This window comes from Cydia strobilella, chromosome 7 (assembly GCF_947568885.1).
Source record: "Cydia strobilella chromosome 7, ilCydStro3.1, whole genome shotgun sequence".
Classification (NCBI taxonomy): domain Eukaryota; kingdom Metazoa; phylum Arthropoda; class Insecta; order Lepidoptera; family Tortricidae; genus Cydia; species Cydia strobilella.
This window is the reverse complement of record NC_086047.1, coordinates 18273800-18391780: the sequence shown is the minus strand read 5'-3', so window position 1 is coordinate 18391780 and position 117981 is coordinate 18273800. Positions and strand designations below refer to the sequence as shown.

Sequence of the window (117981 nt, the reverse complement as noted above, 5' to 3'; positions counted from 1 at the left end):
GAAACCCATGGGATGTAAGCTAGGGTGGCCAACCAAAGAATGTTGTGCCGATGTGGCGACTGGTAGGTATTTCTTTTCATTATACATATTACTCAGAAACCCGTGGGATATAAGCTGATAGGGTGGCCAACCAAAGAATGTTGTGCCGATGTGGCGACTGGTAGGTATTTCTTTTCATTATACATATTACTCAGAAACCTGTGGGATATAAGCTGATAGGGTGGCCAACCAATGAATGTTGTGTCAATGTGGCGCTGGCGACTGGTAGGTATTTCTTTTCATTATACATATTACTCAGAAACCCGTGGGATATAAGCTGATAGGGTGGCCAACCAATGAATGTTGTGTCAATGTGGCGCTGGCGACTGGTAGGTATTTCTTTTCATTATACATATTACTCAGAAACCCGTGGGATATAAGCTGATAGGGTGGCCAACCAATGAATGTTGTGTCAATGTGGCGCTGGCGACTGGTAGGTATTTCTTTTGACAAATGTCATTATTGCTGAACATTTTCGAACAAATTGTCAAATACACTGCCAATAGTTAATAGGTACAGTATGTTTCTTTTTGTTGTCGATTATTGAAAAATAACTTGTTTGATTTTTTTGTTTATCTTTTGTTTTTATTTAAAAAAATATTAACGTTACGCTGCGCCTTACGTATGCAAACAATCGCGAACGCGAAGCGAAGCGAAGCGGCGCGGCGCGGCGCGGCGGGCCCAAGGCGTTCGCGTTCGCAGCGAGATCACCCACGTATTAGGACACTTTTATAGGTATCAAAGGATTGATTCACCCCGCGTCGCGCCGCTTCGCGTTCGCGTGTTATTCGCCTACGCTGCGTTAGAGCTACATTTAGGGTTTGTCCAATGGCTGTATCTACATAGATATGGTACTGGTTTTCGTTGCCAGAAGAAATAAGAGCAAGTAGAATTTTAGAAACAAAACCTTTAATCGCTATATTTTTTGTATACAATTTTTAGCTATGAATAGTGTTCGGTCACAGACTTTAATTGTGGACCCATCTAACTTAGCGTAGGCGAACAACACGCGAACGCGAAACGGCGCGGGGTGAATCAATCCTTTGATACCTACAGAAGTACCCTACGTGGGCGATCTCGTTGCGAACGCGAAAGGCGTTGGCCCGCCGCGCCGCGCCGCGCCGCTTCATTTCGCGTTCGCGAGTGTGGGCTTACGTAAGACGCAGCGTAACGTTCAAGCTAATATAATTTTGGTTACCAATACAAACGGTATGAAATATGCAATGTAAAGTAAACCCTGAATGGCTCAACATTTAAAGTGCGTGTACAACAAATAAAAAAACTTAAATTTAAACCTTTGCTTACCTTCAGAATGTGACCAACCCGAGCCCGAGCAACTATCTATACGGACGACAAAAAGTGTGTCCCAGCGCTCAAGCGTATCGCTAAAGCTCTACAAAAGCACGATACCAGAGGAGGATGCAGGTACTTTCTACACGATTAAGGACGTCCGCGTGGCGCGGGTGCACGGAGCGGGAGCACGCACGCGGGTGCTATTGTAGGTAAAATCCGTCGCAAGTCCGCGCCAGTTAGCGTTGCTCATACTATTTTTCGTTAACGCTCACCCCCTCCGTAGTTACTATTGATAACGCTGTTGTATAAATGGAAGAATGGAACTGAACATTCTGAGAAATTCAATGTAATCTTTATTTCTTTTAGATTGCGAATGCCTTCAATCTAAACCCGAAACCCCGATAAATAATTCCCACTCAACAAGCGACGATATGAACAAAAATACGGTCATAGAGAAAGGTATTACTACTAGTTATACATATAGTTAACCTCCCTAGTTAGTCTCTAGGCGAGATAACGACTTCACAGAGCGGCTGGTCGTACAAGGATGAGTGGAGGGAACTAGATCGCGTGGCATATCACCTATGCGGTGGACTGACCAATAAAATCCGCAGTTGGAAACCGCGTATCTGACTGTGCCAGACAGTCTACCAACAGGGAGAGATGGCGGGAGATCATGCGAAGAGCTGTGTCCGCGTCTACTACCGATGCGGACGCCTCAACGTGACCACGACCGCTCTGTCAAGAGCGATACGACAGAGAAGAAGTTAACCTCCTAAAGCTCACAATCCTATCTATATGACCTATATAGTTCGATGAAATTTATACCATTTTCAATAGAAACAAAATCAACTGAGTTTCTTGCTTACTAGGATTCATATTTGAGACATATTCATAACATATTTACCCGATACAAACCCATATAACAGAACGACATAAACCCATTCTAGTCACTTTAGTAATGAAGAAAAAAGTGCAACTATATTTTCTTTGTTACAGAATGCCTTTGTCAAATATCTGAACAAGAAGCAAGGAGTGCCTCAGCCACTACTGAATCAGAAAGTGATTCTCATAGCTCGAATCATTCTTGCAAGCTCAATATAACGGTTTTGAAGAACGATACAAGTACGAATTCATTATTTTAATTTAATTTTGACTACGACTTCTACTGAGGACCAATAGGGAATATTACGCGAAACTTTGCGTAGGGGGTGCTACCTACCAAAGTCCATCACAATCTGAGGGTCTACCGCGACACAAGAAAATCGAAATTTCGTTATCTAGCCTCACCATTCTTGCGTAATATTCGAGCGATAAAGAGGCAGGTAACTGGATTCCGATTTTCACGTTTTCCGGTGGAATATTTAACAAACCGCCTTGATGCATCAATATCATATTTTATTCTGTGAAAACTTACAGTAATGGGCAAGAACCAATTATGGACACTTTTTTTCCGTAAACTCATTTTTTAGGAAACAGACACTATATTTTTAAAGTACTTAATAACACTGTGTTCGTAACTGATGACCAAAATAACAAGTAAAAAAAACCGGCCAAGTGCGAGTCGGACTCGCGCACGAAGGGTTCCGTACCATTACGGAAAAAAACAGCAAAAAAATCAAGTTTGTTGTATGGGAGCCCCATTTAAATATTTATATTATTCTGTTATTAGTATTTGTTGTTATAGCGGCAACAGAAATACATCATCTGTTAAAATTTCAACTGTCTAGCTATCACGGTTCATGAGATACAGCCTGGTGACAGACGGACAGGCGGACAGACGGACAGCGGAGTCTTAGTAATAGGGTCCCGTTTTTACCCTTTGGGTACGGAACCCTAAACATCATAAATGGTGGGCGGTAAGGCATTACAACTTTGCTGTCCATTACTGGATACTACTGTGCTTAACATGTCCATGACTGGTGCCGTCACCCTAATGCATGCATTTTAAGCCTATTGTATTTTCGTCAGATTTACGTCGCAAACCCTTCCCTCTATCCAAGCAAGGGTTTCTGAGTTGCTGCACCGGCCAGCCCTCGCAAGAGTCTATACGCTCAAAGTCCTTGCCTAAACTCAATTTCAACTCGGAAATTGATCCAGGTGAGCCGTTTTCAAAAGCCAAGAGCTGCATTATTAAGTTTAAAAAAACCGGCCCTGTGCGAGTCGGACTCGCGTTCCAAGGGTTCCGTACATGACATGATTTAAACAATGTATTTTTTATGTGAAACGTGAGTGAAATGTCTTTAAAAAACCCGTAGGGGTCGGATCAAAAACTAAGTTTAGTAATTAAGTCCGACTCACGCTTGACTGCACATTTATAATAGGTTTTCCTGTTATCTATAGATCCAGTGATCTTAATAGGTTTCAGAGAAAAAAATAGGCTGTGACAGACGGACGGACAGACAGACGCACAAGTGATCCTATAAGGGTTCCGTTCTTTCCTTTTGAGGTACGGAACCCTAAAAATCAAATAATATTCTGATTAACACCTTGTTTTTTAACGCCTTCCATTATAAACACTTAATTTTTCTCAGATTTAATAAATTTTCAACCAACGAAGGCGTTGAATTTGTGGCCTGCGTGTTCTGAAGGATCAAGGATCGCAAGATGTCGTGCGAAGCTCAGTACCGTCACAGTCGAAGATGGTACATTTAATTATTTTTATCATTCCTTTGCCACAAGCCCAGTCCAGACGGTACAATTTTTCGCCAATCTGATTAAATCGTCCTATCAAATCGGGCCGTGCGGACTCAAACGCCAATTTGACTCGCCTGACCGATAAAATGGACCGATGCACGAATACTAATTTGTGACGCTAGTATTTTTCGTTTGGGAGCATTTTTTTAATTTAGGGGGCTTAAATATCACCATAAATCTAAAATTGGTGATTAAATTGGAGATTGACGCCAATTTCATTTCTGATCAATCGGCCGATTTGATCATCTCGTCTGGAATCCACCATTCATACTGTGGAAATCGTTGGAGTCGACATGAACTTAAGCCACAGCCATACATTGAAGTTACATGACTGATACTAGTATTCGTTGCCATAAATTGTAATACAAAGAAATTAGAGCGAGTGTAAGTTTCACATACAAAATTTCTACTCACTCTATTTTCTTTTTATAACAATGTTCTGCAAAAAAACTAGTACCTACCAGCCAAAGATTTTTGTTATCTTATGCCGAATTTAATTGCTCGATTTAAAACAGGTTTCATTATCATTAATATTTTTGATTGTTGCCTTAAATCTACTAGCTTATTAATTCGTGATAGTTTTTAGTTTTACAATAATTACATTTTAAAATGACAAATATTTGTGTTGTGCCGCAGCCTGCAGGCATATATTGCACAAATATATCAACCAAAAAAAATGTAGTATCGCTCGCAGACGTACCTCTTATCGTAAAAATTTGGTCCAGTTTTACGTAGATTAATATGTTCATGATTGTACTTAAATTAAACTTAACCCTTGATGTATATTATCAATATTGATAGTGAAACAAGACAAATGCCAACCAAGTTCTCTTGAAAAGCTGTTCTGTCTGGTCTGTGTTCTGTTGTTGTTGTTGTTCTGTGTGGTGTGTGTTCTCTTGAAGTCTGTGTGTGTTGTCTGTGTGCGTCTGTGTATCTGTTGTGTTCTGTGTGTGTGTGTGTGTGTGTGTGTGTGTGTGTGTGTGTGTGTGTGTGTGTGTGTGTGTGTGTGTGTGTGTGTGTGTGTGTGTGTGCGTGAGTGGGTGTGTGTTGTCTGTGTGTGTGTGTGTGTGTGTGTGTTGTGTTGTGAGTGTGTAATCTGTATCTGTCTGTGTGTTGTGTGTTCTGTTATAACGATATAAATTCTTAATTTAAAGTGAACTTAGTCACATACTCTCTTATTAATAAACGTCTATTAAAGTTAAGCCGCTAATAATTCTTTGTCCCTTTCCGACGTATTGGTATGGTGGAAAGGGACAAATGATTATTAGCGGCTTGTCAACTTTAGTAGACGTTTATGAATAAGGGGGTTAATTGTTAAAGTATTGGTATTGACACTTCATGCATCAGGATAAATTTTGTTCTAGATTATGCTAATTTGATAGACCAGTTAGCGACACAGATCTCATCCGAAGTGGAGAAGCTGAAAGCATTTTCTCTCCGATACTCAGAATTGAAACGGCGTTATTCTGGAAATACAGCAAGTAAGTCATTACGATTGTTGAGCTACAGCCCGAATAAAACTATTTTGTCAGTAGCAGTAGTATTAAAATAGTATTTTGTGCAACAGGTATATAATAAGGGTTCTTAAAATTCAAGGGCCGACGTTACAAAACGAAACGAAGTTGAATTTTGTAAAGACAGGCCCAAGAATTTGAAGACCTAATTATGTACCTGTTGCACAAAATGCTATTTTAATTCTACTGCTACTGACAAAATAGTTTTTTCAGACTGTAGCTCAAGTCGAGCTGCACACAATATTTTTTTAAGACAGCAGCAAACACCTAAAATTACAAATAAAATCAAAGTAAATAATTGTTTATCGATCTTTGCCTAGAAGTCAGAATAAAAAAACCGGCCAAGTGCGAGTCGGACTCACACACGAAGGGTTCCGTACCATTAACTATAAAAACGGTCACCCATCCAAGTACTGACCCCGCCCGACGTTGCTTAACTTCGGTCAAAAATCACGTTTGTTGTATGGGAGCCCCACTTAAATATCTATTTTATTCTGTTTTTAGTATTTGTTGTTATAGCGGCAACCGAAATACATCATCTGTGAAAATTTTAGCTGTCTGGCTATCACAGATCACGAGATACAGCCTGGTGACAGACGGACAGACAGACGGACAGCGGAGTAATAGGGTCCCGTTTTTACCCTTTGGGTACGGAACCCTAAAAACGACTGTTGCATAATATTGTATGAATATTCCTAAGAACACTGCTATTAGGATCCTAAGAACACTGCGCCGGCGCCGGCGCCCCGCGCGCCGCACTTCTTATAAAGTTGATTTCGATCTCACTGTTGCACAGGAATCCCTGTTTGCTAGCGTGAAATGATAATGTCAATTTTAAGTTTCCTATTTAAGCCAGTAGATGGCAAACATGACCAAATACGTTATTCTTGTCAAGAAATCTCGGTAAAACAGCAAACAGCAACACTCTAACCAACAAAACTTCCGTGAAACACAGACATATTAAACATTAATAACGCGTCACACGTATTTTAAGTCGAAAAACGCTTGACATGAGTAGCGTCATCAGGAGCTTGCGTTGACGGTGACAGACCGGCGCAGGCACCGTCAACGCAAGCTCCTGATGACGCTTCTCGGTACGGAGTGAAACATGTCAAGCGTTTTTCGACTTAAAATCCGTGAGTAACCCGTCATTAATATGTTTAACACTCTGTCCATTGGTGGAACTTATGCCTTTTGTAATAAAGTTTAAGAACTGTCAGTTAACAGTGTGGGCGATGGTACACACCGTTTTTCATAATATGGGGGCATTCAAATATTACGTAACGCAATTTTCGAAGATTTTTAACCCCCCCTCCCCCCCGTGTAACGCGCTGTAACGTTTTCGTGTACCCCCCCCCCCTCCCCTACCTAAGTTACGTAACACCCAAGTGACCATTTTTACCTAAAAGTCACAATAATGTGTAAAAATGTAATTCTACTATGTAATAAGCTGCATTTTTGATACATAAATAAATCATTTTTCTTTTTCAATGTTTAGCGAAGTAGGTATAATCATAAAATTTAAGAAATGAGCGAACGTGTATGAAGAATGTTATGCGAAAGAGGTATGTCAGTATCGTAGCAAGTGGAAATCCGTGGTCTCTGCCTACCCCTCCGGGAAATAGGCGTGATTTATGTATGTATGTATATTATTTAATAAAAAAAAAACATTGTTACGTAACGGCTTGCTCCAACCCCCTGTCCCCTTGCCCCTCCCGCCCCTGTAACGCATCGTAAGGTTTTACAAACCCCCCCCCCCCTTCCCCCAAATTGTGTTACGTAATATTTGAACGTTCCCATGATTATTTATCGTTATTTTCTAGGTTGGAATCCTAATGATACTACTAACGAATTCTTAATCACCATCACCGAAACTGATGGGAACAATGAGATCGTGGGTCGATTCAGAAAAGAAACTTGTCCAATTGGTAAATAACATAATCACAATTATTTTCCGTTTTGAAGACAGTTACCAAGAAAAATACCATTGAGAAATTGTATTACCATTATGTACGATTCCCACCGAACGGGCGGAGTTGGCGAATTTTTCCGCACATCTGTGGGATTACCTCACAACAGAATCTCCGTTCGACCAGCAACGCGATGACAAGAAAAAAAATACCAATGATGCCTCTCTGTCGCATGTAAATTGGTACGTAAGTGTGACAGGGAGGTAACACGTCGAACGTGGTTCGCGGTAGGCCCTCAGTGTTTGGGTGCTTACGAATATCAAGCAAATCATTAAAGCGTTTGAATTTTTCCTAGATCGCAATGCTAAGGCAGAACATATAACATTCAAAATCACGGCTTTGAAAATGAAAAAATCTGATAAGAGGATACAGGAAATTACCACCGAAACAAAAAGTACGTACATATGTCATGCGTATGTCTTTGATCACTAGATCAAAAGCCTGTGCACACCGGATGCGTGTGCTTAGACGTGCACGTAGGCGTTGTAATATACAGATGCTTAAAAGAGACGGCAGACCGCTTGCGTTACGTGTGCTTGCACAGCTGTAACATTTTTGCGCACGCGCGCAATCACTTTTACGCGCACGCAGCCGGCATGCCCTGGCCTTTGAGCGTGCGTGAACTTAAGGGCTCTATGGAACTTACAAAAATCGCATGCAACTTTTCGATACATTGCCGAGAGTAGATGTAACGAACTCAATCGATCGACCCGACCCGACCCGACCCACCCGATTGTAAATGTGATTTAATATGTGTTCAAAACGCGAAAGTTTTAAATGTTATAATCGCAAGCGATTTTTTAGCCCCTTAATATTTGGCAAATGCAAAGACAGCTTTGATTCTCTAGGTATTATCTCTTGACCAATTGCTTTACTAGGAGTAGGAGCAATCTTTGTTTAACCCTTCATCAGGCTGACAGTTCAAAAATGAGAATCGAATGTCAGTCTTACTAATTGAAAATAGAACACAAGTTTGAAGTGCCGTATGTGGGAAATATATCTCCCTCAGCCTGGTAAAGGGTTAAGCTTAAAAAACCTTTTTTTGTTCTCCGCACGGAAAGCGTCAACTTTCGACATGCTGCGCTAAACGAAGTTGTCGCTTTCAGGCGTCAAACGGAAAAATACTACCAATAATATACACCTGGCGGCCTAGCCAAGGTGACGATCGCTTGCGCTTCGCTATCGAATCGCTTTGTGTCTAGACACTTGCATATTAGTGTGACAGTGACAGTTACTTCTGTACAGCGCCATCTCTTTTACCTATCAAATTTGAACCACGAAATTGTCTTAGATTTTACGCATCTTAATCAATGTATATTTGGCCAGTAAATAAGAAATCCTCAAATATGTTTGTAGACCTCGGCTTCGCCTCGGCCAATTTTTTTATATAATCTGGGACATTTCTTACCTTTAGTACTCTAGACATAGTAAGTATAATATATAATTACTTATAGGTTGCTGCGAGTGCGAGGAAACCCCGAAAGAGAATATTGACGACTGTTCATGTACAAAACGTATGTATTCAAAAACTTTTTTAATTATTGTCGCGAACTAAGAGTTGGGCAGCAGTAAGCTTTTTAGGGTTCCGTACCCAAAGGGTAAAAACAGGAACCCTATTATTAAGACTTTGCTGTCCGTCTGTCTGTCTGTCACCAGGCTATACATGAACCGTGATAGCTAGACAGTTGAAATTTTCACAGATGATGTATTTCTGATGTCGCTATAACAACAAATACTAAAAAGTATACTAACTATTTTTTAAGCAAGAAACTTACCTACCTGGGCGTTTTTAAAATATATATTGAAAACCTGATTCTTTCAAATCTGGACATTCTTGGGCTCATTCTACTCAGAATCGACAGCATTCTTCATCCTGCCATTAAAAAAAAGATGTCCCAAAATGTCCATTCCATTACATCACGTTTTAGTGGGAAAAATTTATTCATTTGTATGTGCCTGACGTAGTGGAATGTATAATTTTCGTACAAATTTTTAGGACATTTTTTTTATCGTCAGCCCAAACGCCGCTTCACGACACGCTTTCCAACATCAGACATCGTTAATGCCTACTACGAACGTCGATAATGGAAATCTCGTTATGTACCTCCCTGTCACTAATATCCAAGTAGGATAGACAGACAGGTGGTTGACTATATTCTAATTGCTTTATGCTGTTAATGTATTTCAATTTGTGCCGCTTTGGCATTAGCTGTAAGGTGCAATTTGTTATTTGAAATAATAAATAAATAAATAATATCATATATCATCAATTTCATTCCCTTGCCCTTATCCCATTCATTTGGGGTCGGCGCAGCATGTCTTTTTTTCCCACACCTGTCTATCGTCCGTCATCTTATCAAGTAATTCGCCTGCATTCGTTTCATATCATGTCTCACACAGTCACCTTTTCCTCGGTTTTCCTTTGCAGTTACTCCCCTCCACATTTATTCGTAATACCTTTCTCGTCACATGACTTTCATGCCTCCGCATCACATGCCCCTACCACGCTATAGGCTTCCTAGGTTGATTGGAAATTTGCCGTATTCCTTGAAAGGGGTTATTCTATGGGTCATTATGTAGGGTTCAAAACTCATTGGTTTTCATGTTATTTGAGTGTTTAGTTTTTTGCTTAAAAAAGCCGCTCCTCGACCTAAAACTGGTGATAGTGAAAAATGATTTTACTTGTTTTTAAATTTTACACAACAGGATTGATAATAAATTTCCTTTCTCAGCGGAAGCGGAAGATCTAATGGTGGAAACGTCCTTGACGAAAATCAAATGCCTAGCAGAAGACACACAGCCCACTCAGGCCACAGAAGCCCCACCAACTACAGTTGCCTCACTGACCACAGAGGCCCCACCAACTACAGTGGCCTCACTAACCACAGAGGCCCCACCAACTACAGTGGCCTCACTAACCACAGAGGCCCCACCAACTAAGGATGAGACAACAGAGCCCGTTGAAGCAGGTACTAAATATCTTTAATTTAATTCGATCGCTATCTATCTATCTAGATATTATAGTAGATCGACCTGGGGTAAGTAAGTGCATTTTATTCGCGGGCAATTATACAAAAATGATATAGAACTTGCCCTAATTGCTAAGAGCAAACAGAAATTTAGCACAGACACAGATTATATAATATTTCTAAGCACAGATTGGACCTGGGGAGCTGACCCTTTCTCCTCCTTTTTTGGGGGGTTTGCACGGTACGATCTCGTGGCTACCGGGCCAAATCAGCTTTTTTTAACCTAAAGAACAATCGTGCCAAGCGGCATCGTCTGAAAAATAGTGCATATTACTTCTCCAATTTCTACATACATTTCTGTACTTACTTACCCCAGTAAGCGGTAAAGAAGGAGACTAATTCTACTGATTTACAGTAACGATTTTACTCATTATTAACTAAGTACTAAAGAATAAAGTTAACGTAAAAAAGATGCGACCGTTTATGTCGCAAAAAACGCATATTTCGACACTCTCAAGGGAATCAATCAATTTCTAGGGTACTTTCCGTTGACCTAGAACTATAATAGCAAGTATATACAAGTACAGTCGCCATTAGATATATCGGAGCAGCCATGGTGTTCACAATATCTGAACACGCACTCTATCGCCTTGACAATAGAGGCGTGTTCAGATATTTTTGAGCGCCTTGGCCGCTCCGATATATCTGATGGCGACTGTACAAACAGCAACACTCATAACTACATCGGTGGACCTTATTACAAACGACATTAGGTCCACCGATGGACAATTGTGACGTTTTCAATCAAAAGGTACCACATTGTCGCTTGTCGATAAGGTTGATTTCTAATTGAAGCTATATGGAAATAGCGCCTTACTGACAAGCGACAATAAGTACCCTTTTGGTTGAAAATGGCACAATTAACAGTGTGGGTGATGGTACAGGAAAACTATATTTTTTGTAAAAAAAATAAGTTTAATTTACACGGAACCCTCGTCGGGCGAGTCCGGCTCGCACTTGTCCGGTTTATTTTTATAGTACCTATTGCCTATTCGTTGTACCGATTACAAATGTAGTGTATAATTGTTTTCCTTCATATTTTCACAGAAACATATGAACGTGTCTTGCTATTTCAGTCAGTCTCGGTACAAAAAGTACTGACGTTGACTGAAGCAGCATGACAAATACGAACGTTTCCGAGAAAATGCGAAGAAAAACTTATGCATCTGTACCTACATAATAATATGTATTTTTTTCAGAAAAACCACGAAAATTGACATGTGCCAAGTACATCAGCAATTTATTCAGCAAAAAAATCAAGTGCAGTAAGTAAAAACTATACATTTCATCAAACAGGACTTAATAATAATAGGTATCCTGGAGAAATACGCCTCTTACTCTGTTACGTTCTACTAGTAAGGCTCGCAACCGGTTTATAAAATACCTGTATTTACCGGTTTATTTCGGTTTTCCTCCGAACTTTCATAAGAACCGGTTTATTCTACGAGCGACGAGACGCCCGGCCGGCCTGGTGGTGTGCCACGTTAACATAGACACCGACATAGGAAGAAACCGATTCTTATTGTTCTAAACCGGTTAATTTGACAAGAGCTTTATAAAAATGTTCGTCTTAAAACCGGTTTAAAAATAAAGGTTTTTCGAGCGAAACCGAAATTAACCTTTTACCAGGCTGACATTTCAAAAATGACAATCGAATATCAGTCTTATTCATCGAAAATAGAACACATGTTTGAAGTGCCGTATGTGGGAAATATATATCCCTTAGCCTGGTAAAGGGTTAAAAGGTTTTGCGCCAAGTACATGATAACGGTTTGGAAATTTAACCGGTTTACGAGCCTTGACTAGTTCGATTGTGCTAATTTTTGTGTTTTTAACCTGATTTTCTGTTAACGCAGTAATTGAAGAAGCGCGTTTCCAAGTATTCTTCAGAGGCATGAATGGCGATTTGGAAGAGCATGACGACATCTGCTGTCAGACGTCAAGAATTGACGAGCCCCGAGCTAACTTGAAGCCGCCTGTTCAAGTGAACCGAGTTTTGGGTAAGTATATAGGTACTGTACATCATTGTACATGTACAACACTTTAAACTCTCGCGTTTTGTACACATACTTGGACAGTTGGACGTAAAGTTTGACGAAAAGGATCCATTTGACATTTCAAATCGCACCGCGCGCGATAGCTCGATAGGTGCACGCGTGTGGCGTTTAAAAGATTATTTTTAGGGTTCCGTACCCAAAGGATAAAAACGGGACCCTATTACCTAATATACGTCTGTTACCAGGCTGTATCTCATGAACCGTGATAGCTATACAGTTGAAATTTTCACAGATAATGTATTTCAGTTGCCGCTATAACAACAAATACTAAAAACAGAATAAAATAAATATTTAAGGGGGCTCCCATACAACAAACGTGATTTTTTGCCGTTTTTTGCGTAATGGTACGGAACCCTTCGTGCGCAAGTCCGACTCGCACGTGGCCGGTTTTTTTTCTTCCGAAATTAATAAACGTAATTGTTTAGGTACTGATTCTGGGAAAAATAGTTAATAAAATTAAAACATCGATTTTCAGCACTAAATCAGTGTTCGAAATTATATAGGGTAATCCATATTTATTTAAATATGTAATTATCAGTAAAATATATACGAAAAATCTTACTACCATTAGAAAGACACTTTTTGCGATATACTTACCTATAATAAAGTATTAAAACATTTAATAAAATCATTACAAAACAAACCCCGAAAAAAAACCGCCTAAATTACATTCATAAAAACCGGACAAGTGCGAGTCGGAATCGCCCACCGAGGGTTCCGTACTTTTTAGTATTTGTTGTTATAGCGGCAACAGAAATACATCATCAGTCTGTGAAAATTCTAACTGTCTAGCTATCACGGATCATGAGATACAGCCTGGTGACAGACAGACGGACAGACGGCCAGAAGGACAGACGGACAGCGGAGTCTTAGTAATAGGGTCCCGTTTTTACCCTTTGGGTACGGAACCCTAATAAAAATCATCAACTTTAGGTTTTTTTCCAAATTTTCCTCAATTTCGGTCTTTTTGGCAGTGAAATGATGTGTACTTAAATTTGATTTCAGTTACTCTACCTGAAGCAAATGCTTACAAACACCTACCCAATGCCATTTCAATATGGCGCACCGCGCTCGGCACCACACCCAAAAGAAAAGAAAGCAAAACCAGCTGCGAGTCCTCTCACACCTGGTGTGTTAGAATGGGACAGAGCGTCAACGGCGACTGTGACTACTGCGAGAGCAGCTGCGACTCCCCCCAAACTTGGTGTGTTAGAGTGGGACAGAGCAGGGTCAACCGCGTCTTCAGCGTGACTAACATTTGCAGTGGGAAAGAGATGGAGAAACTGAGATTGACGTATTTTTTGTTAACGGCGATGGAAGGGAGAGTTAGAAGAGTCAATATTAAGAGGTTGTTTTCTTGAAATTTTGTCACAAATAAGCATAAGGCCTTACGATAAATGGAATATAGAAAATAATCACTTCCTCAAGCGAGACTACCAGAGGGTCTACCGCGAACCATGTTCGACGTGTTGCCTCCCTATCACACTTACGTAAGAATTTTACAAGTGCGACAGAGAGGCAACACGTCGAACGTGGTTCGCGGTAGGCCCTCAGAATGTCGCTTCTTCATATCAATTGAGCGCTACTTTTCCTATCTCTATCTCGATTTATTATAATATGCCAAAGAATAAAGATGCCGGCGGTCAATGCCTTTGTGCGAGCAGTACAGCATTACAATTTATGCGCGTGCGAAAGAGATAGGAAATGTTAGAAATTATTCGTGCTCAGCGTCCTTACTTTACTAAATGAGTTCGAGTCTCACCCAAGTTTCTTTATTTCAAAAACCGTGATTTCGTTACTGCTGCCATAAAATCAAATATTATCAATTTTCTTTCCAAAAGAGGCTTCTTTCTGCTTGTATTCACATATTTAATGTTATTATTACAAATTATAGTAAGTATATGTGACGTTTTCAACCAAAAGGTACCACATTGTCGCTTGTCGATAAGGTTGATTTCTAATTAAAGCTATATGTAAATAGCCAAATAAATAGGAGGGCCAAGAGAATCATAAATGACAGCAATCTGACGAATGCTCGACTCCAAAGTCTGGAGCATCGTCGCAAGGTTGCCAGCCTGTCGATCTTTTATAGGATACATTTCGGAGTGTGCCGAGGAACTGCACAACCTTATTCCTCCGTCCCATTTTTACCATCGGACCACACGACAAACGGCACTCCGGCATCGCTTCATGGTAGGAATTCCAAAAATACGCACGAAGCGTTTTGCTTCCACATTTCTTATGCGAACTGCCAAGGAGTGGAACGCCCTGCCCGAGTCTGTGTTTCCGCATGAGTACAATTTGGAGCTCTTCAAGGCAAGAGTTAATAGGTATCTCATAGGTAAGCGTGCTTCACCATAGACCACATCATCACTTACCATTAGGTGGGCTCGTGGCCAAACGCCTGCCTATTCATCATAATTAAAAAAAAAAAAAAATAGCGCCTTATTGACAACCGACAATAAGTACCCTTTTGATTGAGAATGGCATATATATCTTTCACATAGCTTGGTATAACATTATGCCATTGTTAGTACAGATAAGTGAACGAGCTCAGTAGAGATAGCGTTAACTATAGCTGACCTGGCAGATGACAGCTGTGATCTCAATCAATACAATTTTGCTTCTTTAAGGTTCTTAAGGTTGTATGGGAAATAAAAGCACGAAAACAAACACGTGGCAATACCGAGCAATGCTACCGCTCTGTAATCCGACGTTCGGCTGTGTACACTGCCGGATTATCGAGCCGGCCATCTAAGACGCTATGTGCCGGATTACTGGGCGTACCGGATTGACGAGCGCCTACTGTACTTACTTATAGTGTACCGGTAACGTTTTACTGTCTTGATTATAATAAAATTAATTGATACATTTTATACGTCTGTATGTAAATTATGTCTTATAATTTAGTGAATAAATACATAATAGTTAAGGTAATGTTGTGAAGATAATAAATAATTATTGAATTAGTCGCATTTCCATGGCTTTTTACTCATACATTTATGAATGGAAAATAAAAAACCTGTTAGGTTGCATTGGGATAACTTCGAAAGCGGGGTAATTTTGAAATAGGCAAATGGGCGTTTCTAAAATAAATATTGAAAACCTGATTCTTTCAAATCTGGACATTCTTGGGCTCATTCTACTCAGAATCGACAGCATTCTCCATCCTGCCATTAAAAAAGATGTCCCAAAATGTCCATTCCATTACGTCAAAATTTCACTTGTATGTGCGTGACGGAATGTACAATTTTCATATAAATTCTTGGGACATTTTTTTTATCATCAGGATTGAATATGCTAGTGATTTCTAGTTGAAAGAACCCAAAAACACCAGGATCTGTGAGAATCAGGTTTTCAGTATTTATTTTAGAAAACGCCCAAATATCTACTAAACTAGGGGCACTTTATACTGTAGTTACAGTAAGCAAGATGCCTTGAACCAAAGGAATTCAAAACGCTACCCATAAGGTCCATCATCCGGCATATGAAGATGGTGAGGAAAGCTCTCGAGTAGCAGACGGATCTTTCCTAGGGGGTAACTGCACAAAAGATCCCTATGGGTCGAAGTGTATCCGCAAAGGCCCCCGAAACTATAAGATAAGATATAAGACAAGGACGACCGGTCTGGCCTAGTGGGTAGTGACTCTGCCTGTGAAGCCGATGGTCCTGGGTGTTTTCTATGTATTTATGTATTTGTATATTATATATATCGTTGTCTAAGTACCCACAACACAAGCCTTCTTGAGCTTACTGTGGGACTTAGTCAATCTGTGTAAGAATGTCCTATTAAAAAAAAAAAAAAAAATGTGCTCCTGGTTTTATAGACATTTGCCATTTTAAAATTTATCCCGTTTTCTAAGTTAACCTTATGCATTATAAGATGTAAAGCCTGACCAGGAATATATGTGACGTTTTCAACCAAAAGGTACCACATCGTCGCTTGTTGATAAGGTTGATTTCTAATTGAAGCTATATGGAAATAGCGCCTTACTGAAAAGCGGCAAGAAGTACCCTTTTGGTTGAAATGGCACATGATCACGCGCCATGTTGCGGAATTTCACTGGAACTAATTTTTTCATACTATACTGAACTGTCACCCTATACATGAGAATAACAGCGCCCTCTTGACAATGATCATATATTACTGGTCAGGCTTCATATCTTTAGTGTTAGACCAAGATAAGTTTGCAACGATTTTGATAGCACACGCTGTGCAGAAATTATGACGCACTGCGTGTGCTATCAAAATAGTTGCAAACTTATTTTGGTCTAACTCTACTTGCCTATTTTTTACGTTAAAAATGAAAACACGTTTTTTTTTTGTTATTTGATACACTTTATTAACAGTATTTTTGTATTTACGTGATAAAGCGTAAAAAACAATAATTATATTACCCGCCAGATACAATTTGGCTTTTGAAGTTATAATGTATTTACAATGCAGAATTAAAATTTACATCATAGAATACAACATCTCTAAATATATGTACAAAATAATAAAAATTGCATCTTATAACTATAATAACAAAACATTACTTAGACTAAATGTAAACTATTGTTGTTGAAATAAGTAATTCAACCAACTGTTCAAAACCAATACTGAGCATATGATGGTCGCGCTTTATAGTTGGTCATTAAATTATAATAATGGTTGGTCAAAACAAGTTAAATGCTAGTGATACATGACACGACAGATATAAAAGTGCAACCACCAACGCATACATACATACATACATATAATCACGTCTATATCCGGAGGGGTAGGCAGAACCACGGATTTCCACTTGCTACGATTCTGACATACCTCTTTCGCTTCCTTCTACTTTCATAACATTCCTCATACACCAATGCATTTTTACATTATTCAAAGATTACAAGACTTACCTTTTCACCTCAGCAGCTCGAACAAGCCTACTTTCGTCACTCCCTGGAGTGAGGAAAGTGCGACTTTCCTCACTCCAGGGAGTGAAACAATGTAACTTTTTAATTTAGTGAAGGCCATGAACTTCATACTTTTTTATGGTACGGTACGGTACGGTACGGTACGGTCGTTTCGTATCGTATCGTATCGTATCGTATCGTACATATTATAATACTTTTTTTCTGTTTATTCTGTGTAATTCGAAATACATTTTAACCTTTAATATGTTCTCACTACTGAGGTGAAAAATTAAGTGTGCAACACGAGAGCAAAGTTATTTTACATCTCGTGTTTTTGAGTCCCTCGCTACGCTCAAGATTCTACCTTAGAATCACTCGCTTCGCTCGTGATTCAATTAAAGAATCTTTCGCTTTCTAGGGATTCAAAGTAAACACTCGCAAGAAAAACCAACTTTCCTCTCTTGTTGCACAAATAACTATTACTTAGACCTAGAAATAAATATATTGCGTTGCAACAATCACCCCACATTTATACATATAATTATAATAGTTGTGAACATATTACTCTAATCAAGTTAATCAAGCGGTTATTAAATCTCAGATACTGACTGTATATGTTGTACGCCAATAAGGCGCTATTTACATATAGCTTTAATTTGAAATCAACCTTATCGACAAGCGACAATGTGGTACCTTTTGGTTGAAAACGTCACATATTGAGTGTAAATTTCATTGGATAGCGTGACGAGCGTTCGCGTTTGCGTTATATTTATTTTTGTATGGGATCATACAAAAATAAATTTTAATTAGAAATCAACCTTATCAACAAGCGACAATGTGGTACCTTTTGGTTGAAAACGTCACAAATGTGCAAAAAAAATCATAAAACTTGCAATTTTTTTTAATTTTCTTTGGCATATTGCTAGTCAATATTTCTATAACCTTTTCGCCGCCATTGACTTGATATAAAGTCAACATTTCGTGCTCCTCACGGCACGACTTGATATGTTACACAGGTTGTTTTTTTAGACATGGCGTATGGCATTGATGACACTTATTACTTCATTGACGTGGCAGCGAAAATTTTAATATGTATAGCAGTCAAGGGACTTGGCATTTGTCCCTTAAGGGTCTCCGTCAAGCTCGGTTCTCCATACAAACGTAGTTACGCTCTCATTTTTAAACTACTAGCTAGATTGCTCTGAAACTTTGTACTTACAATAGGATAAGATATATCTATGTCTGTAATTAGTTTATGTAGCTTCTTCTTAAAAAACAGCAAAAATAAGTTTTTAATACAAAACTTGCTTTTGCTCTATTTCGTTTGTTTTACAAGCTGGAGCTATATAAACTAATTACAGACCTAGATATACCTCGTCATTGTATGTGCAAAGTTTCATTACAATCCAACACGTAGTTTTAAAATGAGAACGAAACTCCGTTTGAATCGGAAAGTTCGTGAATCCTCATACGTATAATAACTATAATAAGCATGTGACTCCGCTATAGTTGCAGGCATTCGTATGTTACGGTGTCCGTTTACCATCAGCGTTTAGCCATTGTCTTGGCATAAACTGGTCCACCTCCAAGCAAGATGTTTTCTTTTATTGACTAGTCCAATTCATCTGAAAAAAAAAAAATATATATATTTATTGACAGAAGCAAGTACAGAATAGGTGTTGAAGTCAGGGGGGTGTCACTGCGCAGTTTAGGTACATTTGGCAGGCGCGCCTCCCGGGCAGGCGTATGGCAGTGGGCTGCCGCTCGACTCGCACGATAGTTGTGTCACGTGGCGCTCGCGCAAATGCCTTCGAAACCTAAATCTCGATCTAATCCGTATAAAAGATATTGTTCTGTTTACGGATGTCTGGATAAACGGAAGAACAAACGGAAGCAGAATTAACATTTTTTTAAATTCCGGACTATATTGACCGACATATTTTCAAAGGAATAAGTACTTCTGTGGCATACCTACTTCCGTGGGACACCTAATATATAATGACACGACTCGTATCGTGGGATATCTAATGACACGACTTCTAGTAATTCCAGTGCGGTTCGTCAGCACCTCGCCAGCGTGAACTATCGTCAAGGTCGTAACAAAACAAGATAAACTTGTTAAATTAGAATCGGCATCGTGGACCACAATCAATGGCTACGACCAAAAAGAGGGGCCGAAAAACAAGCAAAACTACCGATTGTATCTTGATTTCATTACTGAATGAATGAAGTGCTTAGGAGTGGAGTGCATTTTAAAAATGGTTGATCTCTAACAGCGCTCTGGTGCTATCGGGGAAGGCCGGTAATATCTAATCGTAGATTGCGCTCTCGACGATTGGTACTGCTTTTGTAGGGATTTTGACAATGCCTTAAATAATACATTAGTTGCCTTCCCCATTATAGCAATTTCATTTTTTTATGATAACAAGAGAACTGTCGGACTTACTGACCCTTTCATGCACTTAAATGAAAGGTAATTAAATTTGCTACAACTTTATTTATTGCAATATATCATAGCATGAGCGGTTGCGCCGATATTTGTCTTAAAATATGGGCAAAATGAAAAATTACGTTAAAAAGAAAAAAAATACCCTTTTTTTAAAGCCTCATATCTTAAGAACTATTAGACATACGGCGCTGTAAATGAGCTTAAATTGTTCAAAATTTAATGTACTTAAACATTAAGAAGCAAGTTTTGACCAAAAACCCATAGTTTTATAATAAAACTGCAAAAACTAAAAAAAAGTTCGAAATTTTTGCGGATTTTTGCAAATTACGCAGGGAGCACAATTTTTTTTTGTGCAGCGCGCTCCAGTCCAACCAGCAGTGCAGAGTGGTGCCGGATCGTCTCCAGCGGGTCGCAGCCTCTCTACAGATCCCATATCCTGCAACACTCACTTCAGACACCTGGGTGTGAAGACGTGCACTAGCGAGTCCCACCCGCAGTCGGCGAGCTGGTGCGGCCGCAGCGCGCTCCAGTCCAGCCCGTACGTGAACTCCGAGTGGTGCCGGATCGTCTCCAGCGGGTCGCAGCCTCTCTACAGATCCCATATCCTGCAACACTCACTTCAGACACCTGGGTGTGAAGACGTGCACTAGCGAGTCCCACCCGCAGTCGGCGAGCTGGTGCGGCCGCAGCGCGCTCCAGTCCAGCCCGTACGTGAACTCCGAGTGGTGCCGGATCGTCTCCAGCGGGTCGCAGCCTCTCTCCAGATCCCATATCCTGCAACACTCACTTCAGACACCTGGGTGTGAAGACGTGCACTAGCGAGTCCCACCCGCAGTCGGCGAGCTGGTGCGGCCGCAGCGCGCTCCAGTCCAGCCCGTACGTGAACTCCGAGTGGTGCCGGATCGTCTCCAGCGGGTCGCAGCCTCTCTACAGATCCCATATCCTGCAACACTCACTTCAGACACCTGGGTGTGAAGACGTGCACTAGCGAGTCCCACCCGCAGTCGGCGAGCTGGTGCGGCCGCAGCGCGCTCCAGTCCAGCCCGTACGTGAACTCCGAGTGGTGCCGGATCGTCTCCAGCGGGTCGCAGCCTCTCTCCAGATCCCATATCCTGCAACACTCACTTCAGACACCTGGGTGTGAAGACGTGCACTAGCGAGTCCCACCCGCAGTCGGCGAGCTGGTGCGGCCGCAGCGCGCTCCAGTCCAGCCCGTACGTGAACTCCGAGTGGTGCCGGATCGTCTCCAGCGGGTCGCAGCCTCTCTACAGATCCCATATCCTGCAACACTCACTTCAGACACCTGGGTGTGAAGACGTGCACTAGCGAGTCCCACCCGCAGTCGGCGAGCTGGTGCGGCCGCAGCGCGCTCCAGTCCAGCCCGTACGTGAACTCCGAGTGGTGCCGGATCGTCTCCAGCGGGTCGCAGCCTCTCTACAGATCCCATATCCTGCAACACTCACTTCAGACACCTGGGTGTGAAGACGTGCACTAGCGAGTCCCACCCGCAGTCGGCGAGCTGGTGCGGCCGCAGCGCGCTCCAGTCCAGCCCGTACGTGAACTCCGAGTGGTGCCGGATCGTCTCCAGCGGGTCGCAGCCTCTCTCCAGATCCCATATCCTGCAACACTCACTTCAGACACCTGGGTGTGAAGACGTGCACTAGCGAGTCCCACCCGCAGTCGGCGAGCTGGTGCGGCCGCAGCGCGCTCCAGTCCAGCCCGTACGTGAACTCCGAGTGGTGCCGGATCGTCTCCAGCGGGTCGCAGCCTCTCTACAGATCCCATATCCTGCAACACTCACTTCAGACACCTGGGTGTGAAGACGTGCACTAGCGAGTCCCACCCGCAGTCGGCGAGCTGGTGCGGCCGCAGCGCGCTCCAGTCCAGCCCGTACGTGAACTCCGAGTGGTGCCGGATCGTCTCCAGCGGGTCGCAGCCTCTCTCCAGATCCCATATCCTGCAACACTCACTTCAGACACCTGGGTGTGAAGACGTGCACTAGCGAGTCCCACCCGCAGTCGGCGAGCTGGTGCGGCCGCAGCGCGCTCCAGTCCAGCCCGTACGTGAACTCCGAGTGGTGCCGGATCGTCTCCAGCGGGTCGCAGCCTCTCTACAGATCCCATATCCTGCAACACTCACTTCAGACACCTGGGTGTGAAGACGTGCACTAGCGAGTCCCACCCGCAGTCGGCGAGCTGGTGCGGCCGCAGCGCGCTCCAGTCCAGCCCGTACGTGAACTCCGAGTGGTGCCGGATCGTCTCCAGCGGGTCGCAGCCTCTCTCCAGATCCCATATCCTGCAACACTCACTTCAGACACCTGGGTGTGAAGACGTGCACTAGCGAGTCCCACCCGCAGTCGGCGAGCTGGTGCGGCCGCAGCGCGCTCCAGTCCAGCCCGTACGTGAACTCCGAGTGGTGCCGGATCGTCTCCAGCGGGTCGCAGCCTCTCTACAGATCCCATATCCTGCAACACTCACTTCAGACACCTGGGTGTGAAGACGTGCACTAGCGAGTCCCACCCGCAGTCGGCGAGCTGGTGCGGCCGCAGCGCGCTCCAGTCCAGCCCGTACGTGAACTCCGAGTGGTGCCGGATCGTCTCCAGCGGGTCGCAGCCTCTCTACAGATCCCATATCCTGCAACACTCACTTCAGACACCTGGGTGTGAAGACGTGCACTAGCGAGTCCCACCCGCAGTCGGCGAGCTGGTGCGGCCGCAGCGCGCTCCAGTCCAGCCCGTACGTGAACTCCGAGTGGTGCCGGATCGTCTCCAGCGGGTCGCAGCCTCTCTACAGATCCCATATCCTGCAACACTCACTTCAGACACCTGGGTGTGAAGACGTGCACTAGCGAGTCCCACCCGCAGTCGGCGAGCTGGTGCGGCCGCAGCGCGCTCCAGTCCAGCCCGTACGTGAACTCCGAGTGGTGCCGGATCGTCTCCAGCGGGTCGCAGCCTCTCTCCAGATCCCATATCCTGCAACACTCACTTCAGACACCTGGGTGTGAAGACGTGCACTAGCGAGTCCCACCCGCAGTCGGCGAGCTGGTGCGGCCGCAGCGCGCTCCAGTCCAGCCCGTACGTGAACTCCGAGTGGTGCCGGATCGTCTCCAGCGGGTCGCAGCCTCTCTACAGATCCCATATCCTGCAACACTCACTTCAGACACCTGGGTGTGAAGACGTGCACTAGCGAGTCCCACCCGCAGTCGGCGAGCTGGTGCGGCCGCAGCGCGCTCCAGTCCAGCCCGTACGTGAACTCCGAGTGGTGCCGGATCGTCTCCAGCGGGTCGCAGCCTCTCTCCAGATCCCATATCCTGCAACACTCACTTCAGACACCTGGGTGTGAAGACGTGCACTAGCGAGTCCCACCCGCAGTCGGCGAGCTGGTGCGGCCGCAGCGCGCTCCAGTCCAGCCCGTACGTGAACTCCGAGTGGTGCCGGATCGTCTCCAGCGGGTCGCAGCCTCTCTACAGATCCCATATCCTGCAACACTCACTTCAGACACCTGGGTGTGAAGACGTGCACTAGCGAGTCCCACCCGCAGTCGGCGAGCTGGTGCGGCCGCAGCGCGCTCCAGTCCAGCCCGTACGTGAACTCCGAGTGGTGCCGGATCGTCTCCAGCGGGTCGCAGCCTCTCTCCAGATCCCATATCCTGCAACACTCACTTCAGACACCTGGGTGTGAAGACGTGCACTAGCGAGTCCCACCCGCAGTCGGCGAGCTGGTGCGGCCGCAGCGCGCTCCAGTCCAGCCCGTACGTGAACTCCGAGTGGTGCCGGATCGTCTCCAGCGGGTCGCAGCCTCTCTACAGATCCCATATCCTGCAACACTCACTTCAGACACCTGGGTGTGAAGACGTGCACTAGCGAGTCCCACCCGCAGTCGGCGAGCTGGTGCGGCCGCAGCGCGCTCCAGTCCAGCCCGTACGTGAACTCCGAGTGGTGCCGGATCGTCTCCAGCGGGTCGCAGCCTCTCTCCAGATCCCATATCCTGCAACACTCACTTCAGACACCTGGGTGTGAAGACGTGCACTAGCGAGTCCCACCCGCAGTCGGCGAGCTGGTGCGGCCGCAGCGCGCTCCAGTCCAGCCCGTACGTGAACTCCGAGTGGTGCCGGATCGTCTCCAGCGGGTCGCAGCCTCTCTACAGATCCCATATCCTGCAACACTCACTTCAGACACCTGGGTGTGAAGACGTGCACTAGCGAGTCCCACCCGCAGTCGGCGAGCTGGTGCGGCCGCAGCGCGCTCCAGTCCAGCCCGTACGTGAACTCCGAGTGGTGCCGGATCGTCTCCAGCGGGTCGCAGCCTCTCTCCAGATCCCATATCCTGCAACACTCACTTCAGACACCTGGGTGTGAAGACGTGCACTAGCGAGTCCCACCCGCAGTCGGCGAGCTGGTGCGGCCGCAGCGCGCTCCAGTCCAGCCCGTACGTGAACTCCGAGTGGTGCCGGATCGTCTCCAGCGGGTCGCAGCCTCTCTACAGATCCCATATCCTGCAACACTCACTTCAGACACCTGGGTGTGAAGACGTGCACTAGCGAGTCCCACCCGCAGTCGGCGAGCTGGTGCGGCCGCAGCGCGCTCCAGTCCAGCCCGTACGTGAACTCCGAGTGGTGCCGGATCGTCTCCAGCGGGTCGCAGCCTCTCTCCAGATCCCATATCCTGCAACACTCACTTCAGACACCTGGGTGTGAAGACGTGCACTAGCGAGTCCCACCCGCAGTCGGCGAGCTGGTGCGGCCGCAGCGCGCTCCAGTCCAGCCCGTACGTGAACTCCGAGTGGTGCCGGATCGTCTCCAGCGGGTCGCAGCCTCTCTCCAGATCCCATATCCTGCAACACTCACTTCAGACACCTGGGTGTGAAGACGTGCACTAGCGAGTCCCACCCGCAGTCGGCGAGCTGGTGCGGCCGCAGCGCGCTCCAGTCCAGCCCGTACGTGAACTCCGAGTGGTGCCGGATCGTCTCCAGCGGGTCGCAGCCTCTCTACAGATCCCATATCCTGCAACACTCACTTCAGACACCTGGGTGTGAAGACGTGCACTAGCGAGTCCCACCCGCAGTCGGCGAGCTGGTGCGGCCGCAGCGCGCTCCAGTCCAGCCCGTACGTGAACTCCGAGTGGTGCCGGATCGTCTCCAGCGGGTCGCAGCCTCTCTCCAGATCCCATATCCTGCAACACTCACTTCAGACACCTGGGTGTGAAGACGTGCACTAGCGAGTCCCACCCGCAGTCGGCGAGCTGGTGCGGCCGCAGCGCGCTCCAGTCCAGCCCGTACGTGAACTCCGAGTGGTGCCGGATCGTCTCCAGCGGGTCGCAGCCTCTCTACAGATCCCATATCCTGCAACACTCACTTCAGACACCTGGGTGTGAAGACGTGCACTAGCGAGTCCCACCCGCAGTCGGCGAGCTGGTGCGGCCGCAGCGCGCTCCAGTCCAGCCCGTACGTGAACTCCGAGTGGTGCCGGATCGTCTCCAGCGGGTCGCAGCCTCTCTCCAGATCCCATATCCTGCAACACTCACTTCAGACACCTGGGTGTGAAGACGTGCACTAGCGAGTCCCACCCGCAGTCGGCGAGCTGGTGCGGCCGCAGCGCGCTCCAGTCCAGCCCGTACGTGAACTCCGAGTGGTGCCGGATCGTCTCCAGCGGGTCGCAGCCTCTCTCCAGATCCCATATCCTGCAACACTCACTTCAGACACCTGGGTGTGAAGACGTGCACTAGCGAGTCCCACCCGCAGTCGGCGAGCTGGTGCGGCCGCAGCGCGCTCCAGTCCAGCCCGTACGTGAACTCCGAGTGGTGCCGGATCGTCTCCAGCGGGTCGCAGCCTCTCTCCAGATCCCATATCCTGCAACACTCACTTCAGACACCTGGGTGTGAAGACGTGCACTAGCGAGTCCCACCCGCAGTCGGCGAGCTGGTGCGGCCGCAGCGCGCTCCAGTCCAGCCCGTACGTGAACTCCGAGTGGTGCCGGATCGTCTCCAGCGGGTCGCAGCCTCTCTTCAGATCCCATATCCTGCAACCATAGAGTAACTTATACTAGAGCGGTACTGTCATAGTAAATTTTGTAACCCCAGTAAATTCACTGCCATCTGTCGACACACTTTAAAACTAAAAATGAAGATTTATAAAAATACGACAGAATGTATTTAAATATAGATAAAATGTTTTTTTTATTTGCATTAATTATTTTTATGATTTTGACCCATGTTCTTTCACTGATAAGCGTTAAAATTGTTAAATAACAAACGAAACCGTCAACGCCATCTATACGACTGTAGGCCAAAACTAGTAGCGCCCTCTGAACGAGAATCAAATTTTCTTGATTTTTGAGGCACGTTTTTTCCTTAGACTGTATCTATCTATTACGGAGTTATATCTATCTTTGCTGCAACAAAGTAACCTTATTTAAGGCCGTTCCATCGGATTGCCGCTGTCACTGTCACATTTCGCATGGAAGAACAGGAAAGATCATGCGCGCCGAGTGTCAATTTTGATCGAATTTTGTCGATTTTTATTTATTTTAAAAACGTTACCTTACAATATCGAAATTCGAAAGCTATGAAATTACTATTTAAGTTAAGATTGTTTTTTCTTCTTTTTTTGTTTATAGTGTCAAATAATTAATAACCGAGTAAAGTTGGATTAAGTGTCCGAGTTAGAGGTTACTTTGGGAATTAATTGTATCGAGCGAAATGTCATAATTCGTGTATCGGAAGCTATGTTGTTTAAGATAATATAGTCAAGAACTACATATATTTTTTCCACGTCTACGAATATCAACGCCTCTTAGAAAAACATGATCATATAGGGAGATTTTTCGCCTGCTGGCTCAGGGAACCACCTTAACAAGAAGTTACGACTAGGTGTCAAATAGTAGGGGACTAGCAGTTACTGTGCAGAAATATTGATCGATATTTCTATTGATTGATATAATATATACAGTACTAGCTTTTGCCCGCGACTTCGTCTGCGCGGACTTGCTAACAGCAGCTAAAGCAATCATAGCGCCTGGAAAAAATTTCATAGCAATTATTCAATTTGAGCATATTTTGCACACAAATTAGCAGACACTTCATTAATTATCTCAATTCCACCCCGCTTTTTACTTTCTTAAGGGATGATTTTCGGGATAAAAACTATCCTATGTCCTTCTCAGGGACTCAACCTATCTCTATGCCAAATTTCATCTAAATCGATTCAGCGGTTTAAGCGTGAAGAGGGAACACACAGACAGACAGACTTTCGCATTTATAATATTAGTATGGATGTCTCTAACCATGGGGCTTTAAATTCAGGGTTCGATTCTACTCGCTAAACTGAGCTACTTTTATTATGGGACCAACCCTAAAATTGCGAAAATTTTTTTGGCTTTTCCATAGAAAACTTCGACATCTGATCAGCCAAAATGTATGAACCCCCCCTCCCCCCACTTCCTCGACCTCCGAATGCACGGAATTGGCGCGCGGACAGTACATATACATACCTCGTGGTGAAGTCGTAGGACACACCCGCTATGACGGACGGCGCGTGTGGGGAAAACTGCACTCTTCTCACTGCACACTCGCATCCTGCAAAATTTACATTTCAAATAATAAACATTGAACGAGGAGTCAAGAGGCTTTTAGAGCATTCCATGAAATTGTCTGTCGTTATCCCGTACAAACACGAACATTCTGAAGGTCAGGAATATGAATTTGTTAACTGTGACAAATAAAATTAAAAAAAAGTTTATTTACAGAACTTGCTTACAACTAAATACGTATAGTTGGTAAACCAAATTGTCAGTAAATAAGAACAAAAAAAACTATACTCACACTTATCTTTTGGGGGGTAGTACTAGTGTACGACAAAGATAGTATGATTGTCTATGTTTGAAATGAGACAGTCCTTTGACAAACTTCGTCTGCTCGTTTGCTATCACATAAAATAAAATAAAACTATATATTTACGTTTTGCTTTGTAAGCTAGGTAGGCCTAGCTTACATTTTCGTGGTTGTTCCCATAGTAAAAGTTGCTAAGTATAATCTCAAAACCTCCCTGATAACGGGAATGGACTTATTTTTTAGCCATCCTAATAATCATAAAATAAGTCGGTTAAATAATAGTACATTATTGTCGAGGCTCGGAAGTAGCTACTTGCTGGCTGAGGATTCGTTTTAAACGGACGACCTTGGGAGTCCGTTTAACTGAATCCGAAGCCAGCAAGTAGCCTTCCAGCCGAGTCATATATAGTGCTTTTCTCAAAAATGGCGCAATAAATGCAAATATAATAGAAATATTTTACAGAAGCAACGTTCTTATGTATATATTTTCACAGAAAAAACTATAAAGATTTGCTTTGCCGCCGTTTTATTTTTTAAATTAAAAATGGAAGTGTATTTTTCTGCTGAAAATACGCCGACCTATTTGAGACACCTAAATAGTCGCGGTACCAACATTATAATAATAAGTACTGATCATCTGTTTGGCTGTTTAATGGACCTATGCCTTCATTTGATATGGCCACTTCAACTTTTAAAAAGTTTGGAACTCGACAAATAATGGAATTTGTATGCAACATTGCAGTCCCAAAATCGAGACTGCAATGTTTTTAACTTTTTAATTTTTTGACTGACCATAAACTACGCACTTCGCGACCTACTTTTTAACCGGCAACGTCGACTTTGCCGTCCATTTTTGAGAAAATAAATAAACATTATAGCTTAGGACATTCTTATACAGACAGGGACGTAGCTAGAGGATATGGCGCCCGGGGCAGTCACCAAATTTGCGCCCCCTGACGACTGACAAAAGTTACCCTGCTGCTGCCTTTTGCCCTTGGATGGCGCCCGGGGCACTTGCCCCCTCTGCCCCCCCCCCCCCCCCCTAGTTACGCCACTGTATACAGATTGACTAAGTCCCACGGTAAGCCCAAGGAGGCTTGTGTTATGTGTACTCGGAGAACGATATACTTAAATACATAGAAAACACCCATGACTTAGGAACAAATATCTGTGCTCATCACACAAATAAATGCCCTTACCGGGATTCGAACCTAGGACCATTGGCTTCACAGGCCGTAGTTAAGGTTTGAAAAGAAAGGTTTGAAAGATAAATTACATGAGTTACCTTTTAAAGTAAACATGGGCGACGTGAGCCTCCTAAGATCCCAGCCCCTGATCAGTCCATCGGATCCCGCGGTAGCGATGGCGTGTGTCTCTATCCTACTCCAATCGCAGGATAACACCTGAAACAACAACATTATTATATTAAACGAATGATTGTACAAGTTGCTAAAGGGTAAGCAACGCCCATGTGACACTTTTGGTGTTGCAGGCGTTCATAGACATCGGCCATGGCTTACCATCAGACGGACCGTATGCTAATTTGTCACTGATATGGTAAAAAGAATACCTTTTATCGTATTAAATAGGAGTATGGCGATATTTATGCCAATATCGTTTTTCGAGATCGCGATTTTTGCCAGCCCCAATTTTTGCCAGTCCCAAAAACGGGTCAGATAAGATAAAGATAAAAACTTTGTGTGATGATGAGAAAAGTGATGACTAAAGTGACTAATTCTCAATTTTTTTTGTGGAAAGGGGCCCACTGACTTTTAGTCCGCCGGACGATATCGGCCTGTCAGTTAGAACAAAAATTTGACAGTTCCGAACACCTGACAGGACGATATCGTCCGGCGGACTGATAGTCAGTGGGCCCCTTAAACATTAAGACATTTTGAACATAAATATATCTTACTGTCTCGTGGTGTAGACTTCTATCGTTTTTCCTCCTAGACTTCATATGGGTATGGTTCAGGATCCCACTAAAATGTGACGTTTTCAAGCAAAAGGTACCACATTGTCGCTTACTATAAGGACATTTGCTTGTATATTTATAAGAATAACCAGTCAGAGCGTCCTTATGGCAAGCGACAATTTGGTACCTTTTGCTTGAAAACGACACAAATATGATGTTTAAGTACTTGCCTCTTCTTCTTCTCCTTCTTTTTTCCTAGGGGCTATGTAAGGCTCCAGAGCCTATGTATCACTGCGACCATCTCTGATCTATTGTGATCGCCACCTACTACAACTCTCGATCCAAACCTGCAACTTCAAACAGCTGCAGGATCTTTTTGGTTTCGAGAGACTTTAACTCCTCCGGTAGTTAAGTACTTGCCTCAGCATCATGCGCCTTAACCACCGCCTTAGGAGAGGGGTCCGTACACGACCACAGCTTCAGATGGCCGTCGCCGGAAACCGACGCGAAAGTGGCCGGCGAATGCGGCGAGAACGTGGCCGTGTACACCAGCGCCGAGTGGCCGGAGAACGTGCTTATGCACGTCTCGGATTCAGGGTCCCACTGGAAAGATAATTTATTAGTTTTAGGTACAACACAGGATGGGTGAAATATGGTTGAAGGTTGGACAATGAAAATAACAGTGTTTCTGTAAAATTACGAAGTCTGTCAAGGACAGCATTGAACTAATTTTTATCCTTTATAACAATTATAACATTTAAAATTATCGCGTTTTGAACACATATTAAATCACATTTAAAATCGGGTCTATCGCGAATTTACTTTGTTACCTTTATTTACCGACGTTTCGACACAGGTTTCACTGGTCGTGGTCGCGGCTAACTGATGTCGGTGTTAGCGATAGACCCGATTTTAAATGTGATCTAATATTTCTTGAACTTTTTCTACGAAACGAAGTCAAAGATAATTTGGTCGTAAGATATTATTGGAACTTGAGCCTTAGCTTGTACAAGTTGTCATGTCAGCAACTTTAGCTGGAGCAAGGGTCACACTAAGTATCTAACGAACCTACTCACAGTTTGACAGTTATATCCCACCTTAGTACTAAGTAGATGCGCCCTTGGCCAGTCTACAGAGCATACTAGTATGGGCCCGGGGTACCCGTAAAGGCGCCGCGCACCCCTTCCTGAATACTAAGTAACCTAATTCACCAGTTTGACAGTATAGTATCCCAGCTAGCACTAAGTAAATGCACCCTTGGCCAGTCCACAAAGCACACTACACTTGTATGGGCCCAGAGTGTAAGGGCACCGCAAAACCCACCCTGAATAATATGTTACTCAATACTCACCAGTTTAACGGTAGTATCCCAGCTAGCACTAAGTAGATGCGCCCTTGGCCAGTCTACAGAGCACACCTCACTTGTATGGGCCCTAAGCACCCGCAAGGGCGCGGCGCACCCCACCCTGAACACTATGACGGCCCCGTCCCCCGCCCCGCACGCCGCAGCGCCGTCTGTCGTACCTGACCATGTCTGGAATAAGTAAATAAATCGATTAAAGTGACAGTTATTTACATATACATCAAATAAGAAAGATTAGAAGTAAGATTGCAAACCGGAGCTACAAAACCCCCAAGAAAGCAGTAAGACGATTGAAAATTGCAGGAAACCATTAAACGAGGGCATACAGAGCATACTACAGGTTGTTGTGATGATCATTGGAGAAGGCTTACATCCAGCAGAAAACATATTTTGGCTAGTGTTGATAATGATACTGAGAAAAACTTGCCCATGTACCTAAGAACCTGTATTAACTGTGATTCTGTGTCAATTATAAATAGCTTAATGTATTTCTGTAAACCGCCAAATTATAATGCCTATTAACAATTAAGAATTTTTATTTTTATTTCCCTCCCGCCTAAAAAAGTTTAAATTTAAATAATATGATACAATACCAATAAACAAGTTCAACTAAAAATTATGGTGAATGTCGTATATATGCAAAAAGTAAAAACATTTTGTTCCATGTCTTCTCTGTATGCCATTTGGATGCCATCCATTTAGGCAGATTTCCCGATTTGGCCCGATTTTGAAGCCCCTCCGGAGAGCATTCGGGTAGTTTTCAAGTCTCCACTAAAATCCGAATTATTTTTGGATCGGCAGACCCAGGGACGTACAATTTTACTTTTGATTATTTTCATGGTGCCCGGGAAAAAGATATCATTTATTTTTACTTTTTGTGCAACGTGTGTACATCACCACGCCACAGCGTCATCTACGACGCATACCTACATCCCACAAACTACAATAAAATTATGCAAGCCAAGACCCACCACTGCGCTTACGTTAGACAGTAAATAATTTAAAGAACACGCCACTAAGTCTTAAGTCAACCTATAAATAAACAGATCCAACTAGATATAAACCTGTTAGTGACGTTGCGCACTTGTGGGGCTTCGGCGCATATTTGAATGTGTAAATGCCAAGTTCGTTTAGTTCAAGGTTGAAGGTGTGGCTCCTATACTTAATTACCATTACACAAACACTGGAATAGTCTACATGTGGCGGCAACAGATGTTGAGAAAGGGTACATCTAGAATGCCTAGATTTTATTTTATTTATTACTGTATTTTATTTTATAATTTATTGTACTAACCTTAATTAATTTTAAGATTTGTTGTACTTACTAACACTATTTGGATCAAATGATTTGGAATAAATAATTGAATTGAATTGAATTACAAATTTTCTGTTCTGTTTTCAAAAGCTTTTATTTAACTTGCATGTAATGTAAGTATGTTTGTACGGGTCATATCTTGCGAGTTAAATTTGACCCACTTTCCGGTTTCCAATAAAGCTGAAGTTTTGCATACATAAGTCGCTAAGCTGATCTGATGATGCATACAAAAGGTGGCCATTGGAAATTGGAACTGTGATAAAACAACGCAACCTAATTGTGTTTGGGGTTTTTAGAATAGTTGTATATAAGTATTAGTTGCCTGTGGAAAGAAAAGTACAGTCAGCGATAAAAGCTTGCACCAAAAATACAATTTTTGCCAAAAACTGATATTAAAATGACTATTAGTGTGGTTAATGGAATATTCGTGATATAAGGAGGACGCCGTTAACCAATCCCTGAATCCATTTATTTTAGTTTATGTAAAAGGGCGAAATCCGGCTTATCAGAATGAAATCCAATTAGTTTTTAGTAGTTTAGTTCGAAAGTTACAATATGCTGATTTAAACTTTTATTATTCACAACGACGGGACTTAATCGCGTAAAATAAGTTTTAAATTTACCTCCGACGTTCTCCGAGACCACGGGGACTACGCCGTCCTCGAAACGTCAGAGGTAAATTTAAAACTTAGTCGTTGTGAATAATAATGAGTTACAGTAGTAGTAATAGTAGTAGAGCCATTTATTTCAATAAATATTACACTAGTTTACAAAACATGCAGTGGTTTTTATAAATAGATTTAGTATTGAGTTACAGTATGGTTTCCTAATCAGATATGGTTTAATTTTTATTTCTTACTCAGGTTAGGATATAGAAAATAGTGTTGATTAACATGTTCGGACCAGCAACATCAATTAAGATGTTGTTAAGCATATATGTATATCCAACAACTATAGCTATTGCTCGGCCACACATGTTCAATGAATATTGTTTACAAGGGTTACCCTCATCTAGCAGAATATTATTTGTCAGTTACTTTGCATGACATGTATCGCAGAAAACTTTTAAGTCAATTCTACTCGCCGACATTAGAAATAAACTCGAAATTTGCATCAACTTTTTTTTCACTTGTGGATAAAATGCAACTTTGTCTTCCGTTTTTGAAAGATAAAGAGGGTCTTTACAAGCTTGTGTAGTGAAAATACAATTGTATCATAGCGCGTATAAAGTTCACAGAGTTCGTTATTCATAAGGCATAATATGATGTTTTCAAAGACTAACCTATCTGTTTATCTACTTTTACTCAAATCATTCCCGCACCGAAAACCCCGATGTATGATTATAATTGGGAGCTTGGTATTGAAAGTGTTAAGAAATAGTAGAGGATAGTAAAAGTAGCATATATCATATTTTAAGGCATTCTCTACCAGTAAAATTCAACAGAAAGATTACCTCGGCTTGGCTGTAAAACATTAGTCAAAATCAAAACAAACAAAGAATAAAAAGTGTCAAGTAAAAAGCAATTCATGCATGAATAATTAAAGATAATTACCACATCAAATAGCCCGTCATTCCATTCCAATTTCTGTACTTCTACTATCGTAGCGCCATCAGGAGCGAGTTCCAAAAAGAAAAGGGTGCCTCCGCCAGCCAGCCCGTAATATTGACTAGTCGCCACCGCAAGTGCGTCCGGCCGCGTCCGGGAGAACCGGACGGCGTACCCGTGCCGACCCGGCGTCAAGAACGTCGGCATACTGATCGTATAGCTAAAACAAAACAATTCCGTAAAACTAAAATACTTGAATACATAATGAAATAAAAAAACTTGAGTATAAACTCACGTAGTTACGTATAACACGCTGACAACTTATCAGTGCATAGTGTAATGAGTCTAATTAGATACTTATAAGCTAATTTCATTGTTTATCAGCATAAACAAACCCTAAAACAGCATTAATAAGAATAATCCGATTAAATCCGAGTCTAACCTAGTTTTCCTGTCAAAACAAAACGTCAGTGTGACGTTTCGTTTCACTACGACATTTTGCTTGGTTTCAAATAGTGGTGTGACATCAAAATCGATATTGCAATGCGTCACACAATTTTAATCCTATTTGGACGCCCACATACATAATCTTATTAGAATACGTTCCGCAAGAAACCTCACATGTTCCTATATAAAAGCAAATATTCCAGCTACTAATCATTTCTGGTCAATCCTCATAGAGACATCACAACTCCATAAGGAGACAGAATCTCATATTATTTAACCCTAGTCCGTTACATCCAAAAAACATAAGAATGGTCGTCGCTGTTAAAGTATTTAAGAAAACTACACCAAATGGCAAAGTTACAGTTTACCTCGGCAAGCGGGACTTCATTGATCATATGGATTACTGCGATCCCATCGATGGAGTGGTGGTTGTTGACAACGATTACCTGAAAGGAAGAAAGATCTACTCTCAGGTACATAAGTGAAGTGTTATTGTGGATACAGTGAAGTGAAGTTCCAAGGATTTATTAACTGGTCTACGCAGTGTTTCTCAAACTCTTTAATGGCGCGAACCCTTTGGCATAAGAAAAAAATCGCGATCCTGTGCCCTCAATGTTTAGCACAGGTTTGTTGGGTCCCCGTGATCCTCCTATAGGAGCTTAATAATACAATGATCATAGAATAAAGAAAAAAATCGGCAAAATGCGAGACGGACTCGCACTTGTACTTGGCCGATTTTTCATTACGCAAAAAACGGCAATAAATCACATTTTATTCTGTTTTTAGTATTTTGTTATAGCGGCAACAGAAATAGATCATCTGTGAAAATTTCAACTGTCTAGCTATCACGGTTCATGCGATACAGCCTGGTGACAGGCTGATAGGCGGACAGACAGACAGCGGAATTAATGGGGTCCCGTTTTTACCCTTAGGGTACGAAACTCTAAAAACATTGCGTCCAACTTGTGTTCGTGATTGAAAGTTGTTCAGCTTCCAGCGTACTAAGTCAGCTTTTCAACCACTCAATCACCGAAACAATCATATGGTTTTTTCCCTAGTGCTTTGCACTAACCTACAAGAAAGGTTTTTGGATTTTAGAACTTTTTTTTCTCCAGCTCGTGACAACGTACCGCTATGGTAGGGAGGAAGATGAAGTGATGGGAGTGAAGTTTTCCAAGGAAATGGTGATCGGTCAGGAGCAGGTTGTGCCCATGATCAACTCGAAGATGGAGCTTACTTCGGTGCAGGAGAAACTTATTAAGAAGCTGGGCCCTAATGCCTATCCGTTCACCTTCAACTTCCCTGACATGTCTCCTAGCTCGGTAAAACTAACATAAATTGAGTGTGCGTTAATAAATATCTACTTGTGTTGCCAGTGATAATAATGTTAATTAATAATTCAGATCACTCTGCAACCTTCTGAAGAAGATCAGGGTAAGCCAATGGGAGTGGATTACTGCGTTCGAACCTATGTAGCCGAGACCGAAGATCAGAAGAGCCACAAGAGGAGCTCAGTGACTCTTGCTATCAAGAAGGTAAGGAAAAGTACTGAAAAAAGCAACGATTTTTAAAATATCGTTATTAATTTTGAGTCCACTACTGGACAAAGACCTCAGACTTACTTATGTAACGTCTGTTTGTCCCTTCTTTCCTGATGGACAAAGAATTCGGTGTCACCTTATCTTAGCCTATGATGATAAGTTAAGGTGACACTGTTTCTACCTATACAATATGTATTTAATTTAAATACTTTTGCGTCTACAGCTGCAGCACGCTCCTTCTAACCACGGCCGCCGTCTTCCAAGCTCTCTCGTTAGCAAGGGCTTCACTTTCAGCAGCGGAAAGATCAATCTGGAAGTGACCCTGGACAAGGAGATCTACTACCATGGCGAAAAGCTAGCGGCCAACATCATCGTGTCAAACAACTCCCGGAAGTCTGTCCGCAACATCCGCTGCATGGTCGTCCAGCATGTTGAGATTACGATGATCAACTCTCAGTTCAGCCGTCATGTTGCTTCGTTGGAGAGCCGCGAAGGTTGCCCTATCACCCCTGGGGCTAGCCTGTCAAAGACTTTCTATCTGGTGCCCTTGGCGCGTACCAACAAGGACATTCGTGGTAAGAGAACATTGAAATTAAACTACGGATTGCCAATAGTTGTGTTTAATAATTGTACGAGTACTTGTATCAGCAAATATCAAAACCTAGATACTAAACTAGTGGCTTTGTGAACTTTAGATCTCGAAAATTGCTATGGCTAATTGGCTATGCTACTTTAAAAATATTTCCAAACACTGACTTGATAACAAAAATCAACCCTGCACAAACAAATTCACGTTCACCGATTTAGAAACGCGTCATGTAAAGAACAGAAGCCGGATATACGAAAGCAGTTTTGTTTGCCCAAGCCAAAACGGAGAAGACGCTTTGCCCACGCCTCGTGCTCCGTGCTCCCTTGGTCAATAAGATTAAATTATGTAAAAAAATTACAGGTGTGGCTTTGGACGGTCACCTGAAGGAAGATGACGTTAACTTGGCGAGCTCGACCCTGGTGGCTGATGGCAAGTGCCCGACTGAGGCCATTGGTATCGTTGTTTCCTACTCCGTGCGTGTGAAGCTGAACTGCGGGACCCTGGGTGGCGAGCTGGTCACTGATGTGCCCTTCAAACTGTTGCATCCCGCTGAAGGTACGAATACTGTTTAGGCTGAGGGTCTCAGTCGACCTATTTAGTTTTTATGCAAATTAATAATAATCACACAATCGAATAAAATTTTGTTTTCGTCATTCAATTGCATTTTAGTTTATTACAAACTTAAATAATTAAAGTTTTAGAGTAATATCAAGGAAAAAGAAAGTGTTCACGATATTGTAGTAATTATAGTGCGACATAAAATAGTAGAAATTAAATAAAATGGAACTAAAAAAATTCCATACTAAATTGTAGCCATGTTTAAGCATTTTACGTCAAAAATGTGAGAGTTACGTAGAAAGTGGCGCCCTCATTTATTTTCTACAATTTCTTGTCTAACTATAGTCTAGTACTTTTTTATACAAAATATGGCAGACCCAAAAGTTGCCGATTATTAGAATAATTTCTGCTTTGCTTTTCTTACTCTATTTTAGCATAATTGTAATACTATGACTCAACTAGAGTTGGACCAAATTAACGGCATGGCATTTGAATTTTGCAATGTCAAATATTTATGAAAATATGACAGTTGATGCAAAGTTAAATTAGACGGACTCTAAGATTCTACATGTATATTCTATAGGCACTGTCGAACGCCAGCGATTCAATGCGATGAAGAAGATGCAGAGCATCGAGAGACACCGCTACGAGAACTCTCTCTACACCAACGAGGAAGAGGACAACATTGTCTTCGAAGACTTCGCTCGTCTCAGAATGAACGAGCCGGAATAAACACACTACAAACTAAGAAAAAAAGAGAAAAACATACTAAAAATACAAAAATATCGTAACGAAGCAAGTGTCGACCATGAAACTACCCTCCTGCGTATCTTACTATTACTTACTATTTTTTTTATTGTTAATCAATTTATTTATCAATATTTCTTTTTTTCCTGTGTCTAAATTATGTACTTAGGTAATCACCTCATTGTTAAATGTAATGTAACTACATTTTGAGATAATATTTTGGCAAATTAGTTAAAAAATACGTATATTCAAAATATAACTTTTTACTATCATTAGGAAAAAAATATTAATTTTTATAACTTTTGGGAAAATTATAATCACTTACCTTTCCTAAAATTATTGTTCCTCGATTTTATTTAAAAATAAACATCACCAGATAGACACTGTATTTCACTTAACTGTATTCTAACATTCAAATTTATTTTGAAGTTTACAGTCGAAGGACCTGTGCTGTACTGACATCAAAATAAAGATGCTCTATAAGTCATGTCGCAATTTGCATATTCTATTGTATTCGATTATAAGGGTACACATTTAGCGAAAGGGCTCTTTCCCCGCCCTATTTGCGTTCCTTCATACGGTGACGGCGTTCGATTATGAAAAGGCGTCCACTGACCCACAGATAAGTAAGCAGTTTAGAACGAGGGGAATTTCTGGCGAGTGCATTTTCTTTGAGTTTTTAGTTTTAGTTTGTGTATTTATATAAAGTAATTTTCTATTCCAAAATATTTAGATCAGTACGGTTTTTACTCACTATTATTTTTAAACAAAAAATAATAATATCACTAAAAATAATAGTTAGTAAAAACCGTACTGATCTAAATATTTTGAAATATGTCTCACGATAGTTTAAGTTCGATAATTTTCAATTGCCATAAGATATTACATAAATATCCTTTACTTTTAACGGTCGTTCTGTTAGCCCAACGTAAGTCTGCTAAGTTGAGTTTTAAAATAACTTCCTGTAATGAATAAAAATAGAAGCAACGAAGAAGCGGGAGACTTCATACTTCGGGGTTCGGGGTGTCACTCCCACTACGATTCCTTAGACTTCGTGCGTAAACCGTGACCGGCGGCGGGAAAACTTTAATTCGAGAATTAAACTAGCTTTCTCAAAGCCCGCTCGCTCCACAGTAAACGCAAGAATAGTGCCTGGAAGCTGATACTTAGTGGGTGCCTAAAGCTTCCACTTTCTTTTCACTAAGATGAGAAAACGGTTCGAAAAGTGTGCGGATTAGCTCCACACCGCACGCTATTCGCGCACTAAGACAAGTTAACAACTTCCGAGTAGTTTATCCTACTCCTCTTGTAATCTATAGTGCTTCCTGTACTCAAGATAAAATATCGACAAGTAAAGCCTGACCAGGAATATATGATCACGCGCCATGTTGCGGAATTTTACTGAAAGTAATTTTTTCATACTGTAGTGTAGTGAACTGTCACTCTATACTTGCACAACAACAGCGCCCTCTTGACAATGATCATATATTACTGGTCAGGCTTTACATTAAGGGATACCTGACTATTAATACCTACGTCGATGACCTTTAATTACACTAATTTATTACCTAGTTACCTACTCTATTAACCGGAACACCGCTAATAACAAAGCTAAACAAGTATATAAGTGTACTTACTTGTACGAATTAAGCAATTATATGAGGTTAAAATCCAAGACGACTTTGGTCATATTACACTGCAGGGGCAAGGTAAAGGCCACGTAAAGGCATTCTTTTGCGTGTTCATCACAAATATTTGTTCCTGAACTAAGTATCAATGTTTTCTATGTACTTATATAGGTATCCTAGTAGGGTTAAGGAGGGAACAGTGGCTCGGTAGAAAAAGGCCGGGTACAGTAGCTTACTCAACCTAATTTCAACACGAGAGAGGCGATATATAGGCGAGTGCACCACTGTTCGAGCTGAGCCACTGTTTCCGCCTTGACCCTATGCACATAACGAGCCTTATTGAGCTGTGGGGCTGTTGATTTGTGTAAGATTGTCCTCTAATACCTATTGTCGGTTCACATCTCTCCTGCCGACATACCTAAAGGAAGCATAATTTTTTGATTGAACCCTAAGGTTATTTTATCTACCTTTTTGCTTTTTTTTTCCAGGAAATAACCTTACTTATAACTTTTTGTGTCACAGCAGAAAGTGTTCGACGGTGCGTAAAAAAAAAGCTAGGATTAAGTCCTACTCCGTGATTAAGTCCTTTTGAGCTCATTAAAAATTGGTTTTAATAGGTACCAGCGTCATAGGTAGGAACACTAACCAAGAGTTAAACTTTGCGTCATCTAAAGTATGCCTAGGCCCCACTTCTATGTATGACCAAGCCGATCGTCTCTTTTATCAAAATCTAGAACGGTGCGTCGATAAACTTCAAATAACAGTTTGCAACAGACATCTAATCTTCGTCCTAATCTTAAACTATCTATTTAAAAAAAAAACAAAATTCTCATGACCCAAAACTGGTCAGACCACTTTGGACAAAGGACGCAAAAGACACTACCATTGTCCTGTCCGTGCGATTGCGAAAAGGGTTCGTCCAAAAACAGGTTTGACCACTTCCTCGTGAGAAAGGACAGTAAGGAATGACCCTTTATTTGCATGAGTGCAAAAAGGGGGACACACTGTTGGTGCGTTCAGAGAATGATGCGCTGTTTTATTATTCTTTTAATAGATTTTCTAGAGTAAATAACTCCCCAATCAGGAATGAATATGGAATACTTATTAATCTCCACCTCCAGCATATATTTGCGAAAAAAATCTAAACGTACTTACTTACATTGTGTCTATGTATGAAGACTTTATTCTGAATTAGCTGATTCCTGAGTATAATAAAAGGACTAAGGAGGCCTGTGCGTAAGAATGGAACGCATTTGGAACAGTGGTGACATTGACAAACGAACGTCAGTGAGTGACTATAATTGGGGCATTTTCTATGAAAAGGGACATTATTGTCGATGGCGCTTACGCCGTACAGCGTCGCGCGGCATTGTATTTATGTCGGAGCATCGTTTATAATGGCGTAAGCGCCATCGACAATAAGGTCCCTTTTTATAGAAAATACCACAATTATGCTTGAAAATTATTGGATGGGCAAGCCGGAGCTCATCTGATTTATATTTTCGAGCTGTGTTTATAACGTGCTCAGTGGCAACATACCTACACATATCTCAATTGACATTTTGCTGGGACGTCATTCTTCCGTAACTAGCTAGTCCAACCTAGTTAATACGTCGGAAAAAAGTAAAATAAAATAAAATAATGAAATTTAATCGCGTTAGACCCGGTAGTCACATTAATTATGTGTTAAACATACCTCGTGGTGGGAATTCAATTCCAAACGACCTATGACTTACAAAGCATAAAGGATGACTCACGTTAGACCGGGCCGTGACCAGGCCGGAGCTTCCGGAGCTTCGTTTTCTATAGAAGCAAAGAAAGCATCACGTGATCACCTGTCATGTCATAGAAATGTAAGCGCCGGAAGCTCCGGCCCGGTCACGGCCCGGTCTAACGTGAGTCATCCTTAAGCTTGCCATTCCTAACATCAGTATACCACGAACCCGGAACACATCCCATTGTATCCAAGCTCTTCAACAAGTGCATAACCCCAAGGGGTTCAGTGGCCAATGGTTCCCATAGAACTTGAACTGGTCAGACAGGTTTCCAGTTGTGACCCTTGCTGCCCTTGCGGCTTGCATAATTTGTATTGCGAAACGTGAGGACGGTCGTCTTGTGAGGATTATTGGTGGGAATTCGCAGACACGGTGTAGACAAGAATGGGGTAACGGACGGTTGATTCAAAAAGAAGTAGTTTTGTTTGTAACATTTTAGGTAGGTACTTATTACAATTTAAAGGTAAAAGATTGGTACTCTTAATTTTATACTTAGTTGGTTTAAAAAAAAAACTACTTTCTAATAGTTTCTCTTATATGGATTCTTAGGATAAAAAAAGCAATCTCTACTGACGGTACACTAGTACCTACAGTATTTTATTTTGCATAGGTAGTTAAGTAGGTATTTACTTAAATCGAAATACGAATACATTAGGTACAGTCTTGTTCATGAATTTATTCGGTAGATACTAAGATGGCAGTTCGGTTGCCCTATCGACTATTTCAGTTATTCAGTACCTATCCTGGGATATAAAATCTAATGTAGAACCTCGATTATCCGAACCCTCAAATATCCGAACGCCGACTTAGTTTATCCAAACCTCCAAACTAAGGTAGGCATTGTTTATGTTTATTCTCGTCCCATAAAACCCATATTTTTTGATTACCTATCCTAACCCCGTATCGGTCCCATTTAGGCTTACTTGTCTTATATTTATGTTTTGATGTTTCCGGAAACTTGATATCTTTTCACGCATTCACACTTCTCTCTCAATAGGCCGATGAAAACATTAACAATACCAGCATCTCTACCTGTTTTTACTTCGTCGCGTGCCGTTTTTGCATCTGTATGGACCCCACGGGTCCTTGGAGCTCCATTGTCATCTCCCCTAAGCCCCTAATGGACCCGTATCTGTTTATTTAAAATTTGCATTTAAATGTTTTTAAATTTTTAACGTAAGAGTACCTAGGCTTATATTGTTTATGAAGATAAATAAATTCTCGTATTTGATTTCTTTCTTGAAATCATCGAAGTGATCGGCATGATCTTTAACTTTCTCATTTCTCGAACTGTATCAGCCTAAAAGCCAAACATTATTATAACAGCCTATGTAGTATTGATAACCATATGTGGCAACACACGAGAAATAGGCGCCTAATAGGCTAATAGGATGGAAGTAGCATGGACGATTTAAATCTAAATAAGTATCTTAGTGTCTTTTATCGTTTTTAATCGTCACCACTATTATCTTCGTCCCAATCCTAATCCAACGGTCTTTAAAAACGTCAATTAGATTCCCAAGATTCTCATGACCCAAAACTGGTCAGACAAGTTTGGACAAAGACCCGGAACACATTGTCCTGTCCGTGCGATTGCGAAAAGGGTTCGTCCAAAAACAGGTTTGACCACTTCCTCGTGAGAAAGGACAGTAAGGAATGACCCTTTATTTGCATGTGCAGAAAGGGGACACAGCGACGGTCCGAAAGAGAATTAATACCTATTTATGATCGGCGTTATTCTGTAACTTAAAGATAAGTACTTGGATCATAAACAAGTTTAGGTTCTGTTTTTTTTTCTGCAATGGTGACAGGCATGCAGGCATGTGACACGAGCGTCCTTAGGCTATAACCGCTTACTTTTACATGGCCTGTAACTGTAAGCTGGTTAGTATACCAAAAATGCTTGGATAAACTGCGTCAGGGGGCGGGTTTTTTACGATAAATGTCACGAACAGGGATTGCTCCAATACCTATTTTAAACTTTCGAAAAAAAAAAAAACGGTTTGGCCTACCGGTAAACTTCAGTTTTATAAAATACTATAAGCGTTGCATTCCAATCGCTGCATCAGCTGAGTGCAATCAATCCAAACTTTCTACAAAATCTTTTGCGTCAATTTTTGAAGAGCGTGTTTTTTTTTCGACATTTGTATGGCATTTTTTTATTCTTCGAAAATCAGATAACAATTTTAGTACGTCTGTTGTTTGTATATTTTTTATTAGTTTTTTTTGTGTAATTTGACATTTATATTTATGTAATTGTTTTTTTGTAATTTTGGGTTAATTTTATAAGTGCCCCTGTGGCCTATTTGCTGAATAAATGTTTGATGTTTGATGTTGATGTTTTGATGTTTGAGATTTCTAATCATCGTTTTAGAAAGGGTTTTATATTAAAAAAATTATAGCACTATTTATTATTTTTTTGGCATTTGTAATACCCTGTCGACAATTCTCTAAAAAATTATCTATAAGTATAAAAATATCAAGTATGTGATAAATTATCATAAGTTTAGGTGTAGGCAACGTATTGTCACCGATAATATGCCTACATCTAAACTTATGATTTTTTTCCGAGCCAAACCGCACGACGCGTAATAGCCGGTAGATTTCGCCGTTTTTAGGGTTTGAAACTGGATTTTATCACAAACAATACATACTTAAGGAACATACGTATATTTTTTTATTAATTTATAATTATAATAACATATATAACACAAACACTTTCATTCTATTATTTCTTACAAATAATTGTATAATTACGTGAGGTAACTATTAGTCAACCCCGTTCGTTATCGCTCCCGGTGCAAAAGTGCCCATAATGCTCACATATATAATGAAAATATACCCATAACAATACTGTTCGTTCAATGTATTTGGAATTATAGCCTTGGGACAGCAAATAAATGCTCATTTGAAAATTGACCCTTTTAATTTTTTCCACACACTTCATATATCTTGTAATAATCTCGCCATCCACCACACCCGTATAACACAAACCCGGAACAGGACACTATCCATTGTATTGGAGCCCTAACAAGTGCATTTCAACCCTAACGCTTAAGGGTGACAGTGGACAACGGTTCCCACGGACGATCCGGTCAAACGGGTTTCTAGGGGTTATTGCAACGGTTCTTCGGGTCAAACGCTGGGGTAAAGAAAGAACGTAAGACAAGACTAACCATAGGTACTTTACGGGTCTCAAGGCTGTGGTGTTGGGACTGTTGTGAGTGATGGGTCTTGACTGGCTCGAAATTGTAATGAGTTGTGAGTAATATTAATAAAAGCAGATAGATATAACTCCGTAATAGATGGATACAGTCCATAAGGAAAAAACGTGCCTCGAAAATCACGAAAATTTGATTCTCGATCAGATGGCGCCACTACCTTTGGCCTACTCTCGTATAGAGGGCGTTGACGGTTTCGTTTGTTATTTAACAATTTTAACGCATATCAGTGAAAGAACGTGGGTCAAAATCATATAAAAATAATTAATGCAAATAAAAAAAAACATTTATTTATATTTAAATACATTTTATCGTATTTTTATGAATCTTAATTTTTAGTTGGAAATTGTTTTAGATTTTTCGGCAGCTGGTAGAATTGTAAAACTATATGTCTAATTTTTTTAATAATTTTTCCTGTAATCTATAAATAAATTCGAAACTTTTGAGCTTGGGTTTCGATTGAACCAAACCCAAAGAATTAGTTCAATACAATGAGGATATAATAAGATAGAGCGGTACTGTCATAGTAAATTTTGTAACCACTGTAAATTCACTGCCATCTATCGACATACTTTAAAACTAAAAATGAAGATTTATAAAAATACGTTAAAATATATTTAAATATGGATAAATGGTTTTTTATTTGCATTAATTATTTTTATATGATTTTGACCCATGTTCTTTCACTGGTATGCGTTAAAATTATAAATAACAAACGAAACAGTCAACACCCTCTATACGAGAGTAGGTCAAAACTAGTGGCGCCATCTGATCGAGAATCAAATTTTCGTGATTTTCGAGGCACATTTTTTCCTTAGACTGTATCCATCTATTACGGAGTTATATCTATCTGGTTCAATAACATCATACATACCCCCTGTTTCCGCATTCATATTTCATACTCTATCTCATCTCAATACACCGATGAAAACATTTACGATACTTATATATATATACGATATTTATATATATATATATATATATACATATACGATTACATCTACTGTACCTGTTTTTTTTCTTGGCGCGTGTCAAATTTGCATCTCCATGGACCCCGTAGGGACCAGGGGTCCATTGGATTCTATTGTCATCTCCCCTTTAACTTTGGACCCATCTTTGTGTCAGTATATATAATTTGTTTAAATTGTCGTTAATTTTTCACAAATTATCTTTTACTATAAATTTATATAATAGGTAAATAAATATTATATATGGAAAATCTTACACAAATGACCTAGTACATAGTAAGCCCAATAAGAGCGTTTTCACATTGTCCGATCCGATCGATGTCGGAAGAAAGTAAAAGGTAAGATATATGGGTTTCTCTGTTTATTTATGCATTTAATAAGTAATTATTACTAAAAAACGATAAATAGTGCAAAAAAGGCGGACTTAATGCCATTTGCACTCTCCTGCAACTGTTTTTGTCATAGGCGTCTTCCGACATCCGATATCGGAAAGGCGCTTCCGATAAATTCAGCCATGTCGGAGCCCCCCGTCAGCTGTCGGACCGATTATATTTGTTTGTGTGCGTATGTGTAGGCATAATGCTTGTTGTAGTGTGAAAGATGGCGCCCGGGCGCGCCTCCGCGGCCTGACTACGCGGATGTAGGATATCGGATCGAACAATGTGAAAACGTTCTAAGGCTTGTGTTGTGGGTAGTTGGGTACTAGACGACGATATAACTATTTAGGGTGGCTAAAAAATAAGTGCATTCCCATTGCCAGGGAGGTTTTAGGATTATACTGAGCAACTTTTACTACGGGACCAACCCCGAAAATTCCGAAATCGCGAAAAAAAATTGGCTGTTTCATACATTTTGGCTGGTCCATTTTCTATGGGAGGGTAATTAGGTATTTGTGCTTCTATTAGAGTAGGTACTCGTATATATTACATTTGTAGTTTCAACTACTATTTTTAGTTGTTTTATTGCCTTGCTCGGTCTAACAACGTGACGGCATCTTAGTGAAAGTACGTACTGGGAGAAAATTAACTAAGCACTTAGGTTATACACCTGAAGCACTTGTGGCCTAGCGCTAAGAGCGTGCGACTTTCAATCCGGAGGTCGCTGTTTCAAACACTAACTCATACAATGAGTTTTTTCGGAACTTAAGTACGAAATATCATTTTATATTTACCAGTTGCTCTTCGGTGAAGGAAAACTGATCCCAATAAGGCCCAGTTTCCTCTCTGGGTTGGAAGGTTTAGATGGCAGTCGCTTTCGTAAAAGCTAGTGTCTACGCCAATTCTTCGGATTAGTTGCCAGGAGCAAGCCAGAATCCCGTGACAAACCCAAACAAAATTAGGTTGCGTTGTTTTATTACAGAGTTCATATGCTGATCATCAGATCAGCATAAGATGGTCATACCTTTTGCTGATCTGATGATCAGCTCGATGGTACCCTAAAAGTGCATTTGTTAACCAACTTACATTTGTTGGTATGTAAAGTTTCAGCTCAATTGAATAGTGCAAGTGGGTATAATTTAATTAGCTTGCAAGGTTTGACCAGAACATAGATACATACAAACATTGCAAGTTCAATAAAAGCTTGTAAAAAAACTCGTTTATTAGTTTAAACATACACAGGGGGGAATCGAACCAGGGGCCTATTTCTCAGACGGTATTATTAGACTAATATTACCTATTAGTCCACGAATTGTCAAATCGTATGGGTTGCCATGACAACACACTAATAATATTAGACTAATACCGTTCGAGAAATGGGCCCCAGGGGCCTATTCGAGAAATGGGGCACGGCAAATATTTAAACTAAAATTGTATTCACTGGTTGAAGGTTATCCAAGTATTTAAGTAGCTAACCAATTAATATGCCAAAACTTCTGGTTCTTACGTACGTACATTAAGTACGAAGTTTTTGGAAGTATACAACGTTAGTGACCCGTTTTAATATACATATTGGATTGGATATGTCTGAGTCTCAAAGAAGTTTTGTTGTTTTAAGAATTCCTTGAAAAGGTTAGGGTTTAAACGCTCCATTGCACACTTTGAGAACAGCAGGTATAAACGGACCATAAAATTTTGTGGGAATCAGAACTCGTTGCCCAACAGATCCTCCTTTCACTTCTTATGTATCTGAACCGATACATAATGCGGCTATTGGCTGCATTGTCTTCGTTTACATAATATACTGTAATTAAATACATGATGATCTTATTCGCAACTTTGTTAACATACCGACCTCTACCTATATATTTAGTTCAACTATATATAACGTCTTGTATCTTAATCTTAAATCAGTAACGGTTACCTAGTACTGATCCGGCCACAGATAACTATTCTGTATGTCCCTCATACGTCCTTTGTTGTGACTTGTGATGACAATTAGAGACAGACAAATGAAAATTTGTCACCCTCCAAAACCTGTCACAGAATATTGAGATGACGCGTGGGAAACGGTTGATATTGACCTTCGTAAAATCTTTAGGATACGGTGGTCGTTAACTGTCAAAAGTTTGTAATATCTAGACTGGCAAAGAAATGGGTGGTAATGTTTTCCAAGTTTGTATTGTACTGTACTGTAGGTACCATCGTCCAGACAACTGTCCATGGGTGGACGGGGTGGACCTTATGTCGTTTGTAATAAGGTCCACCGATGGAAAGTTAAGAGTGTTGCTGTTTGTACAAACGCTGTCAAATGCGATTTATTAGTTCTGTTGACATTTTACGACTAACAAAAAGACGAAGCTATCCTCGTCATTCATTAATTAGTCGTTATCATTAATAACAATGGAGTCAAATATTAGAAACATTATCTTTTGCCAAAATAGCATATTATTATCAACTCCGGAATGCCTGATGCGGGTCTTTGCTGTTTGCTAACTAACTGTAAATTCTCAAAAGCTAAATTATCAGCGATGTATCAATACAACATTAAATTAAACACTAATACTAAAGAGCTCATTCAAATTCGAGTAAGCCGTATGCGAATTTTTGTAAGGCTTAAAATTAGCAAAAATATTGGCTGTAATGTAATCGAGCGAAGTAGTTTTAAGGAACTAAAGCGAACTGCCAAGTGCATTGCCACTACTTGTGTTTTCATCTGGACACAGTGCGTAGGCAATTCATAAATCTTCGTTCTACGCTTTAAAAACCAGCGTAAAGATATACCATATTTAAAATACAAGCCTTGAACCTTCCTCAAACTCAGAACATAAAAATATTACCTTGATTTCATGTGAGATACTAAAACGATATGTCAATTAAAGGTCCCTGTGTCTTGTCCACTCCACTTGACATTTGGGGACCGCGAGGAATCGCAGCCATCTTGGAAAATGTGTGTCGTCCTGGAGAAATTAGCATTTTACTCTGAATCTACGTACTCTATGATATGAAAATATGGTGTAAGGCAACATTAAAGCTCATTAAACTCTACACAAAAAGTCCCACATACCTTTGCGGAAAAAATTAATCTTCTAGTAGAAAATACTTGCTCAATCCAGATTGAGCGCTTATACTTTTCCAGGGGACGTTCTTTTGATATGAAACTTGGATGAATAGGAATTCCACGTTTGTCTATACCTACGGAACCTTTAATTAACATATAATTATATACCAAATTTCATGACTGTCCAAGTGATTTCGAGGTTTGTCCTATTCCGATTGTGCTAATAGCCGACTAACATAATAAATGCATCTAAAGGTGTATGAACATAGTAATAAAATGACGAATAATAATATACCTACAAGAAATCTTTTTGATTCTTTAGGTCCCTATGTAGGTATGTATATTTTGACCATAATACTAGTGGACACTGTTTTAGCTTTTCATATTAATTCATATTGTGTAAGATTGTAAGCTGTTTGTTTCCCAATAAAAATAAAAATAAAATATGTAAGTATATATTTCAATGGACAAATTTACTCTCCATGCCGAAAATGGTCAGTTTCAAGGAACTTGTAGCTAGGGCGCGTTTCGCGAACGGTTTAAGACTTAATAAGTTTAAATTCTTAGTGTGTTGTCTTGTCATGGTAGCCGATTTGACAAGGCGCCCATTTCTCGAATGGTATTACACTAATATTGTTAGTGTGTTGTCATGGTAACCCATACGACTTGACAGTTCGTGGACTAGTAAAATTAGTCTAATACCGTTCGAGAAATAGACCCAGGGGCTTAAGGTTCGTTAACTAATAATATTAGTCTAAATGCCGCTCGAAGCAGGCTTTAAGATTTCGGTGGTCATTTCTTGATATGTTATTGTGTATGGCTTGACAATTCTCTTATAATAATTGTCAAAAAATAAACTAGAGGTCAAATTATAGTAGGAGTGATACGTACATATCGGTATGTGAATAGGTTGGCTGATTACCATGAAATAATCTAGTTAGAAGGCTACTAGAATGTTACACACCGAGGCACTGTGTAGGCATTTAATCCTATTTGAAATCACCCGTGTACGTTAGACTCGTTTTACTAGGCGCACTTCCTTCTTATAAGGATGCTGCTATGCTAACGACCACCATTTTCTAATTCTATTACACGTTTTCTTCACATGGTGGGATGTTTTAGTACAACATAATGAAGCAATAATGTGGTGGGCAACTGTCAAAGGTTTTTATAGTTGGCGCCAGCATAGGTTTTACTTGTGTCTAGTTTATTTGTTCTATGTGATTTGGTTTTAAGGGCGAGCATTCAGACCATGATTCCAAAAAAAGTACAAGAATTTGACACTATTCGTAGGATTGACATGTAAAACCTATGCGGTGCCATTTAAATAGTTCGACCGGCCACCCCATTGATATTACTGATATTATAACTATTTCCATTAGAACTCACAATACTCCCTAGCATCTCCTACTCTTAGTACTTCCGTTCTAACTTTCAACCCTCATTTCCAATACGCCAAAATTCAACCCAAACCGATCAGCTGTTTTTACTCTTCTTTACCAAAATTGGCAATACATTAATAGAAATAAAAATAAATGTGTTTTCTACTTCGAGATGTGGTATAAAATGGTGGTAACATGCAATTTGTCTGTACAGCACATCTTGCTAATAACACGTTTATGAGAATTGTATGTAATTTTTTTGCCAAAATATTTACAAAATACTTAATAGTTAAAGGAACTTGTGACATCTGACATAGATCAGAATAGATAGAAAGTTAATTTCAACAGTCCTTTTATTAACAAAATAAATTACCTATTTGTAACTCTAACACTAAGTAATCTAATTATAATTATTGACAGTTATCGGCTGTAAAACATAGGCTTGTCCTGTGGCTCTGTCCACAACATGCCCAGTGGTGGGCTCTAAGAAGAGTCTTGGGGCTGAAGCGGCTGGTGTCAGCTCAGGATGCTGATGCTGTCTCACTCCTGCACCTTGTTCGTACGGAACAAATTGGTTTTCTGTCCTTTTCATGTAATACTGTGGTTGCTGTTCTTTTTGTTCCTCATTTTTATTCTTCACGTAATACTGTGGTTGTTGTTGATTTTGTTCCTCATTTTTATTCTTCACGTAATACTGTGGTTGTTGTTGATTTTGTTCCTCATTTTTATTCTTCACGTAATACTGTGGTTGTTGTTGATTTTGTTCCTCATTTTTATTCTTCACGTAATACTGTGGTTGTTGTTGATTTTGTTCCTCATTTTTATTCTTCACGTAATACTGTGGTTGTTGTTGATTTTGTTCCTCATTTTTATTCTTCACATAATACTGTGGTTGTTGTTGATTTTGTTCCTCATTTTTATTCTTCACGTAGTACTGTGGTTGTTGTTCATTTCTTTCCTCATTTTTATCTTTTACGTAATACTGTGGCTCCTTTTCTGATTGACTTTGTTCCTCATTATCTTTGACATAATACTGCGGTTCTTGCTTCTGTTCTTCCTTTTGATTAAGAGCAGCCTGTTTTGTTTCGTTATCTTCTTCGTTTTCTGGTCTTCTTTGCCTTCTTTTACGTTTAGGTTGTTGATTTTGTTCAGCTTCTTTTACTGATTCTTCTTGAGGAGCTTGCCGTTGTTTGATTTTTCGCTGATACTTCTTTTTTGGTGATTCTTCGTCACTCTCTTCTTGCCTTACAAAACTTTTTTCAGTTTTGATTCTAGGGTGAGCTCGTTTAGCTCTGGCGCTTTCATCATATTTCGCTGCTTGCTCTGGATCGTATTCTTCTGTATTATACGTGGGTTGTTGTTCACTAGGTTCATCATATGTATCATGTTCATCATGGTCATGATCTAATTCGTGATTATATGAACCATCATTATCTGAACCATCATATTCGTCATTGCCATGGTTAGCGGCGTGACCGGCATGGTTCAAGTCCCAGTAATGCTCTCCGTATCCCCCATGTTTGTCACCCCAACGTACCTGGGTTAAAAAAAAGGTTAGACAACGAAATGGTAATGTATGATAGTGAGGTTTAGTTTTTGGTTAAACATTAATATTACGTATTAGTTAAAAGAAATAAGAAAGTTACAAACGAAAAGAACACTGAAGACGAAATAGCAGTGGTTAAAGTCGCTTTCCCACAATTAGTAGCATGAAGAAATTAGCACTATTCATTGATAATTTATTATATGTAGTAGCGTATTTTTAGGAAGGTTAAACGAAAAATAATAATAATCGAACTTAAACTATCGTGAGACATATTTCAAAATATTTAGATCAGTACGGTTTTTACTCACTGTTATTTTTAGTCACACTCGTGCCTGAGGAAGGATTCCCAAAGAATCCGAAACATGTCGCCAAAAGCGACTAAAAATAACAGTGAGTAAAAACCGTACTGATCTAAATATTTTAAAAATAATAATCCTTTAAAAATATATTGTTGAAAATATTAAGAAAACATTAAATCCACATAAACATTAAATTTATGTTAACTATTTAAAAAGGATAAATACAAATACATTAGATGACAATATCTATTTTCTATAGTTTTCTCACGCTATAAGTAATATTTAACCGTTTGATGGATAAAATGCTTTCTTGTTAAGCAGCAGCAGAGATTTAGGTGCTTAATGTTAGGTCAGATAGTATAGGTAGAGGTACTTATACCTAATCACAGTAGAGGTCAACAACTTTTCTTAAATTTTCGCAATTGTTTAGGAAAACAGTACATCTTATATCAGCCGCTACCCATATTTTCCTAAGTCTCTGTATAGCCTGTTGATTATTGAAGCAAAGCATACTTTAGCAGAAAACAGTCCATCAGAAGGCTTGGCGCGCTCGTGTCTCTCGGTGAAATGTCGCTCGCTGCCTGCCCTATGTCCTTGCTCGTAGTCCTCATGCGTGGGCAGATGCCTATACCTTCATGCAAGCAAGCGATAGTTAGAGACAGAAGAGGTTAGCAAGAACAAGAAGTTAGAGGACAGACGGAGAGCACAGACCAGAATACGGAGAGATAGGTAAACGAGTTCAATGACCGTGGCTCGCGAAACATGTCGTTTGAGCATACAATAAAACAGCGAGCAATTAAAAAGGGCGATGTGTATATTAAAATAATGCTACCAATCTGCCAGTCATGTCTCGTTCATCGTTTTTTATCAAACTCATAAAATTTTAAGTCTATGAAGGGTTAAATCATTGAAGTATTAGTATAATTTAAAGTTACGATTACCATTTCGGTCATCAAAATATCAGTTTCAATTTTAAAGACCTAAATGTAGAGACGGACCATGCTAAGACTTTACTTGCAATGACAGATTTTGGAAGTGCCACAATAAACTTAGTTTCTATGAATTTCATTTACAAGAAATCTGTTTGATTTTTAAGGTACCTATGAAGGTATGTATATTTTGTCCATAATATCTCAATGGACAAATTTAGTCTCCATGCCGAAAATGGTAATTAAATATAAAATATCAGTTTCAATTCTAAAGACTTAAATGTAGAGACGGACCATGCTAAGACTTTACTTGCAAAGACAGATTTTGGAAGTGCCACAATAAACTTAGTTTCTATGAAAATATGACGTTTATAGTGGCATTGCCACACTTGTCACTACAAAGCCTCTAAAATTGGACCATCAGCGTTGAGTCATAGAGAGCTAGTCCGTAATATTGTCACGACTTCCGACGAATTAAGAACCTCCTCCTTTTTTGAAGTTGTTTTTTCTAATACCACCTCGGTGGAAAGCAAGCATATGACCCTCCTGATGGTAAGCGGTCCCAGGAGTCTATAGACGCCTGCAACTCCAAGGATTTTTTATTCGCATTACCGACCCTAAAGCGGGTTAAATATGAGGTCTTTGAACTCGTTCTCCTCACTAAAAAGTGCGTTACTTTGCCCATATCCCTGTGGTTCTTAAAGTCCTTCTTCTCGTATCGCTGCTCCCACGTGTCGGGGTCCTCGCACACGTGCCCGAACTCTATCTTGTACGGACTCAACTGTACTGAGAAAAAATCCCTATAAACATAAGGTTTTGTTCAACATCAATGTGAGTTATTCGTTTTTGTTGCAGTCGTGATATAACTAGGTGTAAAATTACTGACATTTTCTTACAAAAAAGGTCGTTCCAGCATTTGAACTACTGACACGTCAGTAAAAAGCTGCAACCTACTGAAAAGGAAAGGTATCAAGCAGTTGTTTCTGTTTTTGCCACACGGTAGACCTTAAGGGTGTTCGCCCCTCACATATTTAAACTCACGTAATAGCAATTGAGATGACAACCGGGTGTCAACTATTGGCCTTAGGCTAGCTGTAGCATGTCGAGCACTGGGACATTGACCTTAGGCCCAATTATTCATTAGTTGGGGTAAGACTGCCTTTCCAATGAGGGGAAGATAAGAGGAGACGTGCGAGAATCAACCAATGGGTATTTAGCATAGGTTCTCTTCTCCGCTCCGCTGGATTACAACTAATGCCATGGTTGATTCCTGCATTCCTCTCATCTCCGCCTCAGTGGAAAAGCAGTCAAAGTGCGAGTTATACATTTGCGAGTGCGAGGTCATAAACTAGATACGTACTGAAAGAATTTCGCCTGAGCCTCGATTGTTGTAGGGTTCTTAGGTGGGGTCCGAACGGACACGGCTCTGCCCCAGCCTGGTCCTGCGTAGACGGCAAACAGGCACCACAGCCATTTCTGAAAAAAACATTTAAAATTGTCTGAAAATGCATACAAAACTTCGTATTCTGTGTACTCTCTACTCAATCTTGTTTGACCAGTCCGCCCAGATTATCTCTGCTCGAAATTTAAATTTGTTACCCCTCGTCCAGGCACAGATCTTCGCTCTTCCCGTAGCCGTTCATTGTCCCCCAACATCGAACGGGTTTCATGTCCAATTCTTTCACTGTCCAGGATATCAGACCTTGGAACGATCTCCCACTCTCTATCAGACAAGCGCAAACCAAATTCACATTCAAGCGCATGTTGCGCAAGTATTTCCTTGACAAACTTTCTTCGTCGTCAACTTAGTGATTCACACTAGGTATATAAATATGTATAGTATCTATGTATGTATGTTTATTTGTATTAAGTATATGTGTAAGTTTATCAATATAGTTTATATTCATTTAGGTTACAAATTCATTTACTTTAAAAGTCACTGCACCTACTTAATCTTTCTGGTTTAACCCATTGGTTGACTGGTAGAGAATGCCTTGGGCCGCCTTTTGTACCTTCATGTATTGTGCAATAAAGTTTGAATAAATAAATAAAACTTTACTTAAATGTACGACAGCTGTTACGCCGTACATAACAGTTTATGCGTCCTTAGAACTATGCTCACGAACTGATGGCTCCGGGCATGAACGAATAAGAAAGTGAATGTTGTGCGTATACAGCAAACAGGCACCATTACCATTTCTGAAGTATCCAAGTGTATAAAATCGTCCCACAGTAAAAGCTTTGCTTAGTTTTGGGCTAGGTTGATGTGTGTAAAATTGTCCCCCATTAAAAATATTTATGTATGTGTTACTAAGATTTTTAGCCCATGAAAGCCCATGGGGTCCATTTCTCGAACGGTATTAGACTAATATTATTAGTCCAGGAATTCTAAATTCGTATGGGTTACAATAGCAACACACTAATAATATTAGACTAATACCGTTCGAGAAATGGGCCCCTGTCAACATACATGGGTTTCCATGACAACACACTAATAAAATTAGTTTAACACCGTTTGAGAAAGCCCCTTTTCGCAAAATTATTATCACATTATACAGGGCGTCCCAAGACTATGCAAGATGAAGGGAAAGTACCTATCTTAAATATCGTAAATTGGCATCATAAAAAATACGGGTGATTTATTTTCACATTTAAGTCGGTTCGATTACCAGACGAAGCAAGTAATTTTTAGAAAATCTTTGAATGCAGTATTACTAACTTTTAAAAATAACATAAAGTCTTCTTTCAGCAATTTTCTACGATATTTAAGGTACTTTCCCTTCATGTCGCATAGTCCTAGGACGCCCTGTATATTCCTCCAAAATTATTATTTGACTAATTAACCGGACTTCAAATATTTACTAACACATTCATAACCAAATGTAAATACTTAAGCCTTTACTTTAAAAGCACCTAAAAAACTTGCTCCACACTAAAAACAATAGTGTAACTCTAAAATGACTCATTTCTTGCACTAGTCTTCATTAGCTTTAGTCAACGCTTAAAATTCTCACTAGAACAATACTAAAACAAATGAAGATACTTATGCAAATGAATAGTTGACGGAACATTGTCCTTGACATGATAGTTTCACAAATCGTCATTGAGGTGGCGTTTTTTTTAGATTTGATAGATTTCTTAAAACAGAAACCGCCAGATTGTTTTGTTTTAACAACGGGCATTGACTGACTAAATCTAGGTTATTAGAGAATTGTCCGTTATGTTTGTTTGTTTGTTTGTATAAACCGACTTAAAAAGAGGATGTTCTCTATTGGTCGGAGACTTTGTTTTTATGTAGGTATGTTCCCCGCTGAATAGATTTGGAAATTTCTCTTTGGTTGAAAGTAAAGTTTCACTGTACTTTAAAATTGGTCTCATTATAATAAAATTTGGATCTAATGATGGTACAATTCAACTATGTATATAGTTTTATGCATTTGCTGTCGGAAAGCATATGTATCATTTATTCATAACATTCATTACCTTTTAAAATAAATACCTATGATGTGGACTAGGAAGTACCTAAATAAATAAATAAATACTATTAAAATTCTTAATTTCACCAGTCTCGTTGTTACTTTTTTCTGAAATAATCACTAAATATTTTTACTGGTACCAGACACCAATTATTATTTTTATTTATACTTTATCGCACCCATTATTTTTATAAAATTTATAACATATTTGCATATTATCTTACTTTTGCTAGGAACTTTTGGAAATGGATTTTTATAATCATATACAATAAATCATTCGTCACAAACAATTGGATCCTAATATTAAATCACTTTTACAAATCACACTTTCATCACTTTCACAATCACTGAACTCCATTCAATCACAATCACTTCAAATTTACATTTCTATATTTATTTTTAGATGGTTTTTAGGTAAAATCTAAACATTTTCTTCTATAAAAAAACGTTATTTATGTAAATAAATGGTCAGTACCGTAAAAGCTGGACGTTGTGACATCTTGAGTGATTGACAATGGGTGTCAGTGAACGGATCGAGTAAGTTCTTTTATAGAAATCACAACTTGCGGACGTTATCAGATGCTCGGAACCGAATGGTTTGGTCTACATAAGTAAATCGGCGAATTCATTGCTATTGTTGATTGTTGAAATTGGACTTTATGTTGAGAGGTGCAAAGGTGTTGAAATTATCCAAGAGCCATTTCTTCAACTACGACTCATATAAACTTTGGGAAATTTGGTTGCTTTACTTTTTTATGACAGATAGAGAGGTAGAGGTCAAAGGTAAGGAAAAAATATTATGCGACTTATTCTAATAAAAAATAAGAAAGACTACCAAAACAAATTGAAAAACAAATTGTCCTTATATCAAATACAAAAAAAAATGTTTTGGGAACAATCTTGCACAGATTGACGCAGTCCAAATCCGTAACGGAGCTAGGCTTATTATATTTAGGTAACTTAAAAGCCACTTAAACGCTTCTAAATGGGTACCTAATTCTATTTTATATACTTACTAACCGTTGTGGCGTAATAACATACCTACAGAGGAGTTTTTTTAAATAATAACATGGCATCACTATCACTACATAGTACATAGTATAAAACAAAGTCGCTTTCCGCTGTGTGTCCGTCCGTCTGTCCCTATTTATTTATTTATTTATTTAATCTTTATTGCACAAAAGAAAATACAATCGTACAAAAGGCGGACTTAATGCTATGAGGCATTCTCTACCAGTCAACCGTCGGGCAAAGCAGAGAATTTGTAGGCGGTGCAACATAGTGATTACATATATACAAGTATAGTTAAATAATGCATAGGCATAGACATACATACATACAAATACATAAGATATCAGATGAAACTTTCAAAACAGAAACACTAAGAATTCATCGTTCTGCCAGCAAAGTACTTACGTAAGGATTTTTTAAATGCAAATCTATTCGGACACTGTCTAATTTTAACAGGGAGACTATTCCAAAGGCGAGCTGCCTGAATAGAGAAAGAATAGGACATGAAACCTGTTCGGTGAGATGGTATGGACAAAGAAAGACGAAGAGTAGAGCGAAGTTGACGGACACGAGAAACACCATAGTAGTTGAAGAAAGATTTGAGATATTCGGGAGATTGGGGATCATTAATAACAGAAAATTATGTTTCCTTATTATACTATTATGTTTCCTTAGGTCTTTAAAACTACGCAACGGATTTTGATGCGGTTTTTTATAAATAAGTAGATAGAGTTATTCAAGAGGAAGGTTTATATGTATAATTTGTAAAGGTTTTGTGTAAATTAGTTGAACTACCCGTGCGAAGCCGGGGCGGGTCGCTAGTAAATTCATATACTCTATTACCTATATTATCTAGATATTTATTTTTAACAAAATGTTGACTATCTGTGAATAAGTCAAATATGTTAATAATCTCACGTCCGATATCAATATAAATTATAAATAATTTCATAAGCCCATGCATACTTTTGGTTCTTTTATTTATTTGATTTATTTCTCGTAATTACATGTTCTTACTTTCTATTGAGAAGCGCTGGTGACCTAGCGGTAAGAGCGTATGGCTTTCAATCCGGGGGTCGCGGGTTCAAACCCCGGCAAGGCCGGCAACGCACTTGCAAGTCTTGCAACCCCTCTGGTGTTGCGGGTGGGTGTCCATGGGCGACGGTAATCGCTTACCAACGGGCGATTCGTCTGCTCGTTTGCCTCCTATATCATATTAAAAATATTAAAGTATAGTACTTCAATTATTACTTTTAATTAATTGTAATTTGTGTACCTTAATTTTTAAACAAATCTAATTTAAATCCATCCTTTTTTTCCACCCCCAAATTGGTCCACTCTATAAATTTCCACCCCATTTTTTACACCCTTAGGGGATGATTTTGGGGATAAAAATTGACCCCTTGAGGGGTGAGCTCTGAGATAAAAAGTATCCTATGTCCTTCCCAGGGGCTTAAACTATCTGTATACCAAATTTCAACTAAATCAGTTTAGCGGTTAAAGCGTGAAGAGGTAACAGACAAACAGACAGACAGACATTCTTCCCATGAGTTGGTGGGGTTAAGACCTGTTGTCTGAGGGTTGACTGCTGGACTTGCTGGAGCCTGGAGGGTTGAAAATTTGGGCACCTCAAAGATACAAGATTTAAACACTCAAACGGTTTTAGACTAATAATATTTAGTCCACGGTCAACTCGTATGGGTTAACATGGCAACACACTAATAATATTAGACTAATACCGTTCGAGAAATGGGCCCCAGAAAGCCTGTAACTCGGCTTAGCCTTGCCTAATCGAATTTAAAACTATCGTGAGTCATACTAATGCAATATTAAACAAATTTTACGGTTTAACTGGCATATATTTAGTCACTCGCGCGACATATATCGGAGAGCCTTAGATGTCTCTATTTTCAAGCACCAACAGACCTAACACATAGTAACTATTTATTAATCTGTGACACAGTACTTAACCGCTGCTGTAATGTTAGTTTTGCCTAGTAAGTAATTAAGTATATTATACAGCCAGCAACAGAAGTGTTTCAAATTATCGGAGCACAAATTAATCTTTACTGCTACGGGCATAAGGAGTGTGCGTAATGCAAACTGACCACCTCACCCTACTAAGTCTCCTGCTAACTAATGGTCGCGTACTGTGCGGTTTAAGAGGACGATTTCCTCCCGCGGGCGCGGACGCTTCGGCTGTGGAATGAGCTCCCTGCCGAGGTTTTCCCGAGGGGCTACAGTCACAGAATAAGTAATAGTATTATCATCTACAGTATGGGGTTCTTCAAAAAAGGAGTGCACAGGTTTTTAAAGGGTCGGCAACGCGCATGTAATATCTTTGGTGTTGCAGGCGTCCATAGGCTACGGTGACTGCTTACCATCAGGCGGGCCGTATGCTTGTTTGCCATCGACGTGGTATAAAAAAACCTGTATATTTTTGTAAGAGCTACACAAACTGGTAAAAATGATAAATTCACTACCAAAGTAAAGGATGAGGGTAAAAGGGCCCACACACTATCAGTCCGTCGGACGATATCTGCCTGTCAGTTGTTCGGAACTGTCAAATTTTTGTTCTAACTGACAGGCCGATATCGTCCGGCGGACTGATAGTCATTGGGCCCCTTAAGAGCTTGCGGAGCATTAACAATGCGAATTTAAGGTTGTCACTGGCCTGAAATAAAAGGCGACGCTCTTACGCCAATGATGTTTAACTTGGCACAATATGTATGACTTATATGAGTGGTCTAAAATACTTATATGCCCGAAAGTTAAAAAAAATGTTACCTATTAAAATGTGACCATAATGGAACCAAGAGAACCTATTGCACCGAGCCATAAGCAAAATAAGCATACGGGGCATTCAGAAAAGTATCGGGCACATGAAGCTATTTTTTAACACTTCTGATAAAACTAAGAAGCCAATATATGGCATGATAATTTTTGATCACAGCTTTATATTCAAATAGTATACAGGGTGATTCATGAGACGTGAGCAGGACTAATCCTGCACACTCAGTTACTGTTAATTGATCGATCACCGTCGTATTTAGGGCAAACAACCACACTTTTTCCTATTTTTTGCTTTTTGGTGAGGACAAATTTAATTCTCTACAATCATGGTCACCCTAAAACACCTTATTAATAAAATAAATAAATATTTTGAAATATGTCTCACGATAGTTTGTTCGATTTTTTATTTATGTTTTTTTTAAGTAGTCACAATATATAAATTATAAACTCTAATAAATGTCATATATTAAAGAAAAAGTGACGAAGCCCTCCAGTGGTGAATAACGGATTCGAACCGGCGTCTTTAGCTATCGCGGCTAACGCCATGAACCCCTGGCCTAGGCCACCTCGCCACTCCGAATCCGGTTCGAATCCGGCCTTCACCACTAAAGGGCTTCGTCACTTTTTCTTCAATATATATATATATATATATCTATTACAGTTCATCTGAACATTTCGTTATTCAACGATCACACAGCATAGTCATTCATTACCGAAACCTAAAAATTCCAAAATCTTATAATCTGATAAGATAACGATAACACCAATTAAGTATTACGCGAATTTCATAACGTTCTCAATTAAAACGGAACGTAATAGCAAATGGAGCATCGCGGCTCACTCGGGTGCGACTCGAGAGAAAAGAGACACAGACCACCATTTAAAGACTACGGCGAAAAACGCGTCGTCAACAAACAGTAGAATCAGTCAGACAGAGCTCTTTCCCACTGATGTAGTTTTATGTATGCTTGTTTACTGAAAAAATCGCTCCCAACTAGTACAATCTCACAACTGTACTAGTTCGGTCTTTTATTTGTCTTCCGTGTCACTGAGTATATTTTTTCGGTTAGTTTTAGTTCGGTCGGATCACTCGGATCGCTTTGCTGTCATTGTCACTCCTCGGTCGCTCCCATTCTGTTTCGTTCGCGTGTAGTGTACTAAAACGTACTAAGAGCAGAATCATTAGGGAATACTTCGGTCTAGTACAGTGGAGGGAATCGTGTCTTTTTGATTATAGTACATGTACTACACAAGCCTACAGTGACGTCCAGTTTTTTGTGGGTACGATTTTCTGCAGGATCCAGTTTTAATACTATAAGTGCTAATATAATAACGTTCACACGAGCATTCTGTTTCCTTACTGCTCGCATGTACAGAAAACGGGTTCCTGCAGAAAGCCGTACCCGCAAAAAACTGGACGTCAGTGGGAAAGAGCTCTTAGGGTTAGCAACGCGCATGTAACATCTGGCAGTGCGTAATAATCTGGTTTAAATAACACTTGCGCAGTCTGTGCTATTAAAATCGCTGCCAACGTACCTATGTCTAACTCTAAACTTCAAACTGTCCCCACAATGGGGTTGGCAACTGTCAAATGTTTGCATAGCTTGTCCCTTTCTCTAGTTTTGTTCTATGAGATTTGGCTTAAAGGGCTACTAGCATCCAGGGCCGCAGAATAAATAATAGTACTAGGTACAGAAGATTCACTCTCTAACAAAACGCATCTATTACGACAGATATGACCGCTAGGTGGCGCAAGCGCGAACAGGCGTCCATTCCGTAGCGGTGCGCGGCAATTACTATGGCTAGACCTTTAGAACTGGGGGCGGCCGCATGTACTTGTAGAGGCGCGACGAAATCGCGGAGTGAGTCACGCCTGCCAGGGCATAAAATTGTATTAAAAAAACAAGAATTTGACACAATTTTAGGGATTGACAGGGCAAGCTATGCTGGCGCCATCTGCTAAATACTTCGACCGGCCAACCACATTTGAAAGATACACCGTTTCTAGGCAAGTGATCTGTGATATCGGGGGCAGATGCCGTGTAATTATTTGTTACGTAATTATTAGTAATTAAATCTCGGTACGATCACAGATTTACATAATGACAGAACAATGACACTGTCACCCACAGACTTAAACAAGATGGCAACTTATACAGTGTGGAAAGAATGAATGGGCCCTGGAGGAAAAGTACCTCAAAACTTTAAGTTAGCTCAATTTGCTTAAAGGAAACATTCTTTTATTTTTGAAAATATACAAAACTGCATTCTAAGATTTTTCATTTTTTTTATAATTTTTCTTGTCTAAAAATATTCTCGAATTCCTAATCGAATTCGATTTTACATTAACTGTATCGTATAGTAGAATAAAATAGCGAGTGTTTTTTATTTTTTTTATTTTTAGTCGGTTCGATTCCCGGGTGAAACAAGCGAAGTTCAAAAAATCTTTAAATGCAATATTGTTTCTTTTTAAAAACAAAAGAATGTTTCCTTTTGAGCAATATGAGCTGACTTAAGGTTTTAAGGCACTTTCCCTCCAGGGACCATTCATTATTTCCACACTGTATATAACGTATATAGGACCCCTAGTGTAAATTTCATTCGATAGCGTGACGAGGGTTCGCGTTTGCGTCATGTCTATTTGTATGGGAGTTTGAACAGCGCGCCAAGCGGGACGTTTTGGAAACTCTGAATCCCATACAAAATGAGACTTAACGCAAACGCCTATGTCACGTCACGATATCGAATGAAATTTACATCCCCCCCCCCTCCCCCTGAACTGATAGGCTTGATTCCTTGGCGCTGCGACGCCTCCCTGGGGTCTTGGTTTGACATAATGATTAAAAGTCATAATGTAATGATTGTCATATTATCATTAGTCATAATTCTGAAACCGTTAACTTTTCAGGATTTTCCTCAGGTTATCCTATAGATAGGTTAGGTTAGGTTTGTTTTATGGCAATCCTGAAAAGTTACGCGTTTCTGAGAAAAACCAAATTATGACTAACGAAAATGTGGACAAACAATACATTATGAACTGTAATAGATGTCATATATTAAAGAAAAAGTGACGAAGCCCTCCAGTGGTGAAGGCCGGATTCGAACCGGCGTCTTTAGCTATCGCGGCTAACGCCATGAACCCCTAGGCCACCCCGCCACGGCGGTGCCCGTCCGAATTTCTCGACTATATGTCATCTTAGTAAGACTAGGCGTCTTTGATTGTTTTTAATTTATATATAGTAGTGTGACTACTTAAAAAAAAACAAATCAAAATATTTAATAAAATAATTTGATTTGTTCCCAAACTTGTTAATACATTATGACTTAAAACTATATGGGAAACAATAGAGACCCCAACACATATGATCGCAAATACTTGCTGAAAAAATCGCATAGATCTTTTCTTATCGCAAACGAAAGTTTTGCGACCATTAAACGCAAACACGAACCAAGAAGTGAATGAGGTGATTGAAAATTTAATCGGTAGTTTCCCAAGCCTTTTGTTATCTAAGTTCCGAGATAATTATCTAATCTCAACAGGTGGTATAGTTTTCTATTTAACACTAAAAGTGTTGCAATGTCTCGGAAGTCTAGCTCACTTTGTTTATTGAAACAACAGTATAATCGCCATCAGAAATATCGGAGCGGTCAAGGTGATCAATATTATCGGAACATTCACTTTAACGCCTTGTTAATAGAGGCTTTGCTCAGATATCTGTGAACAGCTTGGGCGCTCCGATTGGGTGGTGATTGTACTTAGCCTGACAACAATGGATATGCAATTTTGATTCTTACAGCATTGAGATAGGCTTCAGAATATCTTGACTACAAGGTGTCGCACAGGAATATTGATCACAGTGAATTTGTAGGTCTTCTCTCGTAACAAGTCTTGCACTTGGCTTTTAAAGGCGATGAAACCTACATTTACGCGCATTTGAATATTATATTATATCTAGGTATTATATTCAAAATATTAATAAAGTAATGAACAAAATTAATCACTCCGAAGCCGAACCTTAAAACATATTGATTGTTGTTTACGATTGAAATAAGTACCCTGATTCAATAGAAGCCTCAATTGAGAACACTCGTTATTATAAGTTAAGTTTATCTTACATATACATTACATATATCATAAGCCCTCTACGATACATTAAATAACCGCAAATTAACTATTTTGTTAAAATGTATGAATGTATGCGTGTTGTATGTATGTATGTATGTATGTATGAATAAAATGTTATTGTTGCGTAATAATAACGTCGATATTGATTTAATAATGACATTCAAATTTCGAATATCTCTAAAAAATCTAAGTAATTCTATCCGTAAATTGTAAATGAATAATGTGTAAGGTATGTACTGTTAAATTATAGTATATTATCTGCGAATTAATTCTATAAATACTTTAATTGTACATTATTATATATTGACGATCTTAATATGTATTCATTTTTATATTCGATTGTAATAGAAACATGTAATACTTATTGAGAAATAAATGAATCTAAATCTAAATCTAAAAGAAATGAATTTGATTTGACCTCTTTTGTAGTAGGTATCAAAATAATCATTAAAACACATTGCACTTGTGATATTTTTACCTCGCCTACCTAACCCACACTTGTAGTTTAATGCCTTTCATTATATAGCAGTTACATAAACTACTAATAAATAACGAGCATACTTAATTAGAGCAACGGTAACATACAGGTCCTACATCATTACAGACACATTTATCACTTAATGATAACACCATATTTGAGGACAATAGACGTTGGGCAACGTATTGTGTGTGAGAAAGTATGCCAGTTTGAGGCCTCTTAGATACAAACAGTGTAACATGTTAGGTTAGGATTATGTAAATAAAAGCCTCTTTTGTTGGAGATTATTACCAGCTCGTTAAAGAAGGCACTTAATAAAGTACATTAATACCAAAGGCCCATTGCTCAAACGGTATTAAGTTCACTTAATATTGTAAGGTCAGGCTGATGTCAATTTTTTCGTCGAAGTCTGAATATATCATAGAAATAAGTAAACTTGATAGATAACATTACGATCAGCAGAAGCGCAGGCAAATGGACAAAGTAATGCGCCCCTGAGATAGACAGTTGTGGTCCAAAAAGTTAGTAGGGTCCTACACTACAGGTGTCCAAAGTTACAGTCTAAAAAGTGACAGTCCAAACAAATTGTAGGGCCACACTATAGGCGAGCGCTTTTGTATGTCCATATAAACACTACAGAGTGTTTGTATAAGGATTAGATAGCATGAAGAGCAGTTCTCGAGGAAGTCATCATTCAAGTCATAATATACCTACTCACGTCTCTCAGACATTTAAAAATCATTTTAGAGGAAGTCACTCATAATATTCCCATCCCTTAGATATGAGATTACAGCCAAAAAGAAGAGATATGAAAGAGGTTAGGAGCTTTCAGAGGTTAAAATGAACACCATTGACGTATAAGTAGGTGCTGGCTAGCCAACACAATCGGAAGACCAGTTCGATAAACATTTGGACCGACATTTATAAACATTCCATTCACTACAAACCAGTATACAGTAACATCCGAATACGCATGATTGTTATACATTTATAGCTCAATATATACTAGCATATAAAGTTGAATACAATAACAAAATACTAGCCGAATAGATCACAGAGGCATCAGAGCATGAAATCGTCGATAGAAAGTGTTTAAAATCGTTTTCTTCCCTTATAAGAGATCGATCTATAGTTTGAACGCCATTGTAAGTTGACAGTCGACCGTAAGAGCATTATATAAAGAAATGAGCAGAACAGTTCTTGTAAGTATTTTACCTGGAAATTGGGGCATAAGTAGTATTGAATGGTAGATTTTTATGCACATATAAAGTAAAAGCTTTAACGATTCACAAGATTTTAATAAGGCATTCATAATTTATTTATAACACGCGGGTCACAACTCACAAACAAGCGTGGCGAGCTTGCTTGGAAAGTGGTTAGCATCGCTTATAGTTGCGTGTATGACTAACGTATTCTGATATTAATAACAGGGTATGAATTAGATCTGGATTAGTTATGGATCTGTCAGTGTCAAAAGTGACATTTCTTAAATGTAGGCTACAGAAGCCCTACCGGGAAATACAAAAATCGAAATTTCTTTACCTGCCCCTCTATCGCCCGAATATGCAAGAGCTATACATATGCAGAGGCATATTAGTTTGGTGTTTACGCTTGTCAAATGGTATGCAAATGTGCGCCTAATACTAAAGTTGTTATAGCTTTTAGTTCACCGGACCACGCACTTCGCATTTTCGGAAAAACTTCTAATTTTATGCAGGAAAATCCTGGGCCGTGATGATACAATCGTCAAACTATTCGTGGGAAATGTGCATATTTATAAGCTAGCTGAATGCATAATTATAAGTATTATAACGAATAATTCAAATTAATTACCAGTTTATCTGCTCAGTTACCTTCCATCCAGTTGAACCTACTGTTTAATTTTATTTATTTATTTGTAACTTGTGACATAACAGCCATTTAAAAAAAACTGTTAAATTTGGAATTTGTTGCACGAAAATATAGTAGGTAAACAAGTGAAAGAGTTTTACTGCTTTTACGACTGTTATGCGCATTGAGACTAATAGCTACTATAACTTGTTACATAACACAGGTATAATGAGTTTATTTTGTGCTTCAATCAGTAACGTAACCTGTCAAAGTACAATTTATACGAGTGTAAAACTAAATCGGAATGGTATTATGGCAGTTTATCAACTTCATAATTAAGTCTTTTATGTTGAGCGATTTGTAGTAGGTATCATTTTAATTGCTTGCCGAGCTAACGGCTCCAATGAAAAATATTGGCTAAGTAACGTTAACCGGGATAAATACGTCACTTGAGGTAAATGCGTCTTTTAAAAATATCTTCTAAACGGAACATTTTAAAACTATTATATACGTCTACATTAAAAGTTCGGAGACCATACTTCGAACATGAGAGAGAGAGTTGCAATAGTTCTAGTTAGACCAACAAAAGTATGCAGAGATTATGACAGCACACGCCAGTGCAGGTGTTATTTTAAACGTCAAACTTCTATGAAATTATGACGTATAAAATAGCACTGGCACTGCGTGCTGTCAAAATCTCTGCAGACTTTTCTTGGTCTAACTCTAAAACGTTCCGTTTAGAAGATATCTTTCAAAGACGCATTTACCTCAAGTGACGCATTTATCCCGGTTGGCCTTATATGTGAATTGCGTGTGGGAACAGTATTTTACATTTACGATTACGTATACGAGTAGTTTTTAGCCGAGTTCATCCAAAGAGAGAAACCTCTTACTTAATTTGGTCAATTGTATGTGTTTTTGAATAATGAGATTCATGAGTAAAATTTAAGATTAAAGTTACATCTACGATTTTATTAAAAAGCGAATAGACAATGGTGTTCCATAGAAATATAAAAAATATATTTTTCTCTAACATGCTCGGAAATTGTCGCATTTTGTTCGTATCTAAATCGAAAACGCATCAAAGTGCCTAATTTTTATCTCAGCGGCGACAACGCCCGGCCGCCGCGCGCCCGGACGCGTATTTAAAAAGGCTATACACTGATAGGGTTCAGGTGCGAATTGAACTAGATTAGCTTTTGTTTGGACAATACTTAACAAAACCCTAATCGAAATTAAACTATCGTGCGACATATTTCAAAATATTTAGACCGGCCGTACTGATCTAAATATTTTAAACCCTAATCTATTATAGTACAGAAATTTACTGAAATCGTATAGACTTTATTAACTAAATTCATACGGATATTGTTGCTACAAATGCTAGTTTGTTGCGGTCTAAAACTTGGTATTAGGTAACGATTCCGATTGTATTGAATTAATTACCGTTACCGTTGGTGCTAATAACAATGCCAAAACTTTTTTTTTACTTAAGAATTATTTCAGTTGAGACTTCCTATCAGGCCATTTTTAGTGGGAAATCGTAATAAAATTATGGTCATTTAATATAATATATAATTTAATATAACATTGAAGGTCGCAGTTCTAACCTAACCTAACCCACTTTTCTAGTAGCAGTTAGTTTCTGTGAGGGTCGCAGTTCTAACCTAACCTAACCCACTTTTCTAAAAGCAGTTGGTTTCTGTGAAGATCGCAGTGCTAACCTAACACGGAGCGGGCAAAAATGAAATTCGTATGATTCATTTTACTCCTAGGAGTAAAATAACCGATACAAATTCCATTTCTGTCCGCTGCGCTGCGCAACTACGCGGAACGAACGTGTATATAACGTATGCCACATTCGCTAAATATATTATATATTTCAGTATTTCCTTACATGTTTGAGAAAAGCATACCTCGGTGGAAACAGACATTTTCTGACTCAGACCTTTTGCCATGGCGAGGCCTGGCATCTAGGTACCTCGTCAGAAAATGTCTTTCTTTCTATCCCTCGCCAACAATGTACTATTTGGTCCTCTCCAATATTTTTTGCGGTACCCCTCATAACCTACTTTCCCTTAGTTTTTTTGACATTCGACACAAAACAAGGAAGGTCATAATTGTCATGAATCACGTTGCCGCTCAAGTCGTGATGTTTCTGGTTAGAAAAAAAAATGAAAAGAGGGTCAAAGCTTATAGGTTTTAATATCATTCGATAGCGTGACGTATCGTACGCTTTTGCGATAAGCGATTAGTGTCATTTTGTGTGAGATTTTGAGTTTCCAAAATGTGCTTTTATTTTTATTTTATTGAAAATTTAACAAGAATTATAACATTATAAGTACCTTATTCTAATGTTCACCAAACTGTGAAACAGTTTGTTGTCGGTGAAACAGTTTGTTGGCTGATTCACGCGCTGTTCAAAATCCCATACAAAAATAAACATTCAACGCGATTTCGTGAGCTTGTGATTTCATGTTACACTGGTCAAGACCTCGGCTCGCTTTTACGTAAGCACTTTGAATATAGTATGGCCTGATATACTTGTCCAAAAACATTTGATTGACGCAATGCAATCAGATTCGTATCATAGAAAGTTTATTGTTACATTAATTCGTCAAATTTAGTTCTTTCGTATTACGAAATTGTAATTTTCTGTATCATGTCGGTAGCAAACTGATAGCTGATAGCTTTGTTTGCGACGTAGCGAACGAAGCACCTATCTCTCTCTCTCTCTCAGTGGCGTAACTGTGGGGGGGGGGGGCAGCTGCCCAGGGCGCCATCCAAGGAGGGGCGCCAAAATGGGCAAAAGGCAGCAGCAGGGAAATTTTTGTCAGTCGTCAGGGGGTGCAAATTTGGTGACTGCCCCGGGCGCCATATCCTCTAGCTACGCCCCTGCTCTCTCTCTCTCTCTATCGCACTAATATGGAAGATGGAAGAGATTAAGTCTCTCTATCATTCGTTTCGTTCGCTACGGCGCAAACGATTGTCATATTGGCTAGGCCCCCTGATATAATATCAGGGGTGATACCTACTGCAGCTAATGGATGTTACCTACTCATGACGCTCTAAGAGCGTTTTCACATTGTCCCGTCCGATATCGGATTTTAATATTTGTGTATACCATTCAATTATTGTTTGTTGTTCAAAAGAAAGCGTTAATTCAAAAATAGAACAACTTGAGGTCATTATCCAGCAGCTGTATTTCTCCAAAAGTTATCGGACAACGGTTCGGAAAATGTAATGACGCTCTAGAAGGGTGAGGGTGATTCTAACAAATATGACGCATGACATGATAAGCAATAAAAGTGCAACCATCCGCACATTATATCCGTGCTGGGCCGTCGCCATCAGGGACCAATTTCTCGAACGATAATATTCTAATATTTTTATTAGTCATCCTTATGCTTCTATTTTTAGTACAAAATAGGCTGTATTTGTGACAAGACCGTAAATATAACACACATCACGCACATGTGTCTACCTTAACTAATCTCTGGCAGCATTACATCCCAATTTATTCATGTCTGAACTGATGGCCGTGTTGCTAATGCTCTAAATAAATGAAAAAAAAAACACATCCCATTTCAAAAGCGTTAAACCGTTCTAATTTATGTTACAGATTCTCCTGTCATTAGCAGTAGCATGCCACGCCTGGTCCGTGCCTTTTTACCCCGTGCAAAGGGCCCCAATGAGGATGAGATACACCAGATATGCCCCTCCACCACCACCACCGAAACCACACAGGATTCCTAGTAAGTTATCTTGATTCACTAAATTACCACCGATGGAACGAAGACGGTATATTCGATTAGTGTGAGAGGCAGTTTATGTGGGATATTACGTTAGCGAACACTCGCAAAAGCGAGGCTAAGCGGCGCGGCGCGGCGCGGCATTCGCAACGAGATCGCCCACGTAGGACACTTCTATAGCCTCTACAGGGGCCCATTTCTCGAACGGTATTAGTCTAATAGGTATTATTAGTGTGTTGCCATGGTAATCGAATGCGATTTGTCAGTTCGAGTCTAATATCGATCGAAAAACGGGCCCCAGGTATCGCTATCAAAGGATTTGATTCACCCCGCACCGCGCCGCGCGCCGAGAAGGTATTAAATGTTGAAACCATCTAAACGTACAAACTTTCTTTGCTTTCTACTATTGTAAACTAAATGAAATGAGGCGTAAAAACCGGACAAGTACGAGTAGGACCAACAAACCCTCGGTGTTCCGTACCTTTTAGTATTTATTGTTATAGCGGCAACAGAAATACATCATTTGTGAAAATTTCAACTGTCACGGTATCACGGTTGATGAGATACAGTACAGCCTGCTGACAGACAGACGGACAGACGGACAGCGGAGTCTTAGTAATAGGGTCCCGTTTTTACCCTTTGGGTACGGAACCCTAAAAAAACGATGTTCAATTTCTATTAAATTTAAGCCAAAATGTCACAAATGGATACTGCTACTCGCTTATAGCAGCGATTGGAATTTTTACTTTATTCCCACGCAATAAATTTCAAATTAAAACTAGTTTTCTACTTTTCCAATGGTTGCTACGATTGTTATAACTTATAACTGGCCAATTGCCTACTTCTGAATGCAGTAGGTTCCTACATTTACGCACAGTTCTTGTCGACTCAAAACGCCCCCGATTCCAATACGTGACTATCTCAGTTCCAGTTCACGAGACCACCGAAAAATACCAAAGGCCGAAGCGCGGTCACGACCACGACTTCTACGGTCATGACCACGACCACGACCAGACCCGGGGTGTGACCGGGCCCGTTCACACTTTCGTCAAGACGGACAAAAATGCCAACTACAAGTGGGGGGTCAGACACCATGTTGGAAATAAATACGCTTCGTAATGTGGGGGAGTTTTGCTTTGGTATTTATATAGTTTTTATGGTTAATTTAATTGTTGTTTTGGTTGTGGATTAAGAGTGTTAAGTGTTGTTGTTTGTTTTATTTATCGTAGTCCTAATAATTATGTGAATTTGTCAGTTGATACCAGTGTTATTTATACGTTATAATTTCATAGAAGTTTGACGTTTAAAATAACATTTGCACTGCGTGTGCTATCAATATTGTTGCAGACTTATCTTGGTCTAACTGTACCCATTTGAATTTCTTAATTATTCCAATATTTCCAATGCAATGCAATGATAGCAATGTAATGTAATTCAAAATAATGCGAACTATATTAAGTGGGATATTATGTGTGGGTGGAAAATTATCAAATTGTCATCGTACCTATTTAACTAGTTAGTGTGCTAAAATTAGATTAGAACGAAAAATTTTTTAGATCGAAACGCTGGTGGCCTAGCGGTAAGAGCGTGCGACTTTCAATCCGGAGGTCGCGGGTTCAAACCCCGGCTCGTACCAATGAGTTCGGAACTTATGTACGAATAATAATTTGATATACCAGTCGCTTTTCGGTGAAGGAAAACATTGTGAGGAAACCGGACTAATCCTAACAAGGCCTAGTTTCCCCCTCGGGGTTGGAAGGTCAGATGGCAGTTGCTTTCGTAAAAACGTCAATTCTTAGGATTATAGGTAGTTGTCAGGCTTGCCAGGCTCCCATGAGCCATGGCTAAAATGCCGGGATAACGCGAGGAAGATGAGTGTGCTAAAATTAGATCAGAGTTCCATTGAAACACTTTCATTTGTCATTATTTACGTTCTTTCGTACCTTGTCATAGTGGCAATAATATGAGACACCAGCTGCTTTCATATTGATTGTCACTGTGACAAAGTAGGTGTACGAATCGGCACACACATTTAATTCCTTGACTTGACATAATGGTGTTTTTGTTAACATATGTAGGTACCTACATGTTTTTTCCTCGTAATTTTTAGGGTTCCGTACCCAAAGGGTGAAAACGAGACCCTATTACTAAGACTCCGCTGTCCGTCTGTCTGTCCGTCTGTCCGTCTGTCACCAGGCTTATCTCATGAACCGTGATAGCTAGACAGTTGAAATTTTCACAGATGGTGTATTTGTATTGCCGCTATAACAACAAATACTAAAAACAGAATAAAATTAATATTTAAGGGTATGGGAGCCATACAACAAACGTGATTTTTTTGCCGTTTTTTGCGTAATGGTACGGAACCATTCGTGCGCGAGTCCGACTCGCACTTGGCCCGTTTTTTATACAATGATTGCCTATGAGAGTAGCCCTACGTGGGCGTGTACAGAATGTAGCAAGTGTAACATGTAAGGGTGTGGTTTTCCGCGCCAGTGCACGGGTGTGACACTCGGTTGCAACACTTGAAACATGTGCTCAGTGACTCGTTGCATTACTTCGCCAATTACAAGCATGTGTCACTTTTATCGCTGATAGCATGAAAGTTATTGCCTTTTTCGACCAAAATAGCTAAAGGATAAGGGTATCCTTGGCCGCTCCGATATCTGATGGCGACTGTATAGCAGAAGTCGATAAACAGTATAAGGGTATAGTTTAAACATGTCCGTCGGTCTGTCACAGCTATTTTACTAGATATGTATAGGTAACTATGAGGCGTATGTTAACTAAAGTTTGCCCCGCAGTGACAATACCTACAATACAGGACAATATCTATGGGTTCACAATATATATATATAGTCCTCCACATCGATTTCGATGACGGTGACCTCAACAATAAAAGCTTTTTCCCCTCACTAGCTCGGAAAGTTGTCTTTTATCATTCAATACAAACGGGGAAATACGCGTTTTATCCACTAGTGGGGAAAGTAATTTGACCTTGGATGGAGCGTGTTTAAGTAGCCTGACAGATAACAAAACGTAAATCGTTTATGATAATGATTCGTTCGATATTAATTATCATTAAATAAATGGTTTGAGAATCTAATGAAAAATACCAAATTTAGCTTTATTTATTGATTTTAAGTCATAAACCTTAAAATTCCATAAGAAACGTTTGTTTTTTTATAATGATGTTAAATTTAATTCTGAACGCATCGATCGTCGATGCAATTTCAAAACGCATCGTTGACATTTCATACGTCAGAAATGTCAACATTGTCAACAATTTTTTTACTAAAAAACTTTTCTCACCGACTCGCGTAAAAATACACAACTTCCAGAGTTTTCTGTTATAATATCGTAAAGAAATGAGTGATTCCAGTGATGAAGATGATCTAACGCCTGTGGATGTTGCATTTTCCTCGCTATAGTGAGGTGAAAAGTTTTGTGTTATACACGGGCGCAAATATATTTTACTTCTCGTGTGTTGAAACACTCGCTACGCTCAGGATTCTATTTTAGAACCACTCGCTTCGCTCGTGGTTCACCTATAGAATCCTTTCGCTTGCTCGTGTTTCAATTCTACACTCGCGGGTAAAATACAACTTTGCACCCTTGTATAACAAATAACTATTTCCTTTCATGAGCTCTTATGTGGCTGGTCAGGCCAAACTTGCTCTTAAAAACTCCGGGGTCCACAATATTAAGTGTGGGACATGAATTGATATCATCTCATCATCGTCTTCAGAATCAACTATGAGAAGCCAATATTTTTAGATAATTCCCGTAACTTTTGAAACGGGAAGGTCACGTTAAGATCGTTTAGAGCACCTCGCCTGTTTAATGCTAGGCGGATATTAACCAAACCAAACCATAGAGTAACTTATACTAGAGCGGTACTGTCATAGTAAATTTTGTAACCCCAGTAAATTCACTGCCATCTGTCGACACACTTTAAAACTAAAAATAAATATTTATAAAAACACGATAAAATGTATTTAAATATGGATAAATGATTTTTTTTATTTGCATTAATTATTTTTATGATTTTGACCCATGTTCTTTCACTGATATGCGTTAAAATTGTTAAATAACAAACGAAACAGTCAACGCCATCTATACGACAGTGGGCCAAAACTAGTGGCGCCCTCTGAACGAGAATCAAATTTTCTTGATTTTTGAGGCACGTTTTTTCCTTAGACTGTAAACATCTATTACGGAGTTATATCTATATATCTTTGACCAAACGGAGTAGCCATTAACAGGCGTTCCCCTCTGTCGAAAATAGTCGGCAAATGGTCATACACAATGTATGGACTGACGTTTATCTGACATGGCTATTTTGACGTTACGCATACATTTGACGTTCCCCACCCCCGCAAAAATTGGCAGACTTTTTTGTACAGCAAATAACAGACGTGGCGTCTCCGTTGGTTATATACTCCTAGGTTTATCGACTATCGACAGTCGCCATCAGATATCGGAGCGGCCAAGGTGGTCAAAAATATCTGAACAATGCACTTTAACGTCTTGATAATAGAGGCTTTATTCAGATAATTTTAAACACCTCGGCCGCTCGGATATATCTGATGACTGACGATATATCCGAGCGGCCGAGGTGTGTGACGTGGTTGCAATGAACTATGTGGTATTAGCGTGGGATCCGGCTGTGGATTACCGTGTTTTAATGCCAACTGTACAAGGGTACAAGTCATGTGTATTACGTAATAAATGGTTTCTAGCATCGAATTAATACATCGTGTTCTTCTTTTCTTGATGGACTTGAGGGCGGTGTTGCCCGTAGCCAGTCACGTAAAAGGGTAGGAACAAAATAAATGCTCTTAGAGCACGACGCTGTCCGGTGGTTGTTGTAGTTGTCTCGTAAAACCGATAGCTGGATTTTACGAGAAGCACGTGGACTACCGGCCGTTGACTCCAAAATGGTGGTTAAACACGCTTTGAGATTAATTCTCCATTCACTGCTAGTTGCTAACTGAACTTAACCTGAGACATGATAGGGTGCGTTGGGGTAAGTTTGAACGGGTTATTCATGCGGAGTAAGATGAAAAGTCGCCCGTAATGCTTCGGCATAAGGACGATTCAACCCATGAAAAACCCATTCAATTTTACTTCAACGCCCCCTATTGTTTTTTAATTTGTTTTGTAGATAAAAGATATCGTCAATACTTTGAAAAATCAAGACACTGCTACTCAAAATTGAAAGGTGACTCTGTATGCATCCCATACAATCCATCTATACATAGATACCACATTTTCTCTTTTGATTGACCGAACAAGATACGGGTTCTATGTCAAAGTAGTGCCAATATCAGTTTGACAGAAAGGTCAAAAATGATACAACAAAAAGAATTTTGACCTACTACTAACGCCCACCCTCGTTATCTCGGTGAAAGGACATTACTTCATAAGTGCTCCCAAACCGTCAGGTCGATCACCGAGCCTTGCTCGACATTAGTGGCCGGTTCCGATTGTGTCAGAATAGCCCTGTATGCACCATGTATGCACTAAGGCATTTTTAGCGATACAGTTCATATCATCATCATCATCATCATCATGTCAGCCGATAGACGTCCACTGCTGGACATAGGCCTCCCCCAAGGCTCGCCACTCCGACCGATCCTGTGCCGCTCGCATCCACCGAATTCCCGCGACCTTCACCAGGTCGTCGCTCCACCTCGTTGGATATTTTATATTTCCGATCAATCTTATGAAATCTTAAAGTTAATAATGATTAACTACAACCCCTATATCGTTTTGTATTAGCGGGGCAAGTAGTCGCCATCAGATATATCGGAGCGGCCAAGGTCTCTATTGCCAAGGCGTTAGAGTGTGTTCAGATATTTTTGAGCACCTCGACCGCTCTTATATATCTGACGTCAACATGTGAGATCTCGTGGCATTTGGCTCCAATGCGGGGTTATCTCGGGCTATCGGTAATTATTGGCACACCTGAGAATAGGCTCACGGACACCGATGCTTCACATGGTCGGGTACATATACCATATATTAAAGTAGCACTGGCGCAAGACGTAGCAACCGTAAAACCGTAGTGTGATATGATACCAGTATAATGGCTGGGAAATTAAGGATTACTGGCCAAATAGTTAAAGGATCCTACAAGGCTACGTCGGCCAGCCCATGGTATTTAAAACTGTCCCCGGCCGGCCGAAAGTGTGTCTTACTGTGTTGAGCAACATCGAATTTTACTCACTGTTTGTAAGCATCAAAGCTTGATAGAGCTTTTGAAGTGAAAACATTAATAAACGAGTTTTTGAGTGTGGAATTCGTTTGCCATTTCTGTCCGTCATCTTTCGGTTTCAAAGCAAAAGCACATGACATTCTGAGTGCAAGGCCAATGTAGTTACATTCGTTGCGATGTGCATTCGATACTGCATTGATGTAACAGCTAATCGTTTAATATTGAGTAGCAATGGTATAGGGCTACATAAAGCTAGATTTAGCTACATACGAATGTTATAAAAACATAGAAACCTAGTTCCATAAAGTACTAGATTTGTTAAAAAGGAAGGTATCTTAATTTCTGTCATTATTACCCACATACCGTAAAATGGGGTGAGTAGGAGCAAAACTGACATTCAAACCTCGATAACATTTTATTTTTACATATGCAAACTGAATGGTGTATATAATAAGTGTTCCGGACGTTTGTATTTTATTTTGGGTAGTTCCATTTCATAACTTTGACGATAAACAGGAAATCCCACCTCACTCCGTAGTCCCTCGTAATTGGGGTGAGATGGATTTTCATACAAAGGTGATCTTGGAAGATTGTTGGATCGATTTTTTTTATTATGAGTATTACTATCTATAGCTCCATTTTAAATAACCAGCCAGTGTTCCCCAAATCCCCAAGCTCACACAAACTGTTCCAATTTGAAATCCGAGCCCGTTCCAAAACTCATGAAACCGCTCCCGCCACAACGACTAGAAGGGGTGCCCCTATATAAGGTGAAAGAGACTGCACACGCACCACACGATACGTGACGCGCGTGTGTTGTGGCCTTATTTTTTTACTTTTAAAAAAAGTGTGTGAAAATGTTGCGTAAGTGCGTGGCGTTGGCGGCATTGGGGTGTGTTTTGGCGGGACCCGCTCCTAGGGCGCAGCATCAGCAATATCAAGTTCAACAACAGGAACAGGTTGGTTTTTGTTCTTTATTTGAATAGTGAGTGTAATTCAGCAAAAATACCGGTAGGTTAAATATAATTAATTACAACTATCCAGGTGTAAAGTGTTTAATTAAATATTTATCAGTACGGTTTTTACTCACTATTATTTTTAGTCGCTTTTAAAAATATATAAATATAATATTTATATTTTGAAATACGTCTCACGATAGTTTAAGTGCGATTGTTTAATTAAATCTTAGTTAAATTTAAAATAATTGTTTCCACAGTAGTGTTTAATAAAAGAAAAATGTAATAAGAAAGAAATAAGTAAAATACACAATTATATAACAATTTGTGAATATTATGGAAAAGAATTTGAATCATCTTATAACCACTAGGTACCTACAGTACATTTTTTCAATAGACTTAATTATTATTAAATAGATTATGTTTGTCTAATTTGTTTAATATTTGATCATATTACCCCCTATGTGTGTCCCTATAGATTTAGATTTATTTATTTCATAATACAGACTACATTATAAATCATTATAAATTGCAAATAAATATTTATATTTGTTTAAAGTTAGAAGTTGTCGAGTTTTAGAATTTTTTTAAGATTAGTTAGGTATGTTTAATAGTTTAAATCAATTAACAAAAACTCTTTAGCTCAAGTTATGAATGCCTTTTATAGATTTTGCTTTCTTTTATAGATTTGGCTTTTGTAGAGATAAATTAAAACAAAATAACTCGGTTTCCTTAACTTACGCTATCAATAAAGATTCGTATCTTTATTAGTAGACTCGTGTGTGCGATCAGGATACTCTTTTACGACAATCGTAATCAATGTAATTATATCAATTAATTCATTTAGAAGTGTATAAATATATGCTTTAAGCGTCCTCGGGAAGCTCGGCCGAATTGCACCTTCCTATACAAACGTAGTTCCGCTCTCATTTTAAAACTACGTGTTGGATTGTAATGAAACTTTGCACATGCAATGACATGAGGTATATCTAGGTCTGAAATTAGTTTATATAGCTCCCGTTTATAAAACAAACGAAATAGAGCAAAAACAAGTTTTGTATGAAAAACTTAAATTAGCTGTATTTTTTTAACTATGGTATCTGAAGCTACATAAACTAATTACAGACATACGTAGATATACCTTATCCTATTGTAAGTACAAAGTTTCATAGCAATCTAGCTACTCGTTTTAAAATGAGAGCGGAACTACGTTTGTATGGAGAACCGAGCTTGCCGGGGACCCTTAAAGGATAAAGGGTTTAATTTTATAGGTACATACCTAATTACAAACCTAATTAATTTTAACTATAATCGTAATAACTATAATAAAAATAAATTAAGTATAACCATTTTAAGTGTCTTCTTGGAGTTACTTCATATTTGATCATCGATTGAGGATTTGAATTTCATAAGACGGTCTTTGAAACGTAAAAATGTAGCAATATTTAAAACATTCTTCACGCTTATTATTTTCAGACATTTTTTATTTTTACTTACATAAATATTCTGCTTTTTCAACTTTTTTTTAATACGCGATAAATGCGATGATTTCTGAATATTGATTGTTTTAGGTATTTATTTATTTATTTTGTCGTTACTTTCTATATTGCCATAGTCTACAAAATCACTGAACTTACAAGTATACCTATGTAATGTAAAAGCTACGGAATGTATTCAGTATACATATACATCATTAATTACCTACATCGAGTTTCTCGTCGTCGTGAACTTTGAATTAATTCAAAGGTCGGAATAGCGTGCCTAGCGAGCCGCCAGCGGCTCTTCACTACACCTTATATTATACCTAAAACAGTCCCCCGCCGCGTCAGTACTCTGTCTGTTTGTATGTAACTATTTATGTTCGCTATAAACTCAAAAACTACTGAACGGATCTTCATGCGGTTTTAACCTATCAATAGAGTGATTCTTGAGGAAGGTTTAGGTGTATAATTTGTTAAGGTTTTGTGTAGCCCGTGCGAAGCCGGGGCGGTCGCTAGTCTTGAAATAAATAAAAATGTAAACATTTGTAACTTTGAAATCACAGAAACTGATATTGTTTACCGATTTCTATTAAAAAATAAAAGAATTTTTTTTTGGACACAAATCCATAGTTGTTAGTTACATATTACATTAACTTATAAAATAGTGTTAGAAGAATTACAAAACTAATCTTAACCTACATACCTAAGTATAAATTAACCTATTTTACTGCAGTGTGGAGTTTTGTCCACTGCTGCAGCAGAGGGGTCCCACCTATCCAACAACGCCATCATGATACTGTTACTCATCTATTACTTACTCTTTTTGGCAATTAGACAATAATAAAAATATGGAAATGACAAAAAAGTACTGCCCTCTAAGTTTCAAAATTTAAGTTTTGGACATCCAAAATGAATAGAAATGGTACCCCGTACACATGTGATGTGTATGATGTGATCCTCAAAAAAAAAAACGACTGATACCATTTATATAAACTATAAACTTGTGTACAGTGGTAATACCATATGTCGTAAGGGACATTTGGTCGTAACTTCACTGAATATACCATTGAAATCAGTAGTTTAATTTTCTCTTTCGATTTGTATAACATAAAATAAAATAAAAATAAAAATAGCCTTTATTTGTTATTTTCGATTTGTATAACATATCTACGTTTTATTATCGCTTCAAATAATAAAGTCAGGACATGGGAGTAGTTTGTCGTAACTTTCAAAAGTTGAAAACTCTATTTTGTATGGGTAGTGTATGGGTCAAACTTTAAGTATAGTGTCAAGTAAGGTGTGTGTTTAAGTACAATGTTATAAGTGTTAAATCATTTTACGGTTTAGACTCACTTGTTTTAGTCACTCGCGCGATTTAATGTTAGTATGTCTCACAACAGTTTAAATTCGGTTATAAGTGTTATTGTGTCGTAAAACATTTTTCAACGACATCCAATCCAGCCATTTTTATAAAAAAATAATTTTGTGGATTGGCTCTCCTGAAAAGTAGGCGTTTGTCCCTTACGACACGACATTTGAAATTTTCACTGACGCGATACACCTCAAATGTTTCTTAGGTACCCTACAGCTTAAAAAACCTATAGGTACCTAAGAAAAAATTACTTAAAAAAACCCTAAAAATACCGAACTGTTTTTTTTTGCTATTGAAATTCCTAACATATGAATAGAAAGAGTGAAACTATATACAATGTATGGATACTGTGTCAGAATGACACAGTTCAAACCGTATTTTACTACGGATTCTAGTACTTACCAATACATACCTTCTATTCTATTCCTTCTAAGCATATATTGGTAAACGATGTAAACATATTTATGTACTTTGATTTGCGAGGAAACATTGATCATCGATTTTTAAACTATAAGGAATGCTTTTATAAAGCTTTCATCATGTATTTATGTCAAGGCTGCCACAAATATCCTGAGGTCGTATCAACATGAGATAAAAACTATATCAAATAGTTGAAACAGAATCGGCCTCCTGCAAGTAAAATAAAAGCTGCAAAACAAATGTTTGTCGAGTAATTCAAAAATACCGCTTATTAGAAAAACAAAAATGTAAAAATGTAGAAATATTTAAAACATTCTTCACGCTTATTATTTTCAGACATTTTTTATTTTTACTTACATAAATATTCTGCTTTTTGAACTTTTTTTTAATATGCGATAAATGCGATGATTTCTGAATATTGATTGTTTTAGGTATTTATTTATTTATTAACATAAATGCCGCTTATTAGAAAAACAAAAATGTAAAAATGTAGCAATATTTAAAACATTCTTCACGCTTATTATTTTCAGACATTTTTTATTTTTACTTACATAAATATTCTGCTTTTTCAACTTTTTTTTTAATATGCGATAAATGCGATGATTTCTTGTTTGCGATGATTGATTGTTTTAGGTATTTATTTATTTATTTAAAAACAATTATTTAAGTTTTCTTAAAATCCCCCGCAATTCATAGTAAACCCCGGTTTACGGTGACAAAAAAATTGCTCTTCCTCCAGAAATCGAATACACTACAAATATCTGTCAACTTACAAATTACCTTAATTATTTCCTCACTACAATCGGCATGAGAAAATAGACCGGAAAGTGTGCAACTAATTTGCACAACAACGATGTGTGAAACCAGTCAAATCAGGCGAGTCCACTGTGTTACTTTTGCAAGTACGTTACGTAACGCAATTGACCGATGGTTATGCTTATATGGTCTGGTTATGGTTTAGTTTTGGAACTTGTTTCATGCTCTTGTTTTGCATATGTAGGTGACCTAGTGCTTAAAATGTAGGTACTTTTTTATGAACATCAGTACAAGCACAAGCTACTTGAATTTATAAGTGTTAAAGTCGATTGACTTTTTAACAAACACGAATAAGTTTATACTACCCTTAGTTTCGATATCGGTGAAAAAAAGAACTGTGTTTATTATGCGGAACTTGTAATATTTATAAGTAATAAATCAATTCATCAAGTTTATGTACCTACGCTCTTTTTTATATAATTAATAAATTTATTGAGTAATACAAAATAAATGCAAAGATGTATCAGAAAACCTAGATGATGATATTCTAGTAGTTGATGAGATGTACCTATAATTAGGTATTTTTATAATTGATTCTTATAAATGATTGGTATATTCATATAATTTTTTAAAACTCCTAGCTACTAAACGATTTTATTTTTAAATTATGGAGCATATAAAAGGGTCACCGTGGTGCCGAGGTTGAACTTTGATGGCTCAGTCTAGTTAACGTTAAAATTTTCACAATTTTTATTATATTCGGAAAAAGTTTTATATATTAATGAATTCCCATATTCACCCCACAGCAAGAGATCCCACCACACCTCCTGAGACAATACTTGGCACAGCAAGCACCAGCGCAGACGCAAGTCATCGCCCGCCCACAACCAGCACCCGCTAGACTGGTGAGTAACATCCATTCCCACATTAACCCCACAGCAAGAGATCCCACCACACCTCCTGAGACAGTACTCAGCAAGCACCAGCGCAGACACAGGTCATCGCCCGCCCACAACCAGCACCCGCTAGACTGGTGAGTAACATCCATTCCCACATTAACCCCACAGCAAGAGATCCCACCACACCTCCTGAGACAGTACTTGGCACAGCAAGCACCAGCGCAGACACAGGTCATCGCCCGCCCACAACCAGCACCCGCTAGACTGGTGAGTAACATCCATTCCCACATTAACCCCACAGCAAGAGATCCCACCACACCTCCTGAGACAATACTTGGCACAACAAGCACCAGCGCAGACGCAAGTCATCGCCCGCCCTCAACCAGCACCCACTAGGCCACTAGACTGGTGAGTAACTTCCAAAAAACATTTTTTTAAATAATGCCCTGCTAACTAAGGCCTTTTAAAAAAGTTTACTAATAATATTCCATTTTGTTACCAAAATATTATAAAATACTAAAACGCCAAGTACCTAAATTTAAATATTTTAAAATTAACATACTTAACTATTTACGACAATGAAGGTTTTGTTTAGACTCATGTGTAAGTCACTCGCGGAAGTCGCGAGACATGTGAAACACGTGTGTCTAAACCGTAATAAATATTCTAATGTTATATGTCTCACGCACGAGAGTTTAAATTCGATTAATCTTACATGATCATAACAAATCAAATAGTGAAAAGTTTTGTAACAAAGCAGGAAATTATTAAAAAATTCAACAACGTCTAAAATGCCTTAATTAGTACCTACAAACCTACTCGTACCTACAATTATTTCGAAATTTAATCGGACACAAATTTATAGCCGTTTCCATTATGTACATATTTATTCTTTTTTATTGACCTTAAGCTTTTTTATTTGTTCCGAGGTTTATTGAAGTTTTCTTTTATCATTACATTCATTACTTACGTCAACAGCACCTAGTCAAGATATTTGATAATACATATAATATAATATGTAATAAAACTCAAGTCCGAAATATTTCCACAGCCATACCAAGTACAAGCCGAGCCTCAGTACCAGCAGTACCAACCAGCACCTCAACAGTACAGACCCGCACCTCAACCTCAACCCCAGTACAGACCTCAACCTGCTCAGTACCAGCCCGCGAGGCAACAGGACGCACGCGAGCCTGAAGACTACGATGTAAGTATTAGCAATTACTTACCAGTATAAACCTCAACAACAATCCTCAACCTGCCCAATTCCAACCCGCGGCTCAGCAGGATGCGCGCGAGCTACGAGAGGGCTATAGTCTCCACGATGGCCCAGTGCGAGTTGGAGAGTTTGTTTGTTTTTCTTCACATATATCCATACTTATCCATACTAATATTATAAATGCGAAAGTCTGTCTGTCTGTTACCTCTTCACGCTTAAACCGCTAAACCGATTTAGTTGAAATTTGGCATAGAGATAGTTTGAGTCCCGAGAAAGGACAGAGGGTAGTTTTTATCCCAGAAGTCATCCTTTAAGGGGGTGAAAAGGGGAGGTGGAAGTTTGTATGGGGAATCGATAAAAAGCAGATTGAATCAAAAAATAAGCTACCCAAATCCACGCAGACGAAGTCGCGGCAAAAGCTTGTATATACCAAAAGGTAGTAGATAGTTTTCTCACGATATTTTCTTTCACCGAAAAGCTACTGATAAATACTAAATCATTTTATAAGTATCGAAATACTCATTGAAAAGAGCCAGGATTTGACCCGCCATCTCCGGATAGAAAGTCGGATGTCTGCTTTTTTATACAATAAATAAACAGGAAGCATCATAAATCGGTAATGTTTGATTATCTACTAACTAACATTACATGCACGTGTAGTGAAGCCAATCAATAAGCTATTACAAAACGACTATGATAATATTTCATCAGATCAAAGCTACGTAACCATACTTAATTGACAATCTCCCTAAACCCCTTCCGCTCCATTTCTAACCGCAGTCCTTCAAGTTTCATATCACGGACAACTTTCACTGGTCTGGACTAAGTGGTCGTGTATTACCAGCGATTAACGAGTCAAGACTTACGAAACCAGAGTAAAAGATCTGTGGCAAATTGGATTTAGACCTTCAACTAGCGACCTGCCCCGGCTTCGCACGGGTTAACAAATTATACACTTAAACCGAAATGCAATGAAAACCGCATGAAAATCCGTTCAGTAGTTTTTGAGTTTATCGCGACATATATCCACACAGACAGCGGGGGACTTTGTTTTATAAAGTGTAGAGATGTTACAAAAATACTTATGAGTCGTATTTAGTTATAAAGGATAGCAAATTAATTTAAAGTTGTAATTGTACACTGTAGGTACCTATTTCCTTTTTCAGATTTGAAATTTTAATGCTATGTATTTCTAATATGTAATGTCTTCGGTCGGGTCGAGTCGGGTTCGGTCGGGTCGGTTATATGTATTTCTACTTAGAATCATAAGCTTTTTGATCCTAATAATTATAAGAAAAGTGTCTCTAAACTTCCATTAATTTTTTTCCCTTCCATTCCGTTACCGTCATATACAAAAATGGTAACGGAATGGAAATAAAAATCTTGGGACACTTTTTTTCCTATTAAAATCGAACGAGCTCGTGAAGAACAGAAATAATATAAAAATCCCATTTCTGAAAAAGTGTAGTGTACAACTTTAAATAACAGCTAACTTTGCGGTTTCACTTACGTATGTATCATCACTCGTGAAACTGCAAAGTTAGCTAAGTTCATGTCTCACGATAGTTTAAATTCGATTAACTTTAAATAAAATGGACCATGCACATTTGATCAAAAACAGGACACCATAAAAAATATAAGTAAATAATCGGAGAGGTTGCGTATATATATTGGTTATTCTGAGTGTTAGAGTCGCTTGCTCTCGTTGAACGATGTTAATAACATCAGTGGCCATGCAACTCGATCTGAAGTCAATGACCGCGGTTGATACATGGAATCGGATCTGAGGTGATTTGTGTTACGTGGTGACTCCGGTTTGTGTTACGTGGTGTTGCAAGGGGCTTTAGTATTTCCTATTAAATTATTTCCATTAACTTGGGTAAGATTAAGTATTTAGTCAAGATCATCGACAGAATAGTGGTTAATGTAGAATTCCAAAAAAGGGAGATATGTATTTGCAATTTGACCGGCTTTATTTTGAATTTTATTCAATTGAGTACGTATGGATGATGATGGGATCCATGAGAAAACGACAAACCTAAACTAGAAACAAAATAAAAGCGCATTCAGATGCTTTCTAAAATGGCTCTTGTCTCTGAGAAAGCAGGATCGGATTTAATCGGCAAAAATAATCTGCAATTTTTAATTAATTTTCCATGGTTATATCATAGTGATGTAGTAGGTATTATCTATTTACGGCCCGATTCTAATTTTATTAGGTAATACGTCAAAAATTAGGTCTAGATACGATGAGGATTGGATCAGTCAGTGTCAAAAGTGACGTTTCTTCTAACAAAAAACATATCGTATTTAGATCTAATTTTTGACGTATATTAAAATTAGAATCAGACCGTTGTGTGTCAGCGTTCCAAAACATCACGAGCCCAAATCGTAAAAATCTTGGCGGTGGAATATTCAATTGCTTCTTTTAAAATTGGACTTATCATAGTTTTTTCCACAGCCTCACCCATCCTACCAGTTCGGTTTCGACGTGAACGATGACCAGTACACCAACTACCAGAACAGGAAAGAGCAAAGGGACGGTGACGTCATCAAGGGTTCCTACTCCGTCGTGGACAGCGATGGGTTCGTCAGGACCGTGACGTATACTGCTGATCCTAAGGAAGGCTTCAAGGCTGAGGTGAGAAGGAATTCGGGTTAATCCTAGCTTTAAGGCTGCCAGTACACCAACAGGAACCACCACTAGAACAGGAAGGAACAGAGGGACGGTGGCGTCATTGAGGGGTCGTACTCCGTCGTGGACAGCGTTGGGTTCATCAGGATCGTCACGTATACTGCTGATCCTAAGAAAGGTTTCAGGACTGAGGTGAGGCAACGAACCAAAAGAGTCAAACACAAAACTGTGTTCACGTCTTTCCTTTAGACATACCCAAAAGTTAAGGGCTATAAAGGTTAATTTTCCTATTTAAACCTTATCCACATGAAAAGGTACTCCTTTTATTTGGATAAGTATGATAAAATCATTACCTACATGCCCACAAACTGGTTACCAGTCCACAGTGCCACACTTTTTCACTGCAAAGTCCGTGTATAGTTAGCTTGGTCTAACTCTAAAGTACCTTAGTAGTAGGATTTTCTGACATTGACGCACTGTTAAAATTTTGCCATGTTAACAATAAAGCAGCGTAGTAATACGTAGGCGAACACCACGCGAACGCGAAGCGAAGCGATGCGGCGACACATTCCACAAAAATAATAAGTTTATGGCACTGTCTAAAATAGAGTTAGACCTAGGTCTGCAACGATTTCGATAGCACACGCACTGCAAGTTATTTATACGTCATGATTTCATAGAAGTTTGACGTTTAAAATAACACTTGCACCGCATGTGCTATCAAAAATATACAACAAATTAATTAACATGAATCCCGTATTCGCAGGTGTCCCGAACGCCGACCGACATCGTGGTAAAGATCCCCACTCCGAAACCCCAGCTGCAGACCCTCCAGCCGCAACCCCAACCCCATCCTCAACCCCATCCTCAACACCAGCAGCAACACCAGCAGCAGCAGCCGCAGTACTACCGTTACCAGCAGTAATTATATGTAAAAATGGCCGAATAGTAACAAAAAAGATACCTGAAAATTGCCAAGGGTGGAAGTTAAATGAGCATTTGTAAAAAACTTTGTTCTCCAGCCGGGTCACATGATTGCCGCTATCTATCTCGCCCGCGAGATAGACTACCCGTCCCTCTTTAATTAATACAGTTAGAAAAAGACGGGTAGTCTATCTCGCGGGCGCTCCTCCCGTGCAAGTCCTGTGGTACTTAAAAGGCCGTTGATATTTCCTATTGTGTTACCATATTTTTTTAATAAAATAAAACAATATTATTTATTATTTGTACAGATAAAAGCTCATCGAGTATCATTATAATAGTTGATTGTGATCAATAGATCAGTACGAATATTGTAGTCAAAAACTGGTTACAAGATAGAAAAGTTAACGGAGTTTAATCGGCTATATCTACTCAAATAATATTCTTTTAGAAATGCTTAAATAAAAACTTCAATAGGCTTATGCTCGCTCTTCAAAAATACACGTTTTTAGCTGTGGCCATTTCCGTCGACCCACAATTTAGTGCTGCGTATATTATCAAAGTGATCTTTTATGCTTATCAATGCTACAGAAATGTTTAACTGCAGAAGGTAGCTGAAAACAATATTAAAATATTTACGAATCTTTGATAATATATAGCAGCAGTAGTGAAAGCTTTATACAATTATATGTTATTTGCAGATATTATTTACAACTTGTTACTGTTTTTAACCGACACATGCATAAATGTTCTGATACAAAAACTCTGATGATTTTCTAAGTGTGCCAAAATGTTGAAAAATCGTATATGAACGACGTTTGCTCGACTCTTTTTGTAACTTTTTGGTAACATAGGAAGTTACTAAGTATTTAAAAAAATGTATTCGTCTTAGTAAACTTTTATACTTTAGTTAACTATATTTTATTTTTATACTTTAATAAACTATTATGTAAATAAGTAGAAGGTGATGATTTGTTACCTAATAAAATATTTAAAACATACTTTTGTTTTCTTATATCTTTATTAAACAATTTAGCCCTTATATTTTAGCCGGCTAAACGAATGCTTTAATGCCTGGGCTACACCCCAAGTTTTAGGAATTAGTAATGCTTATTGATTTCCAAAGCAAAGCGGCGAAGGTCCAAACCTTACCAATCAACACACAGGAGGATTTCTATAATTAAAATAATTGTTCCAGTACTACAAGTTTTAAATCCCAGTAAAAGCGTCGTTGAACAGAATATCTCATGAAGAAAATGTGCACAAAAATACGAGTAGAGAGATGCCTTTTTTACACTCCCGGTATGGTGGTTTGGGATGAGGAAGGTAATGATAAATTGATAATGTAATAATGTAGGTTATGTAGGGTGCAGGATTCAGGTATTAACTTTACTTTAATCAGGCCACCGAATGTAGCTACCTTTATTTTGTGATGTTAAGTACTATACAGCTACCCTATTAGGGTATACTTTGCCAAATTACATCCTTAAAACTGCACCTATGCTAAATTTTTCACAATAATAAGTTTTTATACCATTTTAAACAACTCACCCTCTTTAGAAATTCACCTGAACGTACAAATAAACACGTTCAAAATTATCTCAAAATATACAGTATATGATTAAATATGATATCAAAAATAAGAGAATAAGTTATTTCTACAATTTATTCATCTTTGATACATTTATCATTCGTAAGTTTAGTATATTACAGAAAATTTCTGACAGATTGTAACAAACCAAAAATAATTTAAAATCCTAAACATACTTCTCATAAACTACATTAAATTTCAAACACATTTGCATCACAACAGAGGATAAAAATAATAAATACAGTTTTTATAAATTAACATTAATAAATTCAGTCTATTAAACATAAAAAAGTCAATTAAATATAAAATCCAACCATCCAACCGCAAAATGGCCGAAGAATAAAAAATCAAATGAATGAAATAAATTCGTCGGCAATTTTACAGTATTTTAGAACAATATTCCAGTCATTTCTATATAAATGCAAATTCTTAATAAATGCAATATAAAACGACGAAACAGTTTCGTCATTTCAACAAATTCGTTAGGTATGTGATAATACAGTTAAACTTTATTATCATATCTAACAAGCTATTTTGATTTAATACACAAACAAACATACATACGTTAAATACGTAAATACCAAAAGAAATCTTTGTGTCCATTCCATCAACGTATAATTAATCGCGATACTATAATTTCGAAGTCATATTCAGAAAATATCAAATTGTATTAGAAATTCAAAATCTACTGGTACCTACATAAATTTAGTAGCAATGCACATTTTCAATAATTTTTTAAACGCTTGTACCTATTTTATTAAGCATAAAAATTACTTAGTATTACCCACTTCAATGATCCGATAGAATACAAGTAATATGTCACTTTATTTTGCCACTTTCCATTCCGTTACCAGGGAACGTACGTCAAAAAGTAACGCAATGGAAATTATTAAAAGAATATATTATTAAAAGAATATTCTAGCATGCCACTTAAAATCTTGTAAAAATATTTTTTTTACGTAGTAGAATTATATTATAATTCTTAATGATTTCAGTGCGTATGACACACGTTTGTGCTACTGACATTGTCCACACCTACAAAGGATTTAGTACTTTCCACATACCTTGTGTCCTTCACGTCGTCGCTTCATTTGGGACAAGGTTTGAGTAGACGTATAACAAATGGCATATAGGTATATATGCCATTAAAGAAATTGTCAAATAACTCGAAAATTTATTTAGGTGAATATACATAGGCAAAGCCGAAAGTTTTAAGAATATATAAACTAAGTGTTAATTAGTCAATATTTCTTTCGCGTTTAGCGCTCAACTCTAAAGGGCTCTACTCACGTTGCAATTGCATATGATTAAGTAGGTACCACAAATGATCAATCGATCGATCTTAAGCCCCCTCCAATGTGCATGAACCGCGGCGCGACTTCGCGGAGCGAACATATCGCCGACTACATTCGCACAACTTCACACGGCGATTTCGCAGTTTGGTTCGCGGCAACTGCGGCAAGAGAGTTTAACTGTTAATTATCTATGGCATCATATGTGATTTAGCTGTTTTTCCATTTTGTTTTGTTGTAAAACCGTACAATATAGCTGCTTAATATAATATTATCATAATATAATAAAATTAATATTTATCTTGCCACAGAGGAGTCAAAATAGTGTGTATTCTCGTCTCCTTTGACGCGGGCCGAAGTACCGACAAAAAAACGGGGAACAAGGCGCGAAGGCGTGAACAATCTGCGAAATCGACGCCACACTCGCGTTCACGGCTTAGCGCCGTGATTCGCGCACGAGTGTGGAGGGCTCTATGTAGATAAAACGCGAATTTCATGTAATTATCGGTGACATGAGTGGAGGCCTTAAAAGCTTGGCCACAGCGAATCGTGTCACAAACAAATTCATTATTCGGACGCAACTTTGTCTATTAAATAAGCTGTCATAGTTTGAACTTGAGCCACGGATTCTAAATTTTAAAGCTTAACGCAGATGGCGCTGCAATCGGTCAAGAAAAATACATGCCATTAGATGTCAAACCCACTGAAACATAAACCACAGACTTTTTGTTTTTCTGACAGGAAGCATTTATAGTCTGTGGATTTTTAACCTCATTTTACTACCTACCAATAAAGTTTGTTTTAAGGATCCGGCCGACAGACGCACCCGGACTCCACCAGTACGTAGTCCTGTCCTGTCAGGGTGACGGGCCCGAGCGGCAGCACTAGGAACAAGTACGGGACGTACGTTTGTGTACACGAACCGCGGATGACTGAGCATTCGCTTGATCTGGAATGAGAAGAGTTGCTGTTAGACTTAGTTATACCGAAAATGAAGTTCAGAGAAGTCCGTCTAAAGCCCTTGGATAGTTTCCTTAATGCAGAATCCTAAATAGTGTAACCGAATAGCGTAAGAAGTAACCTGTTACTTAGTCACTTAGTGTAATCGACTAATCGCGTTTAGCAAGTACGCATCCTAAAACGTAACCTAGTGTTTGACTGCACTAACTATTTAAGGACGAATTTATAGGATGCTAGTTAGGATTAGGACGACTGTATTAAAAATAAAGCCCCCTCCAGACTATTCGCTTGAATCGCGGCGCGACTTCGCAGAGCGAACATATCGCGACGTTAACGTATAGGGCCCTCCACACTCGTACGCAACTTCACGGCGATTTCTCAGTTTGGTTAAAAGCATTAGCTGATCGAGTTTAACTGTTAGAGTCTTGCAAGTTCACTCGCGTTAGCGGTTTCGCGCCGAGATTCGCGCACGAGTGTGGAAGGCCCTTAGGCCTCATACACACGAGCACTTTACAACGCGCGTTAAAAAATCGTTTGAATGACACAAATGGATACAGGTGTGTTTATTTACGTAATTTGTATTAATTTGTATTAAGTATTCACATAAATCGTGTCATAACGGACGTACGGCGTACTACCTTCCACACGATCGAACTGGCCTCAACCGGACCGGACCAAGGTTTAACCTGCACCAATTTTGACATAACAAAGTGTGACAATGTCAAAATAGACGTCATATTTTCATAGTAATTTCTCGTCTATAGTACACTAACATACTCTAAATCTGCGCAGAGTTTGCTTGGTCCAACTCTAATAATATGACCAGACTATTTGACATAATTTATATTGTGTGGACCAACCAATTTTGTCAATAGAAAAAGGCGGCAGATTTAAAAAAGTAGGCATTCGATCTCCATATTTTATATTTTGAACTTCGAATATCGCACCTTTTGGTGCCATCAAATTGGTTTGCCAGATTATATTAATCAAAAGTTTGAAAATGAAAAAAAAAACAACCAAGAGAAAAAAGACGGCACATAATAGGTGACGTAAATCAAGGTTATATTTTGATTTGATTTGATTCTACGTCTACGTGTAAACTCCGCTGAATTTATAGATTGCACAAACGCAGTGATTTATCAATACAACTGACAGAGATGTACTAGATATAGTTAAAATGACAGATCGCAAAGATAAATTGCGGTGATTTGTCGCGGCTTAATAAAACTGACATTTATGTATGATTTATGTATTATTGACAAATATTTAAATATGATCTAGAGACGAGCAAAAGTCTTCATATTACCGGTTTTTCCGATCAGAGTCAGAAGTCAGTCAACGTAACATTACAAAACTTTAAATGATTTTAGAACGAATTTTAGTTGAAGAAATTTAACAATACACTAGCGACGTAGTATTTGACCCCGGAAGGCCACTTACACTTTCACATCTTGCAAGTTTTTCATAATAAGTTAACGGTACAATTGTATGTCAACATTGATAACAGCCTCGGTTACTGTTATCATCTATTACAAAATAGTTTTGTCGAAAATTTACAGCCTGACAGCATAAATAATGGGATGAATATTCATCGTTTTCGGTGTTTTTTAGGGTTCCGTACCGTAAAAACCGGACCCCTATTACTAAGACTCCGCTGTCCATCTGTCTGTCACCAGGCTGTATCTCATGAACCGTGATAGCTAGAGAGTTGAAATTTTCACAGATGATGTATTTCTGTTGCCGCTATAACAGGAAATACTGAAGAGAATATTTTTTTTGCCCTTTTTTGCGTAATGGTGCGGAACCCTTTGAGCGCGAGTCCGACTCGCACTTGAACGGTTTTTTTACTTCATTGTCTTCTGAGCAAGTATTACTGCAAGAGACCTGCTCAGTATAGTCAGTGTTATCTTTTCTGTGCAAGAAGTTTCTGGAGGGTGTAACGGGAGAAGGCAAGGTGTGTCGAAGATCTGGTAGATCGCAAGGCACCGTTGAAAGATAGCCGTTAAGAAACGTGACGATTATCCCAAAAATGGGTCATAAATCACCACAAAATAGCAATTGTCAGACTCGCTAATGATGATGAAACTCAATCGTCGTTGACTTTCATCAGATTTCATGTTTTTCTACTGGCTAAATTGGTTTTACAGACAATTTTTGTTCAGTGAAAAAAAGGACTAATCGTGTAATTATGTCTTCGGTTACCGCGATAGTTACTCATGAAATAAAACTATGAAAACGGATTATATCGCGTATACTAAATTTTTACTATACCCCGACGTTTCTAACCCTTTACAGCGTTCGTGGTCAACGGGTGTCACCCGTTCGTCTACCGTAAGTAATCGTGTCTTAATACAAATATAACGATACTCACTCGCAAACTTCAAACACAACTTGCTGAAGTAAATCCGGGAACTTCTGCACAATAGTGACCGGCTGTCCGGATGTCAGTGACACACCGTACATTGGCGCTGTAGTATTGTACCGCGTCCGGCAGAGGCGGCCGCCGCCGCAGGAGTTCGTCGTAGTCGGGGATAGGCCGGGGAGGTTGCTGGCGCGACCTGGAAATGTATGAAGAAACATGAATATTAGTGTTGTTTAAAATATATACTCTGGCAAGCCAACTTTGCCAGTAGAAAAAGGAAATTTGTATGGGGGCTACAATTTTCAAATTTACCGCATTTTTCTACTGACAAAACTGGCTTGCCAGAGTTGCCAGAATATACAAAGCGATAAGTGCCATAATCCTCACAGCATTAAAGAGGCCTTAAAAGGACAAGCACTTTTACCGCCTGAATCAACTAGAAAGATAACAAACAACAAAATAACAATTATTATGTAATGAACGTGGAGAAGATGGGAGAGGATCGTGCGGCCAAGAGAGCATATCTGGGGCGACTAACTGGGAGACGTCCGGTCGGAAGGCCTAGGTACCGGTGGATCGATGAGGTCCGGAAGGACCTATGTGACATCCAGGCGGCTGAATGGCGTCGGATCGCACAGGATAGGAACGAATGGCGAAACCTAGTATCTGAGGCCAAGATCCACTTCGGGTCGCTGAGCCAGCGAAGTAAGTAAGTATATAATGAACCTAGCTGTCTTCGATGCATATGCGAAAATAAAATACCTATTCCGGCGAATCGAGGATCTCCTACTTCTTGAACTCGTGTAAGGAAGTATTTACAACTTGGGAAGCTCATACGCTCATACGTCGGTAATGCTACAGAATAAATAATACTACTAATATTACCTAGTAATGCTTAAATTTGTTCGTACAAAACTTTTCGATATGACTGATAGATTCCTAGAAACATTCGAAAGTTTCTTCACCCTCCGTTAAGCAAGTTTTTGAGAAAATTACTCGTGATAGCCACCTTTACGCGACATACTTACCGAAGCTAATGACTTAATAATAGTTGATAATACTCGTAGTTCATTTACCGCCAACTACACTCGAAAGTAATGAGAACTGTTCGCTTCGTGTGAAATTTCCGATACAAAGTTATCCGTTTCCATTGCTCTGAGTATATACCCACGCCATAGTCAACTTTAACTACAATGGACTAAAAACGCAGTCTCCTTATACCTATGACACATGAGATGACTGTTTGGGAAGTGGATCACGCGAGCGTGGGATATTTTACAAGAATGGCATTTTTCACCTAATTGTAATTTAGAATGAATATCGGAAAAAAGTGAAGTAAGTGGGCGGATCAACTATTTCTTGTTGTTATTTTGTCCTGTGAGTGAGGGGATAATAGTAGCACAGTTTGTTAGAAAAACTTTGGTAGATGGCCCATTAATATATGATTTAAGGAGTGACCCAAGGGAACGAAATGCCATAATTTCGTCCACAATTTACAAAATAATAGGTGTTTCATCCAAGTTAGTACGAAATGGGCTTAGATATTTTGTATACACAGAGTATTGTGTGATACAGAATGTTTTTCAATTCACGATAAATCAGACCAAATTCAGAATCACGAAAAAAATCGTGACGTGCGATGAGATCTCGCGATCAACGTCACCTCCTAACCCCCTTGTAGTCTCCCCTTCCTAGTCCTTGCTGCAGGATCAGCTGGCTGGAGTTACCCCAAGTATTAGTATCAGTACACACTAATGAACAAGAAGGCTAGCCTATTTTTATGTTATAACCTGAATAGGAAACGCACAGTAACTGGAGAGGAGGAAACCAACATACCCAGTTCTACTACAAGTTTGCGTCCCCAAACTCTTGAAGTACCCACTCGTGTGTCAAGCAGATTGCGTGTTTTGACCACCCGATTAAAGACTGTCCTGAGACCCTAGGCTATACTTATTACTACAATAATAGTTACAAACCAGTTCTACTGCCATTCTGCGGCCTCAATCCCTCGGAGTATCCCTCGTGTGCTTCCAGCAGTGCTCGTCGCATGATGGACGGGTCTACTGTCCGCACGTTTCGTGCTTGACGTGAAGACTGCCCCCATGCTCCGGATTTTAACGCTCGGTTTACCAAATGCCTGGAAAATTGAGATAATAGAGTATAGATTAGATTAGATTAGATATATTTATTTCTTAAAGAAAAAGGGAAAAAACAAAGGCTTTCACTAAAAGATCGTCAACTTAAGGTTAGAACAGAAATCAAATAATAGAATATAAAATTAATAAATAAAACAAATGTCACAAAAAAAGAGATGTCAATGTAGATAAATATAGACAAAATAAATATTGTCTAACTTGACATTCAAAGATAGAACTAGATGGCGCTATACTTTAATGTACATGTATGCTTTCATTGCAGGTAAAGTTTGTGTAGCAACGGTCGAGCTAATCAAATTTTATGTTTAGAAGTTCCGTAAAACCACCGAACTATACAGTCCAAAACTACAATTACACAAGTTTCAAGTGAATGGGACGAGTGCAAGAGAATGATGAAGATCAATACGTAATTAAGTATCAAAACTCATGTTACTTATGGATTTGTCTAGCCTTTTTCTTGATTTTATGAAAATATTTTGCCTCCGAACTGCGTCATTCGAATAATAGTCACACCTAAATGAATATATTCGAGTTTTGTACCATAATTGGGAGATTTTGGACTAGTCGGGTAGTTTTAAATAGCAGTAAGATATGTGTTCATGGCTCCAAACCTAAAATGTAAACATAATATGTAAGTACATAAATAGCGCCACCTACAACAATTGCAAGGCATACGGCGTTGTATGGAGGTTACCAGTAAATTAACACTGTATTATTAATTTACGTCTCTCTACTTATTTCTACAAGAAGTCGGCCAATTGACTACAACGCCATCTTTCCAATTATTAGAAAACAAAAACCCAACAACCACGCACATTAATCAATATCAACGCAAGCCGAGAACCACTCACTACTTCACTCCACACACCATTAAAATTACGACTTCAGAATCTTGAAATAAGATGGCGTGAAATAAAATTTAACTCACGTATACCGTTGTGCGTTATTATAATGTAATGAGACATAATAATGATCATTTTGAAATTACATTGCAAGCGTAGAGAAAATTGCTTGCATACGTCCCGGCGCGGTGGGAAAATTCTCATGGTAGGTGTGCCATAGATAAACGTCTTGCTTGTAAGTAGAATTATTAACGGGAATCGGTTGTCTATAGGTATTTATGAGAGATTAGCTATGTTACGGGTTACGGGTCAACGCTCGGAGCGTAGAGGGGCAAAGGTAGCAAATTAGCAATTGTATTTCTTTCTTACTATTTTGATACTTGATGAGACTATTTATAGCTGAAATATTAAATAAGAACAGGTCGAATGTTCATCTGTTTATTTTGCACGTATCTAAAAATTTAAGACATTGGAAAATAATAGGGAATATTACGCGAAAGTCTGCGCAGGGGGCGCCACTACCACAATCTGAGGGTCTATCGCAAATCAAGAAAATCAAAATTTCGTTATCTAACATCTCTGTCACTCCTGCATATTCGAGCGATAAAGAGGCAGATAGCGAAATTTCGGATTCGCGTTTCCCGTTAGGTTCTCTTGCCGCCTTGGTGCATCAATGTCATATTTTATTATCTTTGAAAACTTGTCAAAAAACTGTAAAAGGCACAGTATGTATAAGTTACTCTATGGTTTACTAAACGGGCTAGTGGTTCACTCTGGTGGCAGAACATTGCAGTAATACCCCCTATTAAAGAAATGCCTACCACAAAAAAAAATTAAAAAGACAAATTTCAAACGACGTTTATTTTTTAGAATCAAAAACCTCATATGCTTTGTAAGTAACAAAATTATATAATTTCCTCATCTTCCATAGCTTCAATTTTAATAAAATCGCACGGCAATATCAATGATTCCTCCGACATAATTTGTTCTGTGTTTTGATCATCCTTCTTTTCTAAAGTTCTTTTCAAATCAGTATCAGATGATAAAGCCTGACATACATCCATAGGCAATGCTGACGCTATACCTTTCCTCGGATCTACGCCAAAAACTAATTCACTAGGCGTTCTACATAATGTTGTATGAAATCTCGTATTCAACGAATGCTGAACAAATTTCAAGCCCTTTTGCCACTTTGCTTTCTTATTTTTCGACAACCACGTATTCACTTTCTTAAGGATATCTTCATTTGTTTTTCCTTCCAAATCATGAGCTCTAAAATTGGATTCGGAGGTGAGAATTATAATATCGGGGCATAATACCGTTATTCGTTTGCAAATCGGAGCTGTCAAGGCGGTCCCGTTTTTAGATTGCAAAATGTTCGGTGCACCAAATACCAAGAAAATATCAAGTAGGTTATCAACTGACTCTTCGATGGAGGTCGTCTTCAATGCTCTTAGATGAGTAAATTTGGACATAAAATCTCTATAAACCAGCATATACTTATATTCTTCAGTTTCTTCTCCTGTCACCGCTAATATATCTATTTGTCCTCTAGAATAAAGTTCAGGGTAAGTTCCTTCTGAAATAGGATTTGATTGCCTTTCTTGAACTGGAATCTCAACTAATGTTTCTGAACTGCCAATTTTGAAGGGGTCAATTTCTGTCGCATCATCTTCATCAGAGTTTTGCGAAACTCCTTCTTGTAAATCCGAATTATCATCTGGTGTAATTTTAGGCAACCGTTTACCTCTTTTAAAACTTTTATTTTTACAACCCTTGCACATAGATAAGTAAACGGACACACATTCAGCGGTGACGTTTTTGTACATGGGTTTTATGAATTCCATCATTCTCGTTCGGCCACCGTGGATTAATTTCAAATGGTTAACACGTACAACGTCGTATATTTCGTCCATAGTAACGAATACTTGTTGCGTAGTTTGACCGGGCTTGGCGGCCATTATGAGCCTTTCTCCTTCTGGTGTTTTGATCACGTCGTATCTTTTCGCACGTCGATAGTCCGCGGGCGTCTTCTTCGTTTTTAACTTTGCCGCTTTAACTTGTTGGATAAGCGTGTTATACTTGGAACCTGACAATAGAAATGTGTTTGGAGCCTTCTTGGATATAAACATTTCTTCAATTCTTCGATTGAATTCTTCTCTATTGACGTCTTCTTCGATTTCCGACATTATTTAGAAATTACAGCGCACAAATCAGAATCTTACTAAAATAACTTGTCTACGTATTCCACAACTGAACGCAGAACGCTTCACACTATGCCCGGAGAGATATGGCGTCGAGTTCGGACCGTCGATGTAACGGAAATGTCCGATGTTGCCCGAACGGGCGTTGGACAAAGCCGAATAATCGCCGCGTCTCGCTCTAGTCGCTCTATAGACGAAGCGCAGATTGCCCGCATCGTCGCCCGACCGGTTGAACCCCGCTGTCGCATTTACCGATTTACCGATTCTATGCATACTTGTTTGCGCACTTGTTAGACGCGTACCTAATCTGCCTATCGATTGTGCTGAACCTGAACCTAACCCAACTAAGAACAAATTGAGTACTAAGGTCATCGACGCTTATCGCTAATCTCGTTACCTTTGGCAAGCTTTTATTATCGGTTATAATGAATAGATTATTAATGTGTTACGTTACATATTTTACATAGGTAGGAACCAATATTTATCAAGTAAAAGGAAGTAAATAAGTTTTATTTTTGTTTGTACGACAAGTCTTTTCACTTTCTCCTCTCATCTACTCAAAGTTTAACTGGAAGAGATCCCTCAAAGGGATAAGTTCGCCTTTGTACATCTTGTTATTTGTACCATGTAATTTTGAATGTGTATTTTTGTACAATAAAGAGTTTACTACTACTACTACTACAAGTCATAGCGGAATATATATGAGTTTCCAAAATAAACACCTAAATGTTTATAATATTGTCTTCGGTTACCGCGATAGTTACTCATGAAATAAAACTATGAAAACGGATTATATCACGTATATTGAATTTATAATACATCCCGACGTTTCGAACTCCTAACCTAAATGTTTGTTCCAAATTACTTCCATATAAATTAGCGTATTTTTTATGGTTATTTACGATAAAATATAATACCACTCATAAATTTAAAAAAATGAGCAAGACTACTTTAGCAGTTAACCGGTAACCTATGTATCGCGGCACAGACATTGTTATACATCTTATCTAAAATACCTGCATCTATTATGTAATTACAGTAATTGCACTTACATTTTTCCATTGCTGTAATTAAACTCCATATTAAAGAAATCTAAATATCATTATGTGCATACATACATGTATTTTGCTATGTAAGTTAAGTACCTAAGTAAATAATTATAAAAGTAACTTCAATGAAACAATAATGTAATTATACAATTAACAGTAATACATTCACGGAAACATACAACGTCTTTGTTTACGAAAATGGACGCCCACGACAAGAACTTAAAATGATTATCTTATCATAAAAAAAGAAGTTATACTTTTGAACTCTTTTGAAATCAGTTTACATGGGGTTTCATCAATCTATTACCTGGTTTGCCTGGTATGGTAATAGATATTTTCGAAGCCACCAATGAGGGCTACTGTTTTTGTGCTCACCAGTTGGCGCCACTGTAGATGTAGGTCCAGAAAAACAGATCTTAAAATTCTTCTATGCTTAGTTTTATAAAATCAATACGTTCTAATATACACAAAGGTATTTTAACGTCTAAATGTGCCATTTTTTCGACCTGTTTAATTTTGCATATATTTTAGTTGTCACTTTTTTTAAACCTCTAACATTTATTGAGCGATATCTATTGTTTACCATGATTAATCAAAGATGGACAAAGATTTACCATAATTATGAATAAGGAGTGAAAATTCCGGATGAAAAAGCTGGAACCCCCAAAACTTCTATGCATTTGACATTTTGAAAGACCTTCATCTACACTAGCGCGGCGTAGCGCCCCTAGCGGCGAAATTAAACGCGATAGCCCTCATTGATTTATTTATTTATTTTTTACCACCTATAGAATAATGCATTTTTTTCTTTATTCGTCGATTGACTTTTCCATTACATATTTTAATGTTCCGAAAATAATTAATCTAAGTATCTTTTTTTTTATTTGTCTTTCTTTTTATTTTATAGGTAGTTATATTATTTTAACAGGGAAAATATATTTATTTTATTTTTTGCATGATAAAACCGATGAATCGATTAAGTAGGATTGTTATAGAACATCCCTAATTCCCTACCGTGGATAAGGAGAGCCGTCCGGACCCGGACATTCTGTGCCTTGTAGAGCATCGCCCCAGGCATATTTTAATCTTGGACCGCAATCAGCGGACACGAACCCGGCTAACAGAGCCTGAAACAAGAGAACAAGTTTGTTGAATTATACAGCAAGAAAGTAACAAAACAAGTAGCAACCTAGGTACCTACTCAAGTCATTCCAAAAACTAATCGGGCGGTTTTTAGACTTCCGTAGCCAAAATGGCAAAGCCTTATAGTTTCGTCATGTTCGTCTATCGACCCGTACCTATATCTTAGCGCCAAAATTACAACTATTTTGAACTTAATACCCATTAACACTCCTATAACATATCCTGTCAAAATCAATTCAACCGGGGCTACGCAGTCTCGAAAGAAGTTAGGAAAGGATTCGACATACACATGATTTAGCTTCACCGCAATCAGGTAATATAATAATCCACGCAGATCCGAATGATCTGATCAATGATCGACATCAAGCGGTCATGATTGCATTTAATAATATAATAAAGCTTTATGTAGGACAATAAACCGACAAAAATGATCGATTGTCATTCTTCATAGAATGCGTGAGCGGTATGTGTGTCGCGTCGTGGCCGAATGACATAGTTTCCGTGGCCACTGGCACTATAAACAACGAAACCTGTCCCCTTTCTTGCACGAATCTAGTACCCTTGATCCGGCATTCCCTGGTCACGAACTGGTGAATCAGTTATAGATAGCTACAGATAAGCTGCACTATTGCAAACTTGTTTAACTACTGCTTCGCACGAATTTTAGGTAACAAGCTTTTTTTTAACTGTTAGTGATAAGAAAAAAATAAGTTATTTACATGTTCAACTACAATTTATTCTGTTTCCGGTCTTTGTTAATAACAAACGGAAGGCTAATTTAGTGATGTGTGGCGAATCGGAAAGATCCTCAATAAGAAAGTATCAGTATCAACTTTCTGGGTCATTCGCGTATAACTGTCATTGAACTTTGTAGGAACCTTTAAACAGATGGGTGTCAGGTGTAATTTAGTCATCTGTTTTAAAGCTTTCTATTATATTATAGGATACTCAATACGGGCTAAATAGAGGGAAAGCTACTTTCCACTAAGCTAAAACATTTGCTTTTCCAGTTTACATTAGTTAAGACAACACAAAGAGCTACTAAAGCACTATCTATAGTTTCATATATGTACGAGGCAGAAAATGAAACAGCAATATTTATTTCTTATTAACTTAATGAAAAATACCGTAATATGCACTACAATTCATTTTAAATAAAGCATGTCGCATGTCTAATGGGTAAAAAAACTGCAATATAATCATTTATCTATAGTAAAACTGTAGTAAATATGATTCAATCGTCATTTGACGCAACATCGTCTTAAGGGATGCATAAATTACTATGTCATTACGTTGCCTATTATCGGTCTCAAAGGTGTATCTAGGAAATAATTCAAAAGTGAAATTGTATAAAGAAAAAGCAGCGAAAGTGTTCAGTGGTCTCAAAGGTCTATTGTATGAGCATCACGTTTTTGGACGACATTTAAATACTCGATTTCCGAGGTATAATGATCACATAGTACGTGATTTTAGTTAAACGGAGAAAACTTTTGTTGTTCACGACAATAACAGCGGACGTGGAGATAAGCCACGGTCAAATACAACACGTAATTTTTACATTAAAAGAATCGGAATTAATAAAAAAACCGGCCAAGTGCAAGTAGGACTCGCGCACGAAGGGTTCCGTACCATTACGAAAAAACGGCAAAAAAATCACGTTTGTCGTATGGGAGCCTTAAATATTTATTTTGTTCAGTTTTTAGTACTTGTTATAGTGGCAACAAAAATACATCATCTGTGAAAATTTAGACTGTCTAACTATCACGGTTCATGAGATACAGCCTGGGGACAGACGGACAGACAGACAGACAGGCGGACGGACAGCGGAGTCTTAGTAATAGGGTACCTTTTACCCTTTGAGTACGGAACCCTAAAACCGGACGAACATTATGCTTTGTAAATTTTCAATGATGAATTTATGGTAGAAACAGGTTTTTTTTTAATATTTTTCTTGGTCGTTTAATTAGATAATTTGCACCAAAACAAAGAACTTGTTAATATTTATTTCTAGCAAAACAATATATGTAATGTAGAGTTAGACCAAGATAAGTCTGCAGCGATTTTGATAGCCCAGCCAGACTGTGCGAGTGTTATTTTAAACGCGAACTTCTATGAAATTATGACATATATAACACTTGTACAGTCTATGCTATATAAATCGTTGCAGAGTTATCTTGGTCTAACTCTATCACTCGCACCGTACATTTGTAGATTTATCAGGTTTACATGTACAGTCACCACACTGGATTGTTATTGTTATGCCATTTATTTAGGGTTCTTGCTAAATTGGAAATTCTATAGGGAAAGTATTGAACAACCAATTTAGCTAGGACCCTACATGGCGCAACAATCGCGGAGCGTGTTGGTGCAGTGCAGTCAGCTGCAGAGAAAAGGCACCCCCCCTGCATAGAAAGTTCTGTAAATTGGTATGGACGTGGGGTACCTTTTCTCTGCAGCTGACTGTACCTATAATTAATTTTCTTTGATTTCGTTTTTTAGGGTTCTGTACCCTAAGGGTAAAAACGGGACCCTATTACTATTACTCCACACTCATGCGCGAATGTGTGTGTGTGGAGGGCCCTTAAGACTTCGCTGTCTGTCTGTCTGTCTGTCTGTCTGTCTATCTGTCTGTATGTCTGTCTGTCTGTCTGTATGTCTGTCACCAGGCTGTATATCATGAACCGTGATAGCTAGACAGTTGAAATTTTCACAGATGATGTATTTCTGTTACCGCTATAACAACAAATACTAAAAACAGAATAAAATAAATATTTAAGTGGGGCTCCCATACAACAAACGTGATTTTTTTGCCATTTTTTGCGTAATGGTACGGAGCCCTTCGTGCGCGAGTCCGACTCGCACTTGGCCGGTTTTTTTTGCGTAATGGTACGGAACCCTTCGTGCGCGAGTCGGACTCGCACTCACAACTGGGGGCCTGCCGCGAAAACCGAATTTCGCAAATTACGGGGATCTTTCTCTTTTACTCCAATGAAGTAATTACTAATTAGAGTGCCAGAGAAAGGTACCCGCAATTTACGAACTTCGTTTTTCGCGGTTATACCCCTGGTCCCTATCATTAAAAAAGTTGAAACGTAACGGTTAATAACACCCAGTGAAATTAGCAAACATTTAGGTGCTAACTGAAGTTTTGCGAAATTCGTACTGTGCTGTTATGTTTATAGCTTCTTCTGCCTGCGTATGATCGCATGAATATGGAAGACCCGGTCAGCAACCTTTATCTAATGACACGTTAATGCGCTTAGACGACCAACGGATGCCTTGGGTAACAGTAAAATACAGATAAAACTTTGCCCACTGTTTCATACCTTTTTTCCTCTGAACGGTCCGTTTACTCTGAATGCATAGGCAATGAGTCAGTCAACCAGTACGCTATTAAGTATAATTTTATCTTTAACGATGTTAAATTGATTATTTTTAACTTTTTTACATCGCTTCCCTGTCAGCAGAATATTATGGATGTTGGAAAATGATTAGTTGCTTTTTATGTAGAAATTATCGGGTGTATAATTTAAGTATAAGATGTAATTTGCGACTATCAGCCTAATTAATAGAATATATGCGAGTAACATACATACACACCGTAGGTAGTACCTAAGAAAAATCAATAACAAAAAACTTATGCATTGAGAGGTTGAAATTTGTCGAAAATGCTTGAGATTAGGTTGCCAAGAGAACCCTGAGCTTCATAGGCGAGCCATGCTAAAAAGCCGGAACGAACGTAGTAAGATGAGATTATATCTAGGATACTTATGAGACACAACATTTGTTTGCAATACCTACTTATCATGAATATAATTTTTTTTAACTACCCACATACAACTGTCAGGCAAAACGTTTGTTTACAATTTGAAGTTGCTGTAATAACGTCAGTTAGATAAATAAAAAAGGTAACTATATATTGTTTTAAACAGCTAAACTACTTTTATTAACATTAAAGTAAAACAAAGTAAACTGTGTATAAAAAATAAAAACTTACCAGTTGCAAACATACTAATAAATTCTTTGAGCACATTTTAAATATTAATTAAAACAATTGCACCGGTAATAATGATAATTAAATCGAGTGGCACACTTTTTATATTCGAAATTGTTTGAATGTGGTAATGTCACATTCGCGTGTATGGAAGGGCGTGCGGTCGGCGCACTGCCCGCACAAGACAACAAGTGTGGTGTTCATTATAACGGGAGTTCGGCCAGGAGTCTTCACTGCGGGCGCCTACTTCGCCTTCAAAGCGGTCGCTCTCTCTTCGAACCAAATTGATAATAGCGCCATCTATCAACAGACGCTGTTACTGACACGAGTCAAATTACCGGTTAAGTATTACCGGTTTTTGATATGGCGGAAACACAACACTACTTTCGAATCGAAACAAACATGGCCGCATGGCCCGGTGACAGTATCGCATCCGATAACCGCGCTCAAAACAATAAATTAACAAGCTTCCTAAATGCTGAATTTAATTTAAATGTCGATAATGGTAGCTACGCGTGTGAAGTGCCAGAGTTTAAGTATGATAAAGTGATTCAAAGCGAAGTGACATCGGAAAGCGCAATAGTTTCCAAGGACGGGAATTCGGAGAAATATGAAAGATTGTTACCGTAAGTTATTTTATAAACTTCATGAAGAGCAAGCAGTTCGAATTACTTCCCATAATAAGATTGCTTCTTGCCGCTTTGCCGCCTTTTGTTTGAGTATCTCATTATTCAATCAGCTGTTTGTCAATATGTACTCGTCCCGCTCGCACTCGTACGTTTGCGTATCTCTGACCTTTTTCGACAATTTCAATTTTGGGCATGCTATTTTGGTCCATTACCATCCTACATGATACCAAAGATACTAATACCTATCCTAAACTGTTGTATGAGTTAGGAGTTAGATACTTGGGTTTGTTACCATCCAATTTAGCTTAAAAATCATCAAAATTTGTCACATTACTTATTGATTTAAACAAAAACTTTATTTTAAAAACTGAATTGAAGATCTTAGCCACAAATGCAGATAAAAAAGTATCCCTGTGGTATAGATAAGGTGGTGAAAGGCCTTTTTTACAACAAAATAACTATTCCAATGCATGATATGTCTCTGCGATTACCTGACGTTGACATTTTTTATCATGCGTCTTACCATGTTATTAAAGGCATTTATGAATTTTTGAATTTAATTTAATTGATTAATATTTATTTACTTTACTGACATAATATTATATAATTGAATTGGTTTCTGTTTGTGTAACGTTGACATGTAATTTTATAGTGTAAGTGTAACATACCATGTATGATATAATAACATATAAGGGCCTTGGTTATAGACTGTAAGCTTATTTGTAAATAAATGAAATGAAATTAAACATATTAAAATATTTTGTACATTATTTGTTGTAAAAAATATTCAGTCCATCAGCTAAGAAAAGTCTCATCAGTACTATGATTAACCTCTTGTCTGTGTATATCAGCCATTCTCAAGGGCTCCGCAAAGCCTCTGGGGGCTCCGCAAGAATACTTATAATTGTGGTGCATTGATATGATATACACGGTGGCTAAAAAATAAGTGCATTCCTGTTGCCAGGGAGGTTCTGGGATTATACTGAGCAACTTTTACTATAAGACCAACTCCGCAATCGCGAAAAAAAATTTGGCTGTTTCATACAATTTGGCTGGTCCATTTTCTATGGGAGTAAATTTTTTTTGCGATTTTGTGGTTGGTTCCATAGTAAAAGTTTCTCAGTATAATCCCAAAACCTCCCTGGCAACAGGAATGCACTTATTTTTTAACCATCCTGTATATGCTGACTTAAAGTAGATCATATCATAATACTATTATGTTGGTGCACAATAGTTTACAACTACTATACACATCAAACCTACTCCCAAATGTCACTAGAATCAGCTGAGAAAAATTACCAGGTAGAGAAGAACATTTGGACATTTTGGGCAAGCATTTATGCCCAAGTTGAAACCAAGACCTTCAATTTCCCTCGGTGAATTCGCCTGAAAATATAATGAGCCATAAAAATACCAAGTGTAATAATAATAGTGTTTACTCATAATTTAATTTTTTATTACCGCGTAAATAGCAGTTAAAAATAAATCATTTTGTCTTTTCTCTTTACAGCCAAAATGAGACTGAGAAAAAAATCGAAATGGACCCGGATAAGAAGAGGAAATCAGATGACGCTCGATACAAGTGCGAATACGACGGCTGCGAGCGCACTTACAGCACCGTCGGAAATCTGCGCACGCACATGAAAACGCACAAAGGTATGTACAGTTAACATTATACATAGTGATTTTTGAAATGTTTCACCATACTCTGAGGGGTGAATTTGTCTGTCTAAACAACTTTTATTATAAAAGCCAAACCCGATTATTATGCAAAGAAAAAATCTGCTATGTCAATGTTTTCTATGGAACAGCTGAATTTTTTTCGCGAATTTGGAGTTGGTTCCATATAGTAGATGTTTTTCGGTATGATTTATATATTCACTCTTAGAGTATGGTCAGAAAAATCACTCTGTATAGATACAGGGTAGAAATATAATAATAATAAAGGTCAACGTGGGATAGAAATCGGATGACGCTCGTTACAAGTGCGAATACTACGACGGCTGCGAGCGCACTTACAGCACCGTCGGAAATCTGCGCACGCACAAAGGTACAGTTTACAGTTATCATCATATTCATACGGGATGGTATAGAATTAATGTTGGTACGAAGTCGAGTCTTTTGAGTATACATTTATAGTCTTTGATAATTATCGCGATAATTATCCGATAAATATCGGGTAATTATCCCAGGTATGGAATGGATGGTGGCTGTATTTATTTTCTTTGAATTCTTTGATAGTAAAAAATTATGATTGGGGCGTTTTTTGCTATGTACAAATAAAAACTGACCTAATATTGATTAGTTTTTTAGTAACCATTGAAATATAAGATAATCATCATGTAACAATCTAATTATATTTCGTAAATTTTAGGTTATTATCAAATCGATAATTATCAGGCATAAAAATCACGATAATTATCAAGATAACTATCATTGATATTCCTTTCGAACCCTGGTCCCGAGTCTCGACTCGTCCTTTGTTGAGTATTTTTTAAGCGCAACCCAAAAGATCAAGTCACGTCTAAAACATAAAACTAAAGAAATAATTAAAACAAATTATACTTAAATTTACAAAAAAGTAACCTAGTATAAAATAAACATAGTTGTCCGGAATACATTATTTAGGGACAAAACCGCCCGTTGTATCCTTTACTTAGCATGACGTGTAGGTAATGGTGCTCCCACATTAAATTTGCTGTTATAGGTATAACAGTACAGATGTATAGTGCATATTTATTTTCCTTCATATTTTCACGGAAACGTACGCACGTGTCTTGCTATTTCAGTCAGTCTCGGTAAAAAACCTCAACTTTACCACGTGTATGTAGATTGTAGGTTTAATATGTATAAAACATAAACAGACCTGTAACGATTGTTATCAATAAAATTTCATTTTAATTTTTTTTTTTTTTTACAAAAAGTAGTGAGGTTGACTGAAGTAGCATGACAAAAACGAACGTTTCCGAAAAAATACGAAGGAAAACAATTATGCACTACATCTGCATAATATAACATTGTTGTGTGACAGGGACAACATTTATAAAATCCTATATAGACTGTATCATGGCTCCATAAAATAAAGAGTATATTTTGATTTCCAGGTGAATACAGATTCAAATGTTCCATGCCGTCGTGCAACAAGGCATTTCTCACTTCGTACAGTTTGAAGATACACGTCCGGGCGCACACGAAAGCGAAGCCGTTCGCGTGCACTATCAGCGGCTGCAGGAAGGCATTTAATACTCTATACAGGTAATATTATTATGTCTAATGCAACAAAGCGTTTCTCACTTCGTACAGTTTGAAGATACACGTCCGGGCGCACACGAAGGCGAAGCGTTCCGCGTACACTATCAGCGGCTGCGGCATTTAATACTCTATACAGGTAATATTATTATGTCTAATGCAACAAAGCGTTTCTCACTTCGTACAGTTTGAAGATACACGTCCGGGCGCACACGAAAGCGAAGCCGTTCGCGTGCACTATCAGCGGCTGCAGGAAGGCATTTAATACTCTATACGGGTAAAATTATTATGTCTAATGCAACAAAGCGTTTCTCAATTCGTACAGTTTGAAGATACACGTCCGGGCGCTCACGAAGGCGAAGCCTTCCGCGTGCACTATCAGCGACTGCAGGAAGGCATTTAATACTCTATACAGGTAATATTATTATGTCTAATGCAACAAAGCGTTTCTCACTTCGTACAGTTTGAAGATACACGTCCGGGCGCACACGAAGGCGAAGCCTTCCGCGTGCACTATCAGCGGCTGCAGGAAGGCATTTAATACTCTATACAGGTAATATTATTATGTCTAATGCAACAAAGCGTTCTCACTTCGTACAGTTTGAAGATACACGTCCGGGCGCACACGAAGGCGAAGCCTTCCGCGTGCACTATCAGCGGCTGCAGGAAGGCATTTAATACTCTATACAGGTAATATTATTATGTCTAATGCAACAAAGCGTTTCTCACTTCGTACAGTTTGAAGATACACGTCCGGGCGCACACGAAGGCGAAGCGTTCCGCGTACACTATCAGCGGCTGCGGCATTTAATACTCTATACAGGTAATATTATTATGTCTAATGCAACAAAGCGTTTCTCACTTCGTACAGTTTGAAGATACACGTCCGGGCGCACACGAAAGCGAAGCCGTTCGCGTGCACTATCAGCGGCTGCAGGAAGGCATTTAATACTCTATACGGGTAAAATTATTATGTCTAATGCAACAAAGCGTTTCTCAATTCGTACAGTTTGAAGATACACGTCCGGGCGCTCACGAAGGCGAAGCCTTCCGCGTGCACTATCAGCGACTGCAGGAAGGCATTTAATACTCTATACAGGTAATATTATTATGTCTAATGCAACAAAGCGTTTCTCACTTCGTACAGTTTGAAGATACACGTCCGGGCGCACACGAAGGCGAAGCCTTCCGCGTGCACTATCAGCGGCTGCAGGAAGGCATTTAATACTCTATACAGGTAATATTATTATGTCTAATGCAACAAAGCGTTCTCACTTCGTACAGTTTGAAGATACACGTCCGGGCGCACACGAAGGCGAAGCCTTCCGCGTGCACTATCAGCGGCTGCAGGAAGGCATTTAATACTCTATACAGGTAATATTATTATGTCTAATGCAACAAAGCGTTTCTCACTTCGTACAGTTTGAAGATACACGTCCGGGCGCACACGAAGGCGAGGCGAAGCCTTCTGCGTGCACTATCAGCGGCTGCAGGAAGGCATTTAATACTCTATACAGGTAATATTATTATGTCTAATGCAACAAAGCGTTTCTCACTTCGTACAGTTTGAAGATACACGTCCGGGCGCACACGAAGGCGAAGCGTTCCGCGTACACTATCAGCGGCTGCAGGAAGGCATTTAATACTCTATACAGGTAATATTATTATGTCTAATGCAACACAGCGTTCTCACTTCGTACAGTTTGAAGATACACGTCCGAGCGCACACGAAAGCGAAGCCGTTCGCGTGCACTATCAGCGGCTCTAGGAAGGCATTTGATACTCTTCACAGGTAATATTATTTTTTCACCTCAGCAGCTCGAACAAGCCTACTTTCTTCACTCCCTGGAGTGAGGAAAGTGCGACTTTCCTCATTCCAGGGAGTGAAACAAAGTAGCTTTTTAATTTAGTGAAGGCCATGAACTGCCACTTCATACTTTTATTACTTTTTTTTCTCTGAATTATTCTGTGTAATTCGAAACACATTTTAACCTTTAATATGTTCTCACAACTGAGGTGAAAAATTATGTGTGCAACACGAGAGCAAAGTTATTTTACATCTCGTGTTTTTTAGTCCCTCGCTACGCTCAAGATTCTAACTTAGAATAACTCGCTTCGCTCGTGATTCAATTGTAGAATCTTTCGCTTTCTCGGGACTCAAAATAAACACTCGCAAGAAAAACCAACTTTCCTCTCTTGTTGCACAAATAACTATTTTCGAAGATTCAACTAGGTTGCACTAGCTGTGGTCACGGAACGTCAGAAAAAGGTAAAATAATGAAATTTAATCGCGTTAGACCCGGTAATGACATTAATTTTATTATGTCTTAACAATACTATTTTCAATAACAAAACTTTCGTGAGACACAGACATATTAAACATATAAATATATATTAATGTTTAATATAATACTATTTTCTTTAGAAAATAACCTAGCATAACCTAGAATATCTGGATTCTAGAACATGTTTTATGCTAGTTCACCGATCATTCGAACATGACTGAATCATATTTTATTTTCGTACGTGACTCAAATGTCAAGGATTTGTTTACGCTATTGCTGAATCTTTTGTATGGTCAGTTTTCTCAAAGCAAACTTGTCAAGAGATGCAGTAAATGACGTTTTGTGAAAGAAAGAAATGGCAATATTTTAGATTTGAGATAGGTATAGTTACTTATAAGGACTGTCCAAAACAAAAGGCCTTTGTCAAAAGACATTGACGAAACGTTTACGTATCAAAATACTAGTGGCTCAGCTCACTGAGCTCGAGACGTCGCGCCCTCCCATGGCTCCGCTTATGAAAAAAAATATCAAAAACTGAATTGTCGAAAAAATTATACATGGTGGCTAAAAAATAAGTGCATTTCCGTTGCCAGCGAGGTTTTGCCGGCTGCGCACGGGTTACACAAAACCTTTACAAATTATACACTAAAGCCTTTCTCATAAATTACTCTATTGATAGGTGAAAACCGCATCAAAATCCGTTGCGATGTTTTAAAGATCTAAGCATGCACAGGGACAGACAGAGAGCGGAAAGCGACTTTGTTTTATACTATGTAGTGATTATCGAACCATCAAATTTCACGAAAAGCGGTTGAGCAATGCGACCTGTAGATAACAGCCGGACAGACATACGGTAAGCTGAAAGAGAGGGAGCTTCGCTTTCGCTCGGTCTACAAAAAAATATTGGCTGTTATCTGAAACCTGTAATTCAAACTCATGAAATCTCACATCACCTGTCATTTGCTATTTCACTGCGCCAGCTATGTTTTTCTTTGCTAACCTCGTTGTAAACTTCAGATTGCGAGCTCATCAGCGACTGCACAGCGGGGACACGTTCAACTGCCAGGCGGAAGGATGCACGAAGTTCTTCACAACACACAGCGATTTGAAGAAACACATACGGACGCACACGCAGGAGCGGCCTTACAAGTGAGTTTTAAATATGGTGGATAGACTAAGGGTCGGTTGCACCAAACCCGCAGCTACCGTTAAAGCGTTCGCTAAATATTATTGTATGGGAATTTTCATAATACTCTGTTGAGTGACGTTGATCAGTCTGCCAAAGATATAGATGTAAGAAATAGATAAAAGTAAAAATATTTGTACACCGACTTCACGGTAGAAGCATTAATTCTAACTTAAAATCACATTAATGTAACATATTCTGACAAATAAATACATTTCATTTCATTTCAAATGTGGTTGGTGTAACTGGCCCTAAGAGTAGCAAACTAGATGCTCGCTGCGTGGTCTCTTTCTGCATTCGCAGGTGTAATCATATTAAACGGGGTTTTTAGAGTCAACAGAAACTCGATGTCCGAAGGGTAGAAGGATTTTAATGCTCGAGTTTACAAACAAGTAAAGTACCTACATATATGTGTTACCCCACCTGCGGAACTGTGGATTGCAATATATAGTTTTGTTTAAAGAGTTGTAACAGAAATGTATTTTTCTGCTGAAAATACCGTTAATCTATTTGAGACACCTAAGTAGTCGCGGTACCAACATTACAATAATAAGTAATGATCATCTGTTTGGCTGTTTAATGGACCTATGCCTTGATTTTTGAAACTTAACAAATAATGGAAACGAGACTGCAATATTTTTAATTTTTTGACTGACCATAAACTACGCACTTCGCGACCTATTTTTTAACCGAGGGAGTTGACTTTGCCGTCCATTTTTGAGAAAAATACCGTTCCCGGTTTTGTTACAGATGCGCTCGGGAGGGCTGCGGCAAGTCGTTCACGGCCTCGCACCACCTCAAGGCGCACGCGCGCACGCACGCCCGCCCCGCGCCCGCGCCCGCGCCTCCCCCCGCCACCGCACCGCCGCGACACACGCAGGTACGTGCTGTTGCCTCCTCTACACTATCGGCGATGATTGTTAATAGTATCATCGTGCAAGCATCCACATGATCGCCTGTACGACGCAACCACCCGGCGATTCCCTTTCATGCGTGCCCAAAAACCTACAACTCACGGGTCACAGGCGATGCCCTCTCCACTATCGTGTCCGCCAGTCATCGTTTATCGTCGTCGATAGTGTAGAGGAGCCATTAAACCCGACACTGTACACACTCGTCGAGAGCCTCTCGCCGGGAGTCTTTACTCTTGGCAAAAAGCCCAATTGCAGAAGCCCTTCGTTCTTATGCCTCATTTAATGTTTTTTTAACATTAGAAAGAAGGTAAGCGATCTTGACGTGTATTTTTATTAAAAATCGCTTTTGAAAAAGTTAATTAAGTCACAGCAAATATGTTACAATTATAAATCATATACGATCTTTTCCATTCTTTTGCTTTCATTACTAATATAAACCAATTTGTAAAAAGCGCTTTTCAATAAAAAGACACGTCAAGATTGTTTACCTTTATTCTAATGCTAAAAAATCGAACTATAGTCGGCGCGAGAACTTGATTGCTAGTTTGACATTGTAGTATTTGATCGGTCGGCTAAAATGGACGGTAAAATGGCCAACATCAAAGAGGTCTCGTGAACTTTTGTGTTAGCGCGAAACTATTCCTCTACACTCTCGACACGCTTCAGTTTTTGGACGTAAAAATGCATACGAACATAGACGAATACTCACTCTACACTCTCGTATTCGGCAAGTCTCGTGTAGTTTTGTCGAGAGTGTGGAGCGAGCTTCAGTTTGGCACAGTCTCGGCAAATGTCCCGGCAAAATCGTCTCGTGTAGTTTTGTCGAGAGTTTAAACAATCTCACTTATTTACAGGTCGAAACGGAGCCGTTTCTAAAATTCCCCGCCAAACCGCAACCAACGGACGGCATGAACTGGGAAGGCCTCCTCGAATCCTTCGGCAGAATCACCACAGAGTCAAACTCCACAGACGGCAGCCTCGAAGATATCCACACAGTCGACCCTCTCACGACCACCAGTGTAGACATAACCGACTTATTATTTGACAACGCCAACCCTAACACTTCAGACTACGACCTTAACTTACAGTTTGACAAAAAGAAGGAAAACTCCTGGACTAATCTACAACCTACGCTTATTGAAGGCAAAAGAAAAGCTATGCAACTGGCTTTAGCGAATGAAATCGAAGTACAAGCCCCGTGGGTCGATGTGAGCGCTTTAGCGGCATCCATTTCAGAAACTCCGATTAGCATTAAAGAAAAAACTCCTGAAAGCATTTTCACAATGGCAACTTTTGTACCAACCCATATGCAAAGCTATATTGATTTAAATCCTGAAACTGCTAATGTAATAACACAAAGTGCCTTTGATTTGGCTTCTCCAAACATTTTAGATGTAGCTGACAAAGTTTTTAATGATAGCGAGCTGGTCTCGAATCTATCTTCAACTAAAATTGAAGAAGACATTGAAAGTTTCCTAAAAGATGACAGATCTTTAAATACTCCACCACCTTGCAGAGTTCGTCAGAATATCGAAATAAATCCGGCCAATTCAGTACTCTTCAATTCTGATTTAGATTTAGAAGACACATTGCTATTTGACAATGAACCTTTATCAGACATGTATGTGGTAAGAACTGAGAATATATTTGGAAAAGAAATAGCCAAGAGAAATGCATTGGCACAATTAGCAGCTGACGCTGGAATTTGCAATTGCATGACATGTGAATGTGATCCTACATTAGGAGAATGTAGGGGCGACTGTCAAAACAAAGAACCAGAACCAATACAACCAGAGAAACGTAAATGCCCAGTGGATACTTGTGATTGCGACGAAGATTGCCAATGTGATCATGAGGCTATGAAATGTGCTGTTGGTTGTGGTAAAGCTACTGACACAAACCATAATACCTTCTTGGACTACCATCGGAGACATAAACTGACAAGTTTGGAAGAACTAGGAGTATACACCGTTCATGACGAAGATATACCAACAGAAACCTTCATTGAGCAATTATCTTGTGCTTGTAAAGAACCTACATTCTCTAATGTTAATAAGAAATCAGACGACTTTTCAGAAAATAACAATTGGGAAACTGGTTGTCAAGACTCTCAAACTTATGAAGGCAAGAAAGAGTCAGTGTGCCAGAGCAAGAAAAAATCCACTTGTCAGGGTAAAAAGGAAGCCGCTAGGCAGAGCAAAAAAGAATCTTGCCAGGGCAAGAAAGACTCTCCTTGTGAGAGTAAAAGTGGGTCCACTTGCGAAAGCAAAAAAGAATCTACTTGCCAAGGTAAGAAAGAATCTACTTGCCAAGGTAAAACAGAATCTGCTTGCCAAGGTAAGAAAGAATCTACTTGCCAAAGTAAGAAAGAGCCTTGTCAGGGTAAGAAAGAGTCTACTTGCAAAAGTAAAGATTCTTGTAGCAATAACCAATGTTCAGGTAATGGAGGTTGTTCAGATACTTCCAAAGATAAGTGTTGTGTTACAATATGCATTAAGAAGTTAGAAGCATTCAAGCAGTTTTTGTCAGACCATGAACTACTGGGTGCCTTGAAAGCGCACAATTTGGATTTGACTTCGATGTGATGCATTTAATTTTACATTGTTACCAGGGGGCTTAGACAATATGACAATCGTACATCGACAAACGAATAGAAAAAAAATATCAGGATGACTGGACAGATGCTTCGGAAAGTCACCTGACTATTTTCATACATAATTTTACAGTTTCGCCACCATTGACTTGATATAAAGTCAACATTTCGTGCCATTTATGACAACGCGTTGATGACACTTATTACTTCATTGACGTGGCGGCGAAAAGGGTTCGATTAGAGTTTTGAATCAACGATTAACATCTTCGCTAGGCCTCCAGTTCTTTTCGCTTACATTTAACAATGCAATATAGATTTTAGGTAAAATACCAAGAATTTAAATGATGCTTTTAACAAATGTTGCAAATACGGCTATACACAATTTCTAATAGGGTATTTGACTACTAGTCAAATCAGTTTCGTTTATCGAACTGTCAAAACGATTTTGCTACTATGAATATTATATGAAACACTAGCTTTGACGTCACAATCAAATTACCTACTTTTTATAGTTTTATACGGGTTTTAAAATAAAAATTGTGTCTATAAATAACTGCTGTCTACGTTTCTCTATTATTCTTCTGGTGCTTTATTTCATGCATAGTCTAAAATAATTTATTTTAAATACAGTCAAATACCCTATTGGTATTTTCTTTGTATGTTAGAGAAAATTATGGAATTAGCTGCATTAAATTGCAAATTTAGGTCAATATTAAGTCACAAGCATGATACATGCCCTAAGTTTAGGCCTAAAACGGGTTTATTTTTCAATGTGTATTGGCCTTATTAGTGTTATATGACTCGACAGTCACAAAACTAAAAATAAACTTCAGTTTTTATACAATTGTGTGATATTAAGTGCAATAATACGCAAATATGCCTTGTCATTGTCACAATACTTTTATAAATATTTATCTAGTATATTGAGTATATTAATACCAAATATGTGCTGTCAATATCAAGTTTTATAGTACATGTTGTTATTGTTATGTATTTGTAGTTTATTATGAAATGTCATTTTTGAAAGATATTTTACATCTGTATTAAAAATATATTATATTTCTACTCACTTTATGCAGAAAAGTGATGCCTTTTAAATGTTGTTACTGTACTTAATTGTTGTGTATAAAAATATACTGTGTTGGATTTACGAGATTTTAATACTTTAAGTGTAACAAGCAATAATAATGCCATAACTCTAGTCTGTGTAGCAAATAAACGCTTTTTAGAAATGTTTGTATTTTATTTACGAATACATAAATATAAAGTTACATCTACATTAAAATAAAAGTTAGAGATCAAATAAATAAATATGAGATTCACTCAGTACTTCTAGCTCTTACAAATACTACAGCACAAATATTATGTCAAAATATGGAATTGCTTTAAATATCCAACATGATAAATTGATATAAAGCTTAATTAAAATAAAGATGGTATAAATAAATATTATTTGCACACATTTTTGGATCCATAGGGCCTAGTTTTGCTTTGACTCTCATATAATGAAACTATTATATTTAAGGAAACTAATTTTGCTTCCATTCTCTCTTTTTTAAAACTGGTAAGTATTTTTTATATAATGTGGATGCCAAAAAGTGTGCCTATTTTTTTATGACAACTTTTTTAATAAAATACATTTAAATACAACATAACAATACACCTTTTTATACAATACAACTTTACCAACAAATAACTTTATATGATAAAGTCAAAAGGAAATACTTATATAACAGTTCAATGGGCAATGTTTTTTGATAATACTGCAATTAATATACCTATTGCTTCTTGTATTTTTAACATGTGATGAGATAGATGTATAAAATTGGAGGCTGAGTAATTATTGTCTGCACTTAACTTGTGCAAAATAGTAAAAAAATATACAGACAATCACTATTCATAACATAGTAAGTATGAAGCTACATAGTCTACATAGATAGTTGGTATTTTGTGAAACTGCTTCATATAAATATATCCCGCTCCTTGCTAATAATAGTAATAATACATTTCTAATGGATAAACGAGTTAAGTGAACCAACATGGATGTTGCTACTTTGACCTATCAATCCCATCATGCATATTGAAGGGTTATTCCCACTAGTTACGACCGTTAAAAATTCTCAGTTGCTACCAGTGGTAACAAATTAGATTTTTTTTTCTCACCTGTCCCCAACTGGGCAAAATAATTCCCACTAGTTGCCACCAACATGCCACCAACTCAAGT

At 38.9% G+C, this 117981-nt stretch overlaps 7 protein-coding genes across 9 annotated transcripts; 4 read left to right on the top strand and 3 right to left on the bottom strand.

Moving 5' to 3' along the window:
* The first annotated feature begins 34538 nt into the window (after window positions 1-34538).
* Window positions 34539-37774, top strand: LOC134742667 (arrestin homolog). Its single transcript, XM_063675855.1, has 6 exons — window positions 34539-34815; window positions 35458-35664; window positions 35746-35877; window positions 36107-36458; window positions 36833-37027; window positions 37614-37774. The coding sequence occupies exons 1-6, from the start codon at window positions 34651-34653 to the stop codon at window positions 37760-37762; spliced, it is 1200 nt and encodes a 399-aa protein (XP_063531925.1). The 5' UTR covers window positions 34539-34650; the 3' UTR covers window positions 37763-37774.
* A 12750-nt stretch (window positions 37775-50524) lies between these two features.
* On the bottom strand, window positions 50525-57020 carry LOC134742661 (putative uncharacterized protein DDB_G0271606). Of its 2 annotated transcripts, none has more exons than XM_063675847.1 (4): window positions 56915-57020; window positions 54324-54439; window positions 53640-53763; window positions 50525-51726 (listed from the first exon to the last, which is right to left on the bottom strand). In XM_063675847.1, exons 1-4 carry the CDS (start codon window positions 56936-56938, stop codon window positions 50590-50592), a joined length of 1401 nt encoding a protein of 466 aa, XP_063531917.1. In that variant the 5' UTR covers window positions 56939-57020; the 3' UTR covers window positions 50525-50589. The 2 variants fall into 2 exon arrangements, with proteins under 2 accessions (XP_063531917.1, XP_063531918.1); XM_063675848.1 differs by lacking the exon at window positions 53640-53763 and adding an exon at window positions 52548-52665.
* An 8984-nt stretch (window positions 57021-66004) lies between these two features.
* On the top strand, window positions 66005-71635 carry LOC134742842 (uncharacterized). The gene is made up of 3 exons (XM_063676026.1): window positions 66005-66049; window positions 70300-70432; window positions 71355-71635. Exons 1-3 carry the CDS (start codon window positions 66032-66034, stop codon window positions 71546-71548), a joined length of 345 nt encoding a protein of 114 aa, XP_063532096.1. The 5' UTR covers window positions 66005-66031; the 3' UTR covers window positions 71549-71635.
* A 5790-nt stretch (window positions 71636-77425) lies between these two features.
* LOC134743276 (cuticle protein 19.8) lies at window positions 77426-87344 on the top strand. 2 transcript variants are annotated; one of them, XM_063676688.1, is made up of 5 exons: window positions 77426-77608; window positions 82441-82539; window positions 83585-83740; window positions 86214-86393; window positions 87154-87344. In XM_063676688.1, exons 1-5 carry the CDS (start codon window positions 77507-77509, stop codon window positions 87310-87312), a joined length of 696 nt encoding a protein of 231 aa, XP_063532758.1. In that variant the 5' UTR covers window positions 77426-77506; the 3' UTR covers window positions 87313-87344. The 2 variants fall into 2 exon arrangements, with proteins under 2 accessions (XP_063532758.1, XP_063532757.1); XM_063676687.1 differs by lacking the exon at window positions 82441-82539 and adding an exon at window positions 82702-82800 and having other exon boundaries at window positions 77427-77608.
* A 1616-nt stretch (window positions 87345-88960) lies between these two features.
* Window positions 88961-105274, bottom strand: LOC134743277 (uncharacterized). The gene is made up of 5 exons (XM_063676690.1): window positions 104905-105274; window positions 100779-100891; window positions 95490-95650; window positions 93523-93709; window positions 88961-91140 (listed from the first exon to the last, which is right to left on the bottom strand). The coding sequence occupies exons 1-5, from the start codon at window positions 104938-104940 to the stop codon at window positions 90993-90995; spliced, it is 645 nt and encodes a 214-aa protein (XP_063532760.1). The 5' UTR covers window positions 104941-105274; the 3' UTR covers window positions 88961-90992.
* Window positions 97417-99002, bottom strand: LOC134742841 (KRAB-A domain-containing protein 2-like). The gene has a single exon (XM_063676025.1). The coding sequence runs from the start codon at window positions 98698-98700 to the stop codon at window positions 97417-97419; it is 1284 nt and encodes a 427-aa protein (XP_063532095.1). The 5' UTR covers window positions 98701-99002.
* A 5-nt stretch (window positions 105275-105279) lies between the features above and the next one.
* Window positions 105280-116989, top strand: LOC134743275 (uncharacterized). Its single transcript, XM_063676686.1, has 7 exons — window positions 105280-105527; window positions 107041-107186; window positions 108635-108785; window positions 112082-112213; window positions 113001-113130; window positions 114019-115767; window positions 116031-116989. Exons 1-6 carry the CDS (start codon window positions 105304-105306, stop codon window positions 115747-115749), a joined length of 2514 nt encoding a protein of 837 aa, XP_063532756.1. The 5' UTR covers window positions 105280-105303; the 3' UTR covers window positions 115750-115767; window positions 116031-116989.
* The last annotated feature ends 992 nt before the right edge of the window (window positions 116990-117981 follow it).

Excerpts from the sequence above, each read along its gene's own strand:
- LOC134742667 (XM_063675855.1), top strand. The coding sequence starts at position 34,651 with ATGGTCGTCGCTGTTAAAGTATTTAAGAAAACTACACCAAATGGCAAA. Across the intron at positions 34,816-35,457 it reads GAAGAAAGATCTACTCTCAG|CTCGTGACAACGTACCGCTA; the intron begins GTACATAAGTGA and ends TTTTTTCTCCAG. Across the intron at positions 37,028-37,613 it reads ACTGTTGCATCCCGCTGAAG|GCACTGTCGAACGCCAGCGA; the intron begins GTACGAATACTG and ends TATATTCTATAG.
- LOC134742661 (XM_063675847.1), bottom strand. The coding sequence starts at position 56,938 with ATGTCACAACGTCCAGCTTTTACG. Across the intron at positions 54,440-56,914 it reads CACAACGTCCAGCTTTTACG|AAATGGCTGTGGTGCCTGTT; the intron begins GTACTGACCATT and ends TGTTTTTTTCAG. Across the intron at positions 51,727-53,639 it reads ACCACAGGGATATGGGCAAA|GTACGTTGGGGTGACAAACA; the intron begins GTAACGCACTTT and ends TTTTTAACCCAG.
- LOC134742842 (XM_063676026.1), top strand. Across the intron at positions 70,433-71,354 it reads GAAACCACACAGGATTCCTA|TTCCAGTTCACGAGACCACC; the intron begins GTAAGTTATCTT and ends TGACTATCTCAG.
- LOC134743276 (XM_063676688.1), top strand. The coding sequence starts at position 77,507 with ATGTTGCGTAAGTGCGTGGCGTTGGCGGCATTGGGGTGTGTTTTGGCG. Across the intron at positions 82,540-83,584 it reads AACCAGCACCCGCTAGACTG|CCATACCAAGTACAAGCCGA; the intron begins GTGAGTAACATC and ends ATATTTCCACAG. Across the intron at positions 83,741-86,213 it reads GCGAGCCTGAAGACTACGAT|CCTCACCCATCCTACCAGTT; the intron begins GTAAGTATTAGC and ends TTTTTTCCACAG.
- LOC134742841 (XM_063676025.1), bottom strand. The coding sequence starts at position 98,700 with ATGTCGGAAATCGAAGAAGACGTCAATAGAGAAGAATTCAATCGAAGA.
- LOC134743277 (XM_063676690.1), bottom strand. The coding sequence starts at position 104,940 with ATGTGCTCAAAGAATTTATTAGTATGTTTGCAACTG. Across the intron at positions 100,892-104,904 it reads TATTAGTATGTTTGCAACTG|GCTCTGTTAGCCGGGTTCGT; the intron begins GTAAGTTTTTAT and ends CTCTTGTTTCAG. Across the intron at positions 91,141-93,522 it reads GTTGTGTTTGAAGTTTGCGA|ATCAAGCGAATGCTCAGTCA; the intron begins GTGAGTATCGTT and ends TTCTCATTCCAG.
- LOC134743275 (XM_063676686.1), top strand. The coding sequence starts at position 105,304 with ATGGCCGCATGGCCCGGTGACAGTATCGCATCCGATAACCGCGCTCAA. Across the intron at positions 107,187-108,634 it reads GCACATGAAAACGCACAAAG|GTGAATACAGATTCAAATGT; the intron begins GTATGTACAGTT and ends TTTGATTTCCAG. Across the intron at positions 113,131-114,018 it reads CACCGCCGCGACACACGCAG|GTCGAAACGGAGCCGTTTCT; the intron begins GTACGTGCTGTT and ends ACTTATTTACAG.